Source organism: Suncus etruscus, chromosome 1 (genome assembly GCF_024139225.1).
Source record: "Suncus etruscus isolate mSunEtr1 chromosome 1, mSunEtr1.pri.cur, whole genome shotgun sequence".
NCBI classification, from domain to species: domain Eukaryota; kingdom Metazoa; phylum Chordata; class Mammalia; order Eulipotyphla; family Soricidae; genus Suncus; species Suncus etruscus.
This window is the reverse complement of record NC_064848.1, coordinates 87,747,182-87,891,360: the sequence shown is the minus strand read 5'-3', so window position 1 is coordinate 87,891,360 and position 144,179 is coordinate 87,747,182. Positions and strand designations below refer to the sequence as shown.

At 35.0% G+C, this 144,179-nt stretch overlaps 2 protein-coding genes across 8 annotated transcripts; one reads left to right on the top strand and one right to left on the bottom strand.

Annotated features, from left to right (window-relative positions):
- Nucleotides 1–25,547: 25,547 nt before the first annotated feature.
- Nucleotides 25,548–34,762, bottom strand: PEG10 (paternally expressed 10). Its single transcript, XM_049784568.1, is given in 3 exon segments — nucleotides 25,548–26,897; nucleotides 26,900–28,104; nucleotides 34,656–34,762. Coding segments are annotated over 3 exon segments (2,376 nt in total). The 5' UTR covers nucleotides 34,661–34,762; the 3' UTR covers nucleotides 25,548–25,731.
- A 416-nt stretch (nucleotides 34,763–35,178) lies between these two features.
- Nucleotides 35,179–137,226, top strand: SGCE (sarcoglycan epsilon). 7 transcript variants are annotated; one of them, XM_049784621.1, is made up of 13 exons: nucleotides 35,179–35,352; nucleotides 52,647–52,754; nucleotides 63,337–63,459; nucleotides 65,181–65,338; nucleotides 87,194–87,266; nucleotides 94,593–94,791; nucleotides 116,443–116,605; nucleotides 119,588–119,799; nucleotides 120,704–120,730; nucleotides 121,467–121,655; nucleotides 134,143–134,186; nucleotides 135,251–135,285; nucleotides 136,944–137,226. In XM_049784621.1, the coding sequence occupies exons 1-13, from the start codon at nucleotides 35,244–35,246 to the stop codon at nucleotides 136,992–136,994; spliced, it is 1,491 nt and encodes a 496-aa protein (XP_049640578.1). In that variant the 5' UTR covers nucleotides 35,179–35,243; the 3' UTR covers nucleotides 136,995–137,226. The 7 variants fall into 7 exon arrangements, with proteins under 7 accessions (XP_049640578.1, XP_049640598.1, XP_049640586.1 ...); XM_049784641.1 differs by lacking the exon at nucleotides 52,647–52,754 and having other exon boundaries at nucleotides 63,391–63,459; XM_049784629.1 differs by lacking the exon at nucleotides 52,647–52,754.
- The last annotated feature ends 6,953 nt before the right edge of the window (nucleotides 137,227–144,179 follow it).

The window sequence follows — 144,179 nt, the reverse complement described above, 5'->3', positions numbered from 1 at the left end:
TAAATATAGTAGAATGTCATCTGAAAACAGTGAGAGTTTGACTTCTTTCTTTCCTATCTGGATGCCCTTGATATCTTTTTCTTGCCTACTGTTATGACAAATACTTCCAGTACTATGTTAATTAGTGTTGGGTTAATGATCCTACCCTAACCAATATTTGTACTCCACCCTAGGGTGTGATCTGGTGATGGTATATGAATTATTCCCTTCTTGGTATTCCTCTCTTACCCTAAGGTGGGGCCTGATTCTTGTCAATAAAAGCAGGGATCTGAGGAAGGCAGAGGCTCATTCCTTCAGTCTTCTTCCACTGAGATGCATTCCATCTTAGGAGCAGAAAGCTTGGGTGATTGATTGAATTCTTGCTTGAGGCTAGATTTCCTGAACCCATTCTTGTACCTTTCATTGTGGTTTATTTCCTGTGTTGATGTTTGCTTCCGGGCAAGGAACTCACCAAGGATCCTCATTTGGAGCCATAGGCTCTACTAACAAAATAGGAGTAATGAGAAAAGGGCAGCCTTGTCTTGTACCTAATTTTAGAGTAAAAGTTTTTAGTTTATCTCCAGTGAGTATGATATTTGCCATTGGCTTGTGGTAAATGACCTTGACTATATATATGATGATGATGACGCTCAGGGGTTATGCCTGGCTATGCACTGAGAAATCGCTCCTGACTTGAGGGACCATATGGCATACTGGACGATTGAACCGGCGTCTGTTCTGGGTCAGCCATGTGCAAGGCAAATGCACTACCACTGTGCTATTGCTCTGGCCCCTGGCCTTGACTATATTGAAAAAAGTTCCTTTCATTCCTATCTTATTTAGAGAGAGGTTTTTTTTTTTTTACCATGAATGGGTATTGGACCTTATCAAATGCATTCTCTGTATCTATTGATATGATCATAGGTTTCATTTCTATTTTCTGTTGTTGATATGGTATATTATGTTGATTGATTTGTGTATGTTAAATCATCCTTGTTTCTCTGGAATGAAACCTACTTGGTCATGGTGTATGATCTTCTTTATGAGGCATTTTATTCTTTTTGCTAGGATTTTGTTGAGGGTCCTTGCATGTGTTCATCAGAGATAGTGTTATGTAGTTTTCTTTATTTTCAGCATTTTTGTCTGCTTTTGGTATCATGGTGATGTTATCATCATAAAAACTATTTGGTAGTGTTTCTGTTCTTCAATTTTCTAGTAGATCTTGAAAAGTATTGGTAGTAGATCCTCTTGAAAGGTTTGAAATAATTCTTTAGTTAATACTTCTGGCATGGAATTTTGTTTTTAGGCAAACTTTTGATTAGCATAGTAAAATAGTAATAGCAAGTATTGTTTTGTTTTTCTGTCCTTGTCATTTTTTTTTAATATAATTTTTATTTTGATCATAGTGGCTTACATATTGTTGACAATAATATTTTAGGTACATATTTACATAAAATCAGGGGGGATTCCCATCCCCAAATTGTCCTCCCTACTCCCCCGTTTCTGTCTTACCTCCCATTTCCTCTTCCCTCACCCCCAGGGCGGCTAGAATATGTGGTCCCCTCTGTCTCTAACCAACTACTTAGTAGTCTTGCATCAGTTTGGTCTTGATGCCTCCCTTATTTCCCCCTCTAAGTAGGGGCAGGGGTAGCTAGTTCAAGTTGCGTGGTTTTGCCTGAAAAAGAGAAAATAAATAAACCGGGGTAAGAGTTTAATACCCCGAAAATGGGCAGAATCCTTCTAGAGGTTCTCATCATCGATTTGGGAAATGAAGGAGAAAAAGAAGTTGAAACACTCCACCAGTACCAAAAGAAGTGTCAAATATCCAGTGAGGACTCCAGCTATAGCGATAAGCACCACAAAAAAACAGATAAAAAATAAACCAAAACAAACTAAAAACAAACACAAACAAACAAAAAACACGCCGTGGTGTCCTTGTCATTTTTTATTGTGAATCTGTAAGAGAAAATTACGAGGGACAAGTTTAATAAATTCATCTCTCAATTCTATAGTTGACAAGTTCAGATCTCAGTGGGAAAAATTTCCCCAAATCACATAATGAAATCTAATAATTATAGACTAATATTTAGTATTTTCTATGTTTCTTTGATAAAGGTGTAATTAAGCTTCTTTTGCTTATATTTGGAAGTATCAAGGCTGTATGATGTGTGGCTCAGTCAGATTCTTACAGTTGTTGCATTTATATTTTCTTTTTTGGCATTCCATGGCATACAAAATGCTAAGCTCTCATAATTTGCATTCATTTGCACAGATTTCATTTGTTCATTTGAACACATTTCATTAAAGGCAATTTGTAATTACTGTGGCAACTTTGCACTTACAAAGATGCATTAATTGAGGCACAAGTTAGAGCAAATGAGAAGAAAACATTGGCAGAATACTCTCTGGTTTGTGGATGCAGACAAGAGATACATTTTAAAATTTCTTTCTTAAATTTTCCTCTTCTTTTTTTTTCTTTTGTTATTGATGATGTAATGGATAGAACCTCTACACACTTGATTGTGGTGCAAGAGATTCCAATGTCAGTTGCGCTGAATCACATTACAGTGACAGATAATCAACTCTAGACTTCATGCTTCTAAGGCAGGCAATCACAAAGTAATCCCTGAGTCCCAGAGATTATTTATATCCCAGAAAATTAGTATTTATTACATTTAAATAAAATTTAAATTCCTTTCATTTTATTCAATATATAATTTATGACCAAATTTACATTTTATTTATAATATATTTAATTACATATTAATTATGTATTATTCTTAGTGATACTGGGTATCTGCCAAGGCCACATCTGGCAATGCCCAGTCGAGAGATGCAATACTTTGTGAGGGAGTATCCAAGGGCCACCAGGGTTATACTAGTATTTCTGGTGTACAGGGTGCAGGGGGTTTCCATTGCAGTTCCAGGGATCAAACTAGGGGCCTTGCACATGCTAAAAATATAGTTTACCACTTAAGTTATCTCCCTATCCCAAAGAGATCACTTTTAATATAAAAAAACCATTCACTCAAGTTTTTCTATTTCAATCATTTCTAAGTACTTTTTCTCATACTATCCAAAAGTAAAGTGTTCCTATAACATTTTCTAAGTTGAAAAGGTGATGACGCATTTACAATTCATTTACATTTTCATTTACCAATGTTCTCAAACCTCCAAGATAGCCTACCATAGCATACCCAAATAACATATAAAAAAAGTAACACAACTATATAGTAAAAGTAGAAATGACTTGATATAAATAAAATACACATAAAATAATTCCTGGGAAATAAACTTGCAATGGTCTCTTGCCAACCAAGGTACATACTGCCTAAAGACTAATGCAAGACCACATGCCGCTGTGCTATCTCTCCAGGCCCGTAAAAATGTTCTTTAAATTTCTTTTTATTAGTTAATATAAATACTAATATAGGTCTCTTATGATACCAAAGTGGCAGAATATAAATTTTCAAAAAAAGAGATTATTTGTAATGATTATTTTAAATAATAAGGATTAATGGAATAGTTAAATGTCCTAGGGTTTTATTTTTATTTAACTGGACTCTCTTTGCATTTTAGGTAATTAGCTTTTTATGGTGATAATTTCTTATCTATGTTAAGCTGCTTCTTCTTTCTTTTTTCCTGTCCTTTCCACTTCTCTTTGTAAATTTGAAAATTAATTTATTAATGAAACTGCTCTGCCACTATGTGTAGCTTTAGAAATACTTAAGGTAGATATAAAGTCAAATATTTCCCAATGAAAAAGGAAAAAAACAGTATATTTTTACTTGTGTTTCTTTTTTTTTTCCTTGCCAAGAGTTGAAATGCAGAAGAAAAGTTAATTGGGAGGTTAAGTAATGGATATAATTTTTATCTAGCAAAAAAACTTAACACAGAACTTTTGCAACATCGTTTTATTTTTTACATTTCATGACAGATTTATTTGTACTTGAGAAATCAGAAAATGAAATTTTTCCATAAGTAGAAAATTAGTTGGACAAATTAAAATAATTAAAATAATTTAATTAAAATTTAATTTTAATTTAAAATTAAAATAATTTAATTGTAGTTTAAAGACACCAAGCTGATATCTTTTTAACCGATTTCATCAAAGTGTAAATAATATAGCAAAATAGTACAAGAGGAGTTTTATTTTTCACTATTTAAATATTTAAGATTTCAAACAGCTTCATGGATCCAGTAAATGACCTATATTACTAAAATTGTTTAGAATTTAAAAATATGTTGAAGCAAAAATTGAGTGACATTTAAATAAAAATTCATCTTTTGAATGATTCATATATGGCCTAAAATGCGAACAGCACAAAGTAAAGAAACCCTGGTTTAAATAAAAAGTTAGTATTCAATCTGGACCTTGTTTGTTTAAAATTTCACCTGAGGGAAAAAACAAAAAGACTTCCTCTTTATTATATGGATTTTGACTTTTTTCTTTTGGCTGCAAATGGGATGCAGGTATTATAAACCAAGTAATTTTCAGGGTTTTCTCTTGCTCTCCGCTCAGGGTACTAAGGATTGAATCCAGAATAGCCATATGCAAGGTAAGCTTTTTACCTGCTGTACCTGTAGTGGCCAGATAGATAATTCTTTCAATAAAACAAAATATAATAGTGAAATTCATTTTCTTTAATTTCAAGGCATACTGGGAATATCAGGCAATAACATGTTAATTTATGAAGACCAATTAGAATAGAGTTTTCTGAAAGAATGTATAGTTGATTCAATGAATGACCTTTAGGGAGTAGAACATTTTTGAGGTAACCCAAAGGTGCTAAAGACTTTCCTCAATCACAGAAACAGAGCTTGCAACTTAAATTTACATTGTCAGATACTAAAAGCTAAGCGTAGAGTATAAAAGTCTACAGAGCAGATATCAAAGAACTAGTCTTTTCAAAGGACACAAACTTTTATGAGTAGCAAGACAGATCCTCAGTTATCTTTTATCCAACAAAGCATAGAACTCTCTTACCTTTATAGAGTTTACTAAATAGCAAAGACATACAAGATTATTACCATTTTTGCAACCCATTAGGATTTATTGGCTACACATAAAACTTGCCTATACATTCAAGGTACTCAGCTGATTAAGCAGTCAAAACCAAGTTGCACTATTGACTGGGGTTCATTCTAGGAAGCAAAAGATATACATACCTAGGTGATAATGACTCTTTAAATTTAATTCTTGAAATATGTAGTTTTTCCAATGACTAAATTAGGCAATTAAGTCTACACAGATATCTCAGTGGATGACCTACAAGTCCACAAATCCAAATACGATTTTATTAAACTAGAAAACCAAATTGTATACAAAAACGGAATAAGCACTTGTTAAAAATCTTCTTCAAAAAACTTTTTTCTTTTTTTGTTTTTGGGCCATACTCGGTGACGCTCAGGGGTTACTCCTGGCTATGCATTGCTCTCGGCTTGGGGGGAACTTAGGGGATTCTGGGGGATGGAACCGTGATCCATCCTAGGTCAGCCATGTGTAAGGCAAATGCCCTACCACTACACCACTGCTCCGTCCCTTTTTCAATTTTTAAATTAGTAATTAGCTTGTAATGATCTTTAAATATTTTGCTATGTTTAACCCTAATTGGAAGCTAAAAGTTGCCTGCAATGGATAGGTTCATGGATACTGGCAGAAGACTTCTGGATGAGAAGCATAAAGAAAAATGTTACCCATGGCCAGGCGTGCATGTGAACTTTAGCTCACCAGGTGCCAGTTCTTCAAACCTTAATTTCCATAAAGTGTCCGTCAGGTATCTACTGCACATGCAGTGGGTTTTGTTCTAGGAATGACTTACAGAAATTAGGAAATAGAATAGGAATAGAAATAAGCATACTTCTCATATCCTTTGATATGCTTCACATATCCTCTTACCCATCCCAAAATTCTAAGTAGCCTTATGCATTGACCTAATAGCAAATGCTATATTTTCAAAAGTTTTTACTATGCAAACATTCCTTAAAATATAGTTTAAAACAGTTACTTAGTACCTTTGCTCATTAAAAACAGCTGTGTAATAAACCGAATAGAGAAGCATCTACTAGCATCTAACAGGTAAGATATTGAGCCTAGAAAAGCAATTTGTAGGCATTTATAATAGGAGAATATAATTGCTAGTTTAGATATTAAACTGATTACTTCTTGGTAAAAATAAGAACCTAACACACTTATAGAACTTAACTTTTTACCACAAGAAAGCAACAAGACAATATGAATGTCTGCTTCTGAGCTGTACTAAAATAGTAAAGAGAATGTTAAACACTAACATTACTGGTTCTAGCAGTGGCGCCCTTGGGAGAGGGAGGTGAGTATATTGATGATGGGTGTGGTTTGATAGACATATGTGCATAAGAAACAACAGAATCTCAAACAAAAATAAGACTTTTTTTTTGTTTTTGGGCCACACCCTGCGGTGCTCAGGGGTTACTCCTGGCTGTCTGCTCAGAAACAGCTCCTGGCAGGCACGGGGGACCATATGGGACACCGGGATTCGAACCAACCACCTTTGGTCCTGGATCAGCTGCTTGCAAGGCAAACGCTGCTGTGCTATCTCTCTGCCCCCCCCCCAAAATAAGACATTTTTTAAAGTAAAGAATTGAATATCTTCAAATGGTTTTAATTAAGTGGATCAATCTGGGTCAATCACATGCAAGCCAAGTGCCCCCTCACTGTATTCTAGCACCCAGAAGATATATTTGTACTTCTTTGTTCATTACAGCATTATTCACAATAGCCAAAATCTAGAAACAACTCAAGTGTCCAAGAACAGAAGACTAGATAAAGATGCTATGGTAATAGACACAATTGTTCAATGATTAAATAAATCTAGAGAGTAGTGTTCTTTGTGAAGTCTCCTATAAGGAAGAGACAGAGTGAGAATGAGCGAGCTCTGCTCCCCTCCCCTCTCAGAATATAAGGAAATAGTAAGATATTAAAATAAATGGCCAAAGTCAACAAAACTGACAAATGAACTAGAGAACTAAGTTTACCCCATAGGGGAACAAGAACAAAGGAACTGAGAGGATATCTTGGTGGGGAGGGTGTTGTTGTAAAGGAAGAAAACATACATTAACAATGTTGTGCCTCTCTCAAATACAGGCATGAGTGGGGGAGGAAGGAGGTCATTGATGGTGTGAATGTTGTACTGGTGAAGGGGGATATTCTATTTATGAATAGAAACCCAACTACAATAATGCTTGTAATCATGGTGCTTATATAAAGATTTTATATATTTTAAAAAAATGTTGTAAATCAGGTGTCTTAAAAACACAATTTCAATTCTTTTTTTTTTTTAAATCGAAACAGTGAATTTCAAAGTTACTTATGTTTGAGTTTCAGGCATACACTGTTTTGACAACAATCACATCTCCAGGGTCCACCATTTCCCTCTTGCCCTCCAGAATGCCTCGAAGGCAGGGGCTTGTTCTCTTTATAAAAATAAATTTTTAAAAGACACAGCAAAAACCCTAGAATTGTGTAATAGTTTTCCAGGTGCTGTGAAGCCTCCATTTTAGCCTATTACAAACTAACAGTATTTCATTGTGGTTTTATGTAAGAAAAAATTTATTAGTATACAATACATTTTTTCCCCATTGAAGTTGGTGAATTATTTTGAGGCACTTATTCTGAGGGGGGAGAGAGAGGTGTTGAAGTTTAGGATTCCTCAAGTGTATTAAAGAAAAGCTTAAAGAATGTTTCTGTCCGAAGGATAAAGTTCATCTTCTCTAAAGGATTTAGAGATAAGAGACAAACAACTGACCTCCTTCAATGATGAAATAACAGAAGTGCCTGGGTCCACTTATTTCAGCCTGAAGTTACATACTTTTGTTTCCTTCATGTTAAGTCTTGTCTGACTTTTCTGAGGGTCTGATTTTACTTTTTTACTTTACTCCAGCAGAGGAGTTCATGGTTCTTCACTTTTCATGAGTCAGAATTTCTACATTATTTAACTTATTTTTAAGAGGAATTACTCTATAATTTAAGATCCCAATTATTGCAGCTACTTTGTGATTTATCTCACTAAATTGGGCTGTGACCAGCTCCCATGATAAGGCTGCTTACTCAGCTTTGAGTTCTCCAGGTTTTCTGCATGTAATTCTGCTTGCTAGCTATCTACACATATGTTTAAGGAGCTCCTCACATTTCCAGTATCAAGCTTTTGCTTTGTTTCCATACTATTAAAGCATTTTTTATTTTTCTTATATACCACAACTATTATAAAGATGATTTTATGCATGAAATAATATCTCACTTTTGTAGTGTCTGTATTTTCTTTTTTACTTCATATGGGTCAAATAACTCAATGGCTAACATCAGACTGACCACATTTTCTCCAGTTAGGCATTGATTTGATTCAAATGCAGCTTTTTAATCAAGACTTGGAAATGAGTACTGGTGCCAAGATTCTTCTATTTAGCATATTTTTTATTATTATTTTTATGGTTGCCCTCTGTAGATTGAGTAAGGTATGTTTACTACTAGCTTGCTACAGGATTTTATATATGGTCAATAATAAACTAACATCTAATTTTTATATTGAATGTGCTATCTTATCAGTCTTTTCAATATTTCTTTTCTTACTTAGGATAAAACACTTTGTACTTTTTATCAGCCTATTTATCTCCTTTAAATTTTCTTAATTTTCTTCACTTACTAAGTTCTACATATAGGCTTTATCATAAATTTTAAAAATTTATAAACTCTAAAATATTTTAATGAATTTAATAGATTTTTTAAAATAGTTTTATTAATGGCAAAGAAGGTAGGATTATAATGATAATGATATCCAAGTACAAAATAAAAGTCATCCATTTTAGATATCAGAGTGGAAAACATCTATTTAAATGAGAGCAGGTATTGTATTATATTGTAATTGATTATTTTAATTTTTTCATTTACATAGGTTAAGATCAAACAATCATCATAAATTGATTTAAGTTCTGATAGATTTACCATTTCTCTAAGATTTGTTGAAGGAAATAATATGAATTATATTTGCTCTTGGCCTGCTAAGGAAGCTAATTTGTGAACACTGGTAGAGAGGTCATTCTGGTGGTGGGACTGGTGCTGGACCATTGTGTACCTGAAAATAGTATTACTGTTATATTATTATATTATTGTTATTAGTAATTTAATAAATCAAGGTTCTTAAATAAACATAAATTAAAAATATATACATAAAAATACAAAATGTTATTTGCCAGGCTAGAGTGATAGTAGGGTGCTTGACTTGTATGTGTTGACCCCGTTACATCCCAGGCACCAAATATGGTCCCAGAATCCTGCCAGAGTGATCCTGATTATCCATCAGATGTGGCTACATAACCAAATAAATGAGAAAAAGAACAGAGTATTATTGATATTTTTGCACCACATACTACCACTTATGTGAAAGTTGTTTAACCTTTTCCAAACCTCACATCTATCTTTTGAGACACACAAAAATATTAACACATATACTTTTCATAGGAAGTTAAAAACATTTATGATATTTCCAATGACATAATTTGAGTGATGTTACTTTTACTTTTAAAAAACAATTTTTGAGGGCCGGGAAGGTGGCGCTAGAGGTAAGGTGTCTGCCTTGCAAGCGCTAGTGTAGGATGGACCTCGGTTTGATCCCCCGGCGTCCCATATGGTCCCCCCAAGCCAGGAGCGACTTCTGAGCGTATAGCCAGGAGTAGCCCCTGAGTATTAAACGGGTGTGGCCCAAAAACCAAAAAAAAAAAAAAAAACAATTTTTGAGTTTTGTACAATAGTCATTCATTAACTAAAGAGAACATATAAAAACAAATGCATTACTTTTTTGTTTCCTTTAATTTTATTAGACAAACTTTACTAGGCTTGTAGCTTCATAAAGAAATAATGTTTTGAACACTAAGTTTTATGTATGGAAAATCAAAATGTTCTTGCAAACATCTTTTATCTGTCATTTGCATAGAGATTTTTTTTGTGTAACCATCACTCCCACAACAAAAATCAATTGCCGGCGGTAAAAAAAAACTGTCATTTGTTCGAATATGGAAATAACATTGGGCAGAATTTTCAAAATTTGTGGACAATAAAGATAAAATTCGAGGGCTGTAGCAATAACACAGTAAATAGGGAACTTTCCTTGTACATGGACAACCTACGTTTGATCCCAGCACTCTATACTGTCCCCTCAACCTGCCAGGAGTGATTCCTGAATACAGAGCCAGGAGTAAGCCCTAAGCACTGAGCAGTTGTGGTCCCAACTGATCCAACAATTGACCAGTTGTGGGTCCAAAACAAAACAAAACAAAAATTTGAAAGGAAGGATTAAGATTGCATACTTTAATAATTCAATGTCATACCCTAGATTTAACGGAAAAAGTAGTTTTCAAAATTCAGTGTGTATCAAAATCATTGAGGGCTTATTAAATCAGAGCTTGCTGGATCCTGCCTGTAGTTATGATTCTCTAGATCTGGGTTGGGACCCAAGTATTTTTAGTTCTAACACAATCTAGATGATGCTAATACTCCTAATCCAGATAATGGAAGTAAGAATTTAGAAAGTTAGAATTAGGATGCTAATTTAGGAAGTAAGAATTAGGATGCTAATACTCCTAATATAGTTAATGGAAGTAAGAATTGCTGCAGAGGAAAGGTACTGACTTAAACCTTTGTACACTTTCAATACAAGGTTTTTGATAATAATCCACTCTTAATAAGACAAGGAACCAAACATTTAGATGGTTCAGATAAGAGGGGTCTAATTTAAGAAACATAATCTAAACCTTTAGTACCTAAAGATTATGAAATAAAAACACTAAAATCAAATAAACTTTATTTTGTAGCTATTGAAAGTTTTCTTTCTTCTCCATGCTTTATATATTTCGCTCTAATACTAACCAGTTCATTTTTCACCACCTAATAAAAAATTTCTTTTTCTTTTTCTCAAATAAACATTAATGATTGCAGCTGCCTTTATTTATCCTTTAACAAGATTTTTATTTTTGGTGAACTGAGGTGAAAGGAATTTCTGTGTAGTAAAGCACAATAATTTATTACTCTGGATTAGATACCAAGTACTTGGTAACTATTCAGCATCATCAGAAATGACCTAACTCTTCCCTTTCCAAACCACAATTCAAAAATCCCTTCCTCACACCTATATTAGTTTACTTAATATTTAATTCTAGTAGATTTCTTTTTCTTTCCTCTGATTTATGCACTTTTACATTTTCTTAGTTTTTTTTTTTTCACCAGAGGTTATATTATATGGGGTAAGAGCTATAATTTAGTGTGTAGGGTATTGACCTTACACACAGATGACCTGGATTCAATCCTTGGCATCCCATTTGGTTCCCTGAACATAGCTAGGAGTGATTCTGAGCATAGTCAAGAATATACCCTGGTCATTGGGTGGATGTGCTCAAATAAAAATTATAAATTATGAAAATTAATATCTATAATTTTTCATTTTTAGCTTATAAATTTTTGTTAACATTTAGAAATATAAAACATGGCTAAATGCATTTATTTTATTTTATTGAAACCATTGTAATTTACAAAGTCCTTCATACCGTATTTTCCAGCATTTAAGATGACTTTTGAAACAAAAAGAGTCAACCAAAAATCGGGTCGTCTTATACACGGAGTATATCCTGAAAAATGTTTCGATATGCCGTTAAACGAACCAAAAAAAAATCAGGCCGCAGAGTTTCCAAATCTCTTTCTTGGGGACTCCCAAACAGTACTCAGGAGATCTGGTGGCCACTTCTGGAAAAACCCAGCTAACCGTGTTGGTGGTTCAATGCTAGGGTCCAAGGATGGGGTGTAGTTTTGGTTCATGTAGTGGGTGAGATTAACTGACGCCACCAGGGAATTGCCAGAAAAGGTGCCTGTGCCTATGATAAGGGACCAATCTCTGCAAGGCTGCTCGGACCGCCTCTCTAACTCAGCCAATCCAAGCAGGCTTTTTATGCATGCAAATTAGACAATGTTCTGGACCCGAATCTACACTATAAAAAGCCTGCTCAGATTGGCCAGAGTCAGAGAGGAAGTCTATTACAGTATAACCTTTGAACCGTTGCTTTTTGTGGTACATACAGTTGCAGCAGAGGAACGTACAGCGAATATAGGCCTAAACCTATGTTTTAATTGCAAAATTAGGGGGTCGTCTTATACGCCGGAAATTACGGTAGTTGGGTTTCAGGCATACAATGAATCTTGGTCAATCCCACCATCAATGTCAACATCCCTCCACCATGTTCCCAGAGTGATCCCAAATACCACCCTTTGCCCTCCAAATTGCCAGTATATCAGGCCTATTTAAATTTTAGATTGTTAAGAATTTGAGTCTCTTGATTACATTGTTATTGTCTTTGTATTGGATATTTAGTTCTGTCCTTTTATAACACTACCAATGCACCTGGGCCTTTCATTTTTGTTTCTCTTCTTATACTGTTTCATTTCTTCTTGCTATACTCTGGGGCCAAAGGTGTTCAAGACACCTCTCATTTACCATGGCATTTCTTCATGCAGTTATTTTAAATACCACATATAGACGATTTCATTCAGTATTTATCTTTCTTCTCTGGCTTACATCACTTAACATATTATCTTCCAGTTCCATCCATGTTGCAGCAAATTGAATGACTGCAGCTTTTTTTTTTTTTTTTGGTTTTTGGGCTACACCTCGTGATGCTGAGGGATTACTCCTGGCTATGTGCTCAGAAATTGCTCCTGGCTTGAGGGGCCCATATGGCACGCTGGGATCGAACCAAGGTACCTTCTGGGTCAAGGCAAACACCCTACTGCTGTGTTATCACTCCAGCCCCATTGCAGCATGCATGCATGCATGCGTATATATATATATATATATATATATATATATATATATATATTTTTTTTTTTTTTTTTTCTGGATATCTATGTAGTTTGATTCCAAGTCTCAGCTCTTGTACTGAGTGCTGAAATAGTGATGTGTATGTATCTTTTTTGGATGAGTGTTTTTCTGTTTTGGTTAGATACCCAAAAGAGAGACTGCTGGTCCTGTAGCAGGCCAAGTTTGAGTTTACTGAACCCTCCATACTGTTTTCCATAGGGGTTGGATCAAGCAGCATTCCCACCAGCAGCGGATAAGAGTTCTTTACTCACCACATCCATGCCAACAGAGATTTTTTCCTCATTATTTTTGATATGTGCTATCTTCACTGATTTAAGATAATATTTCATTGATGTCTTGATTTAGATTTCCCTAATAAAAAGTAAGATGAGCATTTTGGTCATGTGTATGTTGACCATCTGTTGTTCTTCCTCTGAGAAGTCTGTTCATTTTCTTTCCAATTTTCTGATGAGGTTTATAGGTTTTGTAGAGTTAACTTTCATGAGTACTTGGTATATCCTAGATATCAAACCTTTATCTTAAGTGTTGAGTGCAAAAATTTTTCTCCCATTCAGTTAGGTGTCTTTTAATTTTAGCCATACAGAAACTTTACAGTTTGATGTAGTCACCTTTATTCAGATTTGATGCTATAGTCCTTGCTATTGGCATCCTCTCATTGAACTTCTTTGAGGTCTAAATTTGGGAGTGTTCTGCCTATGCTTTTCTCAATGAACTTTATGAATTCAGGTCTAATCTCAAGGTCTTTAACCCATTTTAAAATGACTTTTGTGTAAGGTTTAAGATATGGATTGATCTTTAATTTCTTTCATGGGGTTATCCAATTGTTCCAAAACCATTTGTTGAAGAAACTGTCTTTATTCCATTTCAAGTTCTTGGCTCCTTTGGCAAAGATTAGTTGACCATATACTTATGTGTTTGTCACTGGATATTCTATTCTGACCCATTGGTCTGAATGTCTTTATTCCAATACCATGCTGTTTTGATCAGTATTGCTTTGTAGTAGAGATTTAGCTAGGTAATGTGATCCTTCCAAGTTTCTTGTTTTTCAATATGGATTTGTCTATATAGGTCTTTTATTGTTCCGCCAAACATTATAAATGATTGTTCTAAGTCCTTGAAAAATGTTGTTTGAATTTGAATAGGGTTTTCAGTGAATATATATAGTAGTTTAGGTAAGATGGTAATTTTGATAATATTAATTCTTCCAGTCTATGATCATGAAATGTCTTTCTATTTACTTAGGTCTTCTTTAATTTATTTCTTAAGTGTTTTGAAGTTTTTGTGGTATAGGTTCTTACTTCTTTTGTTAGGTTGATTCCTAGGCATTTGATAGTTTGGGACACTATTTGAAATGGGATAAATTTTTTTAATCTCTTTCCCCTCTGAGGTGTTATTTGTATAAAGGAATACAATGGTCTTTTGCATATTGACTTTGTAGCTGGCCATTTTGCTATATTGGTTTATTACTTCTAGGAACGGTTTTGTGGAGTCTGTAAGGTCTTCGATGTATATTATCATATCATTGCCAACTTCTCATCATCTGACTTCCTCTTTTACAATTTGGATAACTTTGATTTCCTTCTTTTTACTTATTGCTATTGCTAAGACTTTGCTATTGTTTTTTTTATTTTGGGGCCACAAAAATATACTGGTTCTGAGTTCAGAAATAAGTATTTGTAGGCTCAGTGGGACCATTTGCAATGTCAGATATTGAACCAGGTTCAGCCATGTACAAGGCAAACATATTATCTGCTATGCTATCTATTGCTTTAGCCCCTGCTACATGTATTCTTAATAAATATTTGGTGATACCATGTTAGGAGAGCTAAAAATAACTAAGAATAGAAAAATAATAACACAAGAAGTTAAGATTTTGTTTGATTCCAAGAATTAAACAAATACTGGGGAGTCATCACTACAATGTCGATTCTTAATTTCTAGCTGATTTCCTTAGGGTCTTGAGAAGTCTAAACTAAGCTTTCAAATTCCTTTGTTATATTTTTTGCAGAATATTTTAATATTTTTAGGGACATAGTATAGCAGTTCAGTGAAGATGTTAAAGGCAACATCTTTCAATTGAATAATCTAGTGCAATCTATAGTTACTATAAAATGATAAATAACAAGTGTTGAAGAGCCTGTATTAAATTGAAGTATCACTCACCACAGGTAGAAAAGCAAAAACATTGCAGCTGTTATGGAAAGCAGTATGGGGTGTTTATTTTCAACTAATGAAAATAAAATTAATATATGACCCAGAAATCTACTCTGGGATATATCCAAAAGAAATGAAAGTAGGATTAAAGGAAATATATTATTCACAATAACTAAGAGATAAAAGCATTTCAATATGTGGTGTGTATATGTACAAAATTGCACAATATCATTATATATACATATATATGCTTCCATCATGTTGTTACATGGGACAACATGCCTGAATCTTAAACTATGTGAAATTATCCAGTCAAAAAGAGAAAAACATTGTTTTTTCTCTAATATGAGTTATTCAAAGTAGTGAGATTAATAGACACAGCAAGTAAATTAGGATTGTCTGGTATAAAGGGGAGTGGAGGGAGAAATTAGGAATCATGGGCTTAGCTCTAGTTTTGTAACCTGAAAAATTTGTAGAATACATCATACCACAATGTAAATATACTTAATACTTAAAAAGTTCAGTTGGTAAAATTAATGATTTATTATTATGATTATAATGGAAAAAAACAAGTGAATATAGAGAGGGCAAAACTGACCTGAAAACTGCTATTAAAATGTAATTTAAGACTCACCAAAGCCTTTACTCTTGAACCTGTTTTTAAGGCTTTGAAAGTGTTCTTAGAGAAACACAGTTTTTTGATAATGAGTATCTAATATATTGATAAGTATCTAATATATTGACCTCTAATAAAACAGTTTTATTTTTAAAAAGATTTGTGACAGATTATTAAGAGAAAACTCTGAGATAATATGGAAAGAAAAAGAACAGGAGAAATAAGTGAAGGGACAGTGCCTGATTCTGGTAAAAGCTGATTGTTTATGAAAAACTTCACTTCTTTAACAGCCCCCTGAAATCCACAGAAAGCTTTTCCTTTCCTATTTCCTGTTACCCTGGGGAAACTTGCTGTTGCCATAGAAAAGGGATTCTATTTGTGTAACCTATACATTCCTTTCTAGGGGTAGACAAAAGAAACATTGTGAGAGAATGACTTTCACAACTCCTGCTCTAGTCCACTCTCATGCTCTGCTAACAAGAAGCATTTTATTTTTTGTTTTTAAAGTTAAATCCCTTTTATCTTCTCATTTCCACATCTTCTTAAACTTTTTGTGGGACATATTATTATGATACCATATTATTAGGGTACCAGAAGCTCAATTCAGACACAGACCACTCACCTCTTACAATCCTTTCAGTTTTGTGCTGTGGAACGTTTAGAAAAAATTTCATTCTTACTTTTGTGATTTTACACTCTATAATCCCAATACTTCCCGCCAAAGTGTTTACTATGAAGCACAGGAGTAGTAATTTAGTGACTTTAACAGAAATGCCTACATCTTACTTTCTATTGCTAAAGCTGGACTATCAATCATATTCACCAGGAAAAAATAACTTTATATTATACAAGGACTGCTATTATCTCCATACATTCCATATTGTTTAAATGTATTCCTAATAAAAGTATATGTTTTTGTGTTGATGTTATTAGAATTTGTTTATTTGACACAGCAGTATGGTGTTCAGTGAAAAAAAAATCAACTTTTATTGCTTTTCTATATTTGTTCCTTTTCTTCTGAGGCTTCAGAAGTGCATCCTTAAAGGATCTGTGCGTTTTCTGTTTTCTTTAATTAAACACTGGAGTAATTCATTATACAAAATCGAAATAACATGATAAATGCAAAATAGAGAAATAATAAGAAGCCATGTATTCATTAACTTGATTTAATGATTTGATACAAGTTACTTTCCAGTAATTTTTTGGCACTTTAAAAGCATAGATTTTTATTATTAAATAATGGCTTTCCTTATAATTTTTTTTTTTTTTGTGGTTTTTGGGTCACACCCGGCAGTGCTCAGGGATTATTCCTGGCTCCAGGCTCAGAAATTGTTCCTGGCAGGCACGGGGGACCATATGGGACGCCGGGATTCCAACCGATGACCTCCTGCATGAAAGGCAAACGCCTTACCTCCATGCTATCTCTCTGGCCCCTCCTTATAATTTTTTAAGAAATTGCATATTTCTTGCTTACTTGACTAGGATTGTGTATAAAATTGCTTTGCTTTATTTATCTTTATTCTTTGTCACTGGCATTAATGATTTGTTTTAACTTTTATTTTAGAATATTTACTTTCTCCATTGGATATATGAACCCACTTGCAATTTTTTAAATTACTTTTTTAATTGAATCACCTTGAGATAAGCAGTTACAAAGTTGTTGATGGATGAGTTTCAATCAGGCAATGTTCCAACACCCATCCTTCACCAGTTCACACTTCCTGCTGCTACCAATGATTCCAGTTTCCCACCCTTCCCACCCCTTAGTCTGCCTATACTGCAAGCACTTTTGTCATTCTTCACCTTTTAGGTACTGTGATTAACAATACTCAAGAGGTATCATTCGTAAATCACTATCTCTTGTCATCGCCCAGGTCTTGTCCAGAGTGATTATCTCCAACTGTGGTTGTTATAATGGTTCTTTCTGTCTCTCTCTTAATTGCACTCCCTCCCTCTTCATCTTTGTGGCAAGCTTCTTATCATGGACCTAGTCTTGGTCCTAGTTTCAATTGTCTTTGGGTATTTTATTATACAATTTTGTTGTTGTTGTTGTTCTTTTCGGGCCACACCCCGTGAAACTCAGGGGTTACTCCTGGCTATGTGCCAGAAATCGCTCCTGGCTTGGGGGACCATATGGGACGCCAGGGATTGAACGCTGATCCATTCTGGGACAACCACGTGCAAAGGCTTCATTTTTTCCTAGTGGCTGCATTGTAAACCATTGTGTAGAAATCGCCAGTTTCTTTTTCATTATTAATAACTTTATTTAAACTCCTTGATTACAAATATGATTGTAGTTGGATTTCAGTCACATAAAGAACACCCCCCCTTCACCGGTGCAACATTCCCACCACCAATGTCCCAAATCTCCCTCCTCCACACCCCACCGCCCGCCTGTACTCTAGACAGGCTTTCCACTTCCCTCATTCATTCACTTTGGTTTGATAGTTCTCAGTGTAGATATTTTTCTAACTGCACTCACCACTCTTTGGGGTGAGCTTCATGTCATGAGTTGGACTTTCCAGTCTTCCTCTCTTTGTCTCTAAAGATTATTGCAAAACTGTCTTTTGTTTTTCTTAAAACCCATAGATGAGTGAGACTATTCTGCGTCTGTCTCTCTCCCTCTGACTTATTTCACTCAACATAATAAATTCCATTAAGGTTGAACTAGACGGCATCCCCACGTTGATTCATCCATGTTTAACAGATTTAAAGAGGTCAGTAATTATGAATGTACACATACCCACATCCATCCATCCATCCATCCATCCATCCATCCATCCATCCATCATCCCTTTGTCCATCCATCCACCCATTCATCCATTTATTCATTATCCATCCATCCATCCATCCATCCATCCATCCATCCATCCATCCATCCATCCATCCATCCATCCATGTTCTTCATTACATATGCTCAAGCCAGAAAAGAACTAAGGTGAAAATTTGGTATGTATTTGATTTTTCTGGGAAAATATTAAGGACTGAGGCAGTAGTTATGACATATTTTGAAATCATTGATCAAATTTCACATTTTCTGCCATGTATTTGTTACTGATTCAAATCAATTCATCTTCATTTTATTTTTGAATAGGGGCATTGCCAGCAGCATATGTGGTGGGCAACAAGAGCTACTTTTGGCAATTCTTGGCTTGAAAATTCTTTGGCTCAGTGCTGGATAGGTTACCAGGGTTAAATCCTATTGTGCTGTAGGGGCCAGGCAGTGTGGGGATAGAGCATAGAGTATGTTAGGGGTGTGCTCTACACTTATTTCTCTGGGTACACATGTTTAATTTTTAATATTGTCAAATCCATAATTGTGTTTATCTTCCCTACACCACTTCTTTCTTGTGATTTTTTTCATGTATTTGAAGAGAATTAGTGTATTTTAGGCATAGATCAAAATTGATTCTTGGCTTAGAGAAATAGTTCAGAAGTAGAATGCTTGTTTTGAACTCTAATGATCGTGGATTGATCTCTGGCACCACCAAGTACCACCAAGAATACCAAGAATGATCCCTAAACACAGACCAAACAATAAGCCATGATCCCTGTCAGGTATGGCCATAACTTTACCCCCTCCCTCAAACACAAGTGATTCTTGTCCACATAGTTCACTGCTTTTTATATATATATATATTTTTTTTTGTTTTTTTGGGCCACACCCTGTGACGCTCAGGGGTTACTCCTGGCTATGTGCTCAGAAGTTGCTCCTGGCTTCTTGGGGGACCATATGGGACGCCGGGGGATCGAACCGCGGTCCGTCCTAGGCTAGCGCAGGCAAGGCAGGCACCTTACCTCCAGCGCCACCGCCCGGCCCCCTGCTTTTTATATTTTATGTGTTTTTCTCTCATTGTAATTTTTGTTACTAATTATAATTTTCCCGAGAAAATTCTAATTCAAAGCTTGAATCAGTGAAACAGAGACCTCTGTCAAGACTACCAATGAATGTATATTTCTGTGCCTCATTTAAAATTATTTTTGTTTTATTTGGGGGCCACACCCGACAATGCTCAGTGGTTACTCCTGCTTTGCATTCATGAAAATAGTCCTGGAAGTGCTCAGGGTACTTACTATATGGGATAGAAAGAATCAAACTCAGGTTGTCCAAATAGAAGGCAAGTGCCCTACCTGATATTCTATCTCTCAGGCCCCTTAAATTACTGTTTTAATCAATTATTGACCTCAACTACAGTAGACAAGAATTCTTTATATAATTTTTGTAGTTTTAATAAAAACAAAGCAACCTTGTTGGTATCTCTTTGGGAAACCATTTCTTTTAATAAATTAGTATGGACTTCAACAGATATTGCCAGCGTTGTATAAAATAAATTAATTTTGATCTAGACTGGCTTCTGATCAGTTGCATAATCTATTATAATCTTGAAATTCAGCATCTACTTGTTTAAGGATTGTTTGATCATATAATTTATGGGGACATACAGGGGTAAGAATGGGGAGGAGCCAAGGTTTAACAAAACTGAGATAAATAGAATATTACATTTTTGGGGGGGTCACACCTGGTATAACTCAGGGTACTCCTGGCTCTGCACTCAGAAATCGCTCTTGGCAGGCTCAGGGGGATCACATGGGATGCTGGAGATTGAACCTGGGTCCATCCCAGGTCGTCCACAAGCAAGGCAAACACCCTACCACTATGCTATTACTCCGGCCCCAATATTAAATTTTCTTTTCAAAGTGATTTTGATAATGATTTAGTTTTATGCCATATTGTTGAAATTATATGAAATTCACTGGATAGGCATATTAGGGACACTGATTGATAACTCACACTTGAATTTCCCAGTACCACCCATTATCTCACTACAGGTGGGGATCCAGATATGGAAAAGCCTAGGTGTGATGAAATAGGGGTTTATAGTGTATTTCAATTTCCTTTCAAATATATTTAGGTAATAATTTGACTTAAGTAGTATTATTAAGTTTAATTCCCTCAAGTAGGCATTGTAAGGAAATTTACTTATTCCCCACACCCAGTTTCCTTAATATTATCTCCATCATCCATATCCTGAAAGTCTTCCAAAAAGACATAATTTCTAGTTAAGTTTTAATTCCTCGATTTTTCATTATCAGCTCTCAATAAACTATGGGCTTATGCCATCACCAAGTCTTATAAATCTAGAAGTCTTTAAAATTGGTAAATTGAGTATCATTTTAGGTTTTTAATAAAAAATGTATTCTAAAACATTAATGTATTAATTGTATGTTGAAATTTGAATAGATGAGCACCTCATAAATACTACTTGTGACTTTAGTTTTTATAATCACTATAATTTATCTTAATTCATATATAAACATCTGCACATGTATTTTCCACACATCACTACCTTATCTCATTTAGTCTTATCTTTTCCAGTATTTTATAATTTTTATATAAGTATCAAGTAATGTTGGTGTTTTAATTAATTTTTAAAAGTACAACAGTCAATATATTAAATGTATGGCTTTTTTTTTCTTAGCAGTTGTTAATGTTGTTTACCCCACCCTTCCTACATCCAGTTTCCCTCTCCCAATCTTGTTAAAGTATTCTGTTGTTATAGTTCAAGATGGCTTTATTTTATATGTTAAAGTTTTGATTCTTACAAAAAAATTACTATATCAAGTTATTATTGTGTCACCTTATTTTGCATGCTAAAGTAATCCACCTTCAAAATAGCTTCTTACATAATGTCAATAGAATTGCTATTAATGTTACATAATAGCAATTAAAGTTTTACAGTTGGAATAATCTCCTCTTTCCATCTGCCCACCCATTCTCTAGTTTCTTACTTCCCTCTGCCCCATCCCTCAGCCCTCACTCTTCACCTTTACTGCTCATTCCCCTACCCCCACACTTATCTTTCTTTACAACTCCACCCTTTCCATTACCACACCCTGCTCCCTTCATGTTGGTGGACTCAAATAATCAGGACACCGTTTGCACTTAACCACTAAATCTTTATTGAATTTTTATCATAACATCAATACAATTTTAGTAGAGAGAAATAAAGATTATAGTAAGTAAATTGGGAAAGGGAAGGAAGGTAAGGTGACAGTATTGGTGGGGATACAAAGGAGAGCTACTAGCAGGGGCAGAAACAAGGTTCTTATCCATCATTGTTCTCTAATTTCCATGAATATTTACCACCATCTTTATCAATTTCAATCTAGTAACTACTTCTCAAACTGCATCAATCCATTCTATCAGTCTCAAAAAGGCATTTCTTACAACCTCAATCTATAGAGTTAATACCCAGGACAAATAGCCTATATATTAATTATTTAGCCAATTGTCTTTGAACATTTTCCTACTTAATAGTTTTATCCACATCCCATCTGTTCTAAATAGGCTGACTTCCCTGCAGTGCCCTCAAGTTTATTTGAAATCTTTAAGGGTGGGTAAGGAATCACAAGTACACATGTTCACTTAGAGAGATATCTAATACATAATATCATGCTAGTTTTTAAACTATTCCCACCCACTTAAAATCTAATAATCCCTCCCATCCTAAAATTCTTATGATTATATATTTCCCCTATTAAACTGATTACACAAATAAAAACAAATTTTCCACAGACCAATGCAATAGCATTCTACTTTCTTAAACAACAAAGAATTTTCATTTCAACTACATGCATCCTTTCTTTAGATGAAGATGTAACATCTTCCCCCTGGGCTCTTAATCATGGCAGATGGTCCTTCATTGCTGCCCAGGTCTTAGGAGTCTTCTCTGTTGTCAATCTTGGAATTCTACCTGATATTATTTGTCTGTGGCAGATGACAACTGAACAATTTAGGAATTCAAGAGGTATCTGCAAACTTAAACAGATACCAAGACTGCACAATCAAGATGCAACCCTCTTATCACTGTGCTATCTCACAGGATCAAATCAGAGCCTCTATTTTCCAGTATCTTCTACAAATGCTTCACTGATCAAACTAACTGACCCTATGAATGTAAACTTCCTCCATTTCAATTTCCTAGCATAATTCCACAGCTAGTTCTCACAAGGCTTGCTTTTAAATGGGAGCTTATCTTCTTCAATTTTTGTTTTTACTAACTAAAAATGTGGGCCAAAATCAATCAGTGTTGGCAATTTCACAAATTTGACTATTAGTTTTGCTTAAAATTCTGATGTTCTGACTTATTTATAACTTTTGTCTTTTATTTTGCTCCCTCTTCTAAATTCTTCAGAGATTAAATTCTTTTGCTATTCCCTTTCATGTAAATAAAAACATTTCTGTGGGAAATGCCCCCCCCAACTTAAAAGTATTCAACATAAATTTGATCAACATAACGTCAATTGAAAGAAAACTTAACCAAATAAATCAAATAAGTAAAAGGAAACTTAATAAATTTTATACTATATAATTATTCTTAACTTCTACATTTATAGATAATATATTTATCAATAGGGCATAGTACACACTGCCAAAGTCTTTTACAAGCATTGATGAACAGCCAAATATGTGTCAGGAGCTTTCTCCTTGAGTTGTTAACTTGTATCTTCCTAACACCGGTAGATGTTCACGAATTCTCCAGGCTTTTGCTTGCAGTGAAGGCAAATGTCCGTGTGCACATGCTGAAGCTGCCAATAAGGCCTATCTGTAAGGCCGCCTGCAGCTTGATGATCAATTGACAACTTCAAATTTGACACAAAACAATCTGAATGCAAATATATGACAATGAATTGATATTGAGGTAAACTTAAGTGACGCTTCAAAAAAGTCCAGAAGCACAAATGCACCATTTTTAAAGTAATTACGCTAAAGCACATGAGTGACAAGCTTTCTAATTCCATTGGTAAAATGGGGAATGGGGCTGGGACTTGTGGAAAAAAAGGGGATGGGGCTGGGACTTGCGAGCAGGGTCTGGGAGTGGTTGGGATTTGGGGTTGGTAAAGGTGTGGGGCTAGGAGAGGAGCTGGGGCTGGTAAAGGGGGTGGGATGGGAAAAGTTTGGGGTTGGGAATGAGGATAAGAAAGGGGTAGGAGGGAGGGTCAGGGCAGGGAAATTATTTTGAATTAAATAGTCAATCAAATATCTTCTTTGAATTTGTATCTAATTTTTATATAATTTTTAAAGGACCAATTGATAAAATTGAAGTTATATATATACTAAAGCAGAGACTGAAGATGAACAGAAAGAACTATTAAACAAAAACTCCATTTATGAGGAGCCTCTCATTCACAGTGTTGTAAGTTCACAGTAAATAATTATTTTCTTCTATGGTATCAATTTTAATTAGTATAACTAACAATAATTGGATAATACTTTGTAATTCAATGGAAATACATTTGAAAGCAGAGTCACCACTTAAAAACACTGTAAAAGGACAGTACTAACCTACAGATAAAAATTTAAGTATTTTAACATGCAATAAGTGGAGATGATAATGAAGATGTGAAAATAGTGATATGATGAAACTTCACCATTGTACTCCTCTTTGTGATGGGCAATCTGAAATGTTGCTTTCTACTGCTCAAACTATATTTTTGCAATTGAAGTCTATGTTGAAACACAGGCTCCACGTACTCTGCCTCTTTCTTCTCCATGCATCGGAGCAAGGAGTCTCAGGCAGGAAGGGTGACACAAATTGTACAGCAGCATTGATGGCAGTAGTAAAGAATTAAACAGAAAGAGAGAGGTTAGACAAAGAGTTCAAGGTAGTAGCAAGGGACCAGGCTAAAAGTCAGGCAGTCCCAGGTGAGCACAAAGCCTACAGTGACAACTCTTGTGTTGTCTCTGACTTTGAATCATTTGTATTTATTTCTGAGGCCTTTCATTAACGGCAGCTTAATACTGGATCCATTCTCTAGAGGGCCCCTTTTCATTATGTGTACTCCAATCATTTAAAAGTAGTTACATATATATCAGTGCCCCATTTTTTTTCTTCAAAGACATCCCTCCCAGACATTGGAGTGTGAATCTGGGTGCTAAACGCATTTCCCCTCTCTAAGCATCCTAATGCTGCAGTCTAGTGAGGGGGCTGATGATGGAATGCCCAGATGCACATGAAGGCAGACAAAGACAGATGTTCCCAAGACTTGCGTGATATTCTTCCATCCAATTAGTCGTGAAGATTCTTTCTGAAGTACCAGAACAACTGGTTAACAATAATTCAGTCTCTTTTAAGAATTGGGTACAGGATGAGTCCTTTTGATTTTCCAGGCACTAGCCCTCATACATGATTGATAGGTGATCACATTTCACAAATATCTATCACATCTGGAGCCACCAATAGTCTCTGGTTACAAGGTTTAACACTATGTGGAAGCCATTGCTGGCATGATGATGTAAGGTGTTGTGATAAAACCATAGTTTTTGGGTACATGTGATTTGCACCAGATTGTGAAGGCACACTCTTAACATGCAAAAGTCCGTCTGAGAGGGCACTTCCTTCTCAGGCCTGAGGTGTTTCTGTTGCAAGGGTTTTGCCTGCTCCTCAGTCAGTTGCTGCTCCTTGAAATTAACGGAACCATGAAAGTGGAGTTTGAAGATGGTGAAGTTTGAAAGGGTGCAGCAAAAAGATCACGGAAGCCATTTCACACTGCACCAATAATTTTGGCTTCCTTCATAAGGCGTCGGTCCTCCATTGATGTCAAAAGAGTACCGAAACTGCAAAAAAAAAAAAAAAAAGAAAAAAAGAAAAAAAAGTCACGTCCTCCTCCTCTTCATCTCCCCCTCTATAAAGAAAACAGAAGTTCCTGTGTTTTCATCAGCTTTTCTGTAAATTCTCATTGAGGAATCTGGCAGCCTATAATTCAGATGGAACTCAGCAGGTAAAACCCAGGCTTTCCAGGATTCTCTGAAAAGTAAATGTGGATTTTTAGTTAGATTGGCAGTACAAGTAGAACACTGAGAGATAATTGTTGACAGCCTAATTTCCTCAGTGTTGAAAAACTTTTGGTCTTTTTAGGATGTGTACCAGTGTAGAGTGGTCCTGGCCTTCTGTGACCGACATCTTAGGACATGCCTGAGGTTGGCCTAAAGACACAGAAACCAGTTAGTTTTGTAGTCACTGATGGGGTAGCTGCACAGGAATCAATTTTGAGGGTAGAGATCCTGAAAAACATGAAATAAGTTTACATGGTGCTGTAGGACGGTGGCGGAGGAGGTGGTGGCGGTGGCGGCGGTGGCTGTGGAGGTGGATACTGGGGTACAGGAGGCTGGCGGTACCAATGAGGATTCCAAGTGATCATCACGGGAACATAGAGTGATCGGCCATGTCCATCTCGTCCCACAGGGTACCAGGCGAATCCTACTGGGTAGGTCGGGTATGTGGCATAAGCAGGGTACGAGTGGAATCCAGGTATTTGAGGTACATATTCAGCATATGTTGCAAGGTGAGCTTGGTCATCTAAATTTGGAATAGAGAGTCGTGGATACTGATTCTGGATCGTGAAGTTGTTGGGAGCTCGGCAATCGTAAGAAACTTGTAGTTTCCACCCTCTCTTTACCTGGAGAACTTGGGCTCCATTAGGTGCAATTGTTGGAGTAATCAGCCCATCTTTCACATTTCTGGCCACAAAATCTCGAAGTGCTGCCATTTCAGATTCCGACAGTGAGTACACGTGCCCACTGGGAATGCTGTGTGCTCCAGGTATCATTTCTATGGTGGGGTCAATCAGGCGGTGATCTGGGTAGATGTGTTCATCTACTGGAGTGTACACATTCTGTACATAGTAGTACCTCATTGGCTGGTAAACTCTGTATCCATCGAATGGGTAATAAAATGAAGGTTGTGCTGGGAATGGTGGTGGTATCGGCGAATACATCCGACAATGGTATCGGCAGTAATCAGAATCGAAGATAATTGAGCGGCTGCTCCATGTGATGTTAGGATCATGTGTGCTCAGCCAACGCACTCCGAGGACAACAGGAAAGAAGGGAGACTGTGTCACATCGAATGACAGCACTTCACGGTGGTCTCCCAGGTCAACTATCAGGTCATGTGTTTCGTGGACAACTGGGCCTGATGCTATTGGACGACCATCAATTGCTTCAACGAGTATTGGCCAGTCCTTGACTCTTAGAGGAATTCCATTTTGGGCAACGTATTCATGATCGATGAAGTTGCCAGAAGCACCAGAATCAATCATGGCTCGGACAAACAGCGTGTGTCTGCCAGGAAGATGAATCTGGAGCATAACTTGCAAATGCGGAGATGAGACATCATCTTGTGGGGACCTTATTATTTCTGGCCCGGTCGCTGAAGGTCCCTCTACAGCGGGGCCGGGGAGTTTCCCGCCGGTGAAGCCTTTGAAGCCTTGGCAGGACAATTGTCGGCATAGTGACCTCCATTCCCACAGTAGAGGCAAAGGTTCAGCTTTCGGCGTCTTTCTTTTTCTTCCTGGGTCAGCCGCATGCGGGCACCTCCCACAGGCTCAGTTGGATCAATCTGCTGCTGGCTTGAGGCATGAGGCAACACCAGTGCTTGGGGTGGGGAGCGTGGCTTACGAGTTGCAGCAGCTCTGGCTAGCCTTCTCTCAATGTGGATGCACTGGCCGATGAGCGCAGACAGTGACTTGGCAACTTCCAGCTGAGAGAGCTCTGCTTGAATCTGGTCACTGAGGCCCTCGTGGTACTGGTCAATCAGAGCAGGTTCATTCCAATCCAGGTCCTGTGCAATCATCTGGAAAGCATTGGAATAATCGACGACTGACCCCATGCCTTGACGCAGTCGTCTGATCTTGCGTTTGGCAGCCTCTCGTCTCTGAGGGTCTTCAAAGACATGCTTCATTTCGGTCATGAAGGCTGGGTAATTATGCATCAGGTAGTGGGACCGCTCCAGCTTTGCAGAGGCCCAGCGGGCAGCGCGGCCAGTCATCATGCTGGTAACGAAGCAGACACGAACCCTGTCAACTGAGAAATCTCTGGTGCTTTTTTCCATGAATAGCTGGCACTGGGACATAAAAGGAACCAGCATGTCTGGGTTGCCATCAAACTTCTCTGGAAGGTCATCTGGACACTCTTCCTCGAGGGGAGTTGGTGGGGCAGCAGCAGCTGCAGCACCACAGAGCTCGATGTCATCCTCCTCTTCTTCCTCAGGAGGGGGCTCTACCTGCTCTCGAAGGGAGGAGTTCTCCTCTGTGAGCTTCTGCACCTGATTCTGCAGGTTGTTGTTCTCCTCAGACTGCTTCATGACCTTTTCTCTTAGGTTGTTGATTTCCTCAGAGAGATTGTCTTGTCTACAGTCCAGATGGGAATATTGGGCCCGTTGCCCACCTTGTGAGGAGGATGATGATGAGGAAGATGAGGATGAGGAATTGCAGGAGGAGGAGGGCTTGTTCTGGTCGTTTGGGGGCGGTGGAGGAGGAGGAGGTGGGCAATCCGGCCCCAGGTTGACGGCTCTGGCAGGAGGAGACCTCCCGCGTGTATGGTCGCTCCTGTGGAGGCCTGGATCCTGGCTTCCTCTTCCTCCCCTCCTTCGCTTTGTTTTCAAAAGCTTTTTGTTTCTGTAAATGAGTATAAAAACAAGCTTAATTAGGATAAATGCAACATATACTTTCCAAAAAAGCACTACACAGAGATCTTAGCATTGTAAAAATCGACAGAATACTTTAAATACATGAGTATTTAAAATATCTATACTTTAAATACATGAGTATTTAAAATATCTATACTTTAAATACATGAGTATTCAAAGTATCTACTACTAAAGTACTTTAAATACATGAGTTTTAAAGTACTTAAAGCTAAATGCACTGCTCACATTAATAGCTAATAAACAAAAGTTCTGAATAAAGAAAACAAGCTAATCAATTAGGACAATAGATAACAGCACCCTCTTTTTGATGTTCAAATGACCTTTTCATTTTCAATAGTCACCTGTTCATTATGATTCAACAAAATATTAATTTATGAACAGTATGGCTACTTTATTGACTATTAAAGAAAGCTGAAACTCTCAAATAAATAGTTTTGAGTCCAGAGAACAGGTCACAAAACTTTAAATGTACAAGTAGATATTTAAATAAATCACATTAAATAAGCCAGAATTATATATTATTAAGAAATTACATGAAAAACATTTAAAATTTCAGTCATTGTTAAGGAAACAAATAGAAAAAAGAGGGGTATGCATTAAACAGTCACAATTTAGTAAGTGGGTACAGGGGAGGAAAGGCAAGTATTTTCATCAACTGTCATCACCACCCAAATCCAGAAAGTAATAGGTTATCAAAATAATTACTACAACCACAAAACCCACAATTTTTTCTAAAGTGAGTTTCCGCACCATAATTTTTTCCCCAAAGAGAATTCATAATGGGACAGAAATGGCAATGAGCAATAACATGTGTATGATCAATGTTCTACATTATGCAGTCACGTTTCAACCAAGGTATTAAAGGAGGAGCTGGTTTATAGAATGTGACACTCAAATAAGTCCAATAATAGTATACCTCAGCTTTATAATGATTTAATTATTCAAATAAAGCACATAGTGAGCTTACATGTATTATTAGCTAATAACAGTACAACTATTAAAAATAAAGCAAAGTAGCTTTCTGTACAAAGGGGCTGATACTAAAATAGGGAGGGAATACAACTATAGCAACCTGATTATTTCTCACGTAAAGACATTATAAACATATTTGTTTTTAAACATGGAATTGTCTAAACAAATCCAGGGCTTCATGTGTCTTAAAGGTCAGTTTAAAATCAAGACTTATAAACAAGATTTGTTATTAAAGATTCACATTATTTTTTGTAATGTTATGGCAGGATAAGTTGTACTTTTAGAGGTGAATGGAAATGAGGGGTCCTTTATTTTGTACATTACATTACAAATTTAAAATAAGACCAATCATCAGTCATTTATGGAATCTGTACATGAATTTCCTCAAAATAAGGCTAAATAACTTAGAATAAACTTAAAGCTATTGGAAGTAACTTTAGAGTAGGATATTTTGTTTTTAATAAATATTTAATGACTATCAAATTCTCATTTGGAAAACAGAGAAAAGAATTCAGAATTTAAATTCATAATATACAGAATAGATTGCTTTTTCCAAAGTGTTAACTTAGTATGGTTACCTATTCTGATGTATAAACATCAAATTAATTATGTATAATAAAACAACAAATATTAAGTGTTATTTGGAGAAGTTAGATAAAATATATTTAAATCAACAGAGTACAAGAGGAAAAAAAAGAGGGAGGGTGGTAATCAAACATGATTGATAACGCAATTACCAGCCCTATCCTATACTCTCAAGAAACAAATCTCCACTTCTATTGCGTCAAACCTGCCACACCCATCCTAAGCTTTGCTGAAATAAAATCAGGGAGTGGCTATAAAGTAAGCAGAATTTTTAAGGGGCACAACTGAAGTGTCAATTTAATAGTTTTAATTTGCTATTTCACTACTTTAATAATTTAGGCTATAAAAATCAGTAGTTGATAGTCAAAATAAAAGATTCATGTTTGGGGAATAAAAAAACAAGACTGCATTAATTCAGTTTTATTTCCAGCTCCTTAAAGGCAATTAATTGTATAGGTGACACAATATAAAGACACAATAAAGCAATTTTATTTATTAAATAATTGTTTGAATATTCTATTCAAATCATTGAACACAGGACAGGTGACTCAGCTGCCATTTCTGTCATACTTTTAAGAGTTCTGAGAAGGCATTCACAGCATGGCCTGGCACAGTGTGATCCAGGTCGGAAATGTTAACACCTACGTGTCAATCACAGTCACTGGGGTGGGGCCCTTATTGAGGCCCATGTCTGATGGTTTTAGTATCTGTAAAATGCAATGATAGGACAGAAATTACAATATATTAACAAACCAGCAATTAATCACTATACTGTTTAGGTAAGCAGAAAAATTAAGTAAGGGTTTACATTTTAAATGTCTGGTAGACAGTAAGGTAAACAAAAGTAAAGCATGGAGTAAGGACACAGGGAGGAGAAGGGCGGCTACATTTACAAAACTTGGGGACATATACTCCTACCCCAAAGAACATTTTTTTTTAATTCAGCATTTTCAAATTCAGAGCCTTATAGGCATACAAAGTCATGGTTTGAAACAAAGTCACCTTTTTGTTCTCAGGTCCTTACTCATATGGGTCTTAATTTGGGATAGGTCTTTAAATTCTACAAAGATAACTGCCCAGAGTTATCTATGCCAGGGGCTATAATTTTGGAGTGGCACTCTAAATCCTAAAGAGTCAACTGCCCAGAGTAAATAAGTATAGCCATTAAGTGATAGGTTTAGGCAGTCAGTTTATCTGTTTAAATTTACCAAAAGTTTTAATAAGTTTAAACATCAAATAAAGCTCCAAATAAAGTGATACCAGGAGCACTGTGATTGACTTGATTTGAATTACAAAACTGTAATTACTTCTAATCCCCTATTAGGGGCTTGTCTGGGAAGGTTTTCTTAAAACCTGAAAAGACTAGTCGTCACCTCCGACTTGATGCTACTTTTACATGTAGAAGAGTCCAGAACTAGTTTATAGCAAATAATGATTTGATTAATCTTTGACTCTTCAGAATAACCTATAAATTTCTATTCCCCAAACATCCCAACAAACAATAAAAGAAAAAATAACCTACATCACATTAAGCATTCCATTAAAATATGACACTTGATTAAGCAACGTTTTAAATTTTAAATAGAAACACACATTTCATTAAAATAAATATCAACATTGTTTTGAACTCTCTGAAATTAGAATACCCATAGAAGAGGGTGTCAGGATAGCAAGGAAGTAATGAAAGCCTGCACATTGTTTTCTGAAAGCTGTAATTATGCTTCATATAGACTGCATATTTGACTGGAGGGGCTAAGGTTGGTGGGGCGTGACAAATACTTGGTATATATTTGTCCAAATATTTTGTGAGTCAAAGCCCCTACATCTCACCTTTGATTTCTGGTTCATGGTTTATAATATATCGAACCAGGGTTTCTATATTATGTTTCTTTCTTTATTTAGAAACTTATACATGGTACTTCATATGGGCACTAAGGCATACATTTGTTTTCTATAAAATTTTAATAATGCCAGCATAAGGTCTGTATTTTGTAGTGTAATTATATTACACAAATTTAAAAGATGACAAATATGTACCATTAAATAGTCCACTTGACCCAAATGTAAATAATTACCTTTTGCTTTTTATTTTAATAAAGGTAATTATCTTGAGTATTTTTTTAATTTTTATCTTGAGTATTTTAAAGTTAACTTATCTGTTGTATGTTTTAATTACAGCTTACATTATTGGAGTTTAGATGGCATACTTTCTTCCTAAGATCCTGCTAAATGAGAGTAATAAGAAAATACATGCATTGGTCAACGCAGGTCAGCAAAGCATCATAGGTCAGACAGAACCAGGAGTAAAAAGCAGAAAATACCTGCAGACACCAAGAAAGACATCAAATCAACTAATTATCTTGGGTCATTTAACACATTTAATGAGTGTCTACCACGTGTCATGCACAATTAATAAATATGTAGGCAAATTAGTCAGGGCTAATCTCCTAGAATTTCTAGGGGATTAAAAGTCAGTTTCACAGACACACAAAAAAGTGCCACATCCAGGCTCAAGGAAATCTACCATCACCTATTCACCACTTAAATCTCCCAAACAGTTCTATTGGTCCCTTTTTTCTCCATCCAATTCCAGTCCGTTTTACCACAAAAGTCCACAAGTATCTCAACAAATTTCATAAATGTAAATTAAAATATTTTTTAATTTGTAGTAAAAAAATATTTGGCTTGATGACCGTTTAAGGTAATCAATCAGTGTTAGTTGAGAAGCAACTTTTATAACCCACTATCATCAGTTTATATTAGTGGGACTTGTTCTTGGATCTGCTAAATGCTTCAATGTCACTTTGAATGAGTGACGTCTGATTGTTCTTATTTATCATTCTCATATTTAGGAGACACCAGTGAATCAAAAAGCCAACATCAGTGAAGCACATAAACCGCAGGAAGGCGGGGCTGGACATCCAGACAGCAAAGGCGGCGCAGGGTGCGTGTGTGTATGTGTGTGTGTGTGTAAGGTGGGAGGGGCATGGGGGCTCCCAATGCGCAGGCGCCATCAGTCCCAGGGAGGGGGGCTGGGAGGCAGCTCTGAGGAGACGATAGGGGAGGGGCCGAGCGGGGGTGGGGGTGGCATCAGGAGGAGGGAGTCACCTCAGAAGAGGGACTCTGATAAAGGTGGGGCCATCTGGAGGGTCCTCCTCAGTGGCGAGGCTGATGGAAAGGTGTGGGGGGGATTGTAGAGAAGACATCTCCAGAGGAGGGAGGGTCTCAAGAAAAGGCGGTATCCTGGAGGCGCCATTCTGAGACAGGCAGGCTCAGGGGGGGTGGAGGATCCTGAGGATCACGTCACCAAGGGGGCGGGCTCAGGAGGAGGAGGCGTGGCCAGAGGAGCACATCAGCCAGTGGGGCGGGCTCAAGAAGAGGAGGCGTGACCAGGAGATCACGTCAGCCAATGGGGGAGGGCTCAGGAGGAGGAGGCGTGGCCAGAGCCGTAGGGCCTGGGCAGGCGGGGCTGGAGAGGAGGAGGCGCGTGCTGGGGAGGCGTGTGGCTGAGGGAGGCGCGTGGCCGAGGGAGGGAGGCGCGCTCCGAGGAGACGCTTGGGGGAGCTCTGGTGCCTCTTGGAACAGGCCCGCTAGAATGGGCGGTGCAAGTCTGCAGGCTGAGCCTGGCTGCAAGCCCCTCCTCCAGGTTCAGTTCAATTCATGCAAGGAAAGCCATCTTCCAGCCCCCCCAAATGCAGTCGTCCCCCTCCTCCCCCCTCCCGTGCACGGCAAACCAACAGTTCCACAAACTGTTGCTGGATGCCAATCTCACAATCGCGCCACCGCTCCAACTACACCGCCACTCAAGCGCAACCAGAGGGAGGCAGCCCGCTCTGCCCAGCCCAGCATCCACAGATTCCCTCGGGGGCAACGCAAAATCACGGCCCCTCCACTCCGCTTCAATCGCTGGAATGGTGCGGGCAGAATGTTAAGCATTCATTTTTTTTTTTTGCCCGGGGCTCCATTTTGTCTAGCAGCACCGTCATGCAGAGAAATGTCCTGGAAAAAAAAAATGCACGCGCATACACATAACACAGTGGGAGCCATTCCAAAAGGTGCCTTAGAGACACAAAGGGTGGGGCTCTCCCAACCTCAACCCCCCAATCCCCCCACCCCAAGGCCAGCTAAGACTTTGCGTCTGCAGCTCGAGTCTCTGGGACTGATATATATTTATTATATTTGTCTTGTAAAAGCAGAGCAGCTCGTGGACCTCTGCATCGATGTGTTACTTTGCAGGGCATTTTCGACATCAATTGGTCTGCAGCTCATGGACCTCTGCAGGAGCTGTTTCTCCGAGTGCAATGAAGCACCGTTGGGAGTGTTAATCTTGGATCCGGGGTGCTCATCTTTTTATTTATTTATTTTTTTTTGCACCTCCAATTATGTAGTTTATTCGAGTGCAAAGCAGGCTGCAGCCCATCTTAGTTCGCCCCGATGGGTCGTGCAATTAAAGCACCCATCAGCGTGGAGCGCTAAGGAGCTAAGCTCCCACGGGGGTGCAGGACCATAGACTCGTGCACCCCGTTCCTAGTTCTAAGCGCCTCCGAAGGTCTTAATAGTTGTAGGCGCGTGCAAGTGCCCCATTAGGCCTGTTAGTGCATTATTGGGTTTTGCACTTAACGAGTTGGAGAATGGAAGCGCCCCGTTACTTTGCAGCGCTTGTAGCGCATTCCGGACTGACGGGAAATCGGGAAGAGACAAAAATCGGTCTGCAGCTCCTGTCTGTCCGCAGCTCATATTTTTTGGTCTACAGCCCACTTGGGGAGACCCGATGCAAAAGAAAGCCTTGAAGGCTAGATTTCTCGATTTGCATCGCCGATGAAGGCGTGACACGATTTTCGTGCAGACATTCGTGGGGATTGCTCAGATTCGTGGGGTCTCCCTCCAATCCCGCGAAACCCCCGGGGAAGAGGGGGGAATGAATGGAATCTTAAGAAGAAGAAGAAGAAAAAACATCCTCACCGCATACTCACCACGCGAGGACTCCTCTGCGAGGACAGAAGGACGGAGGGACAGAGGGACGGACGGACAGACGGCTTGGGGGGCTCACACCTGTGCCAGGCGTGGGCACGGCTTCCAGCCGCTGCACTCACAGCGGAGCTCGCTGCGAGGCTGGGTGGGGGGGAGACCCCTCTCTCCGCCGCTCCTTTCCGTTCCAATCCGCTCCGTCCGTCCGTTCTCCGAAGGCTCCTCGGGGGTTTCTTCGACACACACCAACCAAAGTTGAAGCGCGTGTACTCGCAGCGCGGACTGGCGGGCTTATATAGGCTGCGGCGAGGAGGGGGCGCCGCATCCCAGCGTGCCTCGCGGGAGAGGGGGGCGGAGGGGGGTTGGCGGGCGGGGGGCTGGGGCGGGTGGGGGCTGGGGGGCGGCTGCGCTTCTGCAGGCCTGCCGCTAGGGGGCGCACGGGGTCCAGGCGGGGTGCTGCAGGCGGCTGGCTGATGCTCCACGAAGCGGCCGAGCTGGAGGGAAGAAGAAAGGGAGGAGGGGCAGGGCGGGAGCTCGAGGACGGACGGACGGACCGACGCGCCAGGCCTAGGCAGGCCAAGGATGCCATTGCCTTGGTGGTGGGAGCTGGGAGACCCTTTGGCTGGCCCTGGACGGGGTCGGGGGACACGCAGGATGAGCCCCGCGACCACTGGCACCTTCTTGCTGACAGGTTAGTGGCCTGCGCGCGATGGGAGGTTTGGGGGGGCCCAACAGGCCAACGCCTTCCCATCCCCCTTTGCTTGGGTTTTGGGGGGACCTCGACGCATTAGCTCAGAGGTGTCTTGCCCCTCTCGTCCCCCTTCTGCAGGACAACGCACACCCTACTGCTTGGACCCTGTTTGTCCTTTCTGAAGCTTGACCCCTGGCCCTTTTTTTCTTTCCCTTCTGCACCCCACGGCCACTCCCTGTCTGGAACAGGCAGAATTCCATTTCTAGTTCTTCTGCACCCCACTCTCTGCCTCTGCCTCCCCTTTCCCAACCTGGGTGCCAGTGGTGGACCTTTGCAGATTTGTGTGTGTGTGTGTGTGTGTGTGTGTGTGTGTGTGTGTGTGTGTGTGAAGGAAAATAAAAAGGCAAAAAGCGGGGGTGTAGAGCAATTTAGGGAGCGTTACCCCTAATATGCGGCTCGAGGCCCACAGAGCCATAAAGGATGTGCCTTCTCTGAACAGACACCACTACTTTCTCCTTTAATGCAATCCGGAGAGAGAGAACAGCAAATGGTGCATAGAAGATCCAGTTCCCCTCACTTGCTAAGCCCCCTGTCTGGGCAACTGAATTCCCATTTTTTTCTTACTTATTATGGAGCTGAGATGTGGGATCTTGAAAGCCTGGAAGCTTAGACGGCCGGCCATTCGGGTCAGGGTTGAGCCTGGCTCAGAGAGAGATAGAGCCGCTGCAAACAGCAGTTTGCCCCACTGAGAGCTGAATTTTTCAGAAAGCCGAGATGATCGGAAACAGCTGTGGACGGCAGGCTTCACTGGCTCCCAGCTATGGCCTTTTTGGTGGTGATTTTGAGGTTTGCGTGGAGACCTCGTTTTCTCTGCAAAGCTACCTCTTTTTCTCCCCCCAAATCTTGGAGAGTGAATGAATACTTTCAGTCCCTGTAAACACATGTTTAATCCTTTCGAATGTGTTGTTGAGATTCAGCCACAATTATGTGTACGATTTATGTATAGATACATACATATAATATCCATATATATGTGCATCTAAGCATATTTTTTTTTCTGTTAGGGAAAATTACAGTGAAAACCTATCCCAAAATACTGATGGGGCAAGATACTTAAAAATAAGTAACAAAGAAAACCTTAGCACGGATTTCCACTTAAGCATCCGAGCGCTAGGCACTGAGAAAAACAAACAACTAAGTCTGTTGATAACCATAATGAAATAATTTTAAATGGCAAACCAAATTGCCTACAACTGAGTATGAGCCCTGAAACACAGATGAAGCGCATTTGTATTAGAACACTAAAATTGAGCATATTTTAGTAATAGTGCTGGCAAGAGTATTTTTTATACTTAAGACATAATAATAATTTGGTCCATTTTGGGTGACAAGGAGGCAGGGATCACACTTTAAGAATAGACAAAACTGCCACATTTACTGAGATTTTACTCTTTACTACAATAAAAATGTTGGCCTCAGAAACATGAATGACATGCAGATTTCCAACAACGAAAGATTTTTTTTTTTAAATGAAGTTGAGAGAACACAATCATACTTTTTGAAAGTAGCTTTTAGTCTTTAGGCTTCTTATCTCTTTCTGAATCATTTCTGGGTTTCTCATGTTTACTAACATCTATTTTGGTGATCCGACGGACTGATGATACTTAGCTTCTTATTCTATAAAATCACCTTTCCTGATTGTTAATTGATATTCAATCATTTTCTAAAAAGTGAAATAAAGACATATAGTTTGTAAGGAAAATTCAAGATTAAAAAATCTGCTCCAAGACTTTTAAACTTTAAGTTTTTATCTATTTGATTTTTTTATTCAAAATGTTACTAGAACTCTTTCAGTAAATTAAGTTTTAGTATTGATTTTTTATAATAAAAGTAATTTTGAGTCACTTGAAAATTTAGAATTCTAGAAAAATGGGAAAAAAATGAAAAATTACCATTCCCAGTAATCTGTTTGTTCTGAGGTAACTCTGGTAAACATTGTGGAGTTTACTTTTGCAAAATCTCTCTATGCATTTTTGTAACTAAGTAATTTATATATTTTTATAAAGTTGCAAATGTATAATTTCTAAAAATTAAATATGGAATCAAATCCAGTTACTTCCATTATTTCCAAGGACCCCCTATATTTCATTTCACATTAAATTTGTAGAATTTGTTTCTCAAATGAAACAATATTGATCACTTTCTCAATTTAAATTTTAAGTCAAAGCCATAAAACCCTCATGAATAAATATTTAAAATAGAGGACTGAGAATTTCTTCTGATTTACTATTCTAAATAAAATAGTTAAATTTTTAGTGTATGTCTTTTTTTATTTCTATTCCTTTAGAAAGAAAAATAATTTAGTTTTCTTAGAACATAATTTTCGGTGAAAAAGTATAGATAAGTAATTAAAACATTTTAAAATCAAAATAACAAAACATATTCAAAATAAAGCAAAATCTATTAATTATAAATGCTTAAAACAGCATGTTTGTATTATCTAAGGCAAGAACAACAATAACAAAAGCATGATAAGCTAATTCCCATAATTAAGAGATAATGATTTTAATGTCACTTTTTGTTTAGTACCTTGAGTGAATTTTGAATTTTTCTCAGTTATTTGTTCCCATTGTTGACTATTTCTTACCTACTTTGCAAAAGATGTACAAATGTGCATTATTTGTTTTCTCATATAATAATTGAATATTTGAACACTTTCATTGTTTAATGAGAATTTGCTTTAAATCTAGGAAGCTGTTAATTTAGAATCTTTTTAAACTTTTAGTTTGCTAAGAAAAAATGTATTCAAAGAAAAGAGATTTTTACTTTCTAGATAATAACTGGACATAATACTTGGACCACTTCCTATTTTTTGACAATTTGTCATGTGTTGTGAAATTCTTGATGTAGTAGATTAATTTTTAGAGTTATTAGAAGATTGTTTTCAAAACAATGGAGTATTTATTTGCTTGGCAAATAATTCCTAGTTGGGTATTTCATTCATTTTATTAAACAACTGATTTATCATATGTACTTGGCATTTCTAATATAGTAGGAGAAATATCTAAATATTAAGAATTTCAGTTGTGAAATAATAACTGAACTTCTAGCTACAGATTTTATCTGTCTTTAATAATAACATGTTGTGTCTTTTTGAACCCTGATTTACCCATACATTTGACTTAATTTTAAGTATGATAGGGTAAATTTTTAAGCAAAGTAAAATTGTATGTTTTGAAATATTAATTGGAGTTATAATTTGATTATATTATCCATTTAAAAATGACAGTTTTACATGCATATAAATGCTGTTGATTGATATATTTAGTTTGACTTGTAGTATAGTGAAAAATTCTGTTACTATGCAAAGTATAATCTCCACTTTTATCTTAGACGTTGAAAATAGCAAAAGACCACACCAGAGAAAACTGGCTAGAGAGAGCCTCAAATATATCAGTTTAACATTTATCCCATTTCTAGCAATGGCTTCTCCCTGGTGAAAATTCTGCAATAAGCAACATACAGAGAAGACATCCCAACTTATTAAAAAATCCTCAGGTTGTCCAGGATTCTAATAAATGCTGCTTTTGTGGATCAGATTTTCTCCAAAATAACTAGTAATTTCACTTAACTTTCTTCTTTCAAGAAAAACCCTGATTGTCCATTCTTTCACTGACCTTTTTTCTTAAACCTCAGCCTTAATTTTGTTCTGAATACTGAGCTAAAAATCCTCTTTCTCATCCCATTTCCTACTCTTAGAGTGGAAAAAAAAAACTTTAGGTGAATAGATGATGTTGATATATGACTCTCTTAGAGTCTTTGGCTGAGAATCTGACTTTGTCCAGAGTTCCATAGAAATATTCACAAATCCCTGCCTGTCTCAATCCTTTCCACCATCTCTACCATAGACAGAGAATTGAATATGAATGACAGACATGGACAGGCAGACAAACATACATTACTTGCTAAATATCCAGGCCTTTCATAACTTCTGAAAATTCATCATCTAGTTTCCTTGAGTGCTTTCTTCCTGGTTTTTAGAAATATTAAGACGAAAGCAACAAAGCAATATTAAAAAAAAAGAAAGAGAGGGTGTATTTAAAAATCAATTTTTCCGGATTTTTTTTGATAGGAATTTTCAGGTTAATAGCATCAAAGAAATCTCAGTACTATTAAAACTGTTTCACACGACTATCTGAACAAATTTATAAGCAAAATTTCCAATATATTATATTTGTAGAGCTATATAATTATAATAAATGTAGTACTGAATAAAAACAAGGTCTCCCTAATTGGAAACTAGAACACACATTTCTATTGATACATATTTCTCGTTTTTTTTCTTCGTATATATATATATATATATTTTTTACATGACCATAATTTAACTGTGTAGGTTGTTTGTATTTTCTTTTGAAAGATAAATGAATTCTGCTTTCAGCAAAGCATTTCTCAAGGCTGCAGGATGCTCTTATGTGTGAGATGATGTGGAGACTAATTAACAGGATTGTATTGTGAGCGGGAGCGGGCTGAAACACCACCGGTCAGGTGTGGGGTTACTGGGTTTGGATCTGGGCACCGTTCTTAGTGAATGATCACAAGCCTTTGTCCTGAGTTATCTCTTCTACTACATCTTTATGGCTAACTTAGGTGGAGGTTGTGAACACTTGTTTTAAAATCTGCGGATGATTTGAAGAAAATGGATCCAATTAGATAATGGGAATTTAGCATGAACCTGTCTGAAAAGTCTGCAATTCTATGCTGAAATGAAAGATTTTTATAACACTAAATACATCCTAATTTATTGGTGTTTACTGAAGGAGGTTGCTAGATGGTGACAATTTTTTGAGGAAAAAAGAAGATTAATATGAACCAGCAGTATGATGTAGCTGCCAAAGAAATCAAATTTAGCTTCTGGTAACAGTGTAGTGTCCATATGTCACAAAAATTAATAGTGCCCTGCTCTAATTAACCACATCTGTAGTATTGTGTCAATTTCTGGCTGTCACATTTAAAGGGAGATGTTGACAAATTAGACAACTTCCAGAACTATCCATGGGGGAAGGTAAGGGGGTCTGGCAAGCTTGTCATAGGAGTTATCCTCAAAGGGTCTGGATATGTTTAGATTGAAGACTTAAAAGATATATCTTCTGTTTCAAAAGAGCGGTCTGCGTTAGTGCCTGAAGGTAGAGGTGGATTTAAACTTGAGGCCTTTCTAACAGTTCAATTAGACAATCGCAACACAAATGCCATACTCATTCTCTTTTAAGATAGAGGTACTTGTTTTGTAATGAATATAAATTGGAAGGCCAGGATAACATTTTAAGCTAGGGCAAAAAAAAATTATGATAGAAGCATCTTTTTTTTTTTTCCCTGATAAGAGTTTTGAAAGGAGAGTCCTGGGTGTTGGAAGCTTATTTCTTTCAACTGGAAGATAGTTGCTACAGAACAATTTAAGGAAGTCTTTCTCCACTCATTGCATTTCAAACATGAAAATTTGAGAGGAGACTTCAAGTTTTTAGGTTGCCTTTTTTCCCCTCAAAATGTTCTGACAGGAATTTATTTCCTAGATTTTTCCTGGTATTTCCTGCTCTCTGGGAGTCGGCTTTTAGGGCAGAGTGGCTGGCTATAGATTGAGGGAGTGCTCAAGGTGAAGTGGGAGCAAGAGGGGCTCACAGCTGGCCTAGTACAGTTCAGCTCCTGAGTCCCAGCTGCCTCTTATCCAAGAGGCACTATGGGGCAATTCTCCTTTTTGTACCCCACCCTTTTCATAAATCCTCCTGTTGCATATAGTTAAATCTTTAGCTTTTCAAAGTAAAAGAAAGTAAAATCTTTCCATCAGAAATAACTTCTGACCCTATCTATATTCAACTGCTCTACAGGTCAGTTTGCCTAGTTTCTGACTGCCTCAGGGGCAAATTTGTAAATACAAACATGCCTCAGGGCAGACTTTTTCTTTTCTCTTTATCTGAACATTGATACAGTTCCTTTGGATCCCTCTATCTCTAACTTTGAAAAAATAAATCTATTAAATAGTAAACAAAAAGGACACCATTTCTAAGGAGTGATAGATACCTCTATAATGTGGCGCAATCCACAAAATTTGCGTCTTCTGGAGCCTTGAAAAACGGAGGGATGGGGGTTTCCAATGAGAGGAATGTTAAGAAAAGAGAAACGTTTTCGGTCTTTATTTCTAATTAACTTCTGACAATTTCTTTGATTCATGCCTTTTCCCCTTCTCACAGAATTTACCCTCTCAATCACACTGTTAAGTCAGAAATACTATTTCTCTTTCTCTCTGACTGTCTGAAGAATATTTTTAATTTTGAACAAGCTTCTTCTGTTTTCTCTTTTACAAAAGTGCCGCACACTTTTGTGGGATTGTAATAATGTACAGGGCATCTTGTGATGGTTTGCTTCCCAGTGAAAGATGCCATAGGCGTTCCTAGGCTGAGTTTCTGAGAGAATCACAGTTTGGCTTGTCACGGCTCGCTCACCTGATACGAAGGCGGCTACTTGCGATTCCTTGAATGAAATGTTTGTTGCTGCTTTCGGACTTGATAACAAACGAATCCTTAATGTTTAATTTTTAAAACTTAAAGCTATCTTGATAAATAATATATTGTTTCAAACATGACTTTCTGGCATGATTGTTAATATTATATTCTTAAAGAAAGTAATGTATTAGTGCTGTTTAATTCTTGGGTCATACTTTTTGTAACTTCATCAAAGAATTCTTATACAATATTATGCTGTAGTTATTTAAGTGCATTATTCAAAAAATATTTATCTTTTCACACAATCTGACTTTCCACTTAATTTCCCTGGATTAATTAGATTTTTCAAGTAGTTCTTCCATCATTCTGTACCATGGAAATCACCACGGCATCTGTTGTGACATAAAAAGCAGACTTTGTTTTCTTATAGATAAAGCCACTGATTTGAAAAAATGTTTAGGAGTTGGGCAGCTCTGGTGTAAATTCTTACTCATTCTTTAGCTTTTCACTTATTCATTGGGGTACTACTTTAATTGTTATGGAGATTTGGGTTTTACTGTGAATTTGAAAGAAGAGAGCACAGTTAATTTTCCTATAGTAGTTAATTGAAATATTTTCACTCTCATTTTCTTTAGCAATAAGCATAGAAATCAAACCCATCTTTACTTTAGAATGCAAAGGAAAAGGAAAAAAATTGGTCTCAGGATGATTTTTTCTTCCAGTAGCAAATTGGTGTTTTTCGCTTGCTGTGTGGTAAAATTACATTGGCTTTTCTTTCCTATGAAATCGAAGTTAATCAATGTAACACCTTTAACAGCTTTCATTTTCTGTAGTTATAAAATTGATTCTTATCAAAGACCAGTACTACCTACAAAAAGTGGAAGCAGAACAGGTTGGCTTATATGTTTGTCAAAATTTGTTTTACTTGTAGAAATTTAGCATATAGATATACTTATGAGTGTGCTAAAAGATAAAAACATTTAATATGGTATTGATGGTAATAGTGAAAACTGAAAAAAGTAGAGATCTTATTTAATAATTATTTTATTCTGTTTCTGGTGAGCATTAGTCGACCAGCTTTGAAATTTCTTGTTAGATATTTAGGAATATATGTATCCAGTCATTATGGTTATAGTAGCGGGGATTGTCATGCTATTATTTGAAACATCTTTATCAAATCTTAATCCAGGATAATTTAAATAATTGCACATAGAAATACATCTTTAGAACACTGACGATTGCCACACAATACTGTTAGAATTTCTAAGTAGTGAATTTGTTTGGGAAGATTAAATAAGGCATTCCAAGGTGATAATCAGATCTGGAGGGTGAATAAATGTTGGAAAGGTAAAGAAAGAGCAAAGATATATTGGACGTAAACCTTAATGAAGTTTGAGCACACAAATAAAAGATGCTGGGGAAAGTCCAATGAGTTTGAAACAGGAAGCAGCATATGAAAGAAAGACATCAGAGTGCAAATTTTTCAGGACTAGTTTGATTATTTTAAAGAGTGTAATTTTTACCCTAAAGTCTATGCAATATCTTTCAAGAGGGTTTAAGCAAGACATGATTATATTTGCATTTCAAAAAGAACACTTCGGCTTCTTTGTGAAGGAGGGTTGGAGGGTCATTTTATATATACTGCCCCAGACAAATTGAAGCTTTTAACCAAAGGAGAGATGAGCAATCTCAACTAGGGTACTGACAAGGAGATGGAATTAAGAATGATATTTTGAGGGTTAAAAATCATTTGGAATGAGTAGAGGATTGAATTTGTAGTAGACTGTAGCAGGAAGAAACATCATGGATGATTTCTAGTTGTAGTTTCAAGATAAAGAATGCTGAAAGAGGAGCAAATTTTAAGTAAAAGATTGTGAGTCTTACTACTTTGGATAGCCTGAGTTTAAGGTGGATTTAAAATAAATTATTATAAATTTATAAATTATAAAGCTGTACAACCTTAATTTACAAATTAGTATCATATAAACAAGATATAGATTCATGATATGTGAAAAAAGTGTGATCCCATTACATAAGAGTAGCATGTTTTAGTGTGCTTTATATGTATATGTGTATAAGATGTTTGCATATACTTAAACAATAAAAAATGCAAAGAGTAGATAGCTGCAGGGATAACCATAGATACATGAGCTATACTTTACTATATTAAAATGAGAATGAACTCTTTAATAAGTAAAATTGATGACAATTTTAAATAAATGAGTATTTTTATTTCAGAGTTTCTTCGTTGAAAAGATCTTATAAATATACTTTAAATTTTAATAGAATATTTTCATATAGGTTCTTAAAAATAATTTCTATAGGCTCTAAGACTTTGCCTTTTAACTCTTTTCCATTAGATTGCACTATTATGTTAGAGTTCACATTGTATATCATTCTGTACTCTTCTTTATATTAATTTCAAAACAGTCCTACAGATGAGGGCATTATGTTATAATGGTCAATATTGATACTGTGCATGTATTATTATCTCTTTGTTAAGGCCTGGTGACATTCATTATTTATATAATATTCCTAAGAGATAAGATAGATATCATTTAGGCAGAGAAAGCCCAAATTTACATTTCCAGTCCAATATGCCTTAATTGGACTATTTGGACAAAAGAACAGAAACATGAATATGTTTCTGGTCATTTAATTTCTCTTCTAAGTTTTTTCCATGTATAATGCAAAGGAGAACCTTATGACCATACTTTAGTAATAATATTTTCTTAGAGTCTGAGAGTATGAAATACAGTAGAACTTGTTTATTACACCTGGCTTTCTACAGAAGGATTAAACTACATCTTTTTATTGTGTGTGCCTTGGTGCAGTGCTAAATTGGCTAAGACGTCATATTCTAAATCATTTAGGAGCTATATTCAGTTTAGAATGGCTAGAGCCCTAGGTTACTGCTTCTGCTCACAAGCAACTTCTACTCTGCCTTAGGAATATTATCATTTTCATTTGTCTCCTGATTAGAAAAAGAAAAGTGCCATGTTCTATAATGCCAATTGTAGTGCCATTTTAAAATTTGAACATCTGTTTTTAATTACATTTTTAAAAATCTAGTTTTCTTCATATTAATTAAAGAATCAGTATAATAGCTGCTTACATTTTATCATGATCATCATTATATGCTAGGCAGTCTTACAGAGATTATAAATGCATTTATCTCATTTCATACTCACAGTATGCATTGCTAATGCTCACAGTTTTGATTCTATCAGACGAGGGAACTGATGTACAAAGACATCGATTAACTTTCCCAATGGACAAAAACTGCAATTTGAACCTGGACATTCTGTCTTCATAGACTCTCTTGCTTAAATACCACCTTTCTGTATGTAGTCACAATTCTAGTTTACTCCAAAGCCTACTTTATTACTTAGTGTGTTTCAAAATTACATAATCTAATGGCTTTAATTAAATTAAATAATTACTGTGCTCTGCATAGACAGGTCCTTCAGTTTAAACAAAATTTGGAGGCTTGTTAATCTTCTATTACTTGTTTAAAGTCTTGCTTTGACACTTCTCTTTAATAATAGTTTTCTGACTTTGTCGATACTGGGATGAATAGAAAAATATTGAGGTGAACAGAAAAATATCTGGAAATATTTTTCACCCTATTTGTTTCAGTTGACTTCTTTAGCTTTTTTAAATTTAATTGTGTATACAAATATATGTATACTAATTTATGTAATTAATTTCTATTGGCTTTGCCTCTATTTACAACCCAGAAGTCAGGAAAGATTATTTTCTCCAAGAACAAATAAGTTGGATGTGACCTCGTGGTAATTATAGGACCTCAAATTACATAAAACAATAGCTTATAGATTGCTTTTCTATGTATCCATTTAGGTATTATTAATAAATAGATGATATAGACTTTGCAATTAACAAAGAAATTGGTTCAAAATCCAGCTTTTCCAATTATTAAACATGATCTGGGGTAAGTTATATTGTTTCCTAACTAAAATGGAACTAATCACATCTACTTTATGTTGATGTCAAATTCAGTTAAAATTCACACCCTTAATTTAATGCTTTGTACCTAGCACTCAAAGCATGGCAACAACTGATAATTTTAGCCACTATTAGAAAAAATTGAAAATAACATTTTAATACAAGAGGTAATTTTTGTTTTGTTTTTGAGCCACACCTACTGGTGTTTAAGGCTTACTTCTGACTCTGCTCTAAAGTAGCACTACTGGTGGGCTCAGGGGACAAAATAGGGTGCCACAGATCAAGCTCCAGTCCACTGTGAGAAAGGCAAGCACCCTATACTTTTTACTATCTCTCTGGCCCCAGAAGAGGCCAGTTGAAAAGTATTATGGGTAGTGGTCTAAAGGGAGGAAACAAAAAAATATTTAAGGCACAGTTATGGGAGTGGAAGTGAAAGGGAAAAATAGTTGTAGGAAACATAAAACTATATATTCAATTTATGAAAATGAAGTCTCTGATCTCTGAATAAAACAAGAAGAAACAGATGAAAGTGAACAGAGACAGACTAAGTTGTTGGGATCGAAGGTGAATATTAATTAGATTAGTTTCATTTGGCATATCCTGCTGTTTGCTTACTTGAATAGTAGTATTGGAGTAAGTTATTATTTATTATTTGTATCCCTTGACATTCTGATTAGCTCATCAGGAATCAGTCACTATTCGCAACTCTTCAGTTACCTTTATTAAATAGTGAACCATTCCTCTCTCAGTCAGCAAATTATTCAGGTTTGGAAAGAGTAATGTCTCTTCAGAGAATGTCTACTTCGGGCCAGATGAAATGTAGTCATGCTGCTACAAGACTCAAAATGAATCATGGAATTTTAAGATAAACTTTGTGTTATGTGATTTCTAGGGAATTCAAACTCATGCCAGCCACTTCTGGATTAACTCAAGATTTAAGGACTTTCATGCTAGAGTATGGGACCATTGAGGAATTATATTATTAAATATAATAAATTATATTACAGGCTAAGCAAGATAATTGGCTGAATATCTTCTTACTTTAGTCTGTTGGAAGTGTTAATGCAATATGCATGCTATTATTTGCTTTTGTGTTTGGGAATTAGAGCAACATTAATCTAGGTACATTTGCAACATGGATTATCATGAATCCAACGAGAACAGTGGAGTTCTCTCAGGATTTCTGAGAATGCTCCATTATCTTCAGAAAGATTTCAAAAAACAGTCTATATGGAATAACCTTTTCTTTAAATACTAGATTTAATCTTGGGTTATGTATGGAGGAAATATTTTAAAACGTGAAGCATGTTTTTTAATTAAATGTAAATAAGTTCGCTTGGGGACAAATAGCTCTGACCCTTTTCTAATGAAAATCAAACTTGAAATACTTGCCTTTGGGCAGCTGTGATTGTGGCTCAGTGGTAAAGTGCATGCATTGTATGCAGGAAACTAGTGTTCCTAACCTGAAAAACAACAACAACAACAACAACAAAAAACCCCACTACCTTTATTTTTGTGAATGTTCTGTATGTTTCTTTCTTTTGGGGGGATCTAGAGAGTCACATCCATTGGTACTCGGGACTTATTCTTGGCTCTATGCTTTGGGTTCATTCCTGGTGGTTTTCAGGAGGCAAGATGGGATGCTGGGAACCAAGCGTGGTTCAGCCATGTGCAAGGTAATAGCTCTAACCACTGGACTTTGACTCCAGCCCCTGTTCTATCTTTTGCAATGTACAGATTACAATAATTTTCTATAAAAGAAGTTCATGGGGTGAATTCATAATCTTAGGTACACAATGAGAAAGAAATGGTTTTTTTTTCTTTCTTTCTCTGTTTCTTTTCTTCTTTCTTCTTTTCTTGTCTCTTCTTTTCTTTTCTTCTCTCTTCTTTTCTTCTCTCTTCTTTTCTTTTCTTCTCTCTTCTTTTCTTTTCTTTTCTTTTCTTTTCTTTTCTTTTCTTTTCTTTTCTCTTCTTTCTTTTTTTGGTTTTGTGTCACACCCAGCATTACTCAGCAGTTACTCCTGGCTCCTTGTAGGCATGGGGGACCATATGGGATGCCAGGATTCAAACCACCATCCTTCTGCATGCAAGGCAAACACCCTACCTCCATGCAATCTCTCCAGCCCCAGAAATGGTTATTTCTATGTTATCAAGATATTCTCCAAAATGTAAGAATTGGAATGTTTAAGAAATTACACTCTCCATGACATTATGAGTTGCCTTTAATAACATGTGTTGTTATACCCATATAAGATTGTCTTCTTAGACTTATTAGACTGTAGACTTATGCTGTCAAGATAGAACTTTGGGTGAATTAATATGTGTATCCTCAAACCTTATAATTTTTAAACAGTTGAGGCACCAATCACATTAAACTTGAGGCATCCAGACTGAGGCATTATAGAACCTGGGAAGTATAATCAATGAGATGCTGGTTGTCTTGCCCAAAATATGCTATAGCATATGTATGATTATAAGACAAATCCATAGACTTAAGTTTCCATAAGGTACAATTAATGTGATTTTGTGTATATAATTTTCAGTAATTTTATGCACAGCATTATGATCACCACTTGAATAGAATAAAGGGAAGCACACCTGGGATACTTGGGCACCTATACAATGCTTTCTTTTTCTTTTTCCTTTCTTTTTTTTTTTTTTTTTGGTTTTTGAGCCACACCCAGGGTTGGTTATTCCTGTCTATGCACTCAGCAATTGCTCCTTGCTTGGGGGACCATATGGGGCGTTGGGGGATCGAACTGTGGTCCATACTAGGCTAGTGCTTGTAAGGCAGATGCCCTACCGCTTGCACTGCTCCAGCAATGCTTTTTTTTGCAGTAAATCTCTATGGAGTTTTTCCTCCCAAAAATTGGAAGAGTGAAACAATTCATTGAATGCCTGATATCTACAGGATATTCTTCTTTAAGTTCATTCCTGCACAGTCATCAGTCCATTGATTTTTGTTTTGTTTTGTTTAGTTTTTGTGGATTTTTGGTTTGGGGGTCACATAAATGGGAATTGTAATGTGCTCTCTGCTTGAGGGTCATTGATGGCAGTTTTGGGGACCATGCCTGGGCATCCCATATACTAAACACAACTCCAGGTTTTCAACTCTTTCCCTTGCTATCATTTTTAATGGATTATAATTATCAAAGTGACTTACATGTTCATGTAAATTGGCCTCATCAGTGGCGCAGTTGGAGATGGGTGAGGGTAAGATTTTCAGTTCTGTGGAGTGGCCTCATATATCATATAGTATGTGCAAAACACTCTTGGTTTCTGTAGTTTTTCTTTGAGTCCTCTACATTTTATTCCCTGATTAGTGAATATAACTTACTTACATAGCTTCTCCATGGTGGAATCATAAATATGTGTATTAAAATAGTTTTGTTATGTGCTTTTGGGGGTATGTGTGAATATATATTTTTAGAGAGTTGCCTAGGTGTTCTATATTCAGCATGTTGGAACACAGCTATCAGGTGAACACTTAATAAGTAAGTTATTTTCTTTTTTGTTTATTTGGGAGGTGCTTAGAGCTTATTCCTGGTTCAGTACTCAGTGATTACTCCTGAAAGATACCAGGGAACCCTATGAGGTGTTGAGAGGCCTCAAATAATAACATTAACATTTTTTTAATCCTGCTTTAGGTTAAATTATTTAGGAAAGGACTATTTTATTTTTCATCTATATTTAAGGACATAATTACAGTCATTAAAGTACTTAATAGGCATATCACTCACAAGATTTTTTATAGTAGAAATAATATTATAATACATAAGTTAAGTTTTTTTAATCATTTAAATATTATAGGAGCTACTTTGACTGATGTTCCACTAGGAGGTGCCCAATATGATGGGTTAGGTGCTTGGGTGATCCAGCAGCACAGTTTTTGGGTTGGTGCTTGTGGCTAAGATCATAGAGCACTCAGAGACAATATTAAAATCAGGGTCTCATATATGCTAGGCAAGTACTCTATTACATGAACTATTTTCCCAGTTGTAACTTTACATATTTTAAGTTAGATATCAAATAATTAGTCTCTTGCCTAGAGTAGTAGGACATTTTATTTCTATTCTCAGGTATCATTGAAATGAATACCCAGTGATTTTGTTTATTAGGAAATGGTATGGGGCATACTCAGTGTTGCTCAGGGGTTAGTCTTGTGTCTGTTCTTAGGTGCGATCGCTGGCAGTGACCTCTGGATCATATGTGATTCCAGGGAGTCAAACTAGGATTGGTTGCATGCAAGGCAAAAGCCTAATCTTATGTGCTATCTTTTCAATACTGTTATTAATTTTTTGTTTGTTTTTTTTGGGGGTCACATTACTCCTGGCTCTATGCTCAAAAATCGCTCTTGGCAGGCTCGGGGACCATATGGGATGCTAGGATTCGAACCACTGTCCTTCTGCAAATGCCTTACCTCCATGCTGTCTCTCCGGCCCCTCTTTTAATAATTTGAGCCCTGAATTGCATTCTTCTTACATTTTAGAAGACTATTTGGATATTTTTCAAAATTTAGTTGAAGTTCAGAATTTTATTTAAATTTATTCTGAGAAACATATACACATTTTATCTCTGGATTTACAAAAGCAAGGAATTCTTTCAGCATTAAATATCCTGAAACTCCAACTAATTTTTCTGCCTTCACTTTGTCCTTGTTTTCTTATTCGTGAACTTTTTACTTGTATAAATACTTGGTCCTACCCAGTCTAATTTTCCTTGGATTATATCTCTTAAGTTATTTTTCTGTTGTTTATTTGTAGTCTTTTGTTTGTTTGTTTGTTTTTGAGCCACACCCAGCAGTGCTCAGGGGTTACCCCTGGCAATCTGCTCAGAAATAGCTCCTGGCAGGCACAGGGACCATATAGGACACTGGGATTTGAACCAACCACTTTAGGTCCTGGATCGGCTGCTTGCAAGGCAAACGCAGCTGTGCTCTCTCTCCAGCCCCTTATTTGTAGTCTTTTTCTTTCTCATGTCTTTACCTCAGTTTATGCGGAAAATACGTTCCTACACTAACATAACAAACACTCTTTTGTATCTTGCTCCTTTCCTTCACTTGTATTGTATCTGAGCTCCCTTGTGCTGGCCAATATTCTGGAAAAACTAACTGCACTTATTGCATTTGCATTATGCCCTTTTGCAGTTTGACTTCTCTTTCTACTTTATTGGAACTCTACTTTCAAGGTTTGATCTGTAACCTAATTTTTCAAGACTAGCAATCTTTTCTAAGCTCTCATTCTTTGACCTTTTTGAACTATGTGAGACTGTTAAATACATTCTTTCTTGACATCTTCATTGATACATTGACAATACAGGCTCAATTGCTCAATGCAACCTCTGACTTTTGTACCCATTTTGCCTTTTTGTTTGTTTGTTTTGAGGGCCACACCCTGTGGTGCTCAGGGCTTACTTACTACCTCTGTGCTCACATACAGAGCTCAGGTAGAGCCAACCCTACCTGGTTAGGCTTGGGAAGTGTATGGGGTACCAGGGATTGAGGTCAGGCTAGCCTTGTACAAAGAAATCACCCTTCCAGGCATACTTTTGCCCAGGTCCCCATCTCCTTCACTTTGCTGAATCACTCTTTGCTTTTGTTATGGAAATGTTTTCATTAATACATTATTTTGTCATTGCTGTCCCTTATACTTTTTGTGCATTCTTTCTTGGTACATTTTAGGTCCAGAATAAAACTACAGGGTTTGTCATAGGGGATTCTTGGCCTGTTCTGAGATAATGTACTTGAGCTGGCTAGTGGAAGGAAAAGGGAGATGAAGACCACCTAGTCTGTAATTAGAAAGATAGTGCTCAGAATCAAGTCTGAAAGTTAGGATGAAAAATTAGGAGAGTAAGTAGTAAGATTTATAATGTATGATACTATTTTGTATGGTTTAAGAAAGAAGATTTACAACTTGATAGATGAGTTCAAAAAAGCAAATTTAATGTTTTTTTTCATTTCACTTTGTACATGAGGACCTAGTGGGTACTGCATGAGAGCATAAGATTTTAAAGACATTGTTCTGGGGCAATAATAATTCTCTGAATATAAATTTTAAATCTGCATCTGATGTTCCATTAGATTCTCTTAATGAAACTGAGCTCTATTCCCACCTCTGATGGTTTTGCCTTGAGAGCTACAGACTTCCAAATTTAATATATCCCAAATTTAAATGATCATTTTCATTCAGGAGTGGGGGTGTTTCTTCATGCATTACTGTTGGATAAACATTTCAAGCTGTCTTTGATTTCGTTTCAAGCTATCTTTGTTTTTCTTTTTCTTCCACATTTAGAAATTTGAATAGTATTGTCATTATTATCTCCATGATCACTTGTAAATGGCTACATATGTTCTTCTTATTAGTGATTTATTGGCTGGCTGTTGTCCTATACTTGAGAAATAACTGTCCTTATTTCTCACCCCATTACCCCATCTCTAGTAATTGCTATCCACTAATGTTGTAAAACTCAGCTAGAAATTTAAGCAATAGTTTAAACTTATTACATAATTTCTAGACAGGAGAATTGATTCCTCAGTGTTATAGCAGATATTAGATATGTGTCTATGTAATTATAGATATAAACTATAGTTCTGTACATAACTTACATAATTATCAGATTCTTTAGATTATAGTTCCTTTAAGGAGCAGAAATTATGTACTGTTTACCTTAAGCTTTATATATTCCTTGTATTTACATGCAAGATATGTTTATGGAATGAGACTAAATAGCTAACTGTACTGGAAGGAATCTGATTTCAGTTAATACTAGGTGATCTCTGAGAGTTATTTTAATTTGACATTAATTTTTGTGCATTTTTTTTATTCTGAAAAGCTTTTTTATTAAGCTGTGCTGATGGCATAAATGGAACAGTTAACTGGAAGACCAAGCAGGCAAACAATTTTATTATGAGCAGAAAAATGGCTGCTGGGAAGAAAGATGGTGAGTTTAGGTTGTAAAGCTAAATCTCTTTTGGAGAGTCAAATGTCTGCTTCCAATAATTCCTTTTGCTTTTTTAGTCATAAAATGGACTTTTTTTTAACAATTTGGAAAAAATGATAAATTTTGTTTTCCTAATCTTCTAAAATACCTTATATACTTTCTGTTTTTAATTTGTTATTCCCCAAGTTTTTCTCTTTGTTGTAGCTTTTCTGCTATCAACTAAACATGCTCCCTGTTTTTAACTTTTTGTTGTTGCCCCTTACTTAGACACTAGCTTGTTACTTATAAAAATTGTGCCTGTGTGGTTATTATATGTATTTGTAATATTGAAAAGCATTAAGTAGTACATTTCACATAAATAATTTTAAATCAATATATGTAACCTTAGAAAATGATCATGAAATAGTTCTGCTAATTGAGGATGCTTTTAAAAATAACTTTTTTCTATAAAAAAATAGGCATGTTTTACTACTAAATAATTAGTAGACACTGTGCTTTACTGGAATGATGACCCTTGAATGATTAATTGTTTTCTCTAAATTTTTATTCTCTTTCTCTAAATATACCCATTAGCAGCATGACGGAACCTTTGAAATAATGCATTTCATCTGGGAGAAAAAGACTTAGTAGTCAGAGGTTTGTTGTTTTAAAACACCAACTATTAGCATGAACTTTCCTTTGATATTTCTCAATTATTTTTATCTTTACAGATCACCAATCTACTTTCTATGTCTCTGCTCTTAGAAACACAAGACAAAATTGGTTATATTTGTTCATAAACATTAACAGAAGAGTAATAAATTTTCCATAACTTTGAGCAAGTTATATTGTCTATAAAAATAATAATTGAGAAGTATCTTTAAAGAATAATTTATATGATAAAATAAATTATTGACAGATAATATATTCCAGATTAATTTTAAGGAGTGATGTCTCATTTACTTAGTATATTCCTGACAAAAGTCACTAACCTTTATTCAGTTACTACCAAATTATCCTTCAGGTATAAACTTCTACATCCAAATTTATTTCACAGTAATACAGACTCCCTATATATGTTCTATTCTGCTATTTTTGTGATAAACTCATTAACACCTTTGATTTTTAAAGTGATTTTTCATTACTAAAGATAAGAAAAAAATAGAGTTTTATTGCAGTAATTTTTATAACTTCCTTAGGAATCTCAAGGGATTCACTCTTGTTCCCTTCAGAGAATTTCTTTCCCCTGACTGCTGACATCTTTCTGGTTCCGTATCAAATTGAGTTTCACCCTCTTTAATACACCAATTCTCCCTGTTTTCTAATCTTCACAGTGCTTGCAAAGGCCACTCCGCAATAATTGACCAATCTGTCCAGTAGTTCAGTAGTACAACCTGAGAATCAGGTGCTGTTCAGGACTTTCAATGTTCAGGAAATCCTGTCGTGCCAGGGATTGAACTGTGTTCTATGCCCTAATTGTTCTGTTATCTCCAAATCTATTGCCCTGATTCCTGAAACTCTGAACAAGATCCCTAAAGATTCTTAGTCTGAGACTCTTACATTATAATCCTCTTCCCCTTTTCGAATTTCTTTTCTTTAAAATTAATTTCTAGAACTATCTTCTCTTAGGCATGTACCTCCTATTCCTATTTGACTTCTCAAAAAGATACCCTTTAGCCAGGTTTAAACCAGTTCAGTTACTTACAGTGATCTACAATTCATATTTTCTGCACTCCTTAAGAAATATTTGTATATTCTTTCTTTAAATTTTATGCTTCAATTGAACTTCAAACTGATTTTCTACTTGAAACCTGAAAAATAACTTGAAATAGAAATGATATACCTAAAATCTCCCGAGTTTAACTAGCTAACATTATCACATTCTCTTACTTCATCAATTTCTCTTGATTTTCATCCTTTGAAATTTTCACTTCCTGGTTTTCTTTAAACCACTTTAAATTTATCATTATAGTTCTGTATAACCAAAATAAATAGGTAGCAAGATAAATTGTTTATATGGCTAATTGTTCCTAGTAGCTTATGTGACGATCATTTTTAGTTTTTAAATGTTCTTTGAAGTAATGTTAACCTTAGAAAATATATATAAATTTCAGATGTGCATGATTATAAACTAGCATCTGTTTATACTCTAAAGTTTTCCAGGAAAAAGTCTGATATTTTTTTCATTCTTAATCATCAATTCCAGTCCTCTCATGATAATTTCAAGAGAGCACAAAAGACTCCAAGAGTATTTCTTTTTCATTTGCTTGATTTTTTTGTTTTGTTTTGTTTTGTTTTCGTGTCACACCTGGTGGTGCACAGGGATAACTCCTAGATCTGTGCTTGGGGATCACTCCTTGCAGTGCTCAGGAGACTGTATATGTTAATGGGAATTGAATTAGGGTGTTTTGCATGAAATACCTCCTGTACTTTTTTTACCCTACTAAGAGCACTCGTAGACATAAGTTTAGCAGGTATTTTTCTGTATAAGTTTTATTTTAAAATTGTATTAAGAAAATTTAAAATTGAAATTGTTTCTAATTCTTTAGCAGCAGGATGATGCCTCCTTGGTAAAACAAATTTACAGGAATTTGGGTTATATTGGATCAATATATTTTTTGTCCTTTTTGCTTTTCTTACCTTTATACACATTGGGGATTAAGAACTCATAAAAGAACACTCAAGATCAATTTTCTTTTCAAGATGAAATAGAACTTAAAATTTACCCATGAAATTAAAAATAAAATGTCTTCACAATACTTATTTATATACTTAACCTTTGCTGAGTCTTCTCTTAGGGCAACTTACCTTTTAAAATAGGTTACCTTTAGTTTAGCTTTGTGTGTGTGTGTGTGTGTGTGTGTGTGTGTGTGTGTGTGTGTGTGTGTGTGTGGCTCAATTCTAGGCATTACTTCTCACAAAGTTAAGGGGAAGCTCTCTCTCTACCTATAGGTTTATTGTAAGCTTCTAGAGAGGAACAAAGAGAGACTCAAAATAATCTTGTCCTAATTTTCTAATTATTTTAAACTTACATGTTAACTTTTAGTGGATACTCATGAAAAAGATATTAATGTATATTTTAAAATTATTTGGTAGAAATCTCTTCTGCCATCTTAAAAGGAGATCTTCCCCAACTTTTGATCCACAATGTAATACATTTCTTGAAAGTAGATAAGTTTCTAGATTATTCTTGCTTTCTTGGTTAGAGTAACAGAAAATGCCCCTGTGGCTGAAAATAGGCATTCTTCTTTTTTTCCTGAAAGCTGGAAAATCAGAGAAGTGTCTTCAGTGGCTATAAGACTAAAATGTTTATAAGATATACTTTTTTCTTTTAACATATTAGCACTACAATTTGTGTTAAATCACAATCAAGTATGAGCTACAGGTGGTCTGCATCAGCAAATATATTAAAAGAAATACCTAAGGGTTTTTTTTTGAATTATGAAAATCATGAAATTATGATTGTCAGCTTCTTCCGATTGTGCAACATAATTAAGATAACCTGAAGAAATAATAGAATAAATTTAGTAAGGTAAATCAAATTGTGCTTAATCATAAAAAAGAGAGTTAATTGAAAAAGTTATGTGTATGCAGTCTAATTGGCTTACTGTGATGGCTTATAATAATATGTATAAATAACAAATGATTTCAAATACATAAATAACTGCTGACTGGGGTTCAAGTCTTGGCTATTACCTTTATAAATCAATTGGGTCTTAAACTTTTCACTAAATCTTATTGGATTCAGTTTTATCATTTATAAAGTGAGAAATGAATTTTCCAGAAGAACAAATGCATGCCAATACCTACTATCTGTCAAGAATTATAAGTTAATTAGAATGCTGAAGGCACATCCAAACAGGAAGTAATACTTTGATTTGTCTCTTGGTGGGTATTTTGCATGCCCAAATGGGATGATATCTAAAGGCCTTTTCAAATGCAGTGTTCTGTGAGACAAAGTTTATTGATCACCAATTAACAATGGTTTGTAACCACTTTGCAACTGATATTTAAAGGAAAAAAATGTGATCATTATATGGAAAATCAAAGTATTTAAATCAAGTCTAGGAAAATGGCTTTGGCAAAGGGGTTTCAGTTAATGCTTTCTGTTTTTGGTTGGTGGTGGGTTTGATATCCTACAATGAAACCCTTCTGCTTTTTTTTTTCTTTTTTTTTTAGAAAAGTGAACCATTTATTTTAAAATAAAATTAGAAAATAATTAGGCAATATAATCCCTTCCCTGTGATGGATTTTATTACCTACATAGGAGTTCCCTGTGACTGGAAAAAAAAAAGTAGCTAGCCACCACTATAAATGAATGACTTGGAAGGGCTTTGATTTTTGAATACACACAAAGGTTGAAGGACAGATGGCTGAGAAATGCTTTGGGTTAGAAGCCAGGCTTTGTAAAGTTGAATTTATAAAAGGCAGATCTTAGTGAGAAAGTTAATATTTTTTTTAAATTTTGGGCTTAACATTAATGTATTTCCAAATATTTTAGGTAGCAATTACCAGGGTTAATAAATATCAATTTGATAAAATAAGTGTGTTAAAAATAAGGGATAGGACCATAAATATGTAGGCTTCAAAAACTTTGTTATTTCTTGATGAAAAGATAACAAATAGGTTTATATCTTGACATTAATTCTGATTAATTGCTTATAGCTTCTTTGAGTACTGTGTTTTCTGGATCTCTGAATCTCACAATAATCTTTTAAGGCTGTAAATATAAGACAGGAAGTTGTATTTTTGTCAGTGCTTATAATTTTTAATTAACACGATTGAAAATATAGTAAAATAAATGACTTCTATTTGGAGAGGGGTAATAAAATAATAAAGTAAGTCTAACAATTGTGTTTTTGATGTAACCTTATTTAAAAAAATATTCCAGACTCTGAAGTGATATTATGGTGGGTAGGGAGCTTTCTGAGTTCAATTCCCAGCACCCCAGGTGATCCCCGCGCCTGCCAGGAGTGATACCAGACTCTAGAGCCAGGAGAGCCTTGAGCACCACTGAGTGTGGTTTAAAAACTAAAAAATGTTTAATTCCAGCTATTAGCTTTAGCAGAGAATTCTATCTTTACTGTGGATAGGACTTTGAGCAATCGATATGTTTAGTTATTTATACAAAATTTCATGTTATAAGCTATGCAAGATGTGACTATCTTGTATTTTTAAATGTATTTTAAGTATATTTAATTATTTTCTTCATCATCCTTATTTAGTTTCTCCCAGATAATCCTATTAAGATAGTAATACAGTTGAGAAGTATGCTCTCTCTTATTTAAATATTTTGTGTTCAGTTAAGAGTACCCTTCTTCTGTTTCCTACTGAATAGTTTATATCTTAAAATATTTTGAACATGAAAATCAAATAAGCATAATTGAAATGCTTTTTGAAATATATTTTTATTTCTTAGTAATCTGCTGTATAGGACAGTTATTGCTAAGGGTCATGGATGACTTAATAAATATCTTTATTTTAATTATGAACTATATTTGCAACAGACCAAATATATAACTTATTTGATACAAAAAATTAAATGCACTCTTTTTTATTTGACCTAATCATGTTGGCTTAGTAAGTTGAATTATGATTTTCTATGATAGACTTATTTATTCCCAAATGCATTTAGTACATGCAATTTACACAGCCATTTCTTCAACTAATGGTTTTATCCTAGTAAAAATCTAGATAGTAAAAATCTGCTCTCAGTAGCACATTGTTTACTGAAAACCAGGAAATATAACACCAAGCAACCTTTGGATGCTACTTCTGATTTCTGAATGCAGCTTCTGATTTTCATGTCTAGCAGATTCCCGCCTGTGTTAAGACAGTACAAATTTGTACTTACTATAATATGTAATCTCACTCATTTGGTAGTCTATAGTCTGAGCAAATAACAACAAATTAGAAGGGATAGAGAGGTTGCTATGGGAAACATACTGATAACAATGGGAAATGGCAGCTGACAGTTTGTCTGCAGATGAGAAAACAGGAAATCTATAAAATACAACCTTAAAAAGCTTTGGCAGACTAGAACCTGTCAACACCAGTCTGATTAGTAAATGATAAGACAACCAGTTCATAAGGACTTCATTGTATAATAAAGCAGAATGTAATCATTATTGTACAGATGATGATCTTACGCCATCAAGAAAAAGAACAGACTAGAGTATTTTAAAATTCCACTTTAATTCTGGGATATTTCTTTCCTCGAGTATCCTAGAAGGCTGAAATTTTACTATAAATCTATAATAAATCTATAAATCTACTTACTATAAATTTTACTAACTCTTAAAATGTGGAAAATGGTGATATAAATGAGCTTTTAGAAGTGGTTAAAGCATCTATAAAATCATATATATGATTTTATATGCTTAATATATCACGTATATATAATATATATGGTTTCTCAATAAAGATCATGTAGGTATAAATACTGACAGTAGTCTATGCTTTCTCCTAACAGATTTTATGGAGAGAGGCTATTAGATTTAATCTGGCCTGAACGTGCAGGCTCTCATACTTAGCAGTTAGTGTGCATCCCTATAGCCAAGTGTTTGTTCTTGGCGCTATTCAAAAAGAACTAATAAATGTTCTTAGGACTTTTTGTAGAGAAAAGACTATGTATGTGCCTTTGCATGGGTACAAGCCATTAAAAATAATCATTGTTATAATTGTAATTTTAATATACTATGTTTTCATTAGTATTACACCATCACAATTCTTCAAAATTTAATGTTTACTAAATAGATCCCAATTTGCTTTTGTTTGAAGTAATTGTAAATAAGCACACAGATGCACGGCTTCTTAGTTTCATCACGATGTAGCTTTCATTGGGAGAAAATTTCAGATGGACTGTTAATAAAAGGAGACAGGACACTATTTAGCTAACATGAGGCCTAAATTACTTAAAGTAAGATAGTCACCAAAATAAGATAGTCATCACTGTCTGTTACTTAGCTCTTTGCTGTCACAATATATACTAATAAAATGATTTGTCATTTCCGTACTTTTTTTAACATATGGAACACAGTTTTTTTTTTTAAATTTTTTTGGTGATGTGGTGAAAAAACATTAAAGCTAGTTTTAAATAGAATGACATAATTACTCACTTTCACCATACCTGTTTGCCTTACCCAGTTCACATATGTAACTTCTTATTAAAAAATGCCCTTTAACCCACAAACTTACAAATTTTTGCAAATGTCGCTACATTTACTATTTGAACATGATGTTCTTGATAACCTGTGAGTAGAAATTTTGGTTTAATGATTTCTACCACTAATGATGGTGGATTTAAAGTGATTTAGCATTATACTGCTTTTCACTTTCACTTGTCATGTGTTTGTAATGGATTTGTAGTATAGATATTGTAAAGTCATGCCATGTAAAGAAAGATATAGGCTCTGTGCACTCAGCTTGCTTAGTATAGCACTGTACACACATGTATGTTTCAGATCATTAAATTTGAGCATTTTGTATTCTTGGAGTGTCTAGATTCGATTTTCCAGACTTGCTCTTAAGAAAAATAACTTATTGTTTGTGAGTTCTGCCAAGACATACATATGTGAATGCAACTTGTATTAAATATTAGTACATTCTTTGTAGGTACTGATTCTGATATTATCAGCATTATTTATAAATAGAGCTTATAATTTTGAGTTCTGTGTCATTTGTTCTGGAAAGTAAGAAGGCATAAATACTGGCTACACAGCCTTCGTTGATAATTTATTTGTTTTGCAAGTAACAGTGATAAAGGTATGGCATGCATTTATCTGAAATGTGTGGTTGCCCATAACTTAAACTGGTTCTAGAGAAAGGAAATATTATTTTACAAACAAAACATCATGGTTTAGTTATTTTCCATTTCTGGATGATGAACGTGTGCTACATCTGTATCATGTTTTTTCCCAAAGTGCATGGCATACTATATTTAAAATGAAGCAGGCTTTACTGTGTAGTTGCCAAGGTAACTGACCAGCAAGTATGCAGTTCAGTAGATTGCAGAAAGGCAATTGAGTATACATGAATAAATAAATGTGCATGTCATCTTAAAGTACAGGAGGGCTATGGATCATTGTGGTTTAGTTCTGTAGATTATAGATTTTTTATGAAAACCAAAACAGAAATGTTTTACACAGTCCTCAATATGATATGATGCAGAGTGGCAGATACCCTTTTGCAGTTTTACTTCTGGCCCTAACTGGGGTTGTACTGAGGTTATATAGGAAAAAAAAAAAACAAATTTAATGGTATTTATTTTAAACAAACTTTCTTTTTTATTTATGATGCAGTTTTTACTGCCACGTGGTAGTAAAAATTATGCTGCTGTGTACACTAGAATTAATTTCAATTGAAAATTTGAAATTTGAATTTAGCATATGTATTTAGTTTTCAAGACTAAGATCTGTGTTTACCTCTCCACTACATTCTACGAGAATGCGTTCATTCATACAGTAGGCACTGATAAAATTATTCCAATATGCCAGATGCTCCTTACTGAGAAAATAATAAACATAAATAAAATTCATTGTCAGACTTTAAGGTGTTTTAATGTCTGCAAGTATGAGTTACATTAACTTAGAAAAGGTTCCTTTAGATTATTTTATACTATTGTGCTTTGAATGTAGAGTTTTGATTGGTCTGGAATTACATACACCTTTCCATGTAGAATTAAATAAGTTTTCAGTAGGAAATCTAAACTCTATAAGTTGACATTATTTTCTTTCCAGTTTTTCTCCCTCCTATCTGAAATAAGACACTATATCTATTATAGTTACTTAGTTCTCTTCCGTGAAAAGATTCTAGTACCACAGGATTGTATATTACATCATTTTTTATCACTGAAATGCAAAAAAAAAATTCTTTCTTTTTTTTTTAAAGATAAGAGATTTTTTTTTTAAATTTATTTAAACACCTTAATTACATACATGATTGTGTTTGGGTTTCAGTCATGTAAAGAACACCACCCATCACCAGTGCAACATTCCCATCACCAATGTCAAAGTCAGAATCCTGCTAATATTTTAAGAATCATACAGAGTTCTGTTTTTTACATGAATCTTTTTCAGATTAATTTTCCCATTTTTTTTTTGCTTTCTATTTCTGTACAGGTATTGCTAGGGTAATGTAACTATTTGAGATTATATCCTATTAGGTGCTAAATTTATGGAGGGCAGGGTCTGTGCCTCTTTTACCTTCATTTTCCCCATAGCACCTTGCATACAAGGGTGCTGTAAAATACAACTGGTGGAGATAGTCTTTTACACTGTTTTTCTGTAATTCATTCATTCTTATTTTTAATGAAATATTTCTATAATTTCCATAGGTGAGTATGTTCCTTATATTTATTTGGGTGTCTTTAATATCTCGGGAAAACTTAAGAATACTAGCACAAAATAAATCAGTATAAAACAAGGGAGACTACAATCTAGTTTAGATATAACCTGCAATTAACCTTTGAAGTTGTTTTTCTAGTAGTAAAGATATGGATATATCAAGCTACAAACCAAATATTTTAGTTCAGTTCTCTGCTTTTGGCAGCCATCCACAGAAGAGTAGGGATAAATTTTTACAAATCAAGAAACATTTTGTGGGTACTACTAATTTTATGCTGAAAAAATTATGTCAGTTGTCTTGCCACCCAGAGATTTTTAGTCATTTGTGGCCTGAAATGAGCAGTCTTGGGATTCTAAAGGTTAATTGCTGAATTTTAAAATCTATCAGTGACTAAGAGAAAGAACTGACCTGATAAGGCTTATTTAAAATCTGTAGCCATTAGTAAATCAGGAAAATTTAAATCCAAAAAAGTTTGTAGAGTTGACTAGGTTAATGGCAGTAATATATTGGTAGGAATGATATTATCAGAAGAAAAACAATAGGTGGAAACCTGTCAAACCAATTAGCCATTTTAATGTATTCACAACATATATCTTAAGTAACCTACAAATGATGAAATCTACTCCTTTCATTTGAATGATTTGTACTATATTATGTAATTGTACTACTTATTTAAGGCTGTATTAGATTAGCTATATTGTATGAACTACTGCCACATAAGAAATGAAAATGCAATAAATAATTTTAGTAGGTATAGAATAGTGATATTAATAAAATATATAATGCATTTAATAAATTTATTAGAAAATTATATTACAAATGGACTTTATTATGCAGTCACATGCTTTGACTGACAAGGAAATTCTTACCTTTTGAAAATTACTATATATACTTTGAAAGAAGGAAAAATGAAAACTGACATTTCTGTAGCTGATCATTCTCATCATTTTCCTTAAAAAGTTATAAAGTATTTTATGGTTGGCCATATTAGTACCAATTAAAATAGTGAATATATTAAATTTTGCTTATAGTATGTATTCAAAATTGGACTGGAAAAAATCTTAAAACAGTAAGTTGAAAGATGTTGCATGTTTTGTTATAAAATCACTTCCCTCATAACCAAAGTTATTAATAGTATCTTGCATGTTGTTCAGTTTTTCTAGAAATTTCTAAATAATGAAGTATCCTTTATAGTAAGTTGAACTATCAAGAGCTTACCTTATGTTTTGTTTGACCTATTTTTTCTTTGTGCTTTCAGTATACACTATATTATCAAAGGTGCACTCTGATCGAAACGTATACCCATCTGCAGGTGTCCTGTTTGTTCATGTTTTGGAAAGAGAGTATTTTAAGGGGGAATTTCCTCCTTACCCAAAACCTGGTATGTTCTTGATCAGAAAAAGGATTTATTAAATTTTTTCAATGACTTTTATTATGTGGTATAATACAATGTTATTGCTATCCTTTGTAATGATATATGTGATGATTTTATTGTTATAGGACATTTCTCATTTTAGTAATTTAATTACAGAAGGAAAATTTACTTTTAAATTTTGCATCAAACATATTTCTGATTTCCTAGGCTTGGGGTCCTAACGAATTATTTACCTGTAGGTAGAAATTATTTTAACTGTCCAAATGTGAGTTTTATATTAATCTAAATTTTTATTGGTGGAAAACTAGTACAAGAGAATGGAATATGGCAATAAATATGTCCCCTCCCCAAAAGTATTTATAGGATCGAAGCATTATTACAGTGGGTAGGGCATTTGCCTTGCATGCTGCTGACCTGAGTTTAGTCCCTGGTATCCCGTATGGTCCACTGAGACTGTCAAGAGTAATTTCTGAGTGCAGAGCCAAGAGTTAACTCCTGAGTGCCTCTCTTGAGTGTGGCCCAAAAACTGAAAAAAAGAAAAAGTATTTGCAATATGAGATAACTTTATATTCCTTTTTAATCAAGATTAACTTGTTTTTCAAAAATAATTCTATTGTGAACTCATACTGTTGGTTTAAATATATTATATTGAATTGTCAAATTTCTGAAATTTATTATGGTTAATATAAACACTTTTATAAGATATTATTGGTAGCATACCTGAAATCTCTCATAACACATTAAAATTTTGTTTTCAATAGCATTTAAAAATTGATATTTTGAAAAAAAATTGATATTTTGGGGACCAGAGCGATAGCATAGTAGTAGGATGTTTACCTTGCATGCAGCCAGTCCCGGATGGACTCCGATTCGATTCCCAGCATCCCATATGGTCCCCCGTGCCTGCCAGGAGTTACCCCTGAGCGCCGACGGATGTGACCCAAAAACAAAACAAAAATGATATTTTCATCAGTTGTTTTAAAGTGTTTTCTTTTGCTCTATGATGCATTTTTTTTTTACAAACTGTTTCTGTTTGAACAGGAGCTCCAACATTTGAGAAGAAAGAACATAGTTTCTGGAGTCAACCAGGATTACATTCTAGTTTTACTACTTAATATAAGTTTTAATAATTACTTAATATAGAAAATTAATATAAAATTACTTAATATAGAAAACTACATAGTCAATCAATAGAATTTGGTCTAATAATAGCTCTGCTTTTATAGTATGTTTAAAAATTAGATGAAATAGTGATTGCAGAATATATAACACAGGAATAGGAACCTGATAATGGTGCTATTAATATTATTAATAACTGCTACTATTATTTTAATTGTAACATTATTTAAAATTATCCTGCTATGCCTTTAAAATTACATAATGTTTTATTATAATTTTAAATATACCTAAGATTAGTTTAATAGCATCCAAAATTTTATGAAAAGACCTCTTAAGAGAATTATATTATGAATTTTTCTAAAGATATTTGTCTCATTGTCAGAGCTTTAATACCACTCTATGACAAAAATTTAATTTTTAAGAGTCTATTTTATTTGTTATATCAAATTTCTAAACAAACTGAATTTAAATGACCAGTTGGCTATTTAGAAGAGAGTAATTTGCTATAAATGAAAGAAAAAAATTTAGCCAGCAGTATTTTGATTGGAATGTCTAAAATTTTTTGTTTGAAAATAACTTACAATCCAAATTCTGTATTTTATGTCTAGGTGAGATTAGTAATGATCCCATAACATTCAATACAAATTTAATGGGCTATCCTGATCGACCTGGATGGCTTCGCTATATCCAAAGGACACCTTATAGTGATGGAGTCTTATATGGATCTCCAACAGCTGAAAATGTCGGAAAACCAACAGTCATTGAGGTAACTTGAAAGAACAAAATATGTCATTTTTATAAAAAAATTAATGTCAAATGTTGAAATTAAAATTATATATGGCTGTGGTTCTAAATATTTTAAGCAGAAACATACTCGGGAATACTTAGAAATTTATCTTCCTTTTTGTTGTACAAACAATTGTTTTTGTTTTTATGTTAGAACAGTTTATAAATTAATGAAAAGATCTAAAAGGCATTTAAAAATTGCCATAATTAAAATTTAAGTGATAAAATTGCAAATTTAAATATGTATTTGCTCCCAATCTTAATGCTGAAATATAATTTCAGCTGAAATATAATTGTGCTGAAAAATAATTATTTAGAAGGCTTTTTGGATTCACTACTGTGTTTTAAGTGTTATGATATATGTTGTGAAAGAAAGATGAGTAATAGATGAGTTCTGCTATGTCTTGGAAGAATTTGCTAATGAATACATTGGGGTCTTGGCTTTCTTTTGGGAATCTTTTTGATAACCACTTCAATTCCTTGATGATGATAAGTGTGTTCAGGTATTCCACATAATCTTGGTTCAAATCTGTGGGGGGGGGGTTCTAGGAGTTCAGTAATTCATTCATTTCTTTTAGGTTTTCTTGTTTTGTGGCCTAAAGATTTTCAGCTTATCCTTTGAATTTGATTTATCCTTTAAATTTTTGTAGTGACTGTTGTGACATCCCTGCTTCATTTGTCATTTGGTGTATTAGGGTCCTCTCTATCTGTGAGTCTTTCTAATGGTTTATTGATCTTATTTATATTTTCAAAGAACCAACTTTTGCTTTAATTGATATTTTGGATTGCTTTTTGGGTTTCTAGTTCATTAATTTCTGCTCTAATTTTTATTATTTTCTTTCTCCTACCAGCTTTTAGCTCATTTTGTTGGTCATTTTTCAATTCTGATTTGTGACATTTAGTTATTTTTGTAAGCCCTTTCTTCTTTCCTACCGAATCCTTGCAAAGCTATAAATTTTCCTCCTAATACAACTTTTGCTGTATCTCACAATTTTGATAATTAGTATTCTCATTATCTTTTGTTTTCACAGAATTTTTTATTTTCTTTTTTAATTTCCTCTATGACACTGTTCAGTAGTGAGAAAGTTTCATTTTCAGGTGTTAAAATTATATCTACTGTTCATTTTTATTTTTAGCGAGTTGTATTCTGAGAATATAGTTCATACAGTTTCTATAGCCATGATTTTATGGAGCTATGTTTTGTGACTGTGGAAGTGATCTGTCTTGGATAATGTTTCATGTGTATTGGAAAAGAACATACACTTGCTTTTCGGAGGATGAATAGCCCATATATGTCTACTAAGATTCTCTTTTTCAGAGAGGAGGGCTGGAAGTTCCAGCTTACCTCATAAAGCTCACCACAAAGAGTGATGAGTTTAGTTAGAAAAATAAGTACATTGAGAACTATCCTAACAATGAGAATGTATGAGGAAAATAGAAAGCCTGTGTAGAGTACAGGCAGGGGTGGGTTGGGGAGGAGGGAGAATTGAGACATTGGTGATGGGAATGCTGCACTGGTGGAGGGGGGTGTTCCTTACATGACAGAAAGCCAACCACAATCATGTTTGTAATCAAGGTGTTTAAATAAAATATTAAAAAAAAAGAAAGAAAATATTCTCTTTTCCATTGCCTCCTTCAAATCCTTTATATTGGTGTATTTTTAGCCTGGTTGATCTATCAAGAGAATTGTTGATATCTCCAACTACTATTCTGTTAATATTGATGACTTTTTTTGTTTGTTTTAGTTTTTTTGGGGGGGCATAACTGGTGATGCTCAGGGGTTATTTCTGGCTATGCGCTCAGAAATCACTCCTGGCTTGGGGGACTATATGGGACACTGGGGGATCGAATCGCAGTCCGTCCAAGACTAGCGCCGTCAAGGCAGATGCCTTACCTACTCTGTGCCACCGCTCCAGCCCCAATATTGATCACTTTTAAAAAATCTATTAGGAGTTGTTTTAAGTGTGTTTTAAGTTTTAAGTGGGTGCATATATCTTGAGGAATGTGATTTATTTTCCTGATGCACATATCTCTTAAGAATTATCATCTCTATCGCTTATAACCTTTAAAGCCTGATGTCTATGTCATCTGATATTAGTATGGCCACTCCAGCCTTTTGAATGGAGTCGTTTGAGTGAAGTATTATCATTCAACCTTTAACTTTGAATCTGTGTTTGCTTTGACTAGTAAGTGTGTTTCTTGCAGAATAACTATGTTGAATTCGGTGCTCTGATTCAATTTGTCACATCGTGTCTTTTAATTGGTGCATTTACTCCATTGACATAATTGTCCTGAAATTTTATGTCATTTTTTTGGAGTTTGGTATATTTGTGGAGTTTTTTTTTATTGTAAGAATTAATTCAAGAGATAAAATTGATTAACATATTGAGGTGAACTAGCATAACATAATATAGTAACATAACATAACATATAATTAATATAATATAATAATACATGTAAGTCAAAGAACATTTCTGATTACAACACAATTTTTTATCATAATGGCTTACATATCTTTTACAGTAGTATTTTAGGTACATATTAACATTGAATCAGGGGAATACCCATCACCAAATATGTCCTCCCCCCATCCCAGTTTGTGGTGTTTTTTTTTTGCCATGAAATATCCCATTCAGTTTTACTTTTATAATTCATTCTGAGTCTGCACATTTTCTGAACTGTTGTTTTTCCATGAATTAGTTATATATACATATATACAGACATACACACAATGGAATATTGTGTATTTCAGCTATAAGAAAAAATGAAATCATGTATTTTATTCCAGCTTGGATGAAATCAGAGAATATTTTGCTGAGTGAAATAAACCAGAGGGAGAAGGATAAATACTGTATTCTCTTATTCATTGGTGGTATATAAAGAAACAAATTAAAGGTATAGACAATATCAATTGATAAAATACAGGGACACTATATTAAAAAATAAAAATACTGAGTTATGTGAGAAGGAATGATGGATAGTAAAGAGGCCGAGTAGAAGTAATACAAGTATACTGGTGGAGATATTTGGATACTTTGGTGGTGATAAAGTGATGTAAATGTATATACCCAGACCAGAAATTTCAACCTTAGTATAAACATGTAACATAAACTATAATATAATATATAAAATTATTTCCAAGGGTGGAGGGTCATGGACTTTGGTGGTGATGTAATAACATTGTACATCACAAATAAAATTATTAATGCTACTTTAGCCATACTAACCCATAAAAATGAAAATAAAATTATAAAAATAAAAAATAACATCAAATAACTATTAATTATTTAAGATCTGTGTGGGAAGTAGGAACATTTTATTTAAATTAAAGAATATCTATATAAATAAAAATAACATTTCAGGAGAGTAGACTAATTTAACCTTTAGAGATCTACCTTTCCTTGACTGACTTATATTTTCATTGAAATTTTAATTAAAATCTCAAATTTCTTCATGTAACTTATCAAGCAAATATTAAAATACCTGAAGAAATTATATCAAATTATTCTTTGGTATTTGTTGTTGCTTATGACTTAGGTTTTTTTTTTTTGTTATATCCCAGGAGCTATGGGATGCTATTTCTGAGATCAGGAGTGATCCCTACTAGTATGTGAGACTGAAGATGCAGTCTGCCACATGCAAGGCAAGCATCTTAACTCCTCTACTATCTCTGCGTCCGCTAATGTTACAATATTTTTCAAAAGAGAGTAGTAGAAGAGTCCATTCCAGACTTGAAGATATATTAAATATACATATATGTATCATATGGCTGTTTGATATAAGAATTAAAAAATTAATATATAGAACAGGCAGTCCAGAAATGAATTCATCTTTGTAACTAATAATGACATATTTGAAGAAATTGTGCTACATACTTATGGAAAATTGAACTTTTATTAAAAGACAATCAGAAAGTTGTTTAATCATATGGAAAACATAAATTAGATTCTTCACATCAAATAAACTCAAGTCTAGAGTAAGTATTTCATTGTAAAAATTTATCATTTATGGAGGCTGGAAATATAGCACCTGCATTAGAGCATTTGTCTTGCTCACAGCTGATTCAGGACAGATGGCAGTTTGAATCCTTGAGCCTTTCAGGAGCAATTTCTGAGTGCAGAGCCAGGAGTAACCCCTGAGCACCACAAGGTGTGACACAAAAACTAAAAAAACAAACAAACAAAAACCACAAACAAAAATATCCCAACAAAACAACAAGCCAAAAATTTACAAAGTAGGATATGAAAATGTAGACTTTTTATTTGATCTTGGGGCAGATTTATTGAATAAAGTGCAAAAAGGGATCAGAGAGATAGACCTGTTGGCATGAGCACCTTATCTAGATAGCAAGGTAGACACCCTAAGTTGGATAAATGGCATTGACTTCTTTCAAGCACAGCCTGCTTTAGCTCTGGTTACTCCTGATCACAGAACTGATGGATGAAACATTAGTAGGACTTGGCCATAGTCTATTTTAGTTTCACAGAGGATGTATAATTAAATATATAAAGCCCAATTATAACTTTTATTATAGCAAGTTTTGTTTATCAAATGAAGCCAACTGGCAGAAGGTATATTAAATATGTATAGTTTACTAATAGCAACTGCCTAAAATACAAAAATATACCTAACAGTTCAATAGGAAAGACATTCTCACTAAAGAGGAGATATAAACACCTAAAAGAAACCTATTATTAATGAGTATGTAATATTTAAGGCCAAAGTGAGAATTTTTGGTTGATATGGGATTTGGCATGGCAACTTGATGACTGCTGGATATCTCACATGATATAACTGTAGTTGGTCCAATTCTAGCCATGTACTAAAAAAGATAAATATGTGGAGATACAATCATACTCATTAACAATATTTATATAAAATATTGGAAGTCCACAAAATACTGAATACACAAATTTTCATCTATAAGGTAATAGAAAATAATTGTGCAGTGTTAAGTAACTGTTTGCAGCAACAGTGAATTTATTTATACACTTTTTGTTTGTTTTTATTTTTGGGCCACACCAGTGATGCTCAGGGGTTATTTGGCTATGTGCTCAGAAATTGTTCCTGGCTTGGAGGACCAAATGGGACACCGGGGATTGAACCCAAGTTGGATCTGGATCAGCCATGTTCAAGCAAACACGCTACGGATGCACTATTGCTCTGGCGCATTGTTTTATTTATTTTTAATTTGTTGTTTGTTTTTGGGACACACCCGGTGGTGCTCAGGGGTTACTTCTGGCTCTATGCTCAGAAATTGATCCTGATAGGCTTGGGGTATATGGGATGCCGGGATTCAAACCACCATCTTCTGCATGCAAGAAAAAACGCCTTACCTCCATGCTATCTCTCCGGCCTTTTATTTTAAATTTTTATTGATTGAAGTTCTGTAATATACAATACTTTGAATGGTGGTTTCTCATAAACATGATTTCACCATTATACCCATCATCAGTGTGCTAAGGATCTCAATGCCCATATCTAAAGCTTTGCCCCAACTCAATTGGGGCAAATTCCATTGTTGCTTTTGTTTCTTTGAGAAAAGGTGAATTTAAACTTGCCAAACAAAATGTATAAATACACTAATGTGCTAGTGTAAATAAATGCACTAGTATAATGTTGCATTTTGAAAAGCCCTAAAATCATTTCTTAGTATTTTAAGCTATGTTTACTACTTCGGTGGTTTTGAGGGGTGTTTTGGGTCACACCATTGGGGCTTAGGAGCCATCCTTAATCTCTTGTGAGGATGACCTCTGCCAGTGCGCAGGGGACTAGATTTGGCACCAGAAATAAAACCAAAGCCAGTGTCATGCAGCACAAGTGCCTTTTAACCCTTATCTTATCTCTCTGGCCTGTTATAAAATGTTTTATCATAGCTCAAGTGGCATTTCTTATATAACCTCTTTGGTCTAATAGTTTACTATTACTTTAATAGATGTCACTCCAACACTCTTGGCTAGAGTTATGGGCTACTTCCAGTGATTTTTTTTAACCCAATGGTATAGGGCTAATGGCTCAGAGATTTATTCAGGGATCAAACTCAGGGATCACATATGTATTACCTCTTTAACAATTTCCTTAGCCACATCATTTACCATTTTTATATTTTTCAAAATCAAAGAAATGAAGTATATATGCATTTATGATAAAACTACAATTATTTTTAATATATTTTTATTTAGACACCTTGGTTACAAACATAATTGTGGTTGGGTTTCAGTCAGAGTGGTTACTTTTTTTTGTTTGTTTGTTTTGTTTTTCATGGGCCAACCCTGGCAGCACTCCTGGTTCTGTGCTCAGAAATCACTCCTGGCTCAGGAGTTGGTTTTTCGAAAGAATAAACAAGATAGACAAGACTCACCAAAAAAATTGGGAAAACACCCAATTAAATAGGATCACACATGAAAGGGGAGAGATTACAACATAAACCCAAGAAATCAAGGCATCGTGAGGGCTTATGAACAACTCTACTCAGGTTAGAGAATTCAGAAGAAATTGTCAGATTTCTGGAGAAATATCATTTTCTGAAATATGATCTTCTTGATAAGAAAGATGTATAAAGCCTAAACAGGCCACTCACAAATAAGGAAATTGAAACAGCAATTAAAAATTAAAAATTTAAAAATTTAAAAACTCCCCAAGAACAAAAGTCCAGTAATTTAAAAATTCCCCAAGAACAGAAGTCCAGGACCAGATAGTTTTACAGGTGAATTTTATAAAATATTCCAAGAAGAATTACTACCAAAACATTGAAGACAGGAATCCTTCCTAATTTCTTTTATGAAGCTAATATCATACTCATTTCTAAAGATAGCAAAGACACTATCAAGAAAGAAAAGTACAGACCAGTCTCATTAATGAACATAAATGCAAAACTCCTCAACAAAATCTTAGCAAACTGAATCCAGCACTACATCAAAAAGATTATACACCATGACCAAGTGGGTTTCATCCCTAGGATGCAAGGATGGTTCAACATATGCAAATCAATCAACATCATAAACCATATCAACAAGAAGAAAGACAAAAACCACATGGCCATCTCAATTGATGCAGAGAAGGCATTTGCCAAAATCCAGTAACTACTCATACTGAAAACACTCAGCAAAATAGAGTTGGAAGGAACCTTCCTCAAGATAGTTGCAGCTTTCTATAAAAAGCCCACAGCCAACATTATCATTAAAGGTGAAAAACTGAAAGCATTTCCACAAGGGTCAGAAACTAGGCAAAGCTGCCCACTCTTATTCAAAATAGTCCTAGAAGTCCTAGCAATAGCAATCAGACAAGAGAAGGAGATGAAAGGAATCCAGATTGGAAAAGAGGAAGCCAAAATATCTTTTTGCAAATGATACGATGATATACATAGAAAACCCTAAAGAGTCCACAATAAAATTCCTAGAAACAATAAACCAATACAGCAAAGTGGCTGGCTGCAAAACCAATACACAAAAGACAGTAGCATTCCTCTATACAAATAACAAAGCAGAAGAGAAAGACACTAAGTAGTCAATCCCATTTAAAATAGTTCCTATAAATATCAAGTACCTATGAATGAACCTGACAAGAGAAGTGAAAGACCTATACCCTGAAAACCTCAAAACACTTCAGAGAGAAATTGAAAAGGACCTAAGGAAATGGAAGAACATCCCTTGATCATGGGGTTGGAAGAATCAACATAATCAAAATAACTATCTTACCTAAATTACTATATATATTCAATGCAATCCCTATCCAAATTCAGACATCATTTTTTAAGGAATTAGAACAATCAATTATAAAGTTCATAAGGAATCACAAAAGACCTAGGTTATCCAAATCCATACTGAAAAGCAAGAAACTGGGTGGCATTCTTTATCCAATCTGAAGCTTTATTATTAAGCCATAGTGATCAAAACAGCATGGTACTAGGACAAAGACAGAGTCTCAGACCAGTGGGTTAAAATAGAATATACAGAGTTATACTCCCAAATATATGGCCAACTAATATTTTAGAGGAACCAAGAATCTGAGATGGAACAAGATTGTCTCTTCAACAAATGGTGTTAGAACAAATGGATAACATCTGTGAGAAACTAAAGATTGATCCATACCTCAGACCCTACACAAAAATCAACTCAAAATGGACTAAAGACCTGGAAATCAGACCTGAAGCTTTAAAGTTCATTGAGGTAAAAAATTAGAATACTTCAAGACTTATACCTCAAAAAAAGTCTTTGATTATGGAATGCCAATGGCAAAAGTTATAACATCAAAGCTAAACAAATGGGACTACATCAAACTAAAAAGTTTTTGTATGGCAAAAGAAACACTGGTTAAAACTAGAAGACAGCTAACAGAATGAGAAAATTTTTTCACACTCAACACATCAGATAAAGGGTTGATATCTAGGATATAAAAAAGCACTCAGAAAGGTGAGCTCCACAAAATCGAATAAGACCATTGAAAAATGGGGAGAAGAAATGAATAGACTCTTCTCTGAGGAAGACCAAAAGATGGCCAACAGACACATGAAGACATGCTCACCTTCACTCGTCATTGAGGAAATCCAAATCAAAATAACAATGAGGTACCACTTTACACCAGTGAGGATGGCTCACATCAGAAATAATGGGAACAATCTCTGTTGGCGGAGATGTGGTAAGAAAGGAACTCTCATCCACTGCTGGTGGGAATGCTGCCTGGTTCAACCCCTATGGAAAACAGTGTGGAGAGTGCTCAGTAAACTCAGAGTTGAGCTGCCATCTGACCCAGCAATCACACTTCTGGGTATCTATACCCAAGACAGAAGGACATTCATCCCAAAGTATGTATGCACTCCACTATTTATCTCAGCATTCAGCACAATAGCGAAGATTTGGAATCAACCTCGATGCCCAACAACAGATGAATGGATCATTAAGATGTAACACTTATACACAGTGGAATACTACAGTGGAATATTACAGAGCATTTAGAAATGACACAAACATGGATTTTGCAAAAAACATTGATGAATCTAGAAAATATGTTAAATGAAGTAAGCCAGAAGAAGGATAAGTACAAAATGATAGCACTTCTCTGAGGTATTTAGAATACAGACCACTTATACTAACTCCATAGTTGTCGTCATAAAATGAAGAAACACAAAGCCTCAACTATCCATTATACCATAAAGAAACCAGCAACAATGGAAACAACGGGTTAGAGTGAACAGGTATGCAATCAACCTCTAACTACAAAGGCCAATAATAATGTCCTAATATATTTATTCACAGAACCAGGTGCAGAATATGATTGGAAGCCAGGGACTCCTGTTGTAGGGATTACTAGCAAAATAGTTTAATGACTTAATTTTACCAGGTATAAAATAACTTTTCAGCTCGTCTTTAGTGGTTCTTGGACACCCTATTTATATTCCTCAGTGCTCAACTAGATACCATATACAGTACTCATTTAGACAGTGTCTATATAAAATACTCCAAATTACCCATTTCCTTTTGTTTATGTTTTCTATTAGGACCTAAAGCATATTATCATGATGAAACAGTCAATGGTCCACCACAGACTTATGTTACAGGTCCCACTCATCAAATATGATTTTGCAAATTACTATTTCCTTTTTATCCTCTCAATATTTTTTACCTATGTATTTCCTTCTCTCCTTTCTCCTGCTTCTTCATTAACTCAGTCTATGTTAAACAAAGCCCACACTGTCAGTTTCTTTTCAAAAAGAAACCTCTAAACATAAGATGTTGTGTACAATAATGCATAGGATATCCACATCTTATAGTCCTCACTGCCACATTGCCTAGTACTCTAGATGTGAAAACTATGCTTATCCTAAAATGCTCCAGTCACTATATAACCCTGAAACCTTTATTTAGCATAGCCCACCTGCGTCAATGATGAAGAGCCTTGAAATTGGAAAACCTTCCAACTCTGAGGCACAGACCCAATCTTTTGTTTTAACTTATTTTTACCATATTTCCCTATTTTCTTCCTCTTGTCTCTTATCTTTTGTTTTCCTTTGATTTCTCTCCTAATCTTTTTCTTAGCTAATTATTTATCTTTTCTTAATTCAATTATTTCTTAAGAGCTCAGGCTCATCCTATGAGTGTCAGGCCTCCAACAACTTAAGAATAAATCACTGGGGCCTGAGTGATAGCACATTGGTAAGGCGTTTGCCTTGCACATGACCATCACAGGACAGATCTTGGTTCAAATCCCGGCATCCCATATGATCACCTGAGCCTGCCAGGAACTACTTCTGAGCACAGAGCTAGGAGTAACTTCTGAGGGCTTCTGGGTGTGACCCAAAAACAAAACACAAAACAAAACAAAACAAGAGAATAAATCACTAATGTCTGTCTTTATGTGGTCATGAGTATGTATACAGGGGGCTCTCCTCTGATTGACAAAACTAAAATGTAAAGAATTCATGCCTAAAAAGTATATATAGTTCCTCTTATATGTTTTCCCTTCTCCACTTTCAGCAATCATTTTATCCTTTCATCCCCCAATCCTAATCTGGTATTCCTCTTTATTTAACCCTCTTCACCCTCAGTTCTTAATTCATTAGGTATGGAGACCAACCTCCACCTGACTAAGCCACCACCCAGCTCTCAAAGGAAAGGACACCCTCTAAGTTTAAAATCTTGTGCCCCTGAAAGAAAGTGCAACCAACACTCCTGCTGACTCATGCTTTGTTGCCCTTCTTCTCACCCCCCAACAAATGTGGCTTATTGCATGCTACTGAATCAGATCTAGAACCACTCCCCATCCAAGGATACTACCTGATCCCTTACTGCTGAAATTTACTTCTCAAACTCAACAAGACAACAGTGTGTGATGAAAATGTGCCCTGGATTGCACCCCCCACAAGATTTAATGGGGAAGCCTATATTTCCTTTATCTGTTTAATACCTCTATAATAATATCTTTTAATCTGTTTATTCCCAAATGTCAGGGAGCCTCTTACATCATCTGTTCTTTTTTATTATTAATATCTTTATTTAAACATCTTGATTACAAATATGATTGTGATTAGGTTTCAGTCATGTAAAGAACACCCCCCCCTTCACCAGTGCAACATTCCCACCACCAATGTCCCAAATCTCCCTCCATCCCACCCCACCCCACCTGTACTCTAGACAGGTTTTCCAGTTCCCTCATTCATTCACATGGTTATAGTAGTTCTCAGTGTGGTTATTTCTATAACTGCACTCATTACTCTTTGTGGCAAGCTTCTTGAAGTGAGCTGGAAGTTCCAATCCTCCTCTCATTGTCTCTGAGGATTGTTGCAAAAGTGACTGTTATTTTTCTTAAAACCCATAGATGAGTGAGACTATTCTGCGTCTATCTCTCTCCCTCTGACTTATTTCACTCAGCATGATAGATTCCATGTACATCCATGTATAGGAAAATTTCATTACTTCATCTCTCCTGATGGCTGCATAATATTCCATTGTGTATATGTACCACAGTTTCTTTAGCCATTCATCTGTTGAAAAGCATTTTGGTTGTTTCCAGAGCCTGGTTATTGTGAATAGTGCTGCAATAAATATAGGTGTGAGGAAGTGATTTTTGTATTGTATTCTTGTGTTTTTAGGGTATATGCCTAGGTGTGGAATAGCTGGGTCAAATAGAAGCTCAATTACCAATTTTTGGAGGAATCTCCATATTGCTTTCCATAGAGGTTGGACTAGACGGCATTTCCACCAGCAGTGGATAAGAGTTCCTTTCTCTCCACATCCCCGCCAGCACTGATTGTTCTCATTCTTTGTGATGTGTGCCAATCTCTGTGGTGTGAGATGGTATCTCATCGTTGTTTTGATTTGCATCTCCATGATGCTCAGTGATGAGCATTTTTTCATGTGCCTTTTGGCCATTTGTATTTCTTTTTTATCAAAGTGTCTATTCATTTCTTCTCCCCAATTTTTATTGGGATTAGATGTTTTTTCTTGTAAAGTTCTGTCAGTACCCTGTATATTTTGGATATTAGATGCTTATCTGATGGGTATTGAGTGAACAGTTTCTCCCACATGATGGGTGGCTCTTGTATCCTGGGTACTATTTCTTTTGAGGTGCAGAAGCTTCTCAGCTTAATGTACCCCCCTCTGTTTATCTCTGCTTCCACTTGTTTGGAAAGTGCAGTTTCCTTCCTGAAGATGCCTTTAGTCTCAATGTCATGGAGTGTTTTACCTACATGTTGTTCTATGTATATTATGGTATCAGATCTGATATCAAGGTCTTTAATCTATTTGGATTTTACCTTCATACATGATGTTAACTGGGAGTCTACGTTTGCTTTTTTGCAAGTGACTAACCAGTTCTGCCAGCACCATTTGTTGAAGAGGTTTCACCTGCTTCACTTAGGATTTCTTGTTCCTTTGTCAAAAATTAGGTGCTTTTCTGTCTGGGGAACATTGTCTGAGAACTCAAGCCAATTCCACTGATCTGCAGGTCTGTCTTTATTCCAATACCATGCTGTTTTGATAGTAGTACAATTGTACTACAAAAATTGAAGTACAATTTAAAGTTGGGGAAAGTAATGCCTCCCATATTTCTTTTCCCTAGTAGTGCTTTAGCTATTCTAGGGTGTTTATTGTTCCAGATGAACTTCATAAGTGTTTGATCCACTTCTTTGAAGAATTTCATGGGTGTCTTTAGAGGGATTGCATTAAATCTGTATAATACTTTGGGGAGTATTGCCATTTTAATGATGTTAATCTTGCCAATCCATGATCAGGGTATGTGTTTCCATTTCCGTGTGTCTTCTATTATTTCTTGGAGCAGGGATTTGTAGTTTTCTTTGTATAGGTCCTTCACATTTTTGGTCAAGTTGACTCCAAGATATTTGAGTTTCTGTGACACTAATGTGAATGAGATTGCATTATTAACGTCCATCTCTTCCCTATCATTATTGGTGTATAAAAAGTCCATTGATTTCTGTGTGTTTATTTTGTAGCCTGCCACCTTGCTATATGAGTCTATTGTTTCTAGAAGCTTTTTGGTAGAGTCTTTAGGGTTTTCTAAGTAGAGTATCATGCCATCTGCAAACAGTGAGAGCTTGACTTCTTCCTTTCCTATCTGGATTCCCTTGATATCTTTTTCTTGCCTAATCTCTATAGCAAGTACTTCCAGTACTGTGTTGAAGAGGAGTGGTGAAAGCAAACATCAGCCTTGTCTTGTACCCAAATTTAGAGGAAAGCTTTTAGTTTTTCTCCATTGAGGATATTATTTGCCATTGGCTTGTGGTAGATGGCTTTAACTAGGTTGAGAAAGGTTCCTTTCATTCCCGTCTTGCTGAGAGTTTTTATCATGAATGGGTGTTGGATCTTATCAAAAGCTTTCTCTGTGTCTATTGATATGATCATGTGATTTTTATTTTTCTTGTTGTTGATGTTTTGTATTATGTTGATGGATTAACGGATGTTAAATCCTTGCATTCCTGGGATGAAACCTACTTGGGCATAGTGTATGATCTTCTTGATGATGCATTGGATCCTATTTGCCAGGATTTTGTTGAGGATCTTTGCATCTGCATTTATCAGGGATATTGGTCTGTAATTTTCTTTTTTGGCAGCATCTCTTCCTGGTTTTGGTATATAAGCTGTTTGGGAGTGTTCCCGTTTTTTCAATTTCATGGAAGAGCCTGGCTAGGATTGGTAGTAGCTCCTCATGAAAGGTTTGAAAGAATTCATTAGTAAATCCATTTGGGCCTGGGCTTTTCTTTTTAGGCAGACTTTTGATTACAGTTTCAATTTCCTCCATAGTGATGGGGATGTTTAGATATGCTACATCCTTCTTACTTAACCATGACGGTTATAAGTGTCCAAGAATTTTTCCATTTCTTCTAGGTTCTGATATTTAGTAGCATAAAATTTCTCAAAGTAGTCTCTGATTACCCTCTGGATATCTGCAGTATCTTTCGTGATCTCCCCCTTTTCATTTCTAATATGGGTTATCAGGTTTCTCTCTCTTTCTTTGTGAATTTTTCCAGTGGTCCATCAATCTTGTTTAATTTTTCAAAGAACCAACTTCTGCTTTTATTGATCTTTCGGATTGTTTTATGGGTTTCCACTTCATTGATTTCTGTTTTCAGCTTTGTTATTTCTTTCTGTCTCCCTATTTTTGGTGCCTTTTTTGGGTCATTTTCTAGTTTTATGAGTTGTGTCATTAAGTTATTCAGGCATGCCCCTTCTTCCTTCTTGATGTGTGCTTGCAGAGCACGTTCAGGTTTGAAGGAAGGATACAGAGCTTCATGGATAAACAATAGCTCAGAAACTTCACAGATAAAAACCCAGCCTTAAAGGAAAAACTGAAAGGTCTACTTTAAGACAAGAGAGACCAACAAACACAGCAAACTTATCTACAAAGATGACATTAAATCTTATGACAATCATCTCCCTCAATGTCAGTGGACTAAATTCACCAATTAAAAGACACAGAGTGGCAAAATGGGTCAAAAAGATGAATCCTACCTTCTGCTGCCTACAAGAAACACACCTGAATAATCAGAATAAACATAGACTAAAAATTATAGGCTGGAAGAAAATTAGCCAAGCAAACAACACCCTTAAAAAGCTGGGGTGGCCAAATTAATATCTGATGACACCAACTTTATACTCAGAAAAGTGGTAATGGACAAAGATGACACTTTTTTACTAATCAAGGGATATGTGCTACAGGAAGAAGTCAGACTATTAAACATATATGCACCCAATGAGAGACCGGAAAACTAAAACAATTATTGACAAATCTGAAAGAAGACATCAATAATAACACAATAATAAGGGAGACCTCAACATAGCCCTGTCAACACTTGATAGATGAACCAGACTGAAACCCAACAAAAACATACTAGCCCTGAAAAGAGAAATGGAAGAAAGAGGACTAGTAGATATATATAGGACGCTGCACCCCAAAAAACCTGGATACACATTCTTCTCCAATGTGCATGGGTCATTCTCCAGGATAGACCACATGCTGACACATAAAACTTACCTTCAAAAAATCAAGAGGATAGAAATCTTGCAGCTACCTTTGCTGACCACAAGACTCTGAAATTAGATGTGAACTACAAAGGGACACAAAATAAAAACTTTAACAATTGGAAATTAATCAGCCCGCTACTGAACAACCAGTGTTTCCGAGATGAAATCAAAAAGGAAATCAAAACTTTTCTGGAAACAAATGATAATGAAGACACAAACTGCCAGAATCTATGGGACTTAGCAAAAGCGGTTCTGAGAGGAAAATTTATGGCCACACCTGTTTGATGCTCAGGGGTTACTCCTGCCTAAGCGCTCAGAAAATGCTCCTGGCTTGGGGGACCATATGGGACGCCAGGGGGATCGAACCATGGTCTTTCCTTGGCTAGCGCTTGCAAGGCAGACACCTTACCACTAGCACCAACTCACTGCCCCTAAAATTTATTCTTATTTAGTTTTTCTATTTATATATATATTTTCTTTAACTTCATCTGCTTTGATTCTGCATGGTACAGAAACCTACCAGAAAATGTCTTGCCTGGGAGAAAAGCTCAGTTCATAACCAAGGCACAGAGATTGTGTAACCTGTCATTCTTACCCCCTAATGCACCAGTAATGTAATATGGCACTACTCCCTTTTGCAAAGTCATCCTTAAAAATGGGAAATTTTATGTATAGAAACAAGCTCTTATCAACTAGGATAAGAACCCATACATTTTATAATAGGTGGGCCTATTTTATTACAGGTGGGCCACCTCCCACCCTGAACATGTGTTATGTGGACCCAACTTATACTCCATGTGATCAAACAGTGACCTTTCAATTCTGCATCCTAGATCCTAGACATAGAACCAACATAGTACCTTGTAATAGCACAAGGAAACAAACTCCCCCTGGGAAATTTCCCAATACTGTTCTGGCACCAACTTGTGCCAGTTTTGATATGACATTCTGATAATGTGGAAAAGGCAATGACTTTATCTAAGAGCAGATTGTCCTATCTCATCACCTAATGGTAAGATGAAATCAGAAGACATGTTGTTCAGTGATCTGTGCAAAAACCAAGATCGCTAACTACAGAAGACAGATTTTGGCAACCATGACTGGGTAGAACTTAGCCTGGGACCATTAAGAAAGACCCTAGTCTAGACTTTAGACTAGGATTTATACAACAACCAAGGTCTTTAATTCAAGAGGTATGACTTTGGAACTTATGGAACCATAATGACAGACTCTATCCTAGGCTTTGTCCAGGTGCTGTGCAAAGACCAAGACCACTAATTACTGAAGATTGATTACAACAACAATGATGAAACTGAACTTCTAGAACTGTAAAGAAAGACTCTATCCTAGGCTTCATCCTATGACCTTTGTAAACACTAAGATATGTAGTTAAAGAACAAAGCAAAAGATGCACAAAACTTGCCATACCAGCCTTCCCTTCCTATTTTCTTTCTCTCTTTTTTCTTTGTTCTCGTGGTTGTTTTTTATTGTTGTTTTTGTTTTTGTTGTTGCCCTTTACTTTTTTTTTTTTTTTTTTTTTGGTTTTTGGGCCACTCCCGGCTATGCTCAGAGGTTACTCCTGGCTATCTGCTCAGAAATAGCTCCTGGCAGGCACGGGGGACCATGTGGGACGCTGGTATTTGAACCAACCGCCTTAGGTCCTGGATCGGCTGCTTGCAAGGCAATCACCGCTGAGCTGTCTCCCCAACCCCGCCTTTACTTTTTTTATAGTTGTTAGCTTTGGGGGTTTTTTTTTGGATCTTTGCTTTGTTTATTTTTTTGTTTTTTTTTTCTTTTATGTATGTTGTTTTTATTGTTGTATTTTTCTTCTTTTTTCCTTTCTTCATTTAAATTGATATTTATAACATCCAGATGAACTCCTCTCGGTTTTTTTTATTTTTTTCTTTAATTTTTTTTTCCCCAACAGAACCACATAACTTGAATCATCTTATTCTGCCTCATAAATTGGGAGGTGGGGGGAAATAGATAGTACCAGGACCAAACAGTCATATGAACATTGAGTGGAAATAAAAAATGACCAGACTTAAACACCAAATCCAAAGTCAATGACAACGGAATCAATACAAATCTACAACAAGCTATACAAGAGGGGACCAGTTACACTAGCAGCCTGGGGTGGGGCAAAGGAAGGAGATATGGGATGCAAGCTGGAAACATGGGGTGGAGGAGGACAACACTGGTAGTCGGAATGCCCCTGATTTATTGTCAATATGCATCTTAAATTTACTGTGAAAGATTTTTAATTCACTTTGGGCACAATAAAAATTATTAAGTAAAGTAAAATTCCTGGCTTGTTGGACCATATTGGATGCCAGGGTTTGAACTGAGGTCTATTCTGGGTCAGCTGGATGCAAGGCAAATACCCTACCACTGTGCTTCCACTCCTGCCCCCAGAGTAGCTAGTCTTAACTTGAGAGAGCCATGGGGCTCAGATAAGAAAGAAGCAGTGATGTTAAGCCAGTATTTTCAGTTAAGTATATTCTTACATCTTACTATTAAAATAAGTTTATTGTGTCAAATAATACATCCAAAAGATAATGGTGAGAACTTTATCTTTTCTGAGTCAGAAATGTATTTATATTGAGTATTCTGTTAGTAAATTGCTAAAAGATCTGCCTACTTTAAACTAATGTTTAATCATATAAGTCTACTGGTTAATATATTCAGTAGTTATCTTTTTATTAAGTAGTATTAAGTGGTTAATCTTTTGAAAGAGAGCAGCTACTGTTCTAGAAATAAGCATCAAGAAAGTATATGTGAACAGGAAGGCATGCTTCTTTTATTTTACATCATCATGATAGGCAGAATTTGACTGGAAATATTATAGTACTTGAATATCGCATTAAAAGTGGTAGATTATATCCTATTACAATTTAAAATTAATCTTTATGTATGAATTTGGATAAAAAGTCCTCCCTTCATTTTTCTTTAAATCTGTTATTTAAAAAAACATTCTTAAAGCCTCTGAAATTTATAAGTGAAATTTTTCATAATTATGATAATGGTATCCATGAAAATAGTATTACTAATTTGAAACTAGTCTTTATTTCTGAATTTTAACTTTGAAGTATTACAACAATGTCTAGAGAATTGATACTTTGTCATTAAAAACATGTTTAAGTCTTTTTAAATTTTATTTTATTGAAACTATTGTGATCTACAAAGTCCATCATAGTTGAATTTCAGATATACAGTGAGTCAGTACCATTCCCATCACCAGTGTGGACCTCCCTCCACCAATGAACCCAGAGTAAATCCTACACCACCACTCTTTGCTCCCTGGCCTGCCAGTGTAACAAGTTCATTAAAATTTAGATATTTAAAGTTTAGGACTCTTGATTCTATTGTCATTGTCTGTGCCTTGATATTTGTGTGTGTCCTTATTTTTCCCCAACAATGCATCTAAGACGAATTGGCCCCTGGTCCCCAGTCTTTCTTTTTTATCTTTATTCTTAGTTTTAGAGAAAAATGCAGAAATACGTGGTAAAACAAAGTAATCCATGTCCCAAAGTTCCATGAAAAAGGCTGGAGCCTCTACCTAAAAGATATGGAATATGGGACCAGAGAGGTGGTGCTAGAGGTAAGATGTCTGCCTTACAAGCACTAGCCAAGGAAGGACTACGGTTCAATCCCCCAGTGTCCCATATGATCCCCCAGCCAGGGTCAATTTCTGAGCGCTTAGCCAAGAGTAACCCCTGAGCATCAAATGGGTGTGGCCCCCCCAAAAAAGATATAGAATAAAAAATAAAAAATAGAATAAAAAAAGGGTGTGTGATAGGTTTTTTAATTTTATTTATTTATTTATTTTGCATAGTTGCAGCAAAAGTTGAGGAAAATAGAAAGTAAAACCCTTTGGCCTAAGAATAGGGAAAACTTAAACATGAAGCATCCTGCCATAGGCCTACTAGAATCTCTAGGCATACTAATTTGTCTGCCACCAAAGTCTTTCTTTGTGGTCCTAGTAAAAGGTCTTCTCAACCACTGTTGTTGCAGTGAAGTTTCTGTAGTTAGAGATACTGGGTTTTGCACAGATCCTATGTTTTTTTTGTTTGTTTGTTTTTTGTTTTTTTGGGCCACACCCAGCATTGCTCAGGGGTTACTCCTGGCTGTCTGCTCAGAAATAGCTCCTGGCAGGCACGGGGGACCATATGGGACACCAGGATCCAAACCAACCACCTTTGGTCCTGGATCGGCTGCTTGCAAGGCAAACACCGCTTGCTATCTCTCCGGGCCCAGATCCTATGTTTAATTCATCTCTGAGTAGATCATTTAGAATAGACTTTGTTTACACAAATAATGTAATGTGAGTTCTTTTTGGTCTGAGAATGCTTTTATTCCTCCCTCTCATATGAATGAGTTTTGCTGAGTAGTGGATTCTAGGTTGGAAGTTTCTTTCATTAAGTCATTTAGATATGTCATTCCATTGTCTTCTTTCTTGCATTGTTTCCAATGGGAGATCTTGTTTGATTCTATGTTTCTTCCTTTGTACTTTAGGGTTTTTTTTCCCTCTCATTGCTTTAATGAGTTCATTTTTCTCTTTGTTTTTTTGCCGTTTGGATTACTATATGTCTTGGTGTTTGTTTATTAGGGTCTATTTTATTTAGGACTCTTTTTACCTCCTGGATTTACATTAGAGCCTTTTTACAGAGGGTGGGAAAGTTTTCTGCTATTATTTCGCTCACCACTTGTTCTTCCCCTCTCCCTATTTCCTCACCTTCTAATATTTCTACAATCTGTAGGATATTTCTTTTGTCTTTGTTCACTAAATACCTAACATTCTCTTCCAATGCTTTACCTTTTATTTACTTATTGGCTTCTTTGTCATTTTTGGCTTGTAATTTTTCTTCAAGTTCTTCTATGAGATTCTCCAACTGTGTAATCCTGCTATTATGGCTTGCTAAGATGTTTTTTATTTCCTTTTATTTCATTTGTATGGATTCTCTCATCTTTTGTAAAAGTTCTTCTTTGAGCTGGTTGATTTGTTCATCTGTGAATTTCTTGAACTCGTTGGCTAGTGATTCATTGATTTCTATTGCCATAGCTTTCATTTCCACTTTTAGGTCCTCGTCTAATGGGCCTGTGCATTTTGGTGGACTTGGAAACTTGCTAGGATTTCTCTCCATATCTCCAGTTGTTAGTGTCTTCCTTAGTTTATCCATATTTCTTTGCATTTGGTGGTTTGTCTTGGAGTGTACTGCCTTCAGATTTCAGCCCTCCTTTGTCACCTGTGACATAAGGCTGGGGTCCTTCTTGGGGTATGGCTGTGGTTGCTGAGGTTTGGCCTCGCTCTCAAGTCTCCTCCTTCACTCTTCTGACAGAAGGTTTAGGTCCCCTTCGCCTTGCCCTAATGCAGCAATATTTCTCTCTCCCTTTACCTGTTAGAAGGTGTGGCAGAGGTCCAGGCCTGGGTCAGATTTTTCCCCTCCCTCTCCACCTGTCAGACGGCATGGTTCACCTCTGTGGACACCTGTCCCAGCCCCAGTAATGGCAGAGCACCGCCAGTTGGGCCTCTGTCAATTTTCCCCTCCCCTCTATCTGTCAGACAGTGTGGTTCACCTCCCTGCGCACCTGTCCCTGCCTCAGTAATGGCGGAGCTCCGCTGGTTGGGCCTGTGTCAACTTCTCCCTCCCCCTTTACCTGTCAGATGGTGTGATCATCTGTCCCAGCCCTAGTAATGGTGGAGTGCCACTGGATGGGCCTGTGCCAATTTCCCCCTCCCCCTGTACCTGTCAGACAGCATGGTTCACCTTCATGCATGTCTATTCCAGCCCCAGTAATCCAGAATATATAACTTTTAAATGTTGTTAAAGGTTATATTAAATGTAATTGAAATATATATATACTATATCCAGATGTATGTATATATATAAACATATATATTTTTTGGATTTCCAAATATTTCCAAAATATATCCCAAAATTCTGATTTTTAGTTTTCTATCAAATACTTTATATGAATAGATTATATTTAATTTATGCAATAAAATCTATGATTTTTGTTTTTAAAATCACAAGAATTCTTTTTATTTAAGTCTCTTTTATCCTACCCTTTTGTCTCAGTGTCAACTAGAACTACTATTACTTACAGAAGACTAGTGCTGTGCTACTAGGACTCTTACACAATCACTGGGGGTATTTTTTTTGAGGTACTGCAAACATGTTTGAATAATATTGTTGTAGTTATTTATTCCTTGATATTTGATTTCATATCTTGACTTTATGTTTGCAGTAGTTGCAGTAGTTGTTTATGAGTGACTTTGATATAAGGTCTATAAATGCTTATTAATATTTGACTTTGCAAACCAGTTGTTTTGTTTTTGAGCATGTGCCATAAGCTTTATACAAATACTATGATCCTTGCTGCTTTACTCCTATTTATAAATAAATGATATGATTTTCAAAAAGTTACTCATGACATTTTTGACTAGTTGGTGTGCAGTTTAGTACTAAATGCAAAGAACATAGAGATATGTTTGCTTTAAAGTATGTTATCCAGTACATCCTTAAATTATATTTACTTAAAATAACAATCATTTTTATTACTTAAACAATATTAGAACAGCATGGGTAAGTAATTCAGAATGTTATTCTATTTACTAATGATGCATCTGCATGTTACTACCATTTAATTTTTTTTATAAATGGATCTTTCTGATTTTATCTTTTCTATTTTAGCATGTTATATATGACTAATTATGTTCTCATTGATAACCCTCTGAATTCTTATTTGTAATCATATATGTACAAATAATGAAAATGGAAAGAATTATTTGGTTTTTCATTTGAATTTTGTTTTCAAATAATAGTTTAATTTATAATATGATTTCCTTTTTCTAATAGATTACTGCCTATAATAGGCGTACCTTTGAGACTGCAAGACACAATTTGATAATTAATATAATGTCAGCAGAAGGTAGGTATGAAAAATGTGACTGATTACTTTCTGATCATTTTGTTATTTATGAAAAATATACCATTATATTTTATGATGAAAGTATATTGAAGCATTTAAACACCACATGATAAATATAACCAATGAGTTAGAATAATGTGAAAGTAAAATTATTTGTAAAACTAGCATGATCTGTTACAATGTTAAAAAGTTGAGAAATCAAATGAGATTACTGGAATGAGTTTTTCCTGAACTTAGTTTCTTCACCTGTAAATTGGAACTAAGAATATAACTTATTGGGGGTGTTGGGACCACATTCGGTGGTGCTCATGGGATACTCTTGGCTCTGTGCTTAGAGATCACTCTTGGCAGGCTTGGGAAACATATGGAATGACATATTGAAGCTGGGTCAGTCCCAGGTTGGCTGCATGCAAGGCAAACGCCCTATAACTGTGCTATTGCTTTGATCTCCAAGAATATAATTTTTTAGATCCAAAAAAATAGTATAGTGGATAGGGTGCATGCTGTGCATGTGTCTGATTGGATTCAGTCCCAGGCACCCTAATGGTCCTTTGTGCATTTCCAGGAGAGATTTCTAAGCACAGAGCCAAGGATAAGTCCTAAGCTCCACTGTGTATGGCCTACTACCCACCAAAAGAATATAATTTTTGCTTGCTTTTTGAAGGCCATATTCTTCCTTGAATATGATTCTCTTTCATTTTGTTTTTACCACTCTGGAGAAACCCATGTTTTCTCTTGTATGTATCTTTTTCTCTCCCCTCATGTCTTCCAAGTAAATTTTGTTCAGTTAAAATTCTCTTGGTTCACTGAAAAAAATTTTCTCCCATAAATCTGGGGTAAAAGTTCCATAATTAAGACTAATATATAGGTGACTAGGGTTGGACACAGTGCATGATTTAGTTATTATTAATTTTGATATTTTGTTTTAAAATTCATTGTAGCAAGAAGTTAAAAATTGTGAGGGAAGTGATAGAGTTCCTAGTAGACAGAAATAACTGATAATTTGGGTCATATTTTTTTCTAAACAATGAGTCATTCATCAGTAATTGTTGGAATTTATAAGAAAGTTAGCGTTATATACACTGATACTTTAAGTGATTCCAAAGGACTCAGACAAATAATACAGAAAATCCAAGAGTTATACTCAAATATTTAACTCCACTCTGGTTTTGACTGGGGGAAAATGTATACTATAATGAATATTTTAGTTCAAATTTGTATGTGAGATCATCTGGTATTTGTTCTCTCTCTGGCTTATTTTACTTAGCATGACACTCTCTAGTTCCTTTCAAGTTGAAACAAAGGTAAGATTCCACATTTTATTGTAGCTGAGGAATATTCATCTGTGTATACATATATACCTCACTTATAGTTGGGCATTGGAGTGCTTTTTCAACATTTGCTGTTATACAAAACAAAGCAAATGAATAGACAGTGTCCAATGATTTAATGTTTTAAAACTACAATGAAACTGAGGTTTTCAAGAAGTGTGTGGGGCATTAGTGGGGAAAGAGGGAAAAAAAACTAGAAGGGAACTAGGGACAATGGTGAAGGTTTTTGGCATGTTGTAGAAGTGGTTGTATATTAAGAAAAGAATTAATATATTGTAACCATATTATATCAAAATAGCTACAATTCATGAAAGTAAGTTAAAATGTTCATTTTGTGGGTATGCAATGTTTTCCTAGAGTTTTTCTATAAAAACCTATTTTTAGAATCTTAAGGGCTTCTGGTGGTATTCATTTTTGGTTCAGGACTCCAGTTATAATAGCATGTGCCTTTCCTGTATAATTGGAATACTTTTAATGAGCATTAATTATAAAGTTCAATTTATTCTTGGGATTTCATCAATAATAGTTGTGTAGTTACAACCTATTAAGTGCCTCACCATTTTGCTCCCAGGAGTACTCAAATGAAACTCTGTTAAGTTTAGGTGTCCTTATATATGGAAAAGCTGTGGGTTGAAAATTCCACTTTTCAAATAAGGTCTAAATTATATGGATTTATGATACATAAGACATCCTTATAGATGTTGTTGATGTGTGAGGATCTTCTATGTACCTAAAATATTACTGTGAAAGATTTGTAATCCACTTTGGTCAAAATAAAAAATATTATTACAAAATAATGGGTATTTATGGGAAACTACTAGAATAATAGTAGTTTTCATGTTGGGTGTAGGGACTATATACTTAAATCAGAACTTCTAGAGGATTTCCTCTGTGTGTGTGAGAGACTGAGAGAAATAGACAGGGAATATAGATTTTTGGAATCCTGCAGTATTTTAGGCAGAGATGTTTTATTGTATTTTATGTAAGTGAACAATTGTATAAAGTTATGTAAACATTGAATTAAAAGGAAGAGATTGTCATTGCAGCTCTAGATGCAATGCAGATAGGCACTAGAATGTACATCTTTCAATATGCCCTACATTCATAATATGTCTTTTAGATAAGATTAGGAAAAGAAATAACAAGAGTAGAATACCATGATGGCTATACTCAGTTTGATTCCCTAACCAACTCTCTCCTGCTCTGGGAGAGCTAATGGAAATTAATCATGTAGAATCACACAGCATGGAGCTCAAAGAGAGTACATAAAATGATTCTCTAAATTAGGTTCAATGCCTCAGAGGCTTGCCACCAGTCTGTTGGCTTACTGTTTCTTTGGCTTCTGTAATGTCCAAATTTAGCAGGCACGGGGGTTTCCCCAAAGTTAGAAAGCGGTTGTGACTCATTTTGGGAAACCTGGCAAAGTAGTTGGCCTGTTAGACAGCAAACAGCTGCAGGCCCAAAGACTCTAAAAGGTATGCTTGCAGCAGGTCTCAAAAAGTGTTGTAATAGGGTCTCAAAGATTAGGGGAAAAGCAAACCATAGTTTTTCCAAAAGCAGCATTGACAATAAGAAAAATGTCTGACAAGCTCTTTTAGAAAAGTGATTGTAGGGGCTGGAGAGATAGCATGGAGGTAAAGCATTTGCCTTTCATGCAGAAGGTCATTGATTCAAATCCTAGTATCCCACATGGTACCCTGTGCCTGCCAGGAGCGATTTCTGAGTGTGGAGCCAGTAGTAACCCCTGAGCACTGCCAGGTATGACTCAAAAACCAAAAAAAAAAAAAAAAAAAAAAAAAGATTGTAAAAACATTGAATACAGTTAATAGATGACAAATTTCTGACATCCCAAAAATCTATATTTGTTATTATTTATAAATATTATTCATTGTAAAGAAACTTTTCTTTACTATATACTTCTGCATAACTATTTCTAAGTTATGGGTAAATATGGCATGATTGAACTAAATAAAATAGGAACATTTGTAAAATTAAACTAAATTGAAGCAAATAAATATGTTTTAGAAGAATGCTTATAGGGTATACGTCAAATAGATATGACAGAACAATAAGCATAATTAATAACTGTGGATAGTAAGTAAAAAAAACTTCTGTGGGATCAGGGAAATAATTAAAGTGACTAAAATCATGCATTGCTTATGGGTATCCCATGGTACCATGTGACTCTCTTAGTTCTGTATAGAATGGTCCCTAGCTCTACTTTCACACAAAAGAGCCTTCTGTGTCTAGGGTCCTAAAATATTCAGTAGATACTACTCTTCAAAATAATCACTGATTAAAACTCTAAAGCCAGAGTATCATCCCTGACTTTATCTCTAGTATCAAATGTCTTTTAATATGAAAGACTTCATAATCAATGAAGTCTTTAAGATGTCAACTATTTGTAATGTAATTTTTATTCATTATTTAGTTATTGAGTAAGAGTATGATCTATAGACACTTACGTTTTAATGAAAAAATCAGAGACTATCACTGATGATAAACCCTATTGGAACCTTAAAATCTGTGTATAGTCCAGAAACATTTACTTTTTCTTTTAAATGAAGAATTTGTGTAATAGGCTTTATGTATTACTATACTATTTCTAAATTTGCAATATCTTATATAAGTATTTTTGCTAGGTCATTTATTTGAGCACCTTATACACAGTCTTCTTTAGGTTATATAACAATAATATGAGGTGAATTTAAATCATGGTAAATTTTGGAACTTCTCTGAAGGTCAGTATATTCATATTTCTATACTTGCATGGAAAAAGGTTAGTAGAATAATGAATGCATATTTACTATTGAGTTGTGAGGTTGAAAGATAATTCACCTTAGTCTTTAGCCTGCTTCGGTAAGTTTTTTTAAACTGTCTATATTACTAAATAAAATTGATGTTATATATAAATATCTTATATTTGAATCTGTTAGAAAGTACTTTAGGAAGCCATGTGAATTCAGGACCTCACACGTGCTAATCATGTGCTTTACAATTTGAACTACCTCCCAATTCCCCCCAAATATTACTTATCTTAATAGAACAATCATACTGGCCATAATACTTTGAAATTGAAATTTCATTTAATAAAACATTTAATAAAACAAAGTAAACTGTATTTTTCTCACATTGAGTTGCTGCAGGCGTTCTGCGTCTCAACAATTCTAGTGGGTCATAATCCTTCACGAGAAGAAAGCAGGAGCACGAGTGGCTGAATGGAATAACATTGCAGAAATGTTACCGCACACGAAGTATGGTGACTCACATCTGACGAGTGTGCCACAAGTTTAATTTTTGATCAGGGGAATTTATAGGGGTAAAATTAGCCATAGGTGAAAAATAATTGCTGCAGAAGCCAGCATCTCTAAGCAGAACCTTCATAAGGTCTGGGAACCTTTCATAGAGAGAGAGCAGGAGCACGAGTGGACGAAGAAGGAATAATATTGTAAAAAATGAATTACCACACACTATGTATGGGGACTCACATCTAAGAGACAGAAGACAAATTTTATTTTTCAGCTGATGACATTTTAAAGCACAGGGTCTGGTATACAGGGTGTCGTCAGGGAAAACAAAGAGTAGGAGATCTTCTGGAAAAACAGTACGTTGGGGACCAGGCCTAGAATCTACATATCAAATGACTATCCTGTAGGTGAGAAAGAGCCCTGCTAGAGTTGGAGGTGGAAATATTTTTGGGTAAACGGAAAACAGGTTTTACAAGAAACCAGGAGGAGAGAGACAGAAATATTTATGATGTTTATATAGTTGCCAAAAAATAGATTTTTGGGGGGACAGAAATAATTGTTTACTATCATAGAGCTAGACTCAGTAAAACAAGCTGCTGGTGCCATGTTATACTAGAAATACGAGTCACAAATAAACTAGCCAGCGGGGAACTTTTGGCGGGCTTTGGTACAGACATATCTTTGTCTGTAAGATCGCTAAGGCTGAATTTCTGTAGTGGCAAAAGAGACAAGATTCAAATAAAAGGAAAAGAGAAAAATGTAATCACAGCCGTGTCAGAATTCTAGCCAATAATCCATGCAAAGGGTCAAATGATTGACTTCACTGAACAGGCCTTTTGGCAGATAATTCTTGAGAGGAAGGCACTGCACCAGGAAGGCAAAAGCCACGTCTGGTGCTTGCTTTCTCTATGTGGGGGGTAACAAGTAATTATAATCATAAAGCAAAGTACAATAGTAACAATACCTAAGCTATGGGTGTGTCTGTAAAAATACTAGGTTACAAAGGAGAAGGTTACAACTCAAGGCAATTTTTTGCAAACTTACTTTAAATGCAAAATTAGGACTAGGAGGGAGTAGAAAATACTAGGAACTTGATCTTTACTGGGCTGGACTCTGTTGTTTTAGGGATTAAGTAAAGGGAGGAGCCAAATACCCAAAAATGAGTTTCCCTATTTCTAAAGGAGTCAATAGTCAGTAACCAGGATCTGCATTCTGGTTACACCTTTGATTACCAGAAAATGCAGCTGCATATTTGAAAAAGAGAGAAAAAGTATTATCTTTGCTTTTAGGTCTGGCTATTATCCAGAAAAGGGGTTCTCAAATAATTTTGGTGCTGGAATTTCTGAGCCAGATTATTTGATAGAGGCCATAATTTTGCCTGATAGTCAAATACTGACGTAAAATGTAATGCCAAGCATCGCTGGAAATTCTTCAACCATCTACGCAGGGAAAAAAGGCATCCACATTGGGCCTTTTGAGGAACCCCATGGGGGTTACTTTAGTTCTCCCCACCAAGAAAATCTGAGGATACATCTGGTGGGCTGAGACCCCCTAAAAGTTTATGTATGCTGTGGCATGAGTGTCTGTGTGTTTTTTTTTTTTTTTGGTAGATGGCAGTACTAAGAGCTACACAGCTGAGTTCAGAGTTTACTCCTGGCTCTGTGTTTAGGAAGCATCCCTAGCAGAGCTCTGTGGGCCATATGTAGTGCCAGTGATTGAACCAGGATCAGTCATGTGCAAAGCAAATGCCCCACCCACTATATTGTTTCTGGATCCTTTCATTCATTGCCATACATTCGTCCAGAGGAATTTTTTTGTTTTCTTACATACTGTATTGGTTGGTTTGGGGGATCACTTTCAGAGGTTTTTTTTAGGGCCTAGTTCCAGATCTTTGCTTGGTGGTTGCTCCTGATGGTTGTCAGGGGACCATGAGACCAGGGACATAATTGGGACCAGCTGCAGGCAAGGTAAATACCTTTACCTCTTTACTACCTCTCTGGCCCCAGAAGAATATCTTGATGAGACAAAGGGGAGGGGGAAAGTTAATCCTTAGCAATGTGAAAATGAAGTTTCATGACATATTTATAATTTTAGAATAGCTATGGGGTGATCCAAAGAATATAATTGTTTCGATTTTAGAATCATTTAAAATATAATTATTTACTTCAGGAAAAAGTAATGTTTAGCATGCTCTAATAAAATTAATTTAAAAAAGCAGTCTTAGGGCATATTGAGTTTACAAATGACTCAGATAAACTGCAGTGCCATTTTTGTCTGGAAAAGATAGCTCAACATTGTTCAAGGAGCAATTGTATGATGTAGGGTGGTCATTATGAATTTGTGATTATATGATTGAGAAAAAGTTTAGTCTTGGAACACTGCAAATAGAAAATATTTATAGTTAAGGGAATACTCTTAACCTGGTACATTATTAGGTGAAAAGGCCAGCAGGCCACTACCAAGTTTGAAAAACGTTCACTCTTTTGGATAAATCATGTAACCTGTTCCACTGCCGCATGAATCTGATTATATTGTAATTCAATTCTGTATCAGGTTATGTTATATATTTAAATATATTCTGTTAAATATATATTTAGATAAATTTTGTTATAAAAAAGCCATTACAGTCCGTGTTAACATCCTTCCCAAGACTCATAGTATGTAAGAAATAAATTGTGAATTATTCTTGTTTTGATTCACTAAAGATTGTACATCTCCCCCCCCCCTTTTTTTTTTACTGAAATTAGAGTTCCCTTTACCATATCAAGCAGAATTCTTCATTAAAAATATGAATGTAGAAGAAATGTTGGCCAGTGAGGTTCTTGGAGACTTTCTTGGGGCAGTGAAAAATGTGTGGCAGCCAGAGCGCCTGAATGCAATCAACATCACATCAGCCCTGGACAGGGGAGGCAGGGTCCCACTCCCCATTAACGACATGAAGGAGGGGTAAGCAAACCTTTATCTTACTACCTTAAATATGCATTTTAAACATGGTGATTTTATCAAACCCTTATACAAATAGAAGATGACCTATTGCATTTTTATTTTAATAAGAAATAGATGTTATGGGGACAGAATGATGGTTTGTGGAGGGTGCTTGCCTTGCACACAGCCTTTCTGAGTTCAATTCCCAGAAACCCATAGTGTCACTTTTGTACTCCTAGGAGTGACCTCTGAGCATCTATGTGACCCAAATGTGACCCAAAATACTGAAAAACAAACCCAATAGACAAAAGAAACAGATGTTGTAAAGATGCAAAATTACTAGCAATTTCCTATATTGACAAAAAAGTTACATTCAATGTTCTTTATATCTTATGTTCTGTGTCCTGTGAAATCTAATTGTAGATCAAGATCAGCATTATAAATTACAGTGCTGTCTTTTGTTCCTTCCACATAGAGAAGTTGATTATTTAAAGCCCTGAATTTCAAAGGAAATTGATGCCCTCATTATTAGCTGCAGAAGGACATGCAGACTGCTGTAACTTTATTCTTGGAAACTATTTCTTTGCCTTTAACATTCTTTCCACCATGTGTCTTTGACTGATGGTTAGCTGGATTTGAAACCTATTCCTAACGCCTGGCTTTGTCACTCACAATTTGCATGGCACTGGAAATTGCAACACACCTCTGTGCCTCAACTTCCTCATCTACTTGCACAGGATTTATACTTTTTCTTTACTTGGGGTTGCTGTAATGATTAAAGAAGATAATGCAAGAAAGGGATTTTTATCAATTCTCAAGTTTTACCATGTATGACTTAGACCCTTATAAAAGTTAAGAAACATTCCTCCTGCCTAGGTAAATTGAAAAGATTGATTGTCAATGTTAAGTCAAACTTTAATCATTCATTTCTAATCTATAAATTGACACAAATCTGCTTCCTACTACTTCTATGCCTTTAGTCTTCAAGCCTGTGAAATGTGAAATAAATCACATTTTCAACAGCGTATTCCCTTTCCAATTTCTTCTTTATCCATATTTCTGGCAACATTTTTTCAACAGATGATAATCTGGAATTAACTAGAATGCCTGGATTAATATAAGGGTTTAAGGGTTTTAAAGAAGAACTTCATCTGAAATAGGGGGATAGATCATAAATGAACATAGCTGAAGTGTAAGGAAGTAGGCAGAAGGAGGATAAGGGATAAGCAGTGAACTGTAAAGACTAACTTACAAATTTCTGAATTAAATTCTACCTTGTATGTTAGAGTAATGGATTTTGAAGTCAGTCAAGCACATAGAGAAGTACTTTGAAGAAAATGGTTGCTTTATCTCTTCTACTGTTGGTTGGCTTTATATATAAAAAGGTAATCAAGAACTTGAATTTATACTTTGCAGTTATAACAGAGTCACTTTTCCATTGCATAATTAAGTAGATGGTAGAAAGAGATAAATAGGGGGATTTCCCTGCAGACATTCTTCAAACATGGAGTCTTTTAAATAATGTGTTCCACTATGACTGACTATTAAAATAGTGACCTTAGATCTTAGAGGAAGCATTCAGTAAGGCAAACGCTGACCCAAAGTGTTTCCCAATGATGTCAGAAGAGCTTAATGAAAAATATGTCTAGATTCCTAGCTTCCCATTCTCCCTAGAGAATTTGAATTTTTGAGCCTGAGACTGGTCTAGCGCCTGCAACTCTAAATTAAGAACAGAATTTTTTGTCCTACGAGTACTTGTTAGAGAATTCAACCACTAGTTGAGTGACCCCCAACACCTGCTAGAGTGTGGCATGTACTGTCAGATATCTGAGAGGGTCAGTCCCATGACATTTCTTTGGGCCTTGTTGTCTCAGATCCCTTCCCAACTTGAAATGCTTTCCATGAGTTTTAATTTAATGTTAAGCCTTAACCTTTACAAAGTATTCATTTGAGAAGTCTTTTAAAATAGCATTTCTATAAATTGTTCCCAGTGAGCACTCTTATTACCCCAGTGCACCAATGAAATAAGATCCTATTTGAATATAGAATTCCAGGAGAAAAATGTTTCTGCAAATGATTTTGTGTCTTTAGTTGTTATAGTATGTCATGGTAGCAAAAATAATTTTAACCCTATTACTTAATGCATACGTATGTTTTTTTTGATACACAACATAACTTTCAGCCTGTTTTAAAAAAGAAAACTTTATGACTATTCATTCTTCATTGCAGCATTATCTACTAACTGCAGATATTTTGATATCTGATATATCAAATATATCAGATATATTTTATATTCTTGCTCAGATAAGAGGCAATTGCCCAAGAGGTAGACTTCTGGAGTAAATGTATTTCCTTTCAACCTACTCTGCATCACAGCTCAGAATCCTAACTTGATCTGCATCTTTTTTCATCTTTGGAAATCTCTGAAGATTTCCTACTTCTAAATCTAACAGCAAACATTTTCAAGATTTATTTGCAAATGAGTAAGATCCTGCAGAGGATGGCTGAGCTTCCTGCAGATTTCCTTTTATTTGTAAGACCCATAATTGAAGGGCTTCTCTGAGTGCGGTTTTTGTGCTGCTTTTGCTTAGATCAATGAGCCAGAGCCTAAGGATGGTTGGTGTATTTAACCAGGGACAGAAAAAGGAGCAGCTTCATATTTCATTCTAGGCATGGCATACCTGCCAACCCAGAATGAGTGATGCAGTGTAAATTGTGGCTATGAAGGGAATGATGGGGTGTGAGGATTAAAGAATATGCTCACTTTTCAGAAGTGATTGCCATACTTACCACTAGTTCTTCTAGTTACCAGAGCATTGGATCTAGTTCAGTCAGTAAAAGAGAATGCTGGTTTATTCTCTAAACTAGCATTTCTTAACCCCTTTCCAGCTGTGGCCCATTTTTACCTCATTTTTTTTCTCTGACCACCTTGTCCTACTGGTTGCCCCCCTTGGAATCTTCTGGCAGTTTACAAGAAGATATGTACCCTTGCTGAGACACATTAACTCTCAAATGAATTGCTTTTTTTGCCCCATTAAGGCCACATCTTAGACTTGAGAAGGGATATTAAGACAATGACTGCCAAATATTGCTCTGAGGCAAGGTTGTGGTTCTGGGCCAGTCCAGAGCAATCAGCTGAAATTTTCTCATCTTTGTGATATATATGCTTGTTCTTTATTTTATAATATTCTTCCCATAGTCTCTAGTAGTAATATCCTTTCTCATGGTATAATAGCCATAAAATAATAAAATTAGAAATCTTTATGTCTACTTTTATAAATAGAAAAGTAAATAAATGAAATTTGTGCAACTATTCTGATATTTAACTTCTTAAGTTCTATGCATAGATCATTTTTTGTTTTTCATGAATTATTTTTATGGGAGGAATAACAGTCTCTGGAGCAAAGTAATTTAAGAAACACAATCTAGGCAAGCTATCAAATAATTATAAAACAAGTGAGCTGTTATGAAGAAGGCTACTTCTCTACTCCAGGTCTGTACCTGAAATGAGTTCCTAAAGGAGGTGAAGCCTGATTTGAATTTAAAATCCCCAAGCTGACCTGATCTAAAAAAGAGAAATGAGGACTCAGGCAGAGAGAATAACTTAGGAGGAAGCTTTGTGGTATGAAAAAGCTTAGATTTGGAAATTTACATAGTTTAGAAAAGAGAGGTAAGGATCCAGAAAGAATAGGCAAAAGACTAGGCCATCTAAGAACTTCTACAACAGGAAAAAATGTTCTGAAGTATAAAGGAACTTTTCAGAGAAAGATTAATATTTAAGTTTTTATTTTGTAGAGATTACATATGTTGCAGAATAAGGAAGGAGTATAGAGAGACAGAGTTGAATGGAAGTAGGAAATGAGATTTTAAGGAACCCCAAATTGCCTTCCAAAGGGACATAAACCCTTGAGAGTCACCTGTCAGAGATGGATGTAAAAATGTCTGCTTTATTCATAATAAAACTGACTGGAAAATACAGCCTGACTTTTAAGATGACACCCAGCTATCAACCCCCAGAATGGTGTTCCTTCAACTTCCTCCTTTCTTAAACTTCTTCCTTTGAAACATAAAAGCCCACTGCATAGATAATTTTGTCTTACTCTTGACCTTCCCCCTCCTGATGGATGGGTATTGAAATAAAAATGTCAGTTTTTGGTTTTGTGCTTGGAGACACCATGAGGAAGAAGATACGAGAAGCCTTTCATAAAAACCACTTAGTCCCTGACTTTCTGACTGGCTTGGTGTATTATTTCTTTGCATATCCTGCTTCTTCAGACCCAGCTACATGGGGTTTAGAAATATGATGCCTGGGGTGGTCTCACAACTCATGGATTTTATTTTACAACTGGTGCTCAAATAGTGACCTGGGACCCAAAAACCTAAGAAGTCCCCAGCGATGGTGAGTTATTTTATTCTCTGGTTGATAATCACTACCACAGTTGCCTCCTGCTGGACTAAGTGTGCTGTGCCTGTCACCAGAACAGTGTACCAGGCCCCTATTCTGACTGGCTTTATGTTGCTCTGGTTGGTCACTCAGCTGCCCCATCAACCAGAGTAGCAGAGGTCCCTTCAGGTGGGACAGAAGAGTGAAGGGGAGAGAGCTGAAGACTCTGAGCAGTGTCCCAGATGCCAAAGCCCACTGCCTATCTTCTACCAAAGGTGCTTCGTGCAAGGACCTTGGCCCCCCAACCTGCAGCAGATTATGGAGGTTTCTGATGGTGTAGGAGTCAAGAAAAAGTTCCATTGGAAGGGAACCAGTAGCAGGAAGATGAGCAGGTCTTCCCACCCAGATTCCAGCCCAGAATACCTAAACAGCCTAACACAGAGAAGATGTTGGATACAAGCCCAGCAGAAGCCCAATGGAGAAGAAGCTGCTTTTAGAACCTCCTGCAACTTTCTTTTGGTTAATCTCTTGACCCAACTTGTGTCAGTCATTATATTGCTGGTTAAACTGTGTTCTGGTTAAAATGTGTGCTCCACCTATATAGATCTTAAAGCTACTGTTTTGTTATAGCCCCACTGCAAACAAAATTTTATATCTAACTTTAGTGGTATAAAATTAGTTTGCACAGTTCCAGGGAAATGCATAATGTTGTTATATTTTACAAGTCCTCAGCTATCCTAGTTAGTGTTTCACAATTGTTCTGATGTTTTGATTGTGTGTATTATTAAGAAACTTACTCTCAAATTATATCTGCAAAAAAAATGTCTTGGTCCAGAGAAGTCAATGAAAAAGGAACTTGGATGCTATAGAATCTTATTATATTGCTTATTATAAAATATTGTATCAAACCTATTTTAAAACTATATATATCTGCAGAAATTTCTTTGTAATTTTGTTTAAGGAACTTTATTAAAAGGATCTCGGATGTTCTAGACTTGTATTACAGTGCTCTGAGTAAGAACGTTTAAGAATTTTCTCTGAATACTCAAGTTTTTCCCACTGATCTGAGGATCTGTCTTTGTTCCAATACCATGATGTTTTGATAACTATTGCTTTGTAATACAGTTTAAAATTGGGGAAAGTAATGCCTCCCATATTCTTTTTTCCAAGGATTTCTTTAGCTATTTGTGGCTGTTTATTGTTCCAAATGAATTTCAGAATTGTTTTATCCACTTCTTTGAAGTATGTCATGGGTATCTTTAGAGTAATTGCATTAAATCTATACAATGCCTTGGGAAGTATTGTCATTTTAATGATGTTCATCTTGCCAGTCCACAAGCAGGGTATGTGTTTCCATTTCCATGTCTTCTCTTATTTCCTGAAGCAAGGTTTTATAGTTTTCTATGGATATTTCAGATCTTTAGTCAAGTTGACTCCAAGATATTTGAGTTTGTGTGACACTAATGTGAATGGGGTTATTTTTTTAATGTTCATTTCTTCTCTATCATTATAGGTGTATAAAAAGGCCATTGATTTTTGTGTGTTAATTTTGTAGTCTGCCATATTGCTATATGAGTCTTGTTTCTAGAAACTTTTTGGTAGAGTCTTTAGGGTTTTCTAAATATAGTATCATGTCATTTGCAAAGAGTGAGAGCTTGACTTCTTCCTTTCCTATCTGGATGTCTGTAAGGTCTTTTTCTTGTCGAATCATTATAGCAAGAACTTCCAGTACTATGTTTAATAGGAGTGGTGAGAGAGGACAGCCTTGTCTTGTACCAGAATTTAGAGGAAAGGCTTTTAGTTTTTCTCCATTGAGGATAATATTGCCATTGGTTTGTGATAGATGGCCTTAACTATATTGAGAAAGGTTTCTTTCATTCCCATCTTGCTGAGAGGTTTTTTTTTTTATCAAAAATGGGTGTTGGACCTTATCAAAAGCTTTCTCTGGATCTATTGATATGATCATGTGGTTTTTGTTTTTCTTGTTGTTGATATTGTGTATTATGTTGATAGATTTACAGATGTTAAGCCATCCTTGCATTCCTGGGATGAAACCTAATTGATCGTAGTGTCTGACCTTCTTGATAAGGCATTAGATCCTATTTACCAGGATTTTGTTGAGGGCCTTTGCATCTATGTTCATCAGAGATATTGGTCTGTAATTTTCTTTTTGGGCAGCATCTCTGTCTGGTTTTGGTATCAAGGTGATGTTGGCTTCATAATAACTATTTGAAAGTGTACAATTATTTAATATTTGATAACTGGGCAAGAAATCTTGAATGGAGCAAGTGGTGTTGTTCTACAAGTGGTGATGGCACAACTGGTTAGCCACTTGCAAAAAAAGCGAACTCAAACCCCATTTAATACCATGTACAAAGCTAAAATCCAAATGGATTAAAGACCTTGATATCAGACCTGAAACCATAAGGTATATAGAACAACACACAGTTAAAACACTCATGAAATTGAGACTAAAGGCATATTCAAGGAGGAAACAACACTCTTCAAACAATTGGAAGCAGAGATAAACATATGGGAATATATTAAGCTAGGAAGCTTCTGTACCTCAAAGGATATAAAGTCTAGGATACAAGAGCCACCCACTGAATGGGAGAAATTATTCACCCAGTATCCATGAGATAAGGGGCTAATATTCATAAATATACAAGGCACTGGCATAACTTTACAAGAATAAAAACCTAATTCCATCAATAAATGGGGAGAAGAAATGAACAGACACTTTGTCAAAGAAGAAATACAAATGGCCAAACACACACGAAAAAATGGTCCACATCATTAATTATCAGGGAGATGCAAATCAAAACAACAATGAAGTATCATCTCACACCAGAGACTGGCACATATCAGAAAAACAAGAACAGTAGGTGCTGGAAGGGATGTGGAGAGAAAGAACTCTCATTCATTGCTGGTGGGATTGTCGTCTAGTCCAGCCTTTATGGAAAACAATATGGAGATTCCTAAAAAAATCTGGAAATTGAACTCCCATATGATCCAGCTATACCATTCCAGCTATACCACAAAAATACAATTGAAAAATATGTTCCTCACACCAGTATTCATTGCAGCACTATTTACAATAGCCAGATTTTGGAAACAACCAAGATGCACTTCAACAGATGAATGGCTAAAGAAACTGTGGTATATATACATGATGGAATATTATACAGCCGCCAGGAGAGATGAAGTGATGAAACTTTCCTATAAATGATGAAGGGGGGTGTTCTTTATATGTCTGAAATCCAACTACAATCATGTTTGCAATCAAAATATATAAAGATATTAATAAAGAAAAACATTAAAAAGAATGTTAGAATTTTTAAATTAATTGTATCTGCAGAAAGATTCTAATGTTTATGTTCAGAGAAGTCTATAAAAATTTTTGTGGTATGTATAAGATATGGGAAGATATGGAAAAAATTTTTGAGAATGATGTATACAATTTAAACTTTGACACTATTACAGCCAACTTTTACTGTGCCTATGAAAAATAACAAACACTTTTATAAGTTCTTAACTGGGGTTCCTGCCTCTGATGGAGAAAAGTAGAAGAAAACATTATTTTTAAAATAAATAATTTCTTTTTTTTTTGGATTTTGGGACACACCCAGCGGTGCTCAGGGGTTACTTCTGGCTGTCTGCTCAGAAATAGCTCCTGGCAGGCACGGGGGACCATATGGGACACCAGGATTCGAACCAACCACCTTTGGTCCTGGATCGGCTGCTTGCAAGGCAAACACCGCTGTACTATCTCTCCAGGCCCCAATAAATAATTTCTTTATTTAAGGACCATGGTTACAAACATGTTTGTATTTGGGTTTCAGTCATAAAATGCACACAGCCCTTCACCAGTGCAACTTTCCCACCACCATTATCCCTTCCATTTCCCTCCTCCCTACCATGCAATGCCTGTCTTTGGAACTCATTTTATTTATTTCTCTATTAACTGTCAAGGTAGCTGTTAGTGTATTTATATCTCTAGCTGCACTAACCGCTCTTTGTGATAAGCTTCTTATCATGATCTGTCCATCCAACCCTCATCTCTTTTATCTTTGGGTGTTGGTCTTTTCTTTTTCTTAAATCTCACATATGAGTTAAACTATTCTGTGCTTATCTCTCTCCTTCTGTTTTATTTCACTCAACATCATAGCCTCCAAATTCATCATTGTATAAACAAATTTCATGATTTAATTACCTCCAACTGCTGCATAGTATTGCATTGAATAGATGTACCAGTTTCTTTAGATACTGCTCTGTTGTTGGACATCTGGGTTGTTTCCAGATTTTAGCTATTGTAAATACTGCTGCTATAAACATAGGAGTAGAGAGGACATTGTTGTATTGTATTTTCTTGTTTCTAGGTATATTCCTAGGAGTGATATTGTTGGATCATATCTGAGCTCAATGTCCAGTGTTTTAAGAAATGTCCCTATTATTTTCCAGAAAGGCTGGATTTGATAGCATTTCCACCAGCAGTGAATGAGAGTTCCTTTCTCCACACAACCACACCAGAAGTGATTGTTCTTGTTTTTTTGTGATGTGCACCAGTCTCTGTGGCATGGAATGACATCTCATTGTTATTTTTATTTGTATCTACTTCATTATTAGTGATGTGGAGTATTTTTGTCATGTGTCTTTTTTTATTTTTATTTTTTGGTTTTTGGGTCACACCTGGCAGCGCTCAGGGATTACTCCTGGCTCTATGCTCAGAAATTGCTCCTGGCAAGCTCTGGGGACCCTATGGGATGCCGGAATTCGAACCACCAAACTTCTGCATGCAAGGCAAACACCTTACCTCTATACTGTCTCTCTGGCCTCAGATGTTTCTTTTCTTGTTAAATATGTTATTGAAACATAACAACTGGTTATGTTTCAACCACTTGGCCGTTAGCAAATTGGTCATTAAGTGAGGAACTGCATGTACTGTATATAGTAGTACAGTATATGCATAGTACTTGACAATACAGTATTCTGAATAAGTAAAATAACGAGAAAAATCAAACTGAAAACTTCCACTTGTTTTAATTTGCATAGGTTATGTAATTTACACACAGTACTGTAATGTATTACAGAACATAAAGTTAGTAAAGTAGGTACGTTAAAGCACCAAAAACCATAGTACGTTACTATAGAGTGTACAAGGTGAAAAAAGGATATTTAATATAAAATAATGGTGAAAAGATGGTCGTAAGTGTGCGTGGTCGCTAAACAGGTATTATTATATTATTTTATTTATTATTTTTATTATATTATTTTTATATTATTACTATATTATTTAATATTTAACATTTTTATTTTAGATTATTATTATCTTATTTTTTTGGTTTTGGGATCACACCCGGCCGCGCTCAGGGGTTACTCGTTAAGCGAGCAGTATCTTTACCTTGTATATCTTAGATATTATCCCCTTATCTGATGGGTGTTGTGTGAATAGTTTTTCCCATCCCATGGGTGAGATTTTTACCCTAGTCACTTACCTTTGGAATATACCCTTTGCTATATGAATCTATTGTTTCTAGGAGCTTTTTTATAGGGTCTTTAGGATTTTCTAAGTATAGTATGTCATCTGCAAAGTGCGAGTTTTTGACTTCTTCCTTTCCTATCTGAATGCTCTTGATATATTTTTATTGCTTAATTGCTATAGCAAGTACTACCAATACTATATTGAATAGGAGTGGGGAGAGGGGAGCAGCTTTGCCTTTTGCCAGATCTTAGGGGAAAGGCTTTCAATTGTTCCCCACTGATTATAATATTTGTATTGGCTTGTGATATATGGCCTTGACATATTAAGAACAGTTCCTCCCATTCCTATCTTGTTGAGAGTTTTTATTATGAATGGTTTTGGACCTTATCAAATGCTTTTTCTGCATCTACTATATGGTCATATGGTTTTCAGTTTTCCCTTTGTTAATGTGGTGTATTATGTTGATTAACTTGCATATATTGAACTATCCTTGAATCTCTGGAATGAATCCTACTTGGATATAGTATATGACTTTCTTGATATGGCATTGGATTTATTTGCTACTAATTTGTTGAGGTTATTTGCATCTGTGTTCATCATAGATATTGGTCTGTAATTCTCTTTTTTTGTTGGCATCTCTGGCTGCTTTTGTTATCAAGGTGATGTTAGCTTCATAAAAACTGTTTTGGAGAGTTTCTGTTTCTTCAATTTCCTGGAAAATACTTAAAAGAATAGGCAGCAGATATTCTATGAGGTTTGTAAGAATTTGTTAGTAAATCTATTGGCCTTGGCTTTTGTTTATGGAAAAGTTTATTACCATTTTAATTTCTTCAATAGTAATGAGTTTGTTGAGATATACTAGAATAGTACCTCTCTGGAAATATTTCTTGACAGTTGACATACACTACCAAGTTAATTTAATTTCTATTTGTATGAATCAAAACTTCACAAACTTCAATGTTCCAAACTGTGCAAAAACCAAAATCTTTAATGACAGAGAACTGATTTTGACAACCACAACTGAACAGAATGTTCCTGACACCAGAAAAAGACCTTGGGGTTGGACAATGAGCATATCTGGAGCCTATTGCTGTTCTCATTACATTATGCTTCAAAGGTGGAGAAACTTTGTCTCTCTTAGTTCAAGGGAATTTTCTTTCTAATTTCCCCAATACTTACTGTGTCTATGCAAAAAAACAGACAAACAAAAACACAAAGCCTCGCCACACCAGCCCTCCTTCTTTTTTTTCTTTCTTCTTGCTGTATTTAGTTGTTTATTATTGCTGCTGTGTTTTGTGTTGTTGCTTGTTTTGGCTTGATTTTTTTCCCCTTTGTCTTTTAAATTGATACCGATTACTCCTACAACTCCCAGCTTTTTTCCCCTCTTTTTTCTTTATTTTTTTCTCTTTCTTTTTCTTATTTTCCAACAGAACCACAGAACTTTAATCATCTTGTTCTTCCTCATAAATTGAGGGGGGAAAAAGTTTATGGTACCAGGAGCAAATAGTCAGATGAGCATTGAGTGGAAATGAAAAATGATCAGACCTAATATCAAACCCAAAGTCAATGACAACAGAATCCCAATTTACAACAAGTTATATACAAAGAAACCTGTTACACTGGAAGTCAAGGAGGCAAAAGGGAGAGGTATGGGATGCATGCTGGGAGCAGGGGCGGAGAGAGGACAACACTTGTGATGGGAATGACCCTAATTCACTGTAACTATGTACCTTAAATATAATAGTGAAAGATTTGTAATTCACATAGGTTACAATAAAAATTAAAAAAAAAGTATTAAAACAGAGGTCTGGTCGTCCTCTTTAAAATTCTGTATTAGATGCTTTAGTTGGTCTTGTATTTTTTAAATCTTATTCTTCATTTGCTAATATGCCCAAATAAGAAATACAGATAAAAAGTATGGGATATTTCTTTGAAAAATTCCGGACCCCATCTAATATACAACATGTGGGCACATCCATCTCTATCTAATATCTCATCCCTATTATACAAAGAAGAAAGTATATTAATTACCCCAAAATATACTGATTGGACATATTTATCTATGATTATTGTTGAACAAAAGTATACTTTTAATTTGAACTTCTTATTTGTTTCTTGTTTCTCCACAGTATATACATAAAGACCTTAGTAAACGTTTTATATTTCAAGGTAGTCTAAGCTGTTTAAAGTGAAAGGACCAAGGTCATTAATAGAGAACAGATTGAGAACAGTTCTATCTGGTGTACATTATTTTGAGCCCTTATAATTTTATTAACATTGCTTGAGAACCTTTTATTTGTTAATATGATCACATACTATCTGATTAGATACACTTAAACATTTGAAAATATGCTAGATTATAAAAACAGATATAATCTTTATTTCACTTCACAATGGCTTTAAGTTATTGCATATCAAAAAGTTGAAAGATGGGACCAGAGTGGTAATACAGTGGATACAGAATTTGCCTTGCATGTGGCAGACCTAAGTTCAATCCCCAGCATCCCATATGGTCTCCAGAGTGTAAAAGGAGCAATTTCTAAGTAAAGAACCAGGAGTAATTGCTGAGCACTGCTGGATGTGCACAAAAAAAAGCAAAAATAACGTGAAAGAACACAAAATTATGAAAAATATAATTTAAACTTGGATAACCTGGAATTATTGTTAAACATATATAAAACATTTTTATAATTTTTTAAAAAATTAGTATATTGGACTTGGCAGATAGCTCTAGTAGTTAGAAACATGCTTGGCATGTCCTGGTCCCTGAATTTAATTCTTATTACTGCATGCTCTCTGACCACCACGTCATTGTATGTGCTTAAGCATCCAACCATCAGACTTGCACTATGCAAATGGGGCTACAGTACTGCTAAGTATAGCCCCTTATAAAACCTCAACAGGTTGAAACTTCTATAGAGAAATAGATTATAGAGCTAAGTGCTTGCTTTGAATGCAACACATTCTGGTTTAATGCCCAGTAGTGCATATTATTCTCCAAACTCCACTAGAAGTTATACCTGAGCATAGAACCAGAAATAAGCCCTGTGCACTACTGGGTGTGACTTAAAACAAAAACAAAACAACAAATAAATACATTTAAAAAAACTACTAGTCATTTTAAATACCTAATTCTCCTGAACATAACATTTGATCTAAATTTTAATTTTTAAAACTTTTGAGATAAAATTAACAACATTATATAAATTTAAGATGTATAACAATGAGTTATATACATGTACATCAGAGTTTTCAAGTTATTTCACCCTACTACTACTTTTTGGAAAAAACAAATCACTTAAAATCTTTCTGGAATCCTTTTTTAGCAAAAAGAAAGTAATCACTAATACTAGTTACACAGGAATCTATTTTGGCTCCCTGTTTGTTCCAGTATCTCCTAGGGGCACAGTACCACCTATTTTGGGACTGTAAAATGACCCCATAGTAATTTTAGTTTATATCCATAAACTCATATAATTTGTAATTTTTCTGTGACAATATTTAAGATACACTCTTAAAACAGAAACTAATTGGATTTACTGGGATCAGAAAAATAGTACAAAAGTTAGGGTATTTTCCTTGCCTGCAGCTGACCTGGGTTTGATCTCCTTCACAAATTATGGTTCCTTAATCATTGTCAGTAGTAATTCCTGAATATACTCTGAGCATGGTGGGTATGACCCCCAAACAAACAATTACAAACAAATATGGACGTGTTGTGTATTTGCACACTGGTATAATGATGTTAATTCTTTCGTTCATTCAAACAGGCATCCTGTGAATAGTGAGAAAGTCTGGGTCAAAGAATATTTAAGGGATCTATGGCTTTCCTTACTGTGAAAAGTAATGTTGACTATAATTAGAGTTGTATTAGTGAGATGGGTTGAAGTGGATAGGAGTATATAAGAGTGCTCTTAGGGTAAATGTCAAAGACTGATGATGGATTATAGATATAGATATCACATATATTCCATATATGGAAGGATAAGAGTCATAGACAGTGATGCTTAAGTTTCTAACTTGAACATCTGACTATGTCAATCATGGAAAGTGGAGAAGTTAGGAGGAGCAACAGGTGGAGGTGGGGTGGGGTGAGGTGATGATAAGCTCAGTTTGGAACATTGAAGTTTGTGAAGTTTATGATTCATCCAAATAGAGATTAAATTAACTTGGCAGTGTATGTCAACTGTCAAGAAATATTTCCACTTCTGGGCATCTCTTTTAAGATAGTAACATTAAAGAATATACAGAGAGGTCTTTCATGATATTATTTATTAAAAATTGAAAGCAACTTATTTTTCAACTCTGAAATAATTGCTGAATAAATTATGTGCACTTAGAATATATTGTTTTAAAACTTTAATTACAAGAACTATACAATATGGAAAATTCTTATGGCACAGTAAGTGAAAAAGCAGAATACAAAATTGTATTTTAGAGATGATTGCAATTAGGTTAAAATATGTGCATTTAAAATGTTCTGAGATACATTGAAAAATAAAAATAATTTTCTTGATAATGTAAGTTAATTATGTTTTTATATCCTATGTTTTATATAACATTTTAATATTACTTTTTAATTTATGAAAAAAATAAACGTTTTGAAGCACCAAAGTTTCTCATGCCCATTTGTTATCTTGAGGTGAATTTAAAATTTTACTAATTATTACTGCTAATCAATATCACCTACAGTAAAAAGACTGTCAACAATTTTAAGAAATGTTCATTTTATTTCAACTTGACATATATATATTTCAAAGTTATAAAGCACAAAATTGGAATAGAAATTAGATTTTTGTGACCCTACATCTTGGGGCTGGAGCAGTAGGGCACTTGCCTTTCACATGGCTGACCCAGGATGGACCTCGGTTCTATCCCTGCTATCCCATATGGTCCCTCAAGCCAAAAAGTGATGTCTGAGCACATAGCCAGGAGAAACTCTTGATGCATCACTGGGTGTAGTCCAAAAACCAAAAAATAAATTAATTAATAAATTAATCAATTAAAAAATATAAAGACATTTTATTTAGGGAATGGTAGGGCCACAATGACCACTTTACTTCTTGAGCTACATGCCCAGTCAGAATTTATCATAGCTGAATACACTTACATTCACTGCTTGCCATTGGTTTGTTATAGCCACTGGGTTCTGAATTTTTCTTTTTAAATAGAAATAATAGCATTTTTTTTTTTGTACAAGTACAACAATTTTAACCAATGGGAGCATAAACACATTTTGATGGCGGGAAGGATAAAGAGGAACCTGGCAGGATGGGGGGAGGGGAAGCAAATTCTTAAACAAATAGCTAATTAATATTTACGCAAATACAATTATTTGTTTAGCCTATTTTCCATTTAGATCTATCTTTTGTGCAAGCAATAAGGATCATAATTTAAACTTTACAAAAACATATCTATATGTGAGACATAAATATTTTTACTAGATAATTTTGTTCTAATTGTTATGAGTGTTATACAGTAAACTTCATTTTGACTCATGAAAAAAAAAGAAATAATAGCATTACATAATTATACAGGTTTCAGGTGTATATCATTGTACATACTATATTATTTTCACCTAGAAAATTTAGGTACATCCTTTATATAGTTTACCACTTTTATCTTATGTACCTATTCTCCTTCCTCCTCTTCTAAATTCATTTTTGTTTTATTAGCTATGCCCAGGCTGTGATATCAGTCACCAGCACACTTGGCAGTATACTGGAGGCATCCAGGGCTATGAATTGGAAGTCTCAGAGGGTCATGTGGTACCAGGGATCAAACTAGGATTTAGTATGTACAAAGCATGTGTGGATAACCCTTTGACACATATTATGCATATATTTTCTCCTACTGTTCAAAAGTAGTTTATTTTAATGTAGTTCCATTTGTTAATTTTTGCTATTTTGTCATTGCTATCATTTGCTACTTTCTTTGTCATTGCTATCAGGCTCCTAAAGACATCTCTGAGGTCAGTGTTATAGAACATATCAAATATGTTAGCTTAGATGGCTTCTTAGATGGTTAATGGTTTCATCTTTACATTTAATCTTTACTCTTATTTTTATTATGTCTCTGGGTGTAGTTACTGCAGATCACTTAATCTGAGTAGTCTAGTTTATTTCTTTTGCATAGACTGTTCAGTATTAACAGTATTTGCAGTATTTACACAATTTACACCATCCCTTGTTTCACTGTCTGGTCTTGTCTTCTTTGTAATAAATTATTTGTCAATATATTATTGGATTATTTCTGGGTTCTCAATACTGGGGAGACGTGCCACTTACCCATGGTCCACATTTAAAACCTGCCCTTGTTTCCCAGTGGTCCTCAAAGTTATGGTGACTAGTCTTGTGGGGGCACTCCTGGCTTATGGGCAGAGGGACCAGGGGTGCAGCTGCATCTTGGGCGTGATGGCAGTGGTTGCGAGTTGGGAAGGTGCTATTTACCCTTTATCCAAGTTTAAAACCTGCCCTTGCTTACCAGCCCCCTCCCAAATGGTGTTCAAAAATTTGAGGTGTCTATACTTGTAGGGGTTGCTCCCAACTGACCTTATGGGTGGTGGAAAATGGGGGCATGACTGTGTCTGGGGTGTGGTGGGTATCGGTGGGGTAATAGTTCTGTATTTAAAGTTTTCGGGGAATCTGTGTATAATTTTCCATAAAAATCTATGTTATTTTGCATTCCAACTGTCAATGTCTGAAATAAAACTCACACATACAGAAACAAGTTCCCTGTCATTAAGCTACATCCATGTGCCTTCAGAATTGATCTTTCAAATCATTTTTTCAGCTGCAAGATGATATTGTAATGGGTTTGATTTTTATTTCTCTAATAAAAATTATGTTGATATCATTTTGTATGTCTTTTAGCCATCGGTCTTTTTTGAAGAAGTGTCTATTTGGATAAGTCCATTATTTCATGGAGTTGCCTTTATATGTGTAGTTACAATGACCAGGTCTCACACTTGGTTGTGGTGCTGTCTAGAGATTGCAGTTAAAACATAGGTTGAGGCCTATATTCGTTGTATCAGACAGAACGTTCCTGTGCTGCAACTGTATGTACCACAGTGAGCCAATCACAACTAGCAAAGGTTCAAAGGTTATACTGTCATAGACTTCCTCTCTGACTCTGGCCAATCTGAGCAGGCTTTTTACAGAGTAGATTCGGGTCCAGAACATTGTCTAATTTGCATGCATAAAAAGCCTGCTTGGATTGGCTGAGTTAGAGAGGTGGTCTGAGCAGCCTTGCAGTGATTGGTGCAGGATTGAGTTGGAAAATTCGTTTTGTGGCAATAATCAGACAATTTTCATTTTGCGGCATATTGAAAAAATTTTGGGGATTTACTTGGCTGACTTTTTTTTTGTTTCAAAAGTCGTCTTATACACCGGAAAATACGGTATTTCAAATGACCATGCTGCCAGCATCACCGTTGTTATCTAGGGTGGTGCTGGGCATAGGGTTCACAATTTGGATTTCTTTTACCTATTTTGGCCACAGCCAGGAGTATTCAGGGTTTAATCTTGACTAAGTTCTGGAATCATTCCTGTCAGTAGAACCATATGCAGAGATGGGAACTGACCAGGGTAGCCTTGTAAAAAGTAATTAGTTAAACCCTTGTACTGTCTTTCTAGCCCATCATTTTTATTCCTTATATGTGTTTTTGTTATTTGTTTGCAGAAGCCATATACTTTTGTGCTTAGAGTTCAGTCCATTCAGTTACTATCTTGAAACCACTTGAGTGGCCACTGCTTGGAGTTATCAAAAATACTTCCAGCAGTACTTCAGAGGTCACACAATGTCAGGATCCAATCCAATATGTGAACATGCAAAGACGTGCTAGCACCCTGCATCTTCTCTAGCCTTTGTTGAATATGTGAAATAGTAGTGGTGATAGTAATTCTTCTGTGTGAAGTAAGCTGTAGGTTTGTCATATAAGACTTTTATTATTTTGAAGTTTGTCTATTCTTTTTACCTGGTATACTAGACCTACAATCACTAAGAATGGCATCCAGAGTATAAACCTATAACAGGCTAGACTTTATTTAATTCTTAAAGTATAATAATGATTATTATAATTGAATTTTTAAACATTCTCATCATCCATTATCTACCTTTTATATCCATTAATACTACTGCCACCTTATCTCTAAACAAATATTGACTACTTGCTATCTCTAAATTTATTTGCTCTGACTTTAATAGGATTATAAAATAAGTAATCTTTTATGACTGGTTTGTCACAATATTTTCATGACTAATTTTTGTTGTTGAGTGTATCAATATGCACTCCCTTTTTATGACTGAGTAATATTCTTTTTTATATTAATCATTTTTATTTTGACCAAAGTGGATTGCAGATCATTCACAGTAGTATTTCAGCTACATAGTGACATTGAATCAGGGGCACTCCCACCACCAAGGTTGTCCTCCCTCCACCCCTGTTCCCAGCGCATCCCATATTGCCCCTCCTTTGCCACCCTACCCCCAGCTGCTAGTGTACGTGATTCCTTCTGTGTCTAGCCTGTTGTAGATTGGGTACCAATTCTGTTGTAGTTAGCTTTGGATTTGGTGTTCAGGTCTGATCATTTTTTATTTCTACTCAATGTTCATACGACTGTTTGATCTTGGTGCCCTCCATTATTTTCCTCTCAATTTGTGAGGCAGAACAAGATGGTTCAAGTTATGTGTTTATGTTTGAAGCTAAGAAAAAAAAAGAAAAGAAAAAGGGGGGCAAAAATTCAAACAAACAAAAAATGGGAGGAGTCCTTCTAGAGACTATAAATATCAGTTTAAGAAAAGGAAGGGAAAAAGGAAGGAAAACATAAAAATAATACATGAAAAATCAAACGCAAAATGAACAAAACAAAAACAAACAAACAATCTGAAAAGCACCACAGCAATACTGACAACAACTGAACACTAACCACGGTCCTGAAATAAAGATGAATCAAAGCACAGGGGAAAAAAGAATAAAAGGCAAAGAAAAGAGAAAGAAAAAACAAAAAACAAAAAAACAAAACAAAACAAAAAACCAAGTAACAACATTTACCAAAAAATTAAAAAAATTTTAATTTGTGTTATTTTTTTTTTGCATAGGCACAGTAAAAATATTCTAAGTTGGATTTTCCACCTTTCATCCATTTGATGAGAATTTGAGTTGTTTCCATTTTTTGATGGTTACACAAAAATAAATTGTATGACTATTTATTAATGTTTTTATATAGACATTTTCATTTATTTTAGGGCATATAGCCTGGGAGTAGAATTGCTAGTTCAGACGATTTAACTTTTGAGAAATAAACAAACTTTTTCAGTTTCTTTTCCATTCATGCAAGCAAAATATGAAAGTTCCAGTTTCTCTGTATCTTTTACAGCAATTTCTATCACCAATATACGTTTTTATTACATGTATCCAAGTTGGTGTGAAGTGATAGTTTTGAGATTTTGCTATAGTTAATGATTTTTAGCATGGTTCTTATGTATACGGAACATTTGTGTTAATTTGGGGAAGAACTATTCTGATTCTTTGCCTTTTAAATGGTGAGCGTTGGGGCTATAGAGGATGGGGCTTGCTTGATAAGGGTCACTCCTGGAAATACTTAGCTATTTAACCACAAGGTCAGTGGTTCAAAGTATAGGCCCTGCGGTGGTCATAGTGGTGATTATGGATCTCCAACAGTATATCCAATGGTGTTTGAGGGCCTCAGTAAGTACAGGTGGAAATAATCATTGTGCCTTGTGCTTGAATTTAAATGTAGTCCAGAACAAGCAAAGCCTGTTCCTCTGAATACCAGACTACCGCCAGAGTAGTTATTTAAAAATTGAATTATTTGCCATTTAAAATTTGATTTATATCTATTATTTATATAGAATTTTATATTAACATATAAAATTATTTTATGAGAGATGCATCTCCCTTAGGAAAACACATTATTTTCTCACATTCCATAAGGTTGCTTGTTTATTTTGCTTTAATAAATGGCTTTTTTAAACAAACATTTATTTATTTATTTTGTTTGTTTGTTTGTTTGTTTTGGGGCCACACCCAGCGGTGCTCAGGGGTTACTCCTGGCTGTCTGCTCAGAAATAGCTCCTGTCAGGCACAGGGGACCATATGGGACACCGGGATTCGAACCAACCACCTTTGGACCTGGATCGGCTGCTTGCAAGGCAAGCTGTGCTATCTCTCCGGGCCCACATTTTGTTATTTTGGTGGAGGATTTGGGCAACAGCCAACAGTTCTCAGAAATTTCTACTGACTATATGCTCAATGATTAAGGCATCATATGGTATGTTGGGAGTTGAACCTGCATTGTCTGCATACAAGCTAACAACCTACCCAATGTACTATTGTTCTAGTCCTTTGAAGCTAAGGGTTTTGGCATTTGTTTTAGTATACTTTTGTATACTTTTTCTGTTACTGCCAAAACTTTTGGTTTAGTACACAATAAACCATCACCTAATCTAAGATCATAAAATTTTATGCTTTCTCAGTTTAATAGTTTTATCTCATATATTAACTTGGTCTATTTCTGTATGGTATGATTTTATTTTTACATAATATGATGTGGGAGTCAAACTTCATTCTCTTACATTTAGATATTTTACTACTGTAAATAATATGCTTTCTTTTTCTCAGTCACCCTCCTCCCATTAAAATGTCTTTACACCTGATACCAAAAAAATCACCTTACTAAATATTGTGGCTTATTTTTAGACTTTAAGTACTCTATTGATCTGCATATCTACCTTTTTAGTACTATGTTGTCTTTATTGCCACTCTGTTGTAGGTATCAAAATTACTAAATATGACTCTTTAAGCTTTGTTTTAATTTAGAATTTTAGTTTGTATGGTTATTTTTGGTCCCCTGAATTTCTGTATGAAATATAGGATCAATTTGCCAAATCTTTTAAAGAGAACCATTGAAAGTTCTATGTATTTATTTCATTTTATATTTCTATTGCATTGGCATTATAAAATTAAATAATAATTATTAGAATAACTTTTGACTTTCTCCTCTGGAAAGGTCTTTGAGCTTTCTATATTCTCGTGTTGTTCCTAGATTAGTTAAGTGTCATTATCACCATGTTTTCTTTTATTGTGAAACTCTTATTGGCCTAATTATCAGTGTTTTTTCTCTGTAATTTCCAAAAAACACATCACAAACATAAATTATATTTTCCTCATTGTATTTATTGAGCAATAGCTTTTTATCATTTTTATCATTTAATTTATTTGATGGAAAATTGAAAGACCTTGTAATGAGATTCCAAATAGTAACAATTTGTGTCATAGGAAAGAGGTGAGAGAATGGTTGGATAAAATAACTAGGCCTGTCTAAAGTTCTTTGCTTTTATGGGTGTAATTTTACCACACCATTAATATAAAATCAAGTAAAGTCATTAATTGTAAGAATAAAATTAGTTATTTTTAATGAGTGTTTTTTCTAAGCAATTTTCTATAAGTATAAATGCAACTGCTTTTATTTGCCCAATATATCACCAGAATGTGATTAAAGATTTAATGGTTTTTTTGAGTTAAATAAGGATGAAAATGACAAATTAGCATAAAATCAGGAGCATCTTTGTTCTCCAACATACTTAGTAAATATTAGTTGAAAAACAGAAAGAATGAAAGAAAGCTTCTACCTGAATCACTTATTGTATAGTTCAGACCCTTACCTTAGGAATGATTCTAAATAATACCTCAATTCTAAAGGCTAAATCCTGCTTTCAGGGTAGATTGTTTTTTAGTGTTAACAATTTTCTTAAAGACTAACCTGTGAGTTCCCCATTTCTACAGCGTTTATGTCATGGTTGGTGCTGATGTCCCGTTTTCTTCTTGTTTACGAGAAGTTGAAAACCCACAGAATCAATTGAGGTGTAGTCAAGAAATGGAGCCTGTCATAACATGTGATAAAAAATTTCGTACTCAATTTTACATTGACTGGTGCAAAATTTCATTGGTGAGTTTTTCTTTATTTTTTGCAAATGTATGAAGAGTGATGTAAGTTGATCTAAGATTACATTTGACTAAGACCTGAATTACTTTTAGAAACAAAGTCTAGGGTTATTTTGTTAACAGCTATTAACTTTCTTTGATTTTAAGCATTTGGCAAGCTCCTTGACAGTGTACCCATTTAGAAAAAACTATTTCTGTTTTGTACCCAATCTACCCTTTTTTTTTTTTTTAATTATTTGCTGAGGTTGGATTAGTTTGTCAGGTAGTTCAAAAGATTTCCTAGACATCCAGGTGGTTGCTAGATCAAGATATATTATGGTGTTAATTTGACATGTACAGAAGATCTCAATATACCCAGTGATGGAAAGGAGACCAGAATACAATAAAGTGAAAAATAAAGCAATGTTGTATTTCAAATGTCCTAAAAACTCAAATTGCACGGAAAGTTCAGGGGATTAATAAACATTTCTGTATGCTATCTAAATCCCCATCAAGTAGTCTGAAATTTCATTTTAAAGATCACTTCTTAAGAAAATATAGGTAAATAACATTTTGATATGCAAAAATATATATAATAATGTTATTTAAAATGATTATCTGGATAACATGAAAGTTGATTTACTTCTGTAGTGACATTTAGACTTAAGGCTGTCAATGGTAGAAGATTGGTGGCTAGTGAATTAGGTCTAAGTTTAAAGCTGACATTTGAACAAAGTTATTGACACATAAACACAACTGTCACTTCCTGATTTAGAGAAACAGCTGCAGGCAACTTTCCTGGATCCTGGACCAGAACAGATCTGTCACGTTGCAGAGCTTAGCACTTGTGTTCTTTGGCCCTGGACTCCTCTTTCCAAGTTGTGTCTTAGAGAACTAAAGCACTCTCTTTGCCTTCTGAAATTAAGTCAAATTAATTAACTTCTGTGGCTTTTATTATGGATAAATGTTGAGCTTTCAAAGTTTAGTATTTCATTCACTGTGTTATTGTACATATATGAAGACTTATTTATCAGTTGAAGTTGTAGAAGTAGAGACTTCTTGCCAGTTGATAGAAAACTCTAACAACACAATTTTATTGTACTTGTGCTGTAACATGCTTATGTTTGGAAATATCTAATTTCTAAAGGTTTAAAAATAGCAAGCTTTGAAACTTTTTGTTGATGTCTGTAAGGCTGTCTAAATAGAAAGGTGAGGATGTTTTTATTTTTTCTTTCATATGATTTATTGTTGTATTATATTTTATCCCAGAAGACTTAATAATACATAAATGAAATAAAAGTTGAAAAAACATAACAAAATGGAAAATTATAGGATGTAAACTCCATCCAAAAAATAAGCCTGGGGGTAAGTTTAGCAGCTGCCTTTCTCAGGAACCAAAATTAAAGAGGAAGTTCTTACCTTTATTTCCATTCTCAGAGGAGACAGAACATTATTTTTTCTGTCATTATGTTTTTAACAAAAAATTTTTTTTGTTTTTTTCGGGCCACACCCATTTGATGCTCAGGGGTTACTCCTGGCTAAGTGCTCAGAAATTGCCCCTGGGTTGGGGGGACCATATGGGATGCCAGGGAATTGAACTGCGGTCTTTCCGCTGTCCTTCCATTTTTCAATGGATTTTTGTTTATTTTTTGTTTTGAGGCCACACCCAGTGATGCTCAGGGATTACTCCTGGCTATGCGCTCAGAAATTGCTCCTGGCTTGGGGAACCATATGGGATGCCGGGGGATCAAACCTTGGTCTGTCTAGGTTAGCACGTGCAAGGCAGATGCCCTGCCGCTTGTGCCACAGCTCCTGTCCCTCTTCAGTGGATTTGTTTTGGTGGGAGAGTATGTTGAGAAATAATTCTCCCAACTTTTTGATTAGAAAGAATTATAAAAATTTTCATGTGGATTGCTTTTTAGTATACTCCAATAAAAACTGTAATATTCTTTTTTTTTGTTTGTTTGTTTTTTGTTTTGGGGCCACACCTGGGGGTGCTCAGAGGTTACTCTGGCTGTCTGCTCAGAAATAGCTCCTGACAGGCACGGGGGACCATATGGGACACCAGGATTCGAACCAACCACCTTTGGTCCTGGATTGGCTGCTTGCAAGGCAAACGCCACTGTGCTATCTCTCCGGGCCCAGCTATAATTCATTTAAAGTTTTTTAATTGTATGAAAATTAATATAGTGTAAGTATTGTAAATTTGGGGGGGGTTGGGGGTTTTTTTGTTTGTTTTGTTTTTTCAGGTGACACCCGTTTGATGCTCAGGGGTTACTCCGGGCTAAGCACTCAGAAATTGCCCCTGGCTTGGGGGGGCCCATATGGGACGCTGGGGAATCGAACCTCGGTGGTGATCTTTCCTTGGCTAGCACTTGCAAGGTAGACACCTTACCTCTAGTGCCACCTCGCCGGCCCCATGTATTGTAATTTTTTATTCTTAGGTTTGAGTTTAGCAAAACTATAGCATTGGGTAGGTTTCATGTACTGTAACATTTCCTAGAAACTATTTTGGGCTGATAAATGACAGAAAAATCAAAGTTTAATCAATTATAAATTGCATCTTATTATTTTTCTTCTCTTTTACTAACCTTACAAACAGACTTATATTCCTAGTTGTTAGCTGTACATGGGGTATTAATATCTACTCTGGTGATTAATCACTCAGAAGAAAGACATTTACACTGTAGTATGAAAACTTTTGTTTTGGAAGAAGTAAACTGAAAAGGAATAAAAGAGTTATACACAATTATACATGTATATAATTGCATATGCGTCTGTGTTGTGGGAAGGATATATCAAGTAGGCAAATATATAAAGCTCCCTTTAATTTAGTTTTTTATTCATTACTTCTCTCTAGCTTATAAATTCATGCTTAAGATCATAAAGCATGTGGATACGGTTGTTTTTTAGAAATTTGTCAAGGGATGTTTTAATGTGTCTAGATCTTAAGATTTCATAATGTTTACAGCTATTAATTTTGTATATAATTGTCTTTCTGTATCAGGTTGATAAAACAAAGCAAGTATCCACCTATCAGGAAGTGATTCGTGGAGAGGGGATTTTACCTGATGGTGGAGAGTACAAACCCCCTTCTGATTCTTTGAAAAGCAGAGACTATTACACGGATTTCCTAATTACATTGGCCGTGCCCTCGGCAGTAGCATTGGTCCTTTTTCTAATACTTGCTTATATCATGTGCTGCCGACGGGAAGGAGTGTGAGTACTTTAAAACACTAATAAAAATTATAGAACCTATTAAGATAACATATAAGATTCCATTAAAAGCCAAGTTTCATTTAGCTCATAAAATAAATTGAGATTGTGTATTCAAATCAAACTGTAATACTTTATTCCTTTAAAATGAATTAAAGTAGTTTTGAGTATACTAAATCAAATTAGCAATGTAATCACTTTATTCAAAACTTATTAAGGCTAGTTGTACATTTATACTGGCAAAACAGTCCCATGAATAATAGGCTAGATATCTTTGTTATGCAAGTCCATTTTGTGTTAGCTGAGTCTGCAGAATCTACTGATATAGTAATGTAAATTAAAAAAATTAAAAGTCTTACTTTGATCAGAACTGAGGGTCAGAAGTTTTTTGAAAATTCTGTTCTATCATGTGAAGGAGTTTAAATATATATACAAATGTATAGAGAGACTTAGAAGTAAATTAATGAAAATAAAGGTTTCATCTGAATAATAAAGTCATCATTTAACAGTACTTTCAGGATAATTTATGTCAATTAAAATAATCTCCCAAGATTATTTGTAAGTCAGGGTAATTGAGTAAAGAATTAAAAAACTAATAAAGCAGCAAGTAACATGTTATTTCATTTTACCATGTAGCCCAATTTCATTATGTCATAGAATTTATTTCAAAGAGCTTGATGCTTAATCTTCATTTTTTTTATTTTTCTGTGTGTTTCTCATCAGTATTTCATCTCTGTATGTGTATTCATCCAAGTAATGTCATAAACCTGGTGGCAAATGCTGCCTGGTTGCATTAGTAATAACAAAGTCAGCATTTCCACATCATACAAGATTCCATGAGCATAAAGTCTGAATGTTCCAAATATCAATGCTATTATTTAATTCACAAATTTTGTTTTGTTTCTAGGGAAAAGAGAAACATGCAAACACCAGAGTAAGTGTCTTCTTTCCTGTTATTTTTTTTTATCATTTTTCACTTCTCAGTTGCTCATCATGATCCATCCATGTGCATCATGCTTTTTTTAAATTTATCATCTTTCATAATTTATTTCATAAATGTGAAAGCTGCTTTCTAAATAGAGTTATTTAGAGGGTTAGAAACTAAAATTAAAAAGTTTGAAACTAAGATTCTGTAGATAAAATTTAAAGTTAAAATATTTTAGACTCAGAATATTAACTTGCCATTTATATTATATGATTTCCCAATCTACATTTCTGTAAACCAGAGAACAGATGCAAAGACCTTTCATACAAGTTTTCCTGAATCTACAATAATAACCTACTATAAAATGAACCTTCTGTGAGTATTTAAAATGTCCCACCAGAAGAAACAATATAAAAGCTATGGTATTTTTATCTTAATTATATAAATTAAATAGACTACTAGTTTGTAGAGAGCTGTATACTAGTTTGTATAGAGCTGAATATTAACACAATGCTTTGTGGCTTAATCTAAAGAGAAATTCATCTCTCAAAATCAATTTATAATTTTAGTTCAGTTTTACTGTTAATGTTTTATAACACATGCCTCTTTCTGAGATAGCTTGTAGAATACCCTAATACAATAATTCCTTACTTTAAAAGATCAAAACATTTTGGAACTTTTCAGGTAGATCATTTATTAGACTAATGCATGATTTTAAATGTATGTTGTTTTCTTTTTGATATAGCATCCAACTGGTACACCACAGTGCTATTCAGAAATCTACCAAAGAGCTTCGTGACATGTCCAAGAACAGAGAGATAGCCTGGCCCCTGTCAACACTCCCTGTATTTCACCCTGTAACTGGGGAAATAATTCCTCCTCTCCACACAGATAATTATGAAAGCACTAATATGCCATTGATGCAAACACAGCAGTAAGTATCACTTAACCATCATTATAAATATGCATGATATACATACTTAGTGACTGTAAAGATCAGAGCTGTTATTTCTGTTGTTTGTTTATAAAAGGAAAGAAAATACCAAAAGGATACCAGTAGTCTAGCTTCCAGCTCCACTGTGCTGACCCAAATACATAGAATTATTTTCAGGAAGTGCTTTTGTTTCTTCTTACTAATCCAAATGAGGTGACATTTACATTAATATTTAAGAAAACTGAAATTGCTAATAAACTAATGTTTGTTTCCTTATAAAAATTGTGAAAAGAGATGCATCCTTACCTAAAGCATGACAAATTATTTTTAGAACTATTATTAAAATGACTTATGCTGACAACTTATATTTTAGAATTTTAGAACAGAAATATCTAATTTAATATTTTGTCTAGGGATAAAATATTTTAGGTTATTTTATGATATGCTTTAATATTAAAAAGAATAGTTAATAATTTAGACTGTAAATACTTTGTTGTCTACTTATTTGTATCTCAGCATTTGTTTCCTTCATTCATTTTTTTCCATATACCATTATCATTGGAATCATGTGGAGTTTGTCTTTATCTGATATTTTACTAAACATAATATCCACTGTATTTATCCATGTTATTAAAAATGTAGAAATGATATTGTTATAGTCCTTATAGCCCTATTACATATAGATAGGTGAAAGAGAGATATGAATGGATGGATGGGTGGGTGGGTAGGTGGGTGGATGGATGCCACAACCTATTTATCCAATCTTCTGATGATTGGCACTTAGGTTGTTTCAGCTCTTGACTTTTATATATAATGTTGCATTAAGCTTTGAGATGCATATGTCTCTTTGAATTAGTGTCTTTGGATTTTTATTACTTCAGATAAATACCTCGAAGTGTGCTGAGATTGTATTAAGGGGGCCTCCCCAGCTGGGTGAGGTAGCTACTGCCAACAATATTTAGTCTGACTTCATGAAAATGATGGTTCAGTGCACAGATGGACAGTAAGGTTTATCCTGAATCTGGAAGTGTCGGATATAACTAGAACTATACCTGGCAAGGTTTAGGGGACCATACAGTGCCAATGGTCAAACTCGATATCCTTACATTCAAAGCTATTGGAACTATCTCTAGCTATTGAAACTATCTCTCTGTACTGCTTTCCTGTACTGCTTCCATAATGAGCATATTCATTTTCATTCCCACCAACAGTGCCATGGAGTATCCTGCTTTCCATATTCTCTTCAATACTTGTCTCTTATCTTTTGGATAATAGACATCAAATAAGTATATAATATTGTTGTTCTTTGTTTTTGTTATTTGGGGACCAGACCTAATTATGCACAGGGCTTACTCCTGGCTCTGTACTCAGTGATCACTCGTGTCAGTGCTCAGAAATCATATGTGTTGTTGGAGATAAAACCAAGTAGGCTTCATGCATGGCAAGCACCTCCACTGTACTGTTCCTCTAAACTTTTCACTGTTGTTTTGATATGCAGTTATTTAATAAGAAATATGTGAACATTTTTCCTTGTGCTTAGTAGCCATATATATGGTCTTCTTTGAGGAACTATCAATTTACACTGCCCTTTAAACATTTTTCCCATTTTATGAGTTCTTTATGTATATATATTTGAATCTTAACCACTTATTGGAATATAAAATGCAATTTTCTTCTCCCATTCAGTACAGTCACATTTTTTTTTGTTTTTGTTTTTTGTTTTTGGATCACACCTGGCAAAACTCAGGGGTTACTCCTGACTCTATGCTCAGAAATTGCTCCTGGCAGGCTCGGGGGACCATATGGGATGCTGGGATTTGAACCACTGTCCTTCTGCATGCAAGTCAAATGCCCTACCTTCATGCTATCTCTTCAGCCCCCTGATGAGCATTTCTTTTGCTGTGAAGCAACTTTTTAGTTTACTGTAGTGCCATTGCTTATTTTTGCTATGCCTTCTGTGACCTTTGCTGTTGGAGTAGAAGCCCTTAAGAGAGAGAGAGGCTAAGAAAAAATGCACTTTTTTATGTTTTATTCTTGTTCTTAAGTTTTTAGGTCTTAAACCCAAACAGTCAATTTTGAATTGTTTGTGTATGTGATATTAAATAACTGTCTAATTGCTTTATTTTGCATGTGATTGCCTAGTTTTTCTAGAACCATTTGTTAAAGAGACTTTACTCTCTTCATTAATACTTTTGATTCCTTTATTATAATGAGTTCTTCACATTTGAGTTGCCTTATTTCTGGATTTAAACGGTTTGTATGAAACTCTATAATGCTAGAAGGACCACAATTAGAAAACCTGGAAGAAGCCTTGGTAAAGAGGTAAATTTTGAGAAGTGGAAATGAGGGAGGAAAGGGTACTATTATTCTTGAACGTCAATGTTACAGTACAAGAAACTAGACTTTTTCTTTAGACAGATTTTGGTAAGAGGATTGTAGGGAAAATGGTTATTTCTTTACAAGAACATCTCTTTTTTAGTCATATATTAAAAGTGGATCGAATAAGATAAACTTACAATATATAAGGCAGCCATATGGGACACTAATAGGTTCTCAGAAAAAGTGCTTATTTTGTAACCAAATAATATAAAGGTGGTAATTTGAAGACTAAACATTAATTCATTAATATGTTATCTTATATAGATAGACTTGATAAATTTGTCTCTAAATCCTAGAAAATTTAAATGAGGAATTATTTTCTTCGAAGTCTTCTAATATAATCATGTAAATAGTGCTGAATTGTCCACAGTATGTGTTTATGTGAATTTGAGTAATTTATTTAGATACTATTAAGAATGAGGACAATTACATACATTTATAAAATTTTCATTTTAGAAATATTATTATTCTTTACAGGATATACAAAAGATTTTTAACAAAATTTAGTTATATTGAATGAAAGGGATTGATTTAGCCCACTTTACTATGATGAACTAAATTAGTAAATTTCAAGTATTGTAATAGCTCAAAATTTGGCAATCTTTCCTGCATATTAGATAAACTTTAAGTAGCCTTTTTATATATTTTGAATGTAAAAATTCTTTAAGATTATTATTACTTATATAGCTAATAGAATGCTAATAAATATAATCTCAAAAACAAAATGATGAAACACTCTTAAACAATTTTATTTGCTAAACATAAGACCTCTCAGTTTTGAGTGTGTTGGTTGGTATGCTTTGTAAATTTATAGTGAAAGCTCAGAAGATACTTCTAAATGCTTTTGAGTGAAATAACATTGAATTTTTAAAATTATGATTTTCATGGATACATCATTATAAATCAATGTCTATGGCTGTAGGTCTGTAGTAGAGAAATATTGTTAGTTTCATGGTAAATGTGAGCAGTAGCGTAAGTAGTTGAAGAAGTATGAAGCTATTCTAAAATTCTATTATAAAACATTACCTCAATAAAGGTACTGACTTTTGAGTATTATACATTCTAGTGAGAGCTGAAATTGTATTTTCAGAGATAATTCTTTAAAGAATACTGAAAAATGTGCTTCAATTGACAAAATAGCAAAATTATTTATTTTATTTTGTTTTATTTATTCACATTTAAAAATTTTATAAACCATTTTTCACATTTATTGATAGTAGTTTTAGATATATAATTTTCTAGCATCAATCCCCCCATGATTCTTCCTTCCATGTGCTCCCAAATTTCTATCCATCCCCCGGAATGCTATCAATTTTTGAATTGACTCTAATAGTTTGTATATCAGTAAAATCATATTATTTCTAGAGAACTTTAAGGGAGGAATAGTTATGTTGATTTTAAAATATGCTTTTAACTATATATTGAGAATCAGAATACTTAAATATAATTTTAATAAGTAATGGGCTACCTGTAGTAGAAAAAAATCCTCAGTGGTTATGATTTTTCATATACAAGAAAATAAAATTTCCTTTCTGGTTTACAACAAAATGCATCTTCCTTGTCATTATACAGCTCGACTGCCATAATTATTGATTGGCTGTCAGTGGTCAGTGTTGATCAGATATAGGTTGTTTTTGAACCTGCAATGATTTTACTAAGTATTTTTATGTCCAGAAAGCCTCCATATTGTTCAGATTTCTGCTAATGGAAAAACTCCATTAACTAGCACTTCTATATAAATAGGGTACATAGATAATTGATGATGTTCACAGTGATTATTCTGAGGCACTGCAAGATCATCAAGTGCCTCTGACTCATCAGAGGAAAATTAAATTACATTCAGTGTAGTTTCTGTGTTGAGTGTATATTATCTTTCTTTTATTCTTGGAAATGGATAATATGTGCATCGTCTCTATGGTAACTCTCTGTAAGCCAGAATATGTGATTAACCTCATTTTCCAACCCTGTCAGATAATAGGGAATTTATTGTATCAGGTTTGTCACAGATGTCCTTTATACAAATCTGGTTTTTACTACCTGCTTTAATGCACAGCCATGTTTTTGAAATTTCATTTCAGTACCAAGTATACATAAATAAATATTTTGGCTATTTGTATTGAACTGAATTCTCGATATTAAAAATGAGATACTCCACTTGATGAAGTATTATATGCCGGGATAAATAGGTATATACTTAGATGATGCTTCCTTGTATTTGTTAGTTAACCATTACTAAATTAATATACATTTTATCCTGACATATTTATCATATTAGCATTGAACTTATGATTGATAAGCAATTTGGTTAGCTATAGTTATTCATATTTATTTGTCAATCTCAGCACAAGAAATTTTCAGACATAAGTTAAATGGCTGAAAGTTTGGCTTCTGAGTAAGAACATTCAGTGCTTTCCTTCAAAATTGCTTGGAAATTAGTTTGGATCATTTAAGTAATTTTTTCCACCTCAGACACAAAAATAACTTATAACAGTTAGATAATGGAGGGCCTCCAGTTTTTATCATTTACAAATGATAAAATTGAGGCAAACTTAAGTTAACTCAGTATCTTAAACTAGGGTTTTTTTTTTTAACCCGCATTACTACCAGACCTGGATACATGATGTGGTAATGGACCTTAGAAAGATGTCTGATCTAAGTAGTGGGCAACGTGATATAACAGATAGTGCAGATTGAAACCAGAGCTAGACTGGAAGATATAGCACAAGCTCATAAAGAATTTTTTTCTTATACAGTCAGTATTCTTATACTTTTCAAATAGAGGGACCAAATATAGACTGCTACAATAACCACCAAGTATAAAATGTAGGTTAAATTAAGCTTACTTTTGCTTATTTTTATGGTTTCATAAACTGTAATTTTAAGATTTTAGAGTTACAGAGAACTTGTAAATATAATTCAAATATCTCAGGTATTCTTAACCAAATTCTTCCATTGTTAATATCTAGTAACACTATTGTACATTTGTCACAACCAAGAAGTGAACATTAGTGCTATAATACTATTTAGACTGCAGATGTTTTTGCTTTAATTCTTTTTAGATTTAATTAGTTTTTCTTCTGATGTCCTTTTACTTTTCAATGACTGTGAATAGGGTAACTAATCAGCAAATCTCTTTAGTCCCTCTTAGTTTGATGGTCCCTTTCTTTAAAATTTTTTTTAAAAATCTTTATTGAGATACTGTGATTTACAGTACTGTTAATGGGTGGTTTCGTGGAGCTATTATCTTGACAGTCTTGAGGACATTGACTAAGTGTGCTAAAGAGTGTCTCCCTTTGCCCAAATTTTCTCTCCTATAGTTGGGTTTCTTGTAGTGAGTAAGAAGAGTATTTTCCTCTATAGTCAGCCCGATTACAATTTATTATGTGGAAGTTACATTATAAATTAATTCCTCAAAATGCAGTTGCTTTGGTTAAACAATTACTGTTGTGATTAGGTGTTAGTTTCTGCTAAAGACTAAAAATTAATACAGATTTGAAAGATAGTTTTCAAAAATAAATCTTAGTAATTTCTTCAAAAAATAAATTTTAAGTTAGATTTTTTTTACATATAAAAGGAGAGTTGAGCAATAGTCTACTCTGGATGCTCCCAAACCAGGTGTCAGTTTTCTAATATTTTATTCTTCAAATTTTAATGTACTGTGCATTTTTTGTTTGGGGAAGGTAGTTTGTCTTTTAGTTCTTTCTATATGTCTTTATGTATAAATAATTTTTTTCTGAGTGGTATACCTTTTCATTGAGGATTTTTATAATTATTATAGGGAAAAGTGTTCCCCAAATTTTCTAGTAAGATTTTAAATGACTATAAAATTTTCCTGATTAATTAAATACATGTAATGTAAGATAATTGTATCTTTCTCAAAACAAAAATTTTATCTCTCTCAAAATGTTAAATCTTAGAAATTAGCAAATATTAAAGTAGTATGCCTTCTATTTATGATATTTAGTAATCTTTTTATCTAAATGTTTTCATTTGTCTTTCATTTGGAAATAATAAGAACTAACTTCATAAGATTTTTAAATTAAATTTCAATAAAGTATGTCTTCTATTTATGATATTTAATAATTAATATTTTATATAAATGTGTTCATTTGTCTTCCCTTTGGCAATACGAACAAACTTAGTAAGATTTTATAAATGAAATTTCAATAAAGTTAATCAAGACCTAAGTTCATGATATCTTGCCAAAAAGTGTTAGTGTTATTTGGCAGAGTATAGCTCAGAGGCATTGACTTAAAAATATTTAGTAAGTATACGTTAAAAATGATAACTGCAGTATCTCATTGATAGAATTGTTTTTATAGGTTTGTCTTGTTTCATTGTACAACTGTTTTGCTTAAAGACATACTTTTGGCTTTATGAAGCAGGGGAAAATAAAGAAAATGAATATCTCCTTTTTCCTTTAAGTTCCTTGCATATTCAACAGTGCTTTCAGTTTTAAAGAAGGTTTTAAGTAACCAAAGAGATAATTCAATGGGTAAGGTGCATATAGCCGACTCAAATGCAATCAGTGGCACTACATATGTCCCATAAACCTGCCAGAAGTGATTCTTGAACAGAGCCAAGAGTAAGCCCAGACCACTGCCAGATATGGCTTCATAACAGAAATAAAAAATAACAAAATTTAAAAAATATTTAAATTTTCAAGTAGATTTGAAAATTTTAAATCATAAGAGATGTCTCCATTTTTCTTATTTTATTCAAATAATTTTCTGGTAAGAATAGGGTGGTATCTTTATAGAGAAATGTGTAAAATATTAAAAGATTTCAAAAATTTGAATTTTGTTGAAATAATTTAGAAATCACATTATTTATTACTATTATAAACTTAGACTAATTTAGAAGAAAAGTGTTTTGTAACTAACTGATGTCATTTATTTTAAACTAGGGTATATAGTTTTTTGTGGATTTTTGCAAATCACTATTTTTGCTTTCAAATCATCAAGCAATTTAGGAATATAATGAGTTGATACTCATCAACCTTACTTATAGAATAACTCCATAGGATCCCAAAGATGTCAAACTGCTTTAAAATTATTGCACATATAAAAAATAGGTGATCCCCCAAATCACTTATCAGTTTATAAATTATCATCTTGGTTTTCTTTAGAAATAAAGTTTGTGCAATTTATGTAATTTTATATTTAAATTTATGTAATTAATGATAGTTAAATTTAAAATAATTCTGATAATTTAAAGAATTATAGTTTTCTTAAAGATATTTTTCTAGACAGTGCAGTTTATACATAATCTTTCAGTTCAGCAATAGTTATTTCAAGTAGCTTGATGAAGGCCCTCTATAGGATGAGTTCCACTTCTACCTTCCTAAATAAATATCTTTAGCAGCCTTTTTTCACTAAATATTGATATTCTTGCATTTCCTTACTCCATCTCGATTTCTTTTTTCCCCTATGCAAACGTATCTCAGGAAGTTCAGGTGACACATTAATCTTGGACCAACTGTGTGGCAGTTCAGTGCTAAAGCCAGAGGAAGTGCTCCATTGGTGCTGAAGACTGGCAGTGGCCTCCCTGATTATGCTTGGTAGACTACAGAGCTACTTAAGTAATGCTTAGGATACGAGGCGGTGCCAGGAATGGAACCTGGATTGGTGCATGTGAATCCCTATTCTCTACTTCATAGTGTTCATAGAGTAGTATGCACAGAGCAGTGAACTTAGGAGTTACTTTCTTTAAATTCTAAAATTAAATAACACTTTACTGAATGGATGTTAATATACTTGTATACACATCAGATTTATATTAGCACCCACAAGCTTACGTGTAGTCAGATGTTTGTGCAATCACAGAAAAAGTTTTGTGTATGCACTTGAATTTTCTAGGGGAATTGAATCTTCATATGGTTTTTGGTTGAACATTTTGGTGCACATACGCACTTTCCTATACCTCATGTAAATTCCACTTAAAGTCGTAAGAAGGGTATATAGATTATTCATATTTACACAATTGAAACACATGCTGCAGAATCTTCTAAATTCTTAAGCCAATGCAATATGTATTATTACTTTATGAGTTTTCTCCAAATCTCTTACAAGTTTGTGCATGACACTATTCTCTACCCACCATCTCTCTTCCAACCTAGCCAGTAGTAGCCACTGTTATTTTAAAAGATTTGAAGTTCAGAAAAATATGATAAAATAAACAGAGAAGAAAAGAAAATGGAGTACAAATAGTGGTTTCAAACTGTGTTCTATGGAAAGATAAGTTGTTCTAGCCAAACAGGAGAAAAAGGTGCAAACCATGTCATCCAGATATGGATTTTCAGTTTATGGTATCCTTGATCTACGCTAGATGTTTTGTTTTTTTTTTTGTCAGTGTACATGTTCTGAGGAAGTATTTGTGAGTGGCACATCTATCATGTCTATATTAGTTACTATTGTAAAGCATGCCAATGATTTATTCTTGGATATTTAAAACAAGACTCATACCCCCTTCCCAGATACCCATGAAATTGCAATTTCTTTTTGTGGTTTATAAATCAGTCTTTTAAACTTAAAGTCCATATAAAACCATATAAATGTATTATATAAAATAGTCTGAGAGAACAAACAAGATATAAGTATTGCGACCACACAAGGATAAGTGGAACTTACAGGTAATAGTAAAAAATGAATGTAATTGTTAGGATGAACTATTAAGAACAATAGAATAGATTTTCTTTTCTTATAACAATATATTTTAAATAGGCTGAAACTTAAAAATCAACTTAAGCCATTAACATTACTATAGATTTTTTTTTAATTTTTTAGTTTTGGGGCCACACCATCTGTGCTCAGGTGTTACTCCTGGCTTTGCGCTCAGAAATCACTACTGGCAGGCTCAGGGGACGTCAGGATTGAACCTGGGTCCATCCCGGGTTGGCAGAATGCAAGGCAAACACCCTACCTTATGCTATCACTCCGGCTCTTTTCTATTCTTTTTATTTTTTTCAAATATAGATTAAATATAAGCAATATTTAACAGATATTTAACATTTTTTTGTTTTCTGCTCTAGAAATTGTATTTGAAACATAATATTTACCTGACTGAAATTATTATTATCAGTAGTTTTCAAATTCTTTTTTTGGATATTTCATATAAATGCTTTAGAGGATAGCATGTGGGGCAAAGAAAGCAAAGCAGGCAAGCAAGATTCTTGGCACCTTTTTTTTTTTTTTTTTTTTTGGTTTTGAAAACCTGGCGATGCTCAACGGTTACTCCTGGCTCTGTGCTCAGAAATCCCTCCTGGCAGACAGGCATGGAGGACCATATGGGATGCCAGGATTCAAACCACCCATCCCTCTTGAACTGGCAGCGTGCAAGACAAGCGCCCTACCGCTGTGCTATCACTCCAGCCCCAAAACCTTACGATTTATCTTTTTTGTATTTCAAATAATTCTGCTTAGGATTTCATTTAACAGAACCCTATTGCTGAAGAGAAATAGACAAACAAACAAAACTAAAAATTTCTGATTTGGATCAAGTCTTATTCTGTAGCAAAGGCTTCTGATTCCTAAAATTTAGATGGTCTGAGTTGTACTTTTTTATTTTTTCTTTTTGGCCTTTTTTTGGGTCACATCCAGTAGTGCTCAAGGGTTACTCCTGGCTCTATGCTCTGAAATCGCTCCTGGCAGGCTCAGGTATGGGATACCGGGATTTGAACCACCATTCTTCTGCATGCAAGGCAAACCTCCATGCTGTCTCTCCGGCCCTGTTATACATTTTGTAAACTAATTTTTATTTCAAAATTTTGAAGCTAAATGATGTTAGAATTCATAAACACTTGTGTTTATATGAATCTTCACTTTTGAGTGTACTCTTTCAAAGCTTATTTCTTGCAAGCATATGCTGGGAAGACCAGACAAAATATGGTTCTTAATGTTGATGTACTTTGGGGCACATAAAATATATATAAAGAGAAATTTAACAGCCGCATATAGATGAAAGAATTAAGTTCAGAGATAACCTGAGGCTGGGATATTTAAAGATTGGGAGGAACATAATAGTTGGTAATAAGCTTTTATTAACTAATTTTTTAAATTTATTTTATGGTTTTTTGGGGGGATGGTCACACCCGGCGGCGCTCAGGTGTTACTCCTGGTTGTGTGCTCAGAAATTGCTCCTGGCAGGCACAGGGACCATATGGGATGTCGGGAATCAAACCACTGTCAGTTCTAGGTCAGCCAAGTTGCAAGGCAAATTCCCTACCACTGTACCCTCTCCAGCCCACATGGTCCATTTTCTTTATTTATTTGTTTATTTTTGCTGGTTTTATTATTTTTTTAATTTCTTTATTTAAACACCTTGATTACAAACATGATTGTTGTTGGGTTTTAGTCATATAAAGAATACCCACCTTCACCAGTGCAACATTTCCATCATCAATGCCCTAATTGTCAGTGCTTTAGCCTAGAGGTATGAAAGCAGAAGTCAGATCAGGGGTCATCAGGGGTCCAGCCTCTGCTCTGTTCCTCTCAAGCTGGTACGAGGACAGCAGCACACCAGATTGTTGTCCTCAGGCAGTCAAGAATAAAAGCAAAGAATGGGAATGAGATGATCAAATTCAGTAGCAACTTTGAGAGGAATAAAGGGAAGGAAAGAAAAGCTTGGTATGGGTTTTCTTAAGTAGAATGCTTGGTAATGGTAAAACCTTCTTTTAATATATGGGAGTAGGGGAGCTGGTTAACCTGACAGTATTTTGGGTTTAACTCCTGACTCCTGGCAATGCCCAAGAGGCCATCTGAAGTTCTGGGGACTCTAACTTGGGCTAAGACAAATGCTCTCTTTATATTGTTAACTAAGAGGGGTGGGTGAACTTCCTGAGTTGGGTTTAAGACAAGCAGGGCTAACACCCTACCCCTGTGCTATCTCTCCAGCCCCTTAATGGGATTTTTTTTTTTTAATGCTGGGCAATAAGTGCCACTGAAGCAAATTTTGAGTTCCGTTTGCGAGGAATAAAGAGAGCTTTCATTTGAGCAGAGTAGATGGCAATAGGCACCCCCGATGGTTGTTTCCTGTTTAAAGCAGATTCAGAGAGGACTTCTGAGATTGGATATGTTGATTGCTTTCTAGGCGAGGTTTTTTTAAATTTTTTTCCACTCTTCACCCCTTTTCACTTGAGAAATTTATATGTGACACCTTGCATATATAGGTATGTAAATATGGACACATTTATTGATTATAAATCATACATTTATTTTAAAACTGTTTTAAAAGTTATGATCCAGTTTAAGACTCAGTATGATTCTAGACCTTACTGAGAAACCTGTAACTTAATTTGCAGGAATGTCTAAGGAAATATCAAAGTGATACTTATTTGAATGACATAATTAGAGGTGTATCTTAGGTGATCGTTTAACAGGCAATGTGTGGACTATATTATTTGTGAGCAAAGGAAGGGATAAAGGTTGAATTCGGATCAATTGCAAATATATAGTAAGAAATAATGCTGGCCTCAATCATGTTAGCAAAGGGGATAGACAGGAAGGGACAAATTCAAAGGGACAGAACATCCAAAGTTCTCGTATTGGAGTGGAAAGATCCAAATTGGCATATTTTTCCCATCAGTTTTTAACAACGAGGCCTCAAATTCCATGTTTATTTTCTCCCATATGTTGAGACAAAGATTTTTTTTAAATATTCTGTGTCTTAATTTTTGTGAGGCAGGTTAGAGTATTGGTTTGGGAGAAATTTTTTTTTACTTCCAACTGTGCTCAAAGGTTCATTTAGTGCTAGAGATTGAACCTGAAGCTTCTTTAAGAGACCAAGTACTTCTACCCAGTGAACTATCTTTCTAGCACTAAAGAAATATTTTTCTATATCTCTACAATTGCAGAGGCCAGTCAAAGACTGGCAGTTGAAAAGTGGTGGTTTACAATTATTGTATGAAGTAGGAACTCTGAGTGTTTTCTTTACTGCCATTTTTCATGTAGTACTAGCCCTCAGTTTCCTCATTTAAAACTCATGAGGTTTGTGGAGTAGTTGTACCAGATTATAAGATTTTGGGGGGACATTGCCAATCAGAAATGTTTCATTAGTGTGTCTGCTCTCCATTTAAATGTATGTTAAAAAAAAGAATGTTAATCCTTCCTAGGAACTTGCTACATCAGACTCAGATTCCACAACAGCAAACTGCAGGTAAGTACCAAAAAAAATTAAAGTATATGAATGAATCTAATAAACTAGATGATAATTATTATGCTATCAAATTTAGGAAACTTTATCTTGACCTAGTGAAGCAAAACAGTTGTATCATTCCTAATTCAGAGAATTTAAGAATAATGGCAAATTGCATAGATTAGTGTCAGAGTTATAAACAAGGACAAAAGATCTGAGGGCAAAAGCCTGCCATGGAGATCCTGTCTAATTAAGAAAAACTGAATGCAATCTCTTTTCTTCAACCTTCATTCCTATTATTATTTCTCTTGTTATGAAAGTTTTCTAGCTTGATGCATTTAGGATTTGTCTCAGTAAGTAAGCAGCTTGAACTTACAACTCTTACAAAGGTAAACCTTTGTGACTAATCACTGAAGCTTCAGGTAGGTAAATAAGAAATTATTGACCTGGTTTTAATAGCTCTCTAAATAGCTATTCTGGGGCCGGAGCAATAGCACAGTGGTAGGGCATTTGCCTTGCACATGTCCAACCCGGGACGAACTCTGATTTGATCCCCGGCATCCCATATGGTCCCCCAAACCAGCCAGGAGTGATTTCTGAGAGCAGATCAAGGAGTGACCCCTGAGCACCACCAGGTGTGACCCAGACCAACCCCCCACCAAAAAAAAGAAATGACAACAAGATGACTACAATTTTTCTCTGTGTTGTATTTTCCTAATAATTCCTTTCTTTAAATTTATTTAGTCCAGGTGTCTCTAACAAACTTTGATATTTAATTACTCCATTCATCTTGAGATATTGAGTAATAGCTTACTCATAATTATTTTCTAATTAGTGATTTATTCTTAACTTTAATTGCCAGGCAAAAAGTAATGCCTTTTAGTTCTTTGGGGGCAAAAAGCGGATTTAAAACATGTAACTTAAAGATGGCATTATAATGATTACTTTGGCAACACATATACTGAACATGGCATTATGGTAGGAAAGCTATTTAGTAACTCTCTGAAAAACTACAGTACATACAGAAATTTATTGGATGTTTTCATTGAAAAATTATCTTCTCTCACTGCTTTCGGGAATTTAAGGAGATTTTCGTTTGACAACTTTTCAAAGATTTGAGGCAAGTATAATGAAGTTGTTTATCAGATTTTAATTATGAGATAACATTTATCAGAATTTTCTGCCACAATTCTGATTGCTCATTTTAATTAAATGCTAACATGTTTCAACAAGACTGTTCGATATATTGATGTGGTGGTGCTACTGTGTAAGCATTCAGGAGATTGATGAAGGAACAAACTTTGTTATAAGTATATGCTACTAAAAGGGCAAAGAAATAAATAAATCCCTTTAACAACAACTTTCATCACTTTTTAAAAAAATTAAGTGTTTCTGCAGTGGAAATGCTAGAATCTTTTCCTCATTAATCCCACTGATTTTCATCTCTCTTAAATTGTTCTTCTAATAATTATTTCTCACATGGAAACACTTTTTAGAAAAATAGTAAACAACTCTTTTGCATGTTTTAAGGATACAGATATCTCCCACTAGGGGAATTAAGGAAATCGAAGTGGATGTTAGGGAGATTTATTTGATAGTTGTATAGGTTTTTAGCAACAAGACTTGTTAGCATACTACAATTTAACATTGGCAGCACTTCCAGTGACAGGGCAATTTATACATTAGCTACTGTGATAAGAATCAAAGAATATCCCTAGGGGAGTTTAGGTTGTTCAATCTAATTTTCTAAATTATTTTTCTAAAGAAAATTTTTGTAACTGACATTGTGAATCCAGGAAGCTTTGATCTCCTTTTTACTTAACAATGATTTGTTACCCCCCACTTTTTTTTAATTGGGAGTATATTGACTAAAATGTCCTATCTTCTCTTGCTTGTTTTCTTATTGTTCATATTTTTGTGTATCCCCAAAGTATCAAAGTGCAAAAGGGAAAAAAAGGCCACCATACAACTTTTATAACTATAATAGATTAATTATTTTTTTTCTTCTTCTGTGAAATGTAAAAGTAATTATATGCCTCCTGAAGGGAAGAGTTAAATGAGTCATTTACATTCCTTATCCAAATTCTATTCACTTGAATGAATTATATTCTCAATTTCAAAATTACTGTTATGTATTCACATGGATAGATTCCATATTATTTAAGTATTTTCATGAGTTAGTAATAATTTTTATGTTATTTTATCTTGATTAGTATCACAACAGTCCATGTAAAGCATTAGTTCGTTTTCTCGATGATGTAACATAATCAGAAGATTAGTCTCTTGGATACCAAGCAGGGTTTATTTTATCCATAAAGATGGAAAGGAGACTTATTTTGAAGTTTTATTTGAATCATTCTTAAGAAGTAAAAGAAATGAATGAGCTGCTGGTGTTGTAATTCTGAACTTGGGTAATAGAGCAGTTAAAGGTTGACAATAACACTAACTTTTGGAGTAGTCCCAAGCTATTAGATTGGATGCCCTTTTAGATTTTCTCACTTTCTCAGCCCTTCTAAGCAAATGGTATTTTCTAAAAAGCCACAATTAAAAGGTATAGTCATACATCCTGCAGTTAATTTCATTTTTTTCTTTATTATGGAAAGATTTTACAGGCTATGTCTTTTGTGAAATATCAAACTGTATAGTTTTGACCCATGAAATAAAGGACTAAGTTATATTTTTTCCAAAAAGCCAAATTCAAAGAAAGAAATAATGCATTATAATTATTTTAAATTATTTAAGCTAACATATATCCATATTCTTTCTTACACATTATAGGTAAATGGTATCCCTGAAGAAAGAAAACTGACTGAAGCAATGAATTTATAATCAGATAAAATAGCACTTATAGCTTATTCTCTCTTCTAATATTGCATGAACTTTTCTGTTATATGTTGTGCATGTTGACAGTATTAAGTATGTACCAAAAATACATGATTTTCATTTTACTAATGCATTATTTTGTACTCAAAACATTTTTGACAATTTGTAAAACATTGAGGACTTTATATTTGTTACAATAAAAAAGTGTCTTTAAATAAATATTATTAATGAAGCATAATGTCTGATGAAATTTACTTCAAAAAATACCTTTTTACTTAGTAGAAATTTTCACACCAGAACAGATTCATGAGTTCATTTTTTTCAAACGAGATTATATTGAGCACATACCAAAATATATAACATTTATGTGCTTTGTATTCAAAGCAGTCAACAGTTCATTTAAATAACATTTTATTTCTGTGTTATGTAAAACCTGTGCTTTCATGTAATTCTTCTGAAGATTCCTAGTTTGAAAATGATTCAATTATCAAACATTTGGCTTTATAAGCAACTCAGGAGCCATTACATAGAAAGGCAAATTACCCCCCGATAGTTGTGTGAATTGGATCCAAAAGCCCAAGGTCCTCTATGGACACTATTTTGAAGGATTCGCAGAATTTCCTTATTCAGTATTTTTGTTGTTGTTGTTTTTTTTGGGCCACACCTATTTGATGCTCAGGGGTTACTCCTGGCTAAGCGCTCAGAAATTGCCCCTGGCTTGGGGGGATCATATGGGACACTGGGGGATTGAACCGCGGTCCTTCCTTGGCTAGTGCTTGCAAGGCAGACACCTTACCTCTAGCACCACCTCGCCGGCCCCTCCTTATTCAGTATTGGTTGATTTCATATACCTTGGACACTATTAGATCAATGTGGCAATCAGATGTCTAAACTGGTAGGGCATTTTGTTGCATACTAAATATATTAGAATATCTTACCCATGGTAAATTTATGTTCACTCTATAAACTTACCACTGGACCCAGAAATGCTGTCTAATCTGATTCTGAATTGAGATTCCCTGTTATAATGGTGTGCAACAATTGTCTTTTAATTAAAGAAATAATCTATATCCTTGATATAGGCGCCTCCTTTCACCATTTTTGTCCTGAAACTTAGCAGAAGTTGTGTGTTTCTTTGTTTCTAATATGTATTTCATATTTGTATTTAATTTTATGAGAACTAACCGCAGTGTTTCTGTAGAATAAATAGCAGAGAATTCAAAACAAACAAGCAAAAAAAAAACACATATCTTCAAAGTGAAGTCTTAAATGTGAAATTAAAATCCTGAACAGGATAAAATAATGAATGATCCACAATATGGAACATCCACAATATGTATCATCTGTTCTAGGAAAGAGGCCACTTATGAGGACTGGGAAATGTAATTTAAGTCATATATTGTATATATTTTAGTTATATATTTTTATATTTGTGCAGAATTGACTGGGAGTAAGAATCTCACAAATCGTATCTAATAACTCTGTAGTTTCCTCTGAAAAATAATCTTGCCTCAGGCAATATTTTTATTGGGAGAAAGAGTCCAAATAGTTTCTTGTTATTTGTTAATAATGTTCACTAACAGGACAACAAAATAAATGATGATTCTAGAGGCCAGAGTGATAATACAGCTAGTAGGTGTTTGCCTTGAATGCAGTTGACTCGGTTTCATCCCGGTCATCCCATATGTTCCATCATGCCCCAATAAGAGTAATCCCTGAGTACTGAATCAGGAGTAAGTTCTGAGCACTGCCAGGTGTGCCTTACTTTTCCCCTTAATAAGGATTCTACTGTGTGCTGAGGATTTATATTCCAATTAATATTATACATTCAAAAAATGTAGAAAGTTTTGGGTTCCTAAGATGAATTCCAGATAAGACATCTTTACCAGCTGACCATTGTAAGCTATTATCCAAAACAAATAGTTGCAAGTTTTATATAGTTTAAGGAATTTAAGAAAAATCAGTTACAAATTTCAAATGCCCCTTAAAAAGCTAGACGGGGGTATGAAGCAACAGTATAGTGGGTAGGGTGCTTTGCATGTGGCCAGCCCAGGTTTGATCCCATATGGTCTCCAGAGCTTAAAAGGAGTGATCCCTGAGTACAAAGCCAGGTGTAGAAAAAAATGGAATGTGGAGATATTTCGAAGAACTGAAGCAAACACTTTGTATGCAAGAGGCCTGGATTAGATTCACAGTGTTATAGGGTCTCCTTAGCACCATTGGGAGCAACCTCAAGAAGTGAGCTAGGAGTAGCACCTTCACATCACAAGATATGTGTTCCCTTTTATAAAAAAAAGTTTTGACTTTTTCTCTCTCCAAAATATAGTCACCCAATGAATTACAATCTCCCTTTGCAGAATTTCACATCTGTTAATCTGCTCTGATACAAAGGAGCATCAAGTTTTAACAATGTTAAGGTTAAATTATAAGGTAAGGGCTTATTTGGAAAACAAGTAAAACACATCAAGCACATAGATGATGTGTAGATACTTGAGGATTGGTGGCCCAAGATTTGAGCTGCCTTTTCCTATGTCCTGTTATTAAATAAGTAACTTCAAGCAATCCATTCTAAGAAGTAGCTTCAGTCATTTGTATTGTTGAATTTACTATAGAATTGCTTATTTAATGACTGCTCAGTATAATAATAGGTGTCATAATGTGTTCTAAGGATTCTGTGGTGAGCCAAACTAGTGCTAGAACCCAGACTAGCTTCTCCCCTTCTGGAATTTTCTTTCTTGTAGGAAATATGTTATTCGGGTGCAATTAAATGTAAAAATAGGACTGTGATGTATGCTACAAGGTAAAGTAATTGGTGCTAAAAAAGTCATGGGATATTTGATCAAGTCAGCATTAGAGACTTACTATGGATGCTTTTTGCTGTTTTTTTTTTTAAATGAGTAGAAATCCATAAGACAAGAATAAGATGGAATGTTAGAAGCAAAGAATATATCTGTCCCTTTGGGGATACCTTAATAAATATCTTTTTTTTATTTAAACACCTTGATTACATACATGATTGTGTTTGGGTTTCAGTCATAAAAGGAACACCACCCATCACCAGTGCAACATTCCCATCACCCATGTCCCAAATCTCCCTCCTCCCCACCCGACCCCTGCCTGTACTCTAAACAGGCTCTGCATTTCCCTCATACATTCTCAATATTAGGACAGTTCAAAATGTAGTTATTTCTCAAACTAAACTCATCACTCTTTGTGGTGAGCTCCTGAGGTGAGCTGGAACTTCCAGCTCTTTTCTCTTTTGTGTCTGAAATTTATTATTGCAAGAATGTCTTTTATTTTTCTTAAAACCCATAGATGAGTGAGACCATTCTGCGTTTTTCTCTCTCTCTTTGACTTATTTCACTCAGTATAATAGATTCTGTGTACATCCATGTATAGGAAAAGTTCATGACTTCATCTCTCCTGACAGCTGCATAATATTCCATTGTGTATATGTACCACAGTTTCTTTAGTCATTCGTCTGTTGAAGGACATCTTGGTTGTTTCCAGAGTCTTGCTATGCTAAATAGTGCTGCAATGAATATAGGTGTAAGGAAGGGATTTTTGTATTGTATTTTTGTGTTCTTAGGGTATATTCCTAGGAGTGGTATAGCTGGATCGTATGGGAGCTCGATTTCCAGTTTTTGGAGGAATCTCCATATTGCTTTCCATAAAGGTTGAACTAGAGGGCATTCCCACCAGCAGTGGATAAGGGTTCCTTTCTCTCCACATCCCCGCCAGCACTGTTCTCATTCTTTGTGATGTGTGCCATTCTCTGTGGAGTGAGGTGGTATCTCATTGTTGTTTTGATTTGCATCTCCCTGATGATTAGTGATGTGGAGCATTTCTTCATGTGTCTTTTGGCCATTTGTATTTCTTCTTTGTCAAAGTGTCTGTTCATTTCTTCTCCCCATTTTTTGATGGGATTAGATGTTTTTTTCTTGTAAAGTTCTGTCAGTGCCTTGTATATTTTGGAGATTAGCCCCTTATCTGATGGGAATTGGGTGAATAGTTTCTCCCACTCAGTGGGTGGCTCTTGTATCCTGGGCGCTATTTCCTTTGAGGTGCAGAAGCTTCTCAGCTTAATATATTCCCATCTGTTAATCTCTTCTTTCACTTGCTTGGAGAGTGCAGTTTCCTCCTTGAAGATGCCTGTAGTCTCAATGTCCTGGAGAGTTTTGCCTATGTGTTGTTCTATATATCTTAAGGTTTGGGGTCTGATATCGAGGTCTTTAATCCATTTGGATTTTACCTACGTACATGATGTTAGCTGGGGGTCTAAGTTTAATTTTTTGCAAGTGGCTAGCCAGTTGTGCCAACACCACTTGTTGAAGAGGCTTTCTTTGCTCCATTTAGGATTTCCTGCTCCTTTATCAAAAATTAGGTGATTGTATGTCTGGGGAACATTTTCTGAGTATTCAAGCCTATTCCACTGATCTGAGGGTCTGTCCTTATTCCAATACCATGCTGTTTTGATAACTATTGTTTTGTAGTAAAGTTTAAAGTTGGGGAAAGTAATTCCTCCAATATTCTTTTTCCCAATGACTGCTTTAGCTATTCTAGGGTGTTTATTGTTACAAACAAATTTCAAAAGTGCCTGATCCACTTCTTTGAAGAATATCATGGGTATCTTTAGAGGGATAGCTTTGAATCTGTATAATGCCTTGGGGAGTATTGCCATTTTGATGATGTTAATCCTGCCAATCCATGAGCAGGGTATGTGTTTCCATTTCCACGTGTCCTCTCTTATTTCTTGGAGCAGAGTTTTATAGTTTTCTTTGTATAGGTCCTTCACATTTTTAGTCAAGTTGATTCCAAGATATTTGAGTTTGTGTGGCACTATTGTGAATGGGGTTGTTTTCTTAATGTCCATTTCTTCCTTATTACTATTGGTGTATAGAAAGGCCATTGATTTTTGTGCATTGATTTTGTAGCCTGCCACCTTGCTATATGAGTCTATTGTTTCTAGAAGCTTTTTGGTAGAGTCTTTAGGGTTTTCTAATTAGAGCATCATGTCATCTGCAAACAGTGAGAGCTTGACTTCTTCCTTTCCTATCTGGATTCCCTTGATATCTTTTTCTTGCCTAATCGCTATAGCAAGTACTTCCAGTGCTATGTTGAATAGGAGTGGTGAGAGAGGACAGCCTTGTCTTGTGCCAGAATTTAGAGGGAAGGCTTTTAGTTTTTCTCCATTGAGGATAATATTTGCCACTGGCTTGTGGTAGATGGCCTTAACTATATTGAGAAAGGTTCCTTCCATTCCCATCTTGCTGAGAGTTTTGATCAAGAATGGGTGTTGGACCTTATCAAATGCTTTCTCTGCATCTATTGATATGATCATGTGGTTTGTATTTTTCTTGTTGTTGATGTTGTGTATTATGTTGATAGACTTACGGATGTTAAACCATCCTTGCATTCCTGGGATGAAACCTACTTGATCGTAGTGGATGATCTTCTTAATGAGGTATTGAATCTTATTTGCCATGATTTTGTTGAGGATCTTTGCATCTGCATTCATCAGCGATATTGGTCTGTAATTTTCTTTTTTCGTAGCATCTCTGTCTGGTTTAGGTATCAAGGTGATGTTGGCTTCATAAAAGCTATTTGGGAGTGTTTACACTTGTTCAATTTCATGAAAGAGTCTTGCCAGGATTGGTAGTAGTTCCTCTTGGAAAGTTTGATAGAATTCATTAGTGAATCCATCTGGGCCTGGGCTTTTGTTTTTGGGCAGACTTTTGATTACCATTTTTATTTCATCAATGGTGATGGGGGTGTTTAGATATGCTACATCCTCTTCTTTCAACCGTGGAAGATTATAAGAGTCCAAGAATTTATCCATTTCTTCCAGGTTCTTATTTTTAGTGGCGTAGAGTTTTTCAAAGTAGTTTCTGATTACCCTTTGAATCTCTGTCATATCAGTAGTGATCTCTCCTTTTTCATTCCTAATACGAGTTATCAAGTTTCTCTCTCTCTCTTTCTTTGTTAGGTTTGCCAGTGGTCTATCAATCTTGTTTATTTTTTCGAAGAACCAACTTCTGCTTTCGTTGATCTTTCGGACTGTTTTTTTGGGTTTCCACTTCGTTGATTTCTGCTCTCAGCTTTGTTATTTCCTTCTGTCTTCCTATTCTTGGGTCCTTTTGTTGAGTACTTTCTAGTTCTATTAGCTGTGTCATTAAGCTACTCAGGTAAGCTCCTTCTTCCTTCCTGATGTGTGCTTGCAAAGCTATAAATTTTCCTCTCAGTACTGCTTTTGCTGTGTCCCATAAGTTCTGATAGTTTGTGTCTTTATTGTCATTTGTTTCCAGGAACCTTTTGATTTCCTCCTTGATTTCATCTCGGACCCACTGGTTATTGAGTATGAAGCTGTTTAACTTCCAGGTGTTAAAGTGTTTCTTCTGAGTCCCTTTGGAATTCACAAATAATTTCAGAGCCTTGTGGTCAGCGAAGGTAGTCTGCAAAATTTCTATCCTCTTGATCTTATGGAGGTATGTTTTATGTGCCACCATGTTGTCTATCCTGGAGAATGTCCCATGTACATTGGAGAAGAATGTGTATCCAGGTTTCTGGGGATGGAGTGTCCTATATATATCCACTAGGCCTCTTTCTTCCATTTCTCTCCTCAAGTCTAGTATATTCTTGTTGGGTTTCAGTCTGGTTGACCTATCCAATGTTGACAAAGCAGTGTTGAGGTCTCCCACAATTATTGTGTTGTTATTGATATTGTTTTTCAGATTTGTCAACAGTTGTTTTAAATATTTTGCTGGTCCCTCATTTGGTGCATATATGTTTAGGAGAGTTATTTCTTCCTGCTCTACATACCCCTTGATTAATATAATATGTCCATCTTTGTCCCTTACAACCTTCCTGAGTATAAAGTTTCATTATCTGATATTAGTATGGCCACTCCAGCTTTTTTATGGGTGTTGTTTGCTTGGATAATTTTTCTCCAGCCTTTTATTTTGAGTCTATGTTTGTTCTGACTATTCAGGTGCGTTTCTTGTAGGCAGCAGAAGGTTGGATTGAGTTTTTTGATCCATTAAGCCACTCTGTGTCTCTCAACTGGTGCATTTAGTCCATTGACGTTGAGAGAAAGAATTGTCCTGGGATTTAATGCCATCTTTATATCAAAATTTGGTGTGTCTTTTGGTTAGTCTTGTTTTAAATTAGGTCTTTCAGTTTTTCTCTTAAGAC

What these genes read in the sequence shown, in the direction of transcription:
- SGCE (XM_049784621.1), top strand. Translation starts at nt 35,244, where the DNA reads ATGCCATTGCCTTGGTGGTGGGAGCTGGGAGACCCTTTGGCTGGCCCT. An exon ending in GGCTGCTGGGAAGAAAGATG is followed by an intron (nt 52,755 to 63,336) that starts GTGAGTTTAGGT and finishes TTGTGCTTTCAG; the next exon opens with TATACACTATATTATCAAAG. An exon ending in CAACTTTTCAAAGATTTGAG is followed by an intron (nt 135,286 to 136,943) that starts GCAAGTATAATG and finishes TACACATTATAG; the next exon opens with GTAAATGGTATCCCTGAAGA.